Source organism: Papaver somniferum, chromosome 1, assembly GCF_003573695.1.
Source record: "Papaver somniferum cultivar HN1 chromosome 1, ASM357369v1, whole genome shotgun sequence".
In the NCBI taxonomy this organism is placed as follows: Eukaryota; Viridiplantae; Streptophyta; class Magnoliopsida; order Ranunculales; family Papaveraceae; genus Papaver; species Papaver somniferum.
This window is the reverse complement of record NC_039358.1, coordinates 19,129,846-19,274,024: the sequence shown is the minus strand read 5'-3', so window position 1 is coordinate 19,274,024 and position 144,179 is coordinate 19,129,846. Positions and strand designations below refer to the sequence as shown.

General features: G+C 36.5%; 2 protein-coding genes, 5 long non-coding RNA genes, 2 other non-coding genes and 1 pseudogene across 38 annotated transcripts; 8 read left to right on the top strand and 2 right to left on the bottom strand.

Annotated features, from left to right (window-relative positions):
- Nucleotides 1-9,960: 9,960 nt before the first annotated feature.
- On the top strand, nt 9,961-10,060 carry LOC113341666 (annotated as a pseudogene).
- Nucleotides 10,061-33,528: 23,468 nt separating this feature from the next.
- On the bottom strand, nt 33,529-133,740 carry LOC113280618 (uncharacterized oxidoreductase C663.09c-like). The gene is given in 9 exon segments (XM_026529224.1): nt 33,529-33,764; nt 34,009-34,043; nt 34,045-34,160; nt 131,044-131,126; nt 131,209-131,302; nt 132,304-132,456; nt 132,987-133,251; nt 133,393-133,460; nt 133,577-133,740. Coding segments are annotated over 7 exon segments (942 nt in total). The 5' UTR covers nt 133,212-133,251; nt 133,393-133,460; nt 133,577-133,740.
- LOC113280684 lies at nt 34,764-41,675 on the top strand. Of its 6 annotated transcripts, XR_003325741.1 has the most exons (12): nt 34,764-34,842; nt 35,084-35,134; nt 35,275-35,359; nt 35,513-35,765; nt 36,575-36,823; nt 37,577-37,685; nt 37,853-38,032; nt 38,914-39,022; nt 39,114-39,246; nt 39,397-39,550; nt 39,812-40,165; nt 40,957-41,675. It is a non-coding gene; the product is annotated as an uncharacterized LOC113280684 (long non-coding RNA). The 6 variants fall into 6 exon arrangements; XR_003325740.1 differs by lacking the exon at nt 34,764-34,842 and having other exon boundaries at nt 34,948-35,134; nt 35,282-35,359; nt 37,853-38,026; XR_003325743.1 differs by lacking the exons at nt 34,764-34,842; nt 35,513-35,765 and having other exon boundaries at nt 34,948-35,134; nt 35,282-35,359; nt 37,853-38,026.
- On the top strand, nt 40,697-40,769 carry TRNAK-CUU. The gene has a single exon. It is a non-coding gene; the product is annotated as a tRNA-Lys (tRNA).
- Nucleotides 47,373-48,858, top strand: LOC113280710. Its single transcript, XR_003325745.1, has 4 exons — nt 47,373-47,427; nt 47,733-47,844; nt 48,454-48,540; nt 48,716-48,858. It is a non-coding gene; the product is annotated as an uncharacterized LOC113280710 (long non-coding RNA).
- LOC113280716 lies at nt 51,826-52,211 on the top strand. Its single transcript, XR_003325746.1, has 3 exons — nt 51,826-51,875; nt 51,961-52,036; nt 52,145-52,211. It is a non-coding gene; the product is annotated as an uncharacterized LOC113280716 (long non-coding RNA).
- On the top strand, nt 53,691-53,762 carry TRNASTOP-UCA. The gene has a single exon. It is a non-coding gene; the product is annotated as a tRNA-Sec (tRNA).
- On the top strand, nt 97,855-102,155 carry LOC113280704. The gene is made up of 6 exons (XR_003325744.1): nt 97,855-97,954; nt 98,703-98,809; nt 99,152-99,231; nt 99,374-99,451; nt 100,493-100,659; nt 101,468-102,155. It is a non-coding gene; the product is annotated as an uncharacterized LOC113280704 (long non-coding RNA).
- LOC113280623 lies at nt 115,212-124,459 on the top strand. 25 transcript variants are annotated; one of them, XR_003325735.1, is made up of 15 exons: nt 115,212-115,394; nt 115,597-115,652; nt 116,367-116,527; nt 116,867-116,935; nt 117,703-117,738; nt 117,849-117,939; nt 118,602-118,643; nt 118,819-118,923; nt 119,155-121,508; nt 121,592-122,454; nt 122,897-122,998; nt 123,129-123,218; nt 123,381-123,750; nt 123,871-124,092; nt 124,171-124,458. It is a non-coding gene; the product is annotated as an uncharacterized LOC113280623 (long non-coding RNA). The 25 variants fall into 25 exon arrangements; XR_003325733.1 differs by having other exon boundaries at nt 121,592-121,740; nt 121,866-121,938; nt 122,260-123,750; XR_003325728.1 differs by having other exon boundaries at nt 121,592-121,790; nt 121,873-121,938; nt 122,260-123,750.
- Nucleotides 133,741-137,004: 3,264 nt separating the features above from the next.
- On the bottom strand, nt 137,005-141,996 carry LOC113280611 (uncharacterized oxidoreductase C663.09c-like). Its single transcript, XM_026529219.1, has 7 exons — nt 141,669-141,996; nt 140,825-141,039; nt 140,126-140,278; nt 138,873-138,966; nt 138,708-138,790; nt 138,178-138,331; nt 137,005-137,492 (listed from the first exon to the last, which is right to left on the bottom strand). Exons 1-7 carry the CDS (start codon nt 141,715-141,717, stop codon nt 137,257-137,259), a joined length of 984 nt encoding a protein of 327 aa, XP_026385004.1. The 5' UTR covers nt 141,718-141,996; the 3' UTR covers nt 137,005-137,256.
- Between the last annotated feature and the right edge of the window lie 2,183 nt (nt 141,997-144,179).

Sequence of the window (144,179 nt, the reverse complement as noted above, 5' to 3'; positions counted from 1 at the left end):
GAAATACTTTGCTAGAGAATCAACTAGACAGTCAGACTCAATCTAGATAGAAGTATCTCAAGGAGTTAATATCTCTCTCTTGTTTTTGATATTACTCAAGCTAATAGAAATCAGCGAGTCCTAATCAAACACAAGGAATACTTGGACGGTACCAAAGACCAATGTCCAAGGATCAATCAATATCAATCAACAACCAAAGGTCGGATTTCCATTTGATGATCACAAACGCACAACCAGTATTATTTAATTTATATAACAAATATAATTCGGAAATAGAAATAACACAGACACCGGAATTTTGTTAACGAGGAAACCACAAATGCAGAAAAACCCCGGGACCTAGTCCACATTGAATACACATTGTATTAAGCCGCTACAGACACTAGCCTACTCCAAGCTAACTTCGGACCGGACTATAGTTGAACCCCAATCAGTCTCCCACTAATTCAAGGTACAGTTGTACTCCTACGCCTCTGATCCCAGCAGGACACTGCGCACTTGATTCCCTTAGCTGATCTCACCCACAACTAAGAGTTGATGCAACCCAAAATCGCAGACTTGATAATAAACAAATCTGTCTCAGACAGAAAAGTCTATCAAAGGATAAATATGTCTCCCACAGAAGAACCCTAGGTTTTTGTTCTGTCTTATGATATGAAATCAAGGTGAACAGGAACCAATTGATAATCCGGTCTTATATTCCCGAAGAACAACCTAGATTAATCAATCACCTCACAAAAGTCTTACTTGTATAAACAAGAGGACGTCGAGGAATCAAAAACAGTGAGACGAAGATGTTTGTGAATTCTTTATCTTGCCTAGCGGAGAACTCTCACGATCTCAAGCCAATCAATAAGATTGTACTTGTACGATAGAAGATGCAAGATCAGATCACACAACTACGATAAAAGTAGTATCGTTCTGGCTTCACAATCCCAATGAAGTCTTTAACTCGTTAACCTGGTTTTAGAGAAGAAAACCAAATGTTAGAGGAGAATCGACTCTAGCGAGCGCACTAGTATCACACAGACGTGTGGGGATTAGTTTTGTCCAATGATAGATGTCTCCTTTATATAGTCTTCAAATCAGGGTTTTGCCTTAGGTACAAAGCAATCAATATTCACCGTCAGATGAAAACCTGATTTAGATTCAAGCTAATATTTCTCAACCGTTAGATCGAAAACTTAGATTGTCACACACACTTGAGATATACATTTACTTTGTTTTTGAAAACCTTTCCCAAACGTGTACATGTATGTTGGTTCAACATAATATCCCAAAAGGTTAACCATATGAGCATTTCATATTAACCTTGTTCTTCTTCACCATAACTAATTCAATTGACTCAAATTAACTAGTTAGAGAGTTGTTCAATTGCTATGAGATCTTATGTAACTACAAAAGACACAATTGAAACAAAAATGATTTGATTCAATTAGAATCGGCTCATGAACTTTATAGCCACGGTTTGCATATTGCATTCCTTAGTAATTTAAGTTTCATGTTCAAAGTACATCTTTAGATCATAACCCACTCAAGTACGCAAGCAAGTTCGCGGACTTAAGGCAACCGGCATAGTTTTCCAAACTCAGCAGAAAATCTCGGCAAAGAGACTTCCTCCAGTTCGCGGACTAAACACGCAAACGAGTTTTTGGAAATCCCAGCAGAAATTCTCGGTAAGAGAACTTCCATCAGTTCGCGGAATTGGCAAAGCCAATTCCTCCAGTTTCTCTCAATCAACAAAGTTCACAACCTTCGGATTAAGGAATAGGACTTTGCACATATGTGTTACCACACAATGCTTATATCCATCATTGGTTATATTGGCCTAAACTCTGATTCCAACCATTGAAACATTCTTAGAGGACGTTATATAGTTGTTACACTATTTCTCGTCAAAGCGATTTTCAAAGTGATTGAAACATTATGACTTTCGTCATTAGGTGAAGATAAACCCGATCAAACCGAAACGCTTTACCAACACATGATTTCAAGATATAGATAGGCGAGATATACTCGACTCGAAATATCAAATGTGTATGATCCAGTCCATATAGCATACAACTTTTGTCTCATAAGAAGTAGGAGATAAAATAAATAGACTTTTGAGTGATAGATAAGTTCAAGTCTCCACATACCTTTTTGTTGATGATTTTCCACGGTTCCTTGAGTAGATCTTCGTCGTTGTATGATGAATCGCCATGAAGTCCTTGATCTCAACTACACTTTTCTATCCTAGTCCGAGACTTAGCTATGTAGACTAGAAATCAAGACTCATAGTTTTGATCATTAACATTGACAAACATGCTTGATATAGCAACGCATGCGAGGTCGACCGAGATATGCTCTAACAAAGCTGTCCAGAGATACTTCCAAAATTCTTCAGAGTCTTCATTAAATTCTGTGCTTCAATCAAGTTAGCCTGACAGAAGATCATGCAGTCATCTGCAAACAGTAAGTGACTGATAGAAGGTGCTGCTTTGCATATTTTGATTCCTGTAATGATTCCTTTTTCTTCAGCATGCAAAAGAGTTCTTGAGAGAGATGCCATGCAGAATAAAAACAAATATGGAGATAGAGTGTCCCCTTGCCTGAGACCGCTGGAGGGTTTGAAGAATTTATCAGGAGAACCATTTATAAGGACAACAAAAGTAGTAGTTGATATGCATTGCAGAATTTTGTTGAAATGAGTATCAAATCCATTTGCTTCATGATGTCAATGAGGTAATTCCAATCCACTCTATCAAAAGCCTTTTCCATGTCAATTTTGATACCCATAACACCATTGTTTTCTTTTTTTCCCTCTTTTTGATCTCATATTGTGTATGATTTCATGGGCTATAGCTATGTTTTCAGAGATTTGTCTACCAGGGATGAAAGGAGATTGGTATAGGGATATGATTTTTGGAAGAAGGGGTTTCATTCTATGAGCTAGAAGTTTGGATATTATTTTGTAAGTGGTATTGCATAAGCTTATAGGTCTAAAATGACTTGGGGAGGTGGGATATTCAATTTTTGGGATGAGGGATATGAATGTATATAGAGTTCATTTCCTTGAGAAGATGACCATAGGAGAAGAAGTTTTGGACCATTTTGACAATGTCAGAGCCTATGATGTCGCAATTTGATTTGAAGAAGTTTGGTGGGAAGCCATCTGGTCCTGGAGCTTTATCACTAGCCATACTGAAAAGTATGGCTTTGATTTCTTCAGTTTCTGGTTTTCTGTTTAGGAACAGGTTATCAATGGCAGTGATATTGGATGGTATAAGGTTGATGATTTCAGTTGATGGGTTGGTGGGTTCAGCAGTTGCCATTTTAGAAAAGTGTTTTGTGAAGCAGTTTTTGACTTCTGCATAGTCTGTGATCCACTGGCCTTCCTCTATTTGAATAGTCCCAATCTTATTTCTTCTTGTTCTACTCTTAGTTGGTCTATGGAAGTAGCTTGTATTTTGATCTCCCAGTTTAATAAGTTGATCTCTACTCTTTGTTTTCCAAAAGCTTTCCTTAATATCAAACCATTTCTTGAGTTGTTTCCTTGCATTAGCTAGATCCTGTCCTCTATCATCTTTGAAGTAGTTTATATGCATCCAGCTCAGGTATTGCTTACTTTCCTCAATGTTTGTTTTGATTTTACCATAGACCTCCTTGTTCCAGACTCTTATATGCAGCTTTATGTCTTTTAACTTTCTAGCAATGATGAAAGCACTAGAGCCATTGACAGTCTTATTCCAGCATTCTGCTATAATTTTCCTGCAATCCTCATGATCCAACCAAGGACCAAAGAACTTGAAGGGAATTTTGCCATTTTTCCAGTTTGGACTGGAATTTAATAATATAGGATGGTGGTCAGAGCCAATGGAAAGCATATTAGTGATAATGGTATTTGGGTAGATGTTTAGCCGCTCATCAGTTGCTAAACCTCTGTCCAATCTTTGCTTAGTTAAGGCATGACCTTTTCTCTTATTGGACCAAGTGAAAGGGCAGTCAGTAAAGCCAATATCAATCAAAGTTGAAATCTCCTAAAATCAACCAAGGAAGATTGTAGGAGGCAGTAGTATTAGAGAGCATGTTCCAGGATAAAAGCTTAGATGAAGTGTCATAAGGATTCCCATAATAACCTGTGAAGAGCCAAGGGGGGCTGTTGCCATTTCTGATAAAAACATTGATATGATTTATGGAATAATCCTTGATTTCTAAGTTTATGCAGTTTTTCCATATCAAGGCTAATCCACCAGCAGTGCCACTATCCCCTCCAGGGTTCACAGACCAAAATTGGTGACACCTAGATCATGCATGGATTTTTCAAATTTTACAGATTTTGGTTTGGTTTCAGAAAGAAAGACAATACCAGGATTTAATTTGTTAAGCATGTCATTAAGGTACTTCTTAGCATCTCTAGTTCCTAATCCTTGGCAGTTCCAAGCTAAAGAAGTGAAGAATTGCCAGAAATAAGAGACAATAAGGTACTTATAGATGAGTCTTTTAGTTAAATGGTCATAGAAAACTTGAGTTATTTGAGTGCTAATGCAGAAGGTGTGAATAGTTCTTAAGACAGTAAAACACTCCTTTTGTTCCTCCATTCCTTAGAGTTGCATAATCTTCTTCATGAGTAGTTCTGAGAATGTAGAAATTTCTTCTTCTGTTCCAAACTTCAACTTCAATTCTATTGATCATTTCCCAGTAGGCATTAATGAAATTGCTCACTTTTGAAATTTGGAAACATATATTGCTGCACAGTTTTCCGATGAAACAACCTTTCCAATCTTGAGGTTGTTTTGATCTGATATTTTCAGAGTTTATGAACACTTTTGGAACAGGTCTTCAGGCATGGTAAGAGAAGTGTTCCTTTGTTTGACAAGGTTTTCAATGGAGTGTGGGTTTGAGTTTGAGGATGAAGCCATAAGTTTGTAGAATTGAAGCAGAGTAGTAATGGCTATAGTAAGATAAAAATCCTTTTTAGTTGGATTATGTAGTTTTTATGTTGTTGTAGAAAGTGGTAGTAAAGTATCGTTCACTCATACTTGTGAAGATTCGATTTTAGATTCAAACTCAATAGAAAACTTAAGAAGTTGTTGTTATCAAGATTATAAAAAGCACCAAGACTCAGGATTCCACCATTGACCAATTAAGTGATTTAATTTAATCAATATTCATGCAATTCTTTGTGTTTAAAGTGATTCTAATTTATTGCCTCTAGTAGATTTTTGAAGTAACAATTGTATACATCAAGCATGAAACATCAAAAGTCTTAAACTAAGCATGCTCCATCAAAACAGATCATAATCATTCAATAAAAATCAATTTTCCAATATTAGTTCCATACAAATAATCATAAAAGAAATTGCATGAATTAATTAAAATAGAAATAGACCACTTTTCATGGAACAATGGCTTCCTCCGTCGCCTCGGCAAAGGGGTTTAGCTCCTCATATTATTCAGGTGCTCAAAATACATGTTTGTTGCCCAAAAGTTGATTAAATAGAAGAGAATGTATGAAGCAGCGTGTTTGTAACAGTTGTAATTGTTACAAAACGCACTGTCACAGAAAGCACTGTTACAGAGAAATACTAACAGTAATAATTGTTGCAGACTGTTACAGGAACGATAGAAAATATATGGTGTTGAATAAAAGACTGCTCTGAAGGGTCTAATGTTCTTCATGTTCTTCAGCAGCAGCAGCAGAACTCGACTTCCTGCAACTTCGATTTCTCGACTCTGTGGTGTTTTAAACTTTCCCCAAACTGTCCGACCTTCTTCCTTGAACTCCCAGCAACTTATATATAGCCAATAGAGCGATTTAATCTCCCCAAAACTCCTCGAAATCTCTTCTTTCCTTCCTTGGCAGTTACGGCAATAATCTCTTCCCAAAATTGTTTCACGCGTTTCTGAGCTTTCCAACTTATCTCAAACTCTTCCTTAGATAGATATGTATCTTTGGGAAGAGTTTCTTGCCTTTAGTCTTCCTCGAATTCCAAAAATAAGTCCAACAGCAAACCGTGTATAACTTGACTTCTATTTCTTTTTCCGGCTATTCTAGCAAATTTGGGTTCAAACAAAAGACTTCACCAGGCCCGTTTAGGCCTAGGGAGTAAACCCAATCAATTTCAGCCATTGAATCGCTCTGGAACTCGATCGAATAATCACCCAAAAATCACGCAGACGTGAACAAAATTTTCCCGCCAATTTTTTTTATTTGAATTTGGTAAGAAAGTGACCTCCCCCTTATCTATGGCTGGTATCCCTTTAGCAGATGCCTGGAAATGGGTCACCCCTTAGTAATTAGGTTACCCCTTATCCAAAGTGAGAGTCCGTATAGTAATTTTCTCCCACGAGCGCAAAAATCACTTTTTTAGCCAATTTCGCCGCAAAAGCTTATTTCTCCAAAAATACCTACAGGGACATAAAAAGCCATAATAAATATAAAATCGAGCACTAATAATATATACAATTGAGATTATATAAGGCACAAAATGTGCCTATCAAATACCCCCAAACTTATTATTTGCTAGTCCTCGAGCAAATCTAAAATAGAAAATAAAATCCTAACTCACTGTCGCAGACATCGTCGATTGCATTTAGCGTATGCAATAAGCCTTTAAACCCCTAGGTGGCCCTAGTGGCCGAGTTATAGTCTCGGGAGGGCTTACCAGAGATATACCCACAAAACCTTTACTCCAGACCCTAACTATCTACGCAGAACCTTGGAAGGCACTAAAGAATCTCCTTGGTTGGCATACTTATTGACTACAAGAGGAAGTACCCTGATGCGAAATTCCAATTGTTGTACACGAATTTGCACTCAAGCATACTAAAATTCATATATAAGTGACAGATCTCTACTCAGATAGTCGCACTATGGACATCAATATCCGGAGTCAAAACTAATCACATGGATAGATCAAGAAGATGGATATGGAAAAACATATATGGTTTTGATGTTTACTAAGTGAACGGCGTTTCCCATATCTGTCTGAAGGCCTCCGCAAAAATTAACCTATCCTAATGGATTGAGATACTGGTCTGACTAATATCAACGCAACTGGCATATACAAGGGAACCAGTGATCGATAATCCTAATTCTAGTTCAACACAACTGGCATATACAAGGGAACCAGTGGTCGACTTTATTCACTGAATATTTTTTTTTTGATCCGTTTGGTCTAATTGGTCTGGTCTTTTTTTCTTTTTCTTTGTAACTCAATCACTCTAATTCACCCTAGCATTGGTAACAACTTGAATCATGGGCCCCACCTATCACTTAGAGAAACATGGTTTAAAAACAAAATAAAATAAAAATAGAAGTGAAAAGGACTCAACGAGATATGGTGAAACTATCATGTTATTTCTAACACCTGAGCTCTGTGCTTTTATGAATAGACTCTTCTAGATGTTTCCATCTAATCAGATTGGTTCCTCAACTCCAACGATCAAAATGCTTCCATCCACTTAGATTAGTTAGTGCAATCCTCAATAGGCATAAATTTCTAGGTTCTAGAGTTTATTTATTCATACTGCAACTAAAAAGTTTCTTCCATACCCCCAAACTTAAATCTAACATTGTCCTCAATGTTCTAAAGATAAAATTAAAAGCATGAACAAGGAGAAACTGTTACCATTTGAAGCAGAAGAGATAAGGAAAGATATTACCATGTTGCATGAGATTGGGTTACCTCCCAAAAAGTGCTAAATTTAAAGTCTTCAGCCAGACGTCAAATACCACAAAATGGCTAATTACCTTTCAAATCACATATCAATATTCAAAACGACTGTTGGTCAACAAAAGCAAATAAAATTGCCACAATTATCAGACAACTGCACCAAATCAGAAAAATGAACAGACATAGCACATCCTCATCCAAGGTTTCCTGCAAAACAACTGGGTTTTTCTGTTGTGCCCATTTGGGCTTCATATGAGTGTCTTGACAAATTGACTCATTTGAACAACAAGTCTTTAGAATTTCCTCCTGGACAATCTCAGGAGGATCCGGTTGCAGAGTCGGAAGTGACTCAAGTAATACCTCAGGTACACTAGGCTCGAATCCCAAGTTAGGGACTTCTAATGGGGATAATTGACCATTACTACCCCCAAACTTAGGTTAGTCAGTATTCTCGGACAAACCTCTAACTATTGCTTGAATTTCTAGATCCTCAGAGTCTTTAAAATACTTAAGAGCTTCTTCTAGTTCAAAAGTTTGGTCACCTAACTGACTTAAGAGAATTTCCTCATCAAGTTCATCTAAGGAATCACCAAATAAAGTGTCGTCCCAATTACCCTGAGTTAGATCCTGAACTAAAGTGCTAATCATATTCACTTCCTCTAAATCGTCAGAAGGTTGTCTATTAACATTAAAGACATTTAGTTCAGTGGTCATATTACCAAAGGAGATGTTCATAAGTCCGGTCCTACAGTTGATGACAGCGTTAGCTGTGGCTAAAAATGGGCGACCTAAAATCACCGGTATTTGAGCACTAGGATCCTGAACAGGCTGGGTATCTAGAACAACGAAATCCACTGGATAAATAAATTTATCAACCTCAATCAGAACATCCTCTATGACACCACGAGGTACTTTGACAGACCTATCAGCTAATTGCAATGTCATTTTAGTCGGTTTCAACTTTCCAAGACCTAGCTGGTTGTATACATGATAAGGGAGTAAGTTCATACTAGCTCCTAAGTCAAGCAATGCCTTATCTACTGAATAATTACCGATCACACAAGATATGGTGGGGCATCCAGGATCTTTATACTTAGGGGATGTTTGGTTCAGAAGGATTGAACTTACCTGACCAGCTAAAAAGGCTTTCTTATGGACATTAAGCTTATGCTTTCGTGTACAAAGGTCCTTAAGGAACTTGGCATAAGCAGGCATTTGCCTAATTGCTTCTAATAAAGGGATGTTAATGTTTACCTGCTTAAATATCTCTAGTATTTCGTTGAAAGTCGACTCTCTCTTTGTTGGAGCTAACAACTATGGATATGGGGCTTTGGGTACAAAATGAGACCTGTCGGGAACCACATTGGCATCACTAGAAATTTTATCGGTTTCTTCAGTTAGTGGCTCCTTCTGGGGCTCATCTTGGGAACTAGAAGGTGGATCTACAGTATGTCCACTATTAGGCTTGGCTACCCTATTGTCTACCGTTTTACCACTCCTAAGGGTTGTGACAGAATTCACTTGATTAAATGGTTTTGCACCTACTTCATGAACTCCCCTAGGGTTGGGGGTAGTCTGACTATGGAGCCTTCCGTTATCTCTCTCACTTAAGGTCTTAGCTATTTGGCCGACTTGAAGTTCTAGCTTAGCAAGGCTCTGAGCATTAGTTTGAAAGTTCTGCTTGGTTTCCTGCTGAAAACTAATTTGGCTCTGTGCTAACATATCCTGAGTTTTTGCTAACATCTTAATAGATTCCTCTAAGCTAGTCGTTTTATTTTCTGGGCCTGATGAATTCTTAGTGTAACCAAAATCTGGGGGAGCATTAGAATTACTAAACTGACCTAGACTCTGGCCCTTAGACCATGAAAGGTTCGGATGGTTTATCCAATCAGGACTATAGGTTTCTGAATATGGGTCAAACTTATGACGGTTATCAAACCTAGTGTTATTATAGAGAGCATTGGCTTGCTCTTCATTATTCTGGCCTTCCCAAGAAGGCTCTATTCTACCACTAGTATGACCCAATTTTAAGGCTTCTAACCTTTTTGCTATAGCATCAATTTTGGCATCTGATTCATAGCCTCCTTCTACCCTATTAACGTTTCCTCTACCTAGAAGAATTGTTTTCTTGGGTTCCCTACTATATTCCCATTGCTGGGTCTATTCGGTGATTTCATTCAAAAATTCCATCGCCGCATCAACAGTTTGGTTTTCAAAACCACCAGTGCATAGAGACTCAACCATGGTTGTTGTCGAATAATCTAAACCCTCATAAAGGATTTGAACTAGCCTAACCTTTTCTAAACCATGATGAGGACATTGGGATAATAAGTCATTGAACCTTTCCAAATACCTATACAAGGACTCTCCCTCCTGTTGAGAAAATGTGCAGATTTGCGTCCTAATAGACGATGTTTTGTGCCTAGGGAAAAACTTGTTCAAAAAGGCAGATGTAAGTTGTTCATATGTTTCGATTGATTCGGAAGCCAAACTGTACAGCCACGACTTGGCTTTATCTTTTAAAGAAAAGGGGAATAACCTGAGTTTCAAAGCATCATCATCAAGGTTTCTAATTTTTAGGGTACTACAAATTTCCTCAAAGTCCCTAACATGGAAGTATGGGTTTTTATTTTATTTCCCTAAAAAGATTGGGAGCATATGTAGGGTCCCAGGCCTAAGTTCATAATTTGCTTCAGTTTCAGCTAACCTGATACAGGAGGGACGAGTAGTCCTAGTAGGGTTCAACAAAGCTTTTAAAGTTGTCATTTCTGGCACTATCGGGATATTTGGGATTCTATGTAATCACAAAACAAGGCTGACTCAACCAAATCAAACCTAATTTTCTAGCAAACAAAAAGCATGATGGTTCCACTTAGATTGTTTCTAGACCAGCTTCTATTCTTTAGAAAAAGAACTCGTTACAATCTGAGCAAACCCCTCTGGAATCAATCCGAGTCAAAGTAAGTTGAATCGAGGCGAGGGAAGATCAGTGGAGCTTTGATACCCAAGGCCTCACCGGCTACAAGGCGGCGCAATCACGCATTCAACTCACAGAAACCATCATGAACTTCGAAGTATGCTCAAAAGAGTAACCAATATTTTTCGAACGACTTTCCTATTAAGCTCGTTACCCCATCGGTCTCGTTCTAGTCAAAATTTTAGGCTTAGGTTCGCGTTTGATTTCGTTTTCCTAAGGCGGGCAAGAAGAGAACGGTGATGAAATCCGAACCCTTATCTTGTATGGCCAGTCCTTGCCCTTTACTAGGAAATTAAAGCAGCCGTTTTCAAGTCCTCAACATATATGCAAACGGAGGAATACAGTAAACCCGCTGACAGAGGATTCGCGGGTGTTTCGAAAAACTTACCTCCCGTACCAGACGGGCAAAGAACCGCTGAAGTCGACTCGGGCCACGGCTCCTATGTCATGTACGAACCCGAGAGGCCGAGGCGATATCGTAATCACCGTCCTTCTCTGCACACAATTTTTATTTAAACCAACCCTTCCGTAGGGTTTAAAAATAATAATGTCCCAGTCCAAAAATAAAGTTCAAAAAGTGTCCAAAAATAACAAGAAAAATTACAAAAAATAAAACCCTATTTACAGTTTCTAAAAATAAAACAAAATAACTATATACAAAATCTTCTTCTTCACTCCTTTTGGATTCCTCTTTTCTTTCCTTATTTGGCGATGCTTTCCTTTTATAGTACTTTTTCTTTCCTTGTAGCTTCGCTCCAATCTGAAAAGAATCGAAAAATACCAAAGGCGTAAAAGAGAACAAAAATTCTAAAATAAATAAAATAAATCTAAAACCTAAAACCTAATACAAATCCGCGTCGGCGGCGCCAAAAATTGATGTAGTTTTTATGTTGTTGTAGAAAGTGGTAGTAAAGTATCGTTCACTCAGATTTGTGAAGATTCGATTTTAGATTCAAACTCAATAGAAAACTTAAGAAGTTGTTGTTATCAAGATTATAAAAAGCACCAAGACTCAGGATTCCACCATTAACCAATTAACTGATTTAATCTAATCAATATTCATGTAATTCTTTGCGTTTAAAGTGATTCTAATTTATTGCCTCTAGTATATTTTCGAAGTAACAATTGTATACATCAAGCATGAAACATCAAAAGTCTTAAGCTAAGCATGCTTCATCAAAACGGATCACAATCATTCAATAAAAATCAATTTTCCAATATTAGTTCCATGCAAATAATCATAAAAGAAATTGCAAGAACTAATTAAAATAGAAATATACCACTTTTCATGGAATAATGGCTTCCTCCGTCGACTCGGCTAAGGGGTTTAGCTCCTCATATTATTCAGGTGCTCAAAATACATGTTTGTTGCCCAAAAGTTGATTAAATAGAAGAGAAGGTATGAAGCAGCGTGTTTGTAACAGTTGTAATTGTTACAAAACGCATTGTCACAGAAAGCACTGTTACAGAGAAATACTAACAGTAATAATTGTTGCAGACTGTTACAGGAACGATAGAAAATATATGTTGTTGAATAAAAGACTGCTCTGAAGGGTCTAATGTTCTTCGTGTTCTTCAGCAGCAGCAGCAGAACTCGAGTTCCTGCAACTTCGATTTCTCGACTCTGTAGTGTTCTAAACTTTCCCCAAACAGTCCGACCTTCTTCCTTGAACTCCCAACAACTTATATATAGCCAACAGAGCGATTTAATCTCCCCAAAAATCCTCGAAATCTCTTCTTTCCTTCCTTGGCAGTTACGGCAATAATCTCTTCCCAAAATTGTTTCACGCGTTTCTGAGCTTTCCAACTTATCTCAAACTCTTCCTTAGATAGATATGTATCTTTGGAAATAGTTTCTTGCCTTTAGTCTTCCTGGAATTCCAAAAATAAGTCCAACAGCAAACCGTTGACTTCTATTTCTTTTTCCGGCTATTCTAGCCAATTTGGGTTCAAACAAAAGACTTCACCAGGCCTGTTTAGGCCTAGGGAGTAAACCCAATCAATTTCAGCCATTGAATCGCTCTGGAACTCGATCGAATAATCACCCAAAAATCACGCAGACGTGAACAAAATTTTCCCGCCAATTTTTTTTATTTGAATTTGGTAAGAAAGTGACCTCCCCCTTATCTATGGCTGGTATCCCTTTAGCAGATGCCTGGAAATGGGTCACCCCTTAGTAATTAGGTTACCCCTTATCCAAAGTGAGAGTCCGTATAGTAATTTTCTCCCACGAGCGCAAAAATCACTTTTTTAGCCAATTTCGCCGCAAAAGCTTATTTCTCCAAAAATACCTACAGGGACATAAAAAGCCATAATAAATATAAAATCGAGCACTAATAATATATACAATTGAGATTATATAAGGCACAAAAATGTGCCTATCAAATACCCCCAAACTTATTATTTGCTAGTCCTCGAGCAAATCTAAAATAGAAAATAAAATCCTAACTCACTGTCGCAGACATCGTCGATTGCATTTAGCGTATGCAATAAGCCTTTAAACCCCTAGGTGGCCCTAGTGGCCGAGTTATAGTCTCGGGAGGGCTTACCAGAGATATACCCACAAAACCTTTACTCCAGACCCTAACTATCTACGCAGAACCTTGGAAGGCACTAAAGAATCTCCTTGGTTGGCATACTTATTGACTACAAGAGGAAGTACCCTGATGCGAAATTCCAATTGTTGTACACGAATTTGCACTCAAGCATACTAAAATTCATATATAAGTGACAGATCTCTACTCAGATAGTCGCACTATGGACATCAATATCCGGGAAATTAATGGTAGCAGAAGATTCAGGAGGGAGCATAAGGACGATTCAAAGCATGGGTGCTCAATTTCAAGGCTCAATTTTCAACAAATTAGGTAACCCTAATTTCTGATTTTTGGGAAAAGGGGGAAGAACCCTAATTTTAATCTGTGGGTATAAATATGTACTGTTGGGTTGTGTTATAGACACGGTGTATCTCTCTGGACTAGCCAGTAGAGAATTTGCCACAAAATTTTATGCAATTCCAATTTCAGTCTTCTTATGCAATTAACAGTTGATTGTTATGTTATGTTTGAATTATTTCTGTATGATGAATGCTTGTGTTTGTAACATGTTGAGCATGAGCTAAGTAGCACTAAGCTAAGGCTCAGTTGAAGCCTTGTGTACTGTCAATTGACAGGTTGCTAGGATAGTTTTTCTGTGCCCTGTTTTGCTTGAGCAAATGGGAGATACCAATGCTCATAGTGCCTGTGATTGGCTGTGCTGTCAAAAGACAGCCACTGCTAGGGGCAAACTATTGAGCAATTTAGTATTCTTTTATTTCTAGATGTATGCATAGGATCAAACTCAACCTAGAAACATGTCATTTGATTAGGACACAAGGTGGATCCTAAGCCTTGGCTTAACCACCAATCCCTTTGCAGTCACCTCTATTCAGTTCTATTTTGCTTCCTGATCAGTTATTCTCCTTGCCTGTTTTTCTTGTTTAAATTCCTGCAATTTGTAGCTGTTGTGCACTGAAATCAGTGCACAATCCTCACCTTGCCCTTGGCTTCCAAGCCTTGGTTCTTTGCTGCTTTACCTTGTTGTTTTCTTAGCTGTTTCCTTTGCTTTACCTTGCATCCTTGGTTCATGCCATCTGCCTTCTTTGTTTCACTGCCACTATAACATTGTGAAATTGTACCTTGTTTTACATCATTTTCTAGCTTAGGAAAACTCTCTAGTTTGCTCCCACTCCCTGTGGACTTTCCCCTGCTTACCTTCTATATCATAACTTGGCCTTGTATACTTGCAAGCTTCTGTGTGTCTTTGCTTGTCACACCAAGTTTTTGGCGCCGCTGCCGGGGAGTGGTACTGCCATCTGCTGTTACCTGAACTGCTGCTGCAAAGCCTGCTGCTGCTGGTGCTGCTGCCAAGCCAAAGCCAAAGCCTGCTGTTGCTGCTGCTGTTGGTGCTTCCTCTGCCAAGCTGCTGCTGCTGCTGTTGCTGCTGCCAAGCCTGCTAGGCTGCCAACTGAAGCTGTCAACTGGGCTTGTGCACCCTCTGAACCAACTGAGCTGGGCTTGAACCAACTGAGCTGGGCTTAGTAACCTCAATCTCGCTGGGCTTGCAACTTCTGCTCATGGGCTTCGCTGCAGATTCTGCTGGGCTCTGCTCCACCTGTTGCTGCTGGGCTTGGACGTGAGCTGCTTAGGACGATCATAAAGCCCAACTGGGCTGTGCAACTAAAAGGGGACTAAAAGCCTATTTTTGGGCTTCCCTCCAAAAAACAAGTAAGCCTAACCCATGAGTTAACCCACTTGGGCCTCATTTAAATTCAAATTCGGGCTTGTAATAATTAATTTAATTATTTATTTGGGATTGTAATAATTTTTATTTTCTTTTTCTTTTTTATTTGGGACTGTAATTATTTTTTTGTTTTCTTTTATTTTTCTTTTTTCTTTTATGGGTTTGTTTTAATTATTATTATTGTTTTTATTTTCTTTTATGAGTTGTGATAATTTATGCTAGGTTTAGTTCAAAATTTTTTTTCCAAAGCCCAAATTTTTTTAAACCAAAAACAAAACCCCTTCTTTAAACCAAAACCCATTCAAAACCAAATCTTCATAACCCTTGTGGGCCAAAACTGTTTCCGATTACTCTGACTAAAATGTTAGGTACCTACTAGGACATGATTGTGACCTACAGAGACCAGACAAACAGACTTGTTAGAATTAACCCAGACGAACCTATCGAAATTCTAAGTTCTGAGGGAGACAGTCCAGATCAACCAGAAACAATGGGAGAACCCCGTACCCTCAAGGATTATATGTACCCAACTAGAGCCAGTCAACCTTCTTGTATTGTGCTACCCGAGGCTAATGGCCATTATGAGCTGAAATCAAGCACAATACAGATGCTTCCTATTTTTAGAGGTGTTGAGAATGAAAACCCGTACCACCACGTGAGAGAATTCGAGGAAATTTGTGGAACTCTGCGTTTCACTCAAATGACCGACGAAACCCTGAAGTTAAGGCTTTTTCCTTTCTCCCTGAAAGATAAGGCAAAGGCCTGGCTTTATGCTTTACAGCCTCAATCCATCATGACATGGGATGACCTCATAAAGGAGTTTTTCAAAAAGTTTTTCCCGAACCACAAGACTGCGACAATTCGTCAAAGTCTGAATAGCTTTGTGCAATTAGAAGGTGAGACCTTAGCTAGATACCTGGAGAGATTCAATGAATTATTGCTCCAATGTCCCCATCATGGTTTTGAAAAATGGAGACTTGTGCAAATTTTGTATGAAGGTCTAGATGTGTCCACCCGAACAACGGTTGAGTCGATGTGTAATGGTCTATTCGTAGATAAAACTGCTGACGCGTCTTGGGACTTCTTGATTGAAGTAGCTGAAAAGACGCAACAGTGGGAATCCATCCGTGAAACCAGAAAGACTACATCCGAAGCAAAGGCTTTTAGGATTGAAGCGGATTTTGAGGGAGAGCAAACATGGCATCAATAGTTAGGAGATTAGAAGAGTTAGAACTACATAAAAATTCAAAACCTTCCACCACTACTCTCCGAGAACATGTCGCTTCGTCTGTTTGTGCTGCTTGTAACGACCCCAACCATCAATTCCAAAATTGTCCAGATTTGCTTGCAGTCCAGGAGTCTAGGCTTGAACAGGCACATGCCATGTTTCAAAAACCAGAGCATAACCCTTATTCACAGACCTACAATCCAGGATGGAGAAACCACCCTAACTTTTCATGGTCAAAAGGACCCACTCAAGGAGGACCATCTCAACCCAATCAGAGCTATCAAAACAATCAGGGATATCAGAACAATCAAGGTTATCAACACCCGAGAAACCCTCAACAACAATCAAACTCTCAACAACAATCATATCCTCAACACAATACCGACAAGAGATTATCCACCCTAGAGGAAATGTTCCAGAGTTTGATGCAAAGTCAGAAAAATCTAGATCAAAAGATGGATCAAATGTGTGAGAGAGAAAAGGGTAAACTTCCGAGCCAACCCCAACAAAATCCAAAGAGGATATTTCAAACAGGCACAACATCCTGCACTGAAACCTCACCTGATCAAATCCATGCCATTACCACCCTCCGAAGTGGTAAAGTCATCGAGAACAACGTGGGCGAACCTAATGAATCTGATACAAATTCCACGCTGTCTCCACAACCCCAAGAAAACCAAAGAATCTGAGCAAGTTGGAAAATCTGACAATTCTACTGCTGTGAATGTCCCTTTGCCAACTCATCTTCCTGTTGCCCCATTTCCTCAAAGATTGATCTATCAACAGAAAAGTACCCATTACAATGAGATGTTAGATCTGTTCAAGAGAGTCAACATCAACATTCCTTTTCTTGAAGCAATCAAGCAAATCCCTGCTTATGCCAAATTCCTCAAAGACTTGTGCACTCAAAAGCGCAAGCTCAATGTGCAAAAACGTGCTTTCTTAGCTGAGCAGGTGAGTTCCATCATTCTGAACAAAACTCCACCCAAGTTTAGGGATCCAGGATGTCCAACAATTTCTTGCACTATAGGAGAACACACGGTCAATAAAGCGTTATTAGACCTAGGTGCAAGTGTTAACCTACTGCCATATTCTGTTTATGAGCAGTTAGGTCTTGGGGAGTTGAAACCAACATCTATCACTCTACAACTGGCAGACCGATCTGTCAAGATTCCTCGTGGAGTGGTCGAAGATGTTTTGATCAAGGTTGACAAATTCTATTTTCCCGTAGACTTCATTGTCTTAGACACTCAACCTGTACAAAACCCAGACTGTCACATTCCTGTCATCTTAGGACGTCCTTTCTTGGCTACGTCCAACGCGATCATAACTGTCGGAATGGAGTGTTAAAACTGTCTTTTGGTAACATGACGGTAGAATTGAATGTGTTCGATATTAGTCAACAACCTGTGAATCTTGATGATGATGATGTGCATGAAGTTAATATGATTGAAGGATTAATGCAAGATTCGTTGACTAACATTCTATCCGTCGACCCCTTTCAAGCATGTATGGAGAACTTTAACCCTGATTCCTATGATGATGCATACTGTAGTGACGTCCTATCTCTGCTCGAATCTGTACCTCAAATGGACGTCACTGAAAGGAAATATGAAGTGGAACCACCCCTACTCTCTGATTCCAAGCTTATTCCATCCATTGTTGAGCCACCCAAGCTTGAATTGAAAACATTGCCTAGTACGTTGAAGTACGCATTCCTAGGTTCTTCTGATACTTTACCTGTCATTATTTCATCATGTTTAGACACGGAACAGGAAAGTAAGCTTTTAGAAGTACTTAAGGAACACAAAGAGGCCTTAGGATGGACCATCTCAGATCTCAAAGGAATTAGTCCCACCATTTGCATGCACCACATTAACCTTGAAGAGAATGCCAAACCATCGAGGGAAATGCAAAGGAGACTTAATCCTAACATGAGAGATGTAGTCAAAGGAGAGATCCTGAAACTACTTGATGCGGGTATCATATACCCAATTCCCGATAGCAAATGGGTTAGTCCCATTCAAGTTGTGCCTAAGAAGTCAGGCATTACTGTGTTCAGAACGACAAGAATGAATTAGTCCCTACTCGTACAACCACAGGATGGCGAGTATGCATCGACTACAGGAAGTTGAACACAGTAACAAGGAAGGATCACTTCCCGCTCCCTTTCATTGACCAAATGCTAGAACGTGTGTCTGGACACAGTCACTACTGTTTTCTAGATGGCTTTTCCGGTTATAACCAAATTCACATTGCTCCGGAAGATCAGGAAAAAACTACATTCACGTGTCCATTTGGGACGTTTGCTTATAGACGTATGCCCTTCGGGTTGTGTAATGCACCTGCTACTTTTCAGCGTTGCATGATGAGCATTTTTTCTGACATGATAGATAGTTTTCTCGAGATCTTTATGGATGATTTCTCTGTTTTTGGTTCCTCGTTTGACGAATGTTTGAAGCATCTTGCCCTCGTGATATCCAGATGTAAAGAAAAGAACCTTGTTCTAAATTGGGAAAAATGCCATTTTATGGTGAATTCAGGAATAGTTCTAGGACACATCATCTCAGAGAAAGGAATTGAAGTGGATAAAGCTAAAGTTGACCTCATTCAACATCTACCACAACCTTGCTCTGTGAAGGAGATCAGATCATTTCTAGGTCATGCTGGTTTTTACCGGCGATTCATCAAAGATTTCAGCAAAATCTCCAGACCTCTGTGCAGTCTTCTCTCCAAAGATGTTGCCTTCAATTTCGATGCTGCTTGTGTGAAGGCATGGGAGGAATTAAAAACCCTTCTCACCACCGCTCCTATAGTCCGACCACCCGATTGGAAGCTTCCGTTCGAACTTATGTGTGATGCCTCTGATTATGCTGTTGGTGCTGTTTTAGGACAGCGAGTTGATAGACTACCATATGTGATATACTATGCTAGCAAAACCCTTAATGATGCCCAACTCAATTATTCAACTACCGAGAAGGAATTGCTTGCCGTCGTTTTCGCATTAGACAAGTTTAGATCTTATCTGATAGGGTCTAAGATCATCATATACACAGACCATGCGGCTTTGAAGTATCTTCTTTCCAAGAAGGATGCTAAAGCTCGCCTTATTCGATGGATACTCTTATTACAGGAATTCGATCTCGAAATCCGTGATAAGAAAGGTTGTGAGAATGTGGTTGCTGATCATTTGTCTAGATTAACTTTAGAGTCTATTGATGAATCTGAGCTGATTAGAGAATCATTCCCAGATGAACAGCTGATGTCTATCTCAGACCTTCCTTGGTTTGCTGATATTGTTAACTACCTCGCTACAGGTAGGATGCCCTCACGTTGGTCGAGACAAGACCGCTCTAAATTCCTGGCTGAAGTCAAACATTTCCTTTGGGATGACCCATATTTGTTTAAGTACTGTCCAGACCAAATCATTAGGAGATGTGTCCCCAACACTGAACAGAAAGATGTGATATCTTTCTGTCATGACCAAGCATGTGGAGGCCATTTCAGTGCCAAGAAAACCGCTGCAAAGATCTTGCAGTGTGGATTCTATTGGCCATCATTGTTCAAGGATTGCCATGATTATTGTGTTGCTTGTGAACGCTGTCAAAAGCTAGGAAGCATTTCGAGGAGAAACATGATGCCATTGAACCCCATTTTGATTGTGGAGATTTTTGTTGTTTGGGGGATAGACTTCATGGGTCCATTTCCCATGTCTGACAGCAAGTTGTACATCCTAGTCGCAGTTGATTACGTTTCTAAGTGGGTAGAAGCCATAGCAACCAGAACAAATGACCACAAGGTGGTACTTTCATTTCTAAAGGAGAACATATTTGCACGTTTTGGTACCCCTAGAGCTATCATCAGTGACGGCGGTTCACATTTTCGTAACAAGTACTTTGAGTCTTTAGTACGCAAGTATGGCATAACTCACAAGGTTGCTACTCCGTACCACCCTCAGACTAGTGGACAAGTGGAAGTGTCTAATAGGGAAATTAAGCACATTCTGGAGAAGACGGTCAACCCGTCCAGGAAAGATTGGTCATTGAGATTGAATGATGCTTTGTGGGCCTATAGAACAGCTTATAAGACACCAATTGGCATGTCCCCCTATCGTCTAGTGTATGGAAAGCCGTGCCATCTACCTGTGGAATTAGAACATCGTGCCTACTGGGCAATCAAAGAGCTGAACTTTCTCTGGACGAAGCTGGAATTCAAAGGAAACTTCAACTCAACGAGTTGGAAGAATTGAGAAATGAGGCTTATGACAGTGCCAAGCTGTACAAGCAAAGATGAAGATGTTTCATGACAAGCGTATTCTACGCAAATCCTTCACTCCTGGTCAGAAAGTCTTGCTGTATGACTCCCGATTACATCTTTTTCCAGGAAAACTGCGTTCAGATGGAAGGGTCCGTACCTAGTACGCACAGTTTTTCCTCATGGAGCTGTAGAGCTGGAGGATGTCTCCAACAAGAACGTTTTCAAAGTCAACGGGCAGAGATTAAAGCCATTCCTTGAGCCATTTCCACCCGACATTGAAACAACCAACCTGGAGGACCCAGTCTATGTGGACTAAACTGGTCCACTCTTTCCCTAAATAACCAAAAAGTTTTCCAAATCTTTCCCTAAAAACCAAAATTTTCGTTTTCCCATCAAAACCAAATGTTTCCCAACAAAACCAAATTTTTTCCAAAAAGTCCAATCCCATTAAAAACCAAATTTTCTTGTAGATAATGTGTTAGTTAAATTTCCTTTTGTATATTTTGTGCTCATCCATTGTGACTCCTAATATGATGGATTTTTGCCTTGAATAACGGAGTTTTAATCGAGCTGCCCGTACAATCGGGTATTCTCTCTCCTTTTACTCTACTCAGCATGTTCCTCTTCATATATTGTTTTATAATTCTTTCCATATTTTGAAACATTGAGGACAATGTTTAGTTTAGGTTTGGGGGTATAGAGTAGATACCATGATAATTTGCCATAATTGAAAACGAACTCCTTCTTCTTTTTGAAAAAATTGAAAAATTCAAAAAAAATTGAAAAATCAAAATTGAAAAAAATTAAAAAATTGAAAAAATCATAAAAATGGAGCTCATTTACCTTGAAATGTTGACTCTTGTGCAAATATGTATTATTAGGAGTCTTAGTCTAGATATTTAGGCACCCTGATTCTAGCACAATTCACATAGTGATAAGAAATTTGCACGCGCACGATCTACCAATACATGTATGGCCTCGATCTTCAAGGTGTTTGATAGGAAGTTACGATTGCCAATCACTTTAGAATACTGAACGAAACTTGACTAGCTTGTTCTTTGGTTGGTTGGGATAGAAGGTGGAGGTTACATTAAGAAAGACAACCATCGAATTTAACTGGGTGCATCAAAAAGGGCTACCTCTTGCAAAGTGTCATGTAATTTTTGTTTCCTTTTGTATATGTATCAAAAGTGTTTCCTTGTTCAAAAAAAAAAAAAAAAAAAAAAAAAAAAAAAAAAAAAAAAACGATGTATATATTCAGAAAAAAAAAAAAAAAAAAAGAGAAAAAAATATCAGAAAAATACAAAAAAATCAAGTATTTATCAATTCCATCATCTCTTGTTCCAAAAATAAAAAGAGAATAGTCAATGTAAATAGTCTCTTTTGTTGTTTCATTGTAATAAGCAAGGAGGGTGTATGCCATTGATGTACAACGCGAGTAATTGTGAAATACCTCCAACTCATTCACAATTCTCGTAAAGTCCGGACAGCTAGCTAGATTTCGACCTCAGTTCTTAGCCTGAGAAACTATCTCTTGGTGATTAGTAGTCATAACTTCAGATCTTTCTTTACACATGTGTAGATACACTTTACACTCTTATCACATGTCTTTATTTGTTATCAGTGCTAGGATTGTGCCTTCGATAGCTAGATTGACATCTCCATTTTGCTGTGAGCCTTAACTGTTTTGCACATGTCACGTTTGATGGAATCTGAGCTTATATTTTGTCCTTAGGTTTTGTAGGCACACCTCTGGTAAACCTTCACGAGACTTCAACTCGTCCACTAGGGACACTTAGTGGTTTAAAAGGCTTAGTGCATACGCTAAATGCATTCGAGAGACCAGCGACAGTGGTATAGTTAGGATTTCCTTAGTTTTGTTTTACTTGAGGACAAGTAAAATTCAGGTTTGGGGGTATTTGATGAGTGCCAAATATTGTATATATTTATCCCTTTTTGTTGGCATTTAACTCATCTTTTATGCATTAATTCTACATTTTATCCCATATTCTGTATTTTCATTGTTTTCAAGAATAAATATTTTTCTTACTTAATTTTGCATTTTTAGGTAATAAATAAAGATTGGATGAGTTGCGGAGCAAAAAGAGCAGAAAAGTGGTGAAAAGCCGGGAGAAATTACGCAAGGAAGCCGCAAAGAATGGAGCGCACGTCCAAAAAGCTGGAAATGGGCTCAAGAAGAAGAAAGTTGCTCTTAAAGAAGAAGTGGGCTCAAGGTTTTCCAAGCCCAAACTCATTTCCCAAACCCATATTCTATACCCAAAAGCCTAAAAACCAAATCCATACCCGCTTGCGTCTTCAGCCGTCAGATCAGTTCTCAGAAGCATCCGACGGTCGCTCCCTTGCTGTACATCGAAGTTTGATATCTCCGCCTAACGCTACAACACCTAACTCCATCTGGCGTCGTTGATTTTGTTGTATTATATAATCCAGCGGTCGCTACAAGCTTCACTCCATCTCGCCGTCAGATTGTTCTGCCATCTTCCCATCCATCGGTCCAGCTTCGCGAAACATCAAAATCCTCTACACCTGCTCAACACCCTAGCAACCTATACCTATACCCTAAACTATCGACCCATTCTTCTCCTCTTTCTTTCTTCTTCTTCCCCTCTCCTGCAACAGTGACCCTTCCCCCAAATCACTCCACCATCCTTTCCCCAAATCATTCAACCATCACCATAACCTCCACCATCACCCGACAGAACAAACCCCCAAACAATCCCCCTAAACCTAGCTGTTTTATCCTCTCTCACCAACTGTCCTAGGTGAGGTTGATAAAACATCTCGATTTAGGGAAATTAATGGTAGCAGAAGATTCAGGAGGGAGCATAAGGACGATTCAAAGCATGGGTGCTCGATTTCAAGGCTCAATTTTCAACAAATTAGGTAACCCTAATTTCTGATTTTTGGGAAAAGGGGGAAGAACCCTAATTTTAATCTGTGGGTATAAATATGTACTGTTGGGTTGTGTTATAGACACGGTGTATCTCTCTGGACTAGCCAGTAGAGAATTTGCCACAAAATTTTATGCAATTCCAATTTCAGTCTTCTTATGCAATTAACAGTTGATTGTTATGTTATGTTTGAATTATTTCTGTATGATGAATGCTTGTGTTTGTAACATGTTGAGCATGAGCTAAGTAGCACTAAGCTAAGGCTCAGTTGAAGCCTTGTGTACTGTCAATTGACAGGTTGCTAGGATAGTTTTTCTGTGCCCTGTTTTGCTTGAGCAAATGGGAGATACCAATGCTCATAGTGCCTGTGATTGGCTGTGCTGTCAAAAGACAGCCACTGCTAGGGGCAAACTATTGAGCAATTTAGTATTCTTCTATTTCTAGATGTATGCATAGGATCAAACTCAACCTAGAAACATGTCATTTGATTAGGACACAAGGTGGATCCTAAGCCTTGGCTTAACCACCAATCCCTTTGCAGTCACCTCTATTCAGTTCTATTTTGCTTCCTGATCAGTTATTCTCCTTGCCTGTTTTTCTTGTTTAAATTCCTGCAATTTGTAGCTGTTGTGCACTGAAATCAGTGCACAATCCTCACCTTGCCCTTGGCTTCCAAGCCTTGGTTCTTTGCTGCTTTACCTTGCTGTTTTCTTAGCTGTTTCCTTTGCTTTACCTTGCATCCTTGGTTCATGCCATCTGCCTTCTTTGTTTCACTGCCACTATAACATTGTGAAATTGTACCTTGTTTTACATCATTTGCTAGCTTAGGAAAACTCTCTAGTTTGCTCCCACTCCCTGTGGACTTTCCTGCTTACCTTCTATATCATAACTTGGCCTTGTATACTTGCAAGCTTCTGTGTGTCTTTGCTTGTCACACCACCTATCACAACCAGCAGCATAAAAGTGGTTAGGTTATTATAGCCTATTTGCGGGATATTTGAAACGACAGAGATAGAGAGGGTATAATTGAGAGGGAAGTAAAGACGATTTTGGGAACCGTCGCCATTTATGGGCGACACGTTCGGAGTGGCTGGGAGATGGAACCTTATAAGAGCCTGAACGCTTGCTGGGGGAAACCATTGGTTTTCCTTATTAACATTTCCTTTGAGACTTCCCTTTTTCCTGTGAGATCTATCATGGATGGAAATCAGAGTGGCATTGATCGAAAAGGCAAGCACAAGTTGATTGAGGTGGAGGAAGAGCCACGAATTCACTGGTATCCCTATGAGAATTTGGTGAGTCGGTTGCCATATGGTGTAGCTTTTCCACAAGGGTGTGAGTCTCTTGATTTTCAAGCGAATTTTGATTGGTATTTGAGGGATATGCAGCATAACATTAAAGTGAAGATTGAAGAAGAATTCTTTCAACAAGATGGTCCCCCTGGAGTTGTGCATGAATTGTTTCTTGATTTCCCTGTTGAAAGATTGATGCAGTTCTTCAAGCAGAATAAAGCTCCTCATGTTCAGCAAGATGTTGGTAATCCTTTCCTTAAACCTGGGATTCAGATAGAGGATGGTGGGTGTCGCATGCCTGGTGCCACTCATTCTATGAGAGATGATATGTCTTCTCTTACTGCTTCTGATCAATCCTTGCCTTCTTTGAAGCCCAAACGAAATGGTTCTGACGATGATGATTGGGTATTGTATACCTATCATCCAAAGTTTGGTCCATTCGAGGTGCATGAGGGAGTTGCCATTGTTGCAGACCGATTCCTGGTGTCTGGTTTGAGCAGGGTTGGTTTTCAATCCATTACTCTCCAACCTGAAGAACGGTTCATGGTGCGACAATTGGCTGCACATCCATGGGGAAGAGATGAGCCAATGCGATTTCCAGTGTTGGATGCTTTGTGTCCGACAACTGGTAATATTGGTCAAGAGATATTTTCTCAAGCAGCCTCTAATCCAGCCACTGATCCATCCACTGTTCCAGCTACCGATCCAACAACCAAGCCAGTTCCACCAATGCATACTTCTGATGATGTTACGGTGTCGTATGAGGCTGGGCAGGACATATAAGATCAGGTTACCCCTCCTTCTCGAAGGCAAGCTCCAAATTTCACCCGACGTTTGAAGAGAAGTTTGAGCCGAACCGTTAGCCAGGGGACTCGGAGCCGAACTCAGCAATAGAAGTAGCAGGTAAGTGACAGTTTGAATTTCTATCTCTCTATTAGTAATTGGAGGAGGGGATATGAATGTTGAAGTTCGAACTTCCATCTCTCCATTAGTTATTAAAATCTTGATCAGAACAAGTTTAATTTTTTGGTTTTGAAGTTTGAATTTGTAAGTAATTTGGATAATTTGGGAACTTCTAGTAATATGATGGTAGTATGTTTTTAATATGGTAATTGGATTTGTGATTGGGTTGAATCTGTTTGTGGATAAGTGGTAGATGTTAAATTTTCTATGGGTTAACAAGTCACTAACATCTAGAGAAGAGGTGAGGTTGACAGTAGTGTGCTTAGGATAATTTGGCAGTAAAGCAAGGATAGTTAATATATGGGTTGCTCTTTTATTCTTATAAGAAAAACAGAGGAATTGCATACCTGAATTTCATGAAGGATTAGATTTCTGATAGGATAGTGGGTAGTAATTTGGTTTTGGGGTTGTGGGTAGCAGTTTGAAGTGGTATCAGGCTCTTGAAAAGGAGGCTGAAGTTAAGATTGTTGTAGAACTCTAGTATCAGCTAAACATGGTATGATTGTGTAGATGATTGTGGCTTGAGGTTGAGCTTATATTCTTGATCGATTTGTGGTACTAGGGAACTGATTTGGGTTGTCACGATTGTAACTACCAATAGGTTTGGTAGCAAGAGAATCAGTGGTTTGTGTGAGTTCCGCAAGGCCGATGGATCTAGTGATTCTTGTTTTTCCTGGAGATTTAGTGATTCATGTAATTTCTGAGCTTTCTGTGATGCTTGTAAACCTTGTGATGTCTGTGATTTCTGCGATTTCAGCAATATCTGCAATGTTTGTGATGTTAGTGATGTTTGTGATGTTTGTGAATTCCTGCATTGTATCCTTTTTAGTGATAGATTTACTTTCAGCCATGTAATAGTATAAGCAGTTGCACTGGGTGATGATGAGATTTCTGGTGAGATATTGTGATTGATTAGCCATCAGTACAAGGGAAGCTTAGATAAGAGATTAGACCATAGGAGAAATCATAAGAACAAAAGCATAGAGTAAAGAAGAAGAAGGAGGGGGAGAACCAGCTATCTCCGGCAGAGAATACCGGTAGAACGCCGGTGAGAAATGACCGTTAAAGAGACGTTGGGGAGAAAAGAACAAAGAAATGGCTAGAAATAAACAGGAGTTTTTAAGTTTCAGGCAAAGAAGATTTTTGGTTTTGTGAGTTTGTATGACTCATTCTCTTTCCTCAAAAATCCACCTCATTGTCGTCATTCAAGGAAGCTAGAAACAAAAGAATAAAAGATGGTGTTCCCCATGGAACATAGCTGATCCGACAGGATAAAATGCTGGAAACTGGGGAAATTCCCTCACCACTGTTACAGTCATGCTGATAACACAAAAGCCTGGGATTAGGCTTGGGACGACACGACATCCTTCAGCCCGATCTCTCACGTTGAAGTTTTTTTTGCTTATTACCAAGCAGCTTAGTTTACTCTTTTTGCCTTCCCATAATCTTCCTGACTTGTCAAAATTCAGAGCAGTTCCTATGGAATGAACAAACTCAGGGTTTGTTCATTTTTCTCCCACTATGGAATGAACAAACATGAAAAATGGATGTTCAAATCAACAAATCTGTTGCTTTGAATATTGAGTCGGAACATCCACCGCGCGTCTGTGGTAAGGACGGGCGCCATTGCTACCAACGCTGGTGTCCGAAGGAGAAAATGCTAGCGTTTGAATGTCCAACGCGCATTTTAAATTAAAGCGCCCGCGTCAGTATTAAAAGCGCCAGCATCTGTCCCAATGACGCTAACGGCTCAATATGATCGGCTGAAAAATCTTGTGATCCAACGCCTACATTTTTTGAATTCTATAAATACTCCTTATTTCAAAATTCACACATTCTACACATTCTTCTCTTCACTCTCAATTCTTGATTGAACATGTCTCGGCCCCGGTTAGTTCGGCGATTTCCATGTGCTAAAGAAGAAGATGAATCTATTGTCAGAAACTGTGTTTTTTTTATCCACTCAGCTTGATTCGGCAAACTATCCATGGGTGAATTTCTGGCGGTTATTCACGATGGGTTCTGCAGTGACACCCGTAATCCGAGTCGTCGTTCTATATGCGACATAGAACATCGTTTTGGTACAATTAAGAAAGAAGTAAGTGAGTTTGTAGCTTTAACCATACAAGTAAATCAATATCGACTGAGAGGTGAAACTGATGCTGAGATGGTAACAAAATCTTTGGCTGAATGGCGAAGATGGAAAAATGTGGCTTTTCCTTTCGACAAATGTTTTGAAATCCTTAAGGTGTTGAACAGTTTCAACCCCTTGTTTTTTACAGTCCGGAATCACAAAGAGGGGTTTGGTATCTGGGAGAAATAGTGCAGTACCAAATACAAGGTATATTTGCAATTGCAATTAACCGGTACAACAAATGCAAACCTCTGCATCAGATTTTTGTCGGCTAAGAATAACCGGTTGGGAAAGGTATGAACTAAATACACAGTTGGATATTAGTGAAGCGCAGTATGTCAACTGGTACACGTCAATTACGAAGCCTGTGATTGGGACAAAAAACATGCACGTCTATGGGGTTGATTTCCCAGGGTTATCAAACATGTCCCGTAACCAAATATCGTTCCTAGCCAACCACCTCCAGAAAAGCCAAGCTTTATGAATTATCCCAGGACGGGTGCAAGTTCTTTATCATCCTCGTCAAATATGCCTGAAATTCGTTGGGAGCTGCAAAGTATTACTTCACAAGGTGAGCCAACCACGATCCTCTTGTTTCCCAAGGTATGGACCGTGATTATTCTTACTACAATGTCACTTCCAGTAAGGAAGAGTTGCCAATTCGACTCAACTATTTGCATTGGCGGAATCGGCAAGTAGAGGCGATGCACTTGGAACAACTACGAAAATGGCAGACAAACACAATGTTTGGATTGACTCTAACTGTAAGTCCAACTGCAAATGATGATGGGCGGCGGTCACATTCTTCCAATTTCACCAGGAGCAACAGATCATTGCACGAAATTAAAGAAACCGACAGATCATGGCAAGAAAGTGAAGAAACAGTGGTACGAGAAACACAGCACAATGTGATACGAGAAACACAGTACAATACTAATTCACCACAAATTGTGTCTGTATCTCAACCTCGGACATTCCGGCTTGAACCTAGGCGTATTTCATCAACATTCTCGCCCTATAACCCAAATGAATGCTACACACCAACACCACCACAACAACAAACCTCTTATATGCTTGGAGGACCGAGTACACAGAGCGCTCTCCAATCGCCTAATTTTGTTCATCCAGATCAATCGCCTAATTTTGTTCAGCCAGGTCAATCGCCTAATTTTTTTCAGCCAGGTCAGCCCGGTCTATCAGGTCTATCTCCGGGTCTATCAACATTTAGAAATTTACATACTATGTTGGCTTTGGATGATTTCCCAGGTCTATCCCCAAGACTTTCTGAATTCTTGGCTCTAGAAAATAACAATGAGGGAGCTAGAGATGAGCAACGTTAGAGAGATTAATGTAATTTTTAATTATGCTACATTTGTAGTTTTAGTATTAAAAGTACGACAGTCTTAATTAAATAAAATTACATATGTTTAAAAGTAAGCATTTTACATTGGCTTCACTAAATTACGACGGACTACATTACATTAGATTCACTAATGAGAAGAAGTTCTAGGTGGAACAAATACGCATAGAATAATCAAGAATACTTACTCCAACATCATCATTATACTGAGGTAAATCAACGTAAGGTGAACAACTACGTTGTTGTGGTTCTGAGTCATCTGATGTAACCTCTGCAGAAAACTGGAACCAAAGACGTCGCTGCCAGTGTTCTTCTCTAAGTTGTTCTTCATATACATGTCCAACATTGGAAATCTAACTGTCCCATCTTTTAGGATTGGTTTACCAACACGGAAGTAGGTATACCACCAATACTGCAAATTACTCCATAATTTTAGTATTTAGTGATAATAATAAATTTAAAAATAATAATTTTGATATTTACCTCTATGATGCTCCAGAAACCTGTGAAGTTTCCGTCGCCCAAGGACGCTTTATCCAGCGCACAGTACAATTCTGCTAAAATTGCAGACCCCCAGTCATAATCTGGTGCTTTGTCGAGATCTTCTAACGCTTCAAGCCAGCCAACATGAGCAACAAAAGTTGAGTTTAATGCCTGACCAAGTACCCATAAGATAAACATCCTTTCGAGTTCAGGATAGTCATCTGCATGTTCTGGGTTTGGTTAGGAAAATCTTCAAGGCCGCACATCTAATCCCACCTCCTTTCAAATCTTTATAGTCTCGACGCATATCGCAAACGAGGGACAAAGCGTCTCCCATTTACTATTTGACATCCACTCGTCTTGGTTGAATGGTGGCGGGTCTTGCATTCCACTTGGAATCCCAACAATGAAATACAAATCAAGGGGAGTAATTCCTATTACAAGTATAATATCAACTATGATTAATTCTTTTGATTATTTAATAATTATTTAAATTTTTTAATTTAAATTAAGTTAAAAACACTTACCAATTTCGAAATCCATAAAATGGAATGTGTGCGTCGTCATCCACCACCTTTCTACCACTGTTTTCGGAATTTTTTTGTTATGTTTTCTAGGCTTTATTCTATAAAGCGCACGCCAAGGATATATGTCAACCCTTTTTCGGACTGCAGCCGGTAGACCAACATAAACAACATTTAATTCTGAAAATCCACCTCTCGTGACATAATAATCCTCAGATCGTTCATGATGCCCCGACACATGACTTGGGACTAATGGTGGAGCAACAACTATATTTAGGTTAGCAAACTCTTCTTCTCGATTTTGAGAAAAGTTTACACCTGTGTGAGGCAACGCTGTCGATTCATTTTTTCGATCTCTTTTCTTCTTTATACAATTCACCGTTCTTCTCGCTACGTTCATATTATATTAGAAATTTTTGATTTAGAAGAGTTTTAGAAGAAAGAAATGGAAGTGGTGTGACTGAAAATGAAATCATCAATAAAACGAATTTATGGTGTTGAAATTCGAACGTTAGAAATATAGGCGTTAGAGAGTCGACCGTTAGAGACTTTGTGTCTAACACCCGAGTTAGGACACCGAACGCCCGCGTCAGGTCTACGAACGCCCGCGTTCTGTCTTCCAAGCCCGAGTCTGTCTTTCGGTCGCGCGCCTCTTCCAACGCCCTGCGCTTTACCATAGTGGAAAACCCAGTTTGGCCATCCACGTGGCTCAACAAATGTTTGAGTTTGGCCATTGCCATAGGAATTGCTCTCAGTGTTTACATTATCGAAGGACAATTTTTCTTTAAAATTGCGGGACTTTTGTTTAGGCGAAATTAGGGGGAGACCTAAAATAAATAATATTCACATTGTCAGACCCACAATTAATTTTCGGTACTGTGACACCCATAATTATTTCCGTGACACACAAAATTATCCGAAATTATTAAGAATCAATATATAAGTCATTATGCATATTATTTTTTCAGGCATAATTCGTTATGTAACCTAATTTTTCAGGGGTATAATTGGCAACACAACTTGGATATAACATACCTAAAAATTCGCGCCTTGGAATTTTACCAATTTTATATCGTTGGAAATCTTTTTAAGAGAGCTACGCAACGAGTACAAACAAGAATATCAAATTTTTGTTTTTCATGAAAAAATCGGAGGTGATCATCATTTTAGGCAAAATTCTCGAAAACTTGAAACATAACCATTATGCAGCCACCAAAAAAGATGCATAACACATTCTGCAGGCGCATAACGAATTATGCAACAATTTTCTCGACTGCATAACAAAGTTATGCATCTATAACAAGTTATGTAGCCATTGTTTTGGTTGATTTTAGTGCGTACATAAAAAATTAATGCATTATGCAATCATATTTTCGGATGCATAACAGGTTATGCACATATTTTCTCGATGCATAAAAGATTGTGCAACAATTTTTCCTATGCATTATGCAACCATATTTTCGGATGCATAACAGGTTATGCAGTTATTTTCGTGACTACATAACATGTAATGTAGATATTATCATAGGTGCATGACAAGTTATGCAAGCTTATTTTTTGTTGGTTTCAATACTAAGCAAAAAGTAGCTGCATAACGTGTTATGCAACCGTTTTCTAAATTGCATAACAAGTTATGAAGAAAAAAAGTTGTATAACGTGTTATGCAACTAATTTCGAGAATGCGTAACAAGTTATGCAACAAATTTGTAGATGCATAATGCATAACCTATTATGCATCACTATTGCACGTCACACTCACACCAAACTCATTTACATTTCCATCTCCTTTGCCTTGCCACTGCAGCATGCTTTTAGCTCCATTTTCTTTTAAATGCGTAACCCATCGAAACCAACATCAACACCACCATTGACTAATTTCTGAAGAAGTCATTTTATCGAACAACTGGTGTGTGTCTGGCAAACAAGCCTTCACTCACACTAGAGCTAACTATTAGTTTTGGACACCCAATTGTTGTTCCTCATCATCTATACACAGGAAACTCTTAGTTAAAACAAAAAACAATGTCTAACAAGCAGGTGCTAATTCATACTACTAACAACTATTGAATCAACAAATTTGTAGATGGATTGTCTCTTTTCCGAAAAACCCCATACATGCCTCATAATCATATGGTGTTCATACCTTCCCACTAATTTTGGTACGAAGATAATCACATTTCTCATAGAAGGGAGGAGAAAACGAATTTTGACGATACCTGGAGCTGAGAAATTTCATTCCAAATCAAATGAAAATAGAAGAATATTTTGATGATAAAGCAAAGAAAATTAGATACAATCTTATCTTTCTTTTGTGCTTACTAGAGAATGGAAGAAATTGGAGAAATGTTCCTTACTGAAGTCTAGACTTTATTATGATGTGATCTGAAGGGTTGTACTGCGAGCACCAAGGTTACATTTTATAGCTTGCTCTCACCGAGAGGAGCTAACTTGTTAAGGTTTAATGCTGTTTAAGTTTTGATTAATAGCTGCCATCCTCTTATTAGAGATTTGTTCTCACATCTTCTGTTAAAGGCTGGAATGGAAGAGGAATTTTTTTTTTCTAGGATTGCATTAGTTTGATTATTATAAAAAATGACAATGAGAGTTAAAATTGTGAAACTGGTACCAGTTAATGTTATATTTTGATTCATCTACACAAGTACATTTTTTTCATATTGTGCAACATTGTTGGAATGAACTTGCAGAATCCAAGCGGAGGAGGTGGTTTTGGTCGAGGTCATGGTCATGGTCGTGCTGGACCTGCAAGCTCTGACCTTGCTTGAGTGATGCATGCTCTTCCATTCAATTTTGAAGCTTGAAGTTTATCCATCTAGGAAAACTGTGACTTTTTTTAAGAGTTTATCAAGTAGTGATTCTGATTCTCTTAGAAACTATAGGGTTATTTATTGAGCATTCTGTTTTTAATGAGTAGTTAGTTAAGAATGAACAGAAATTTTCCATTTAATCTGATGTCCTGTATTTCTTTTTTGTTAAGACTGGATTGAGCCCAAGTCCATCAGCTTCTTCATGGGTATGTTCATTAAGCAGTTGTCTTCCAACATTCTTTTAGAAATGAGGATCATTGTGGAAGACCTTTCACTTCTTACCTTGTGAATGGGTTATGTTATTAGTTATAACCTCTGAATCCACCTTGCTGGCAGAAAGATTTCCCAAAATCTGCCTATTAGGGGATTATTCTGAATCCAGTTGTAGCCTGGGCGTGACACATTTTTTTGGCCAGCATGACAAAAAACAATAAAAAAAGAAGACAGAATGGAGAACTCCGTCAGTCATTTACATGTAACATCAAAGAAGTGACAGTACACAACCATATAAGAAAACAACAACTTATTGAAGGTTAGACTGGTTGGGCATCGCATCAAATGTGATGCTTGTTATACTACTCATTAGTAGTAATACAAATAATTCAAATCTAATAAAAAAAATAATAATGTTGAATTACCAAGGAATTTTCTGACCATTCCAAGCAAAGAATTTACCATTGTCAGAGCTCTTCACTTTGTTGATGATCTCTAAGAGCTTCTGAACAGAGAATTCCCTGGTGAGCAACTTTCCTTCGGCAATATTTCTCTGGAAGGCCTTCGTCAGATCTGTATCCACTGTGCCAAGATGCAATAAGATGCAAGCTATCGGATCTTTCTTGCGCCCAAATTCCATAGATACACTCTTCGTCACTGGTTGCAGCAATTAATTATTACAACTAAAATAATAGATATTAATAATAAAAACAAGTTCCATCACTGTATAAACTAGCTGCATAATGCAAACCAATTAGATTGCTTGAGGCTTGATCAACTAGCATTAGATGAAATAGGTACATCCAGATTCTTATAATATGTCCCTTAATCAGAAGAACCTAGAAAGCAAATGAACATGCATTGATGAAACTGAGAGAAATTTTTAAGTAGAAGAACCTACATTGATTAAGTGCAGTTTTCAAAGATCAGTATGAACCATCCTCCTAAGAGGTTGTCACCTATAGAACCCACTCTAGAGCTTAAGTTTGCCACAACAACAACATCTCGTCCAGTCCCAGATCCCCCTCCCTTCTTTAAAAGCGGCCATATATGCTGCAAACTCAACCCACCAAGAAGTTGGCTTCATCTTAAATTGGTTGTTCACCAGACTTAAAATAAGAGCTGAAAGGGAACATTTTTGGAGTATCTGGAAACAACTTGTATTAATTTACAGTAAAAAATCAAATTATGTAGAAAGAAAAATTGATTACGGTTCGAGGAGTGACAGTTAATTGTACTCGACAGTCACATGACTCACATTGCATGGAAACCTGAATTATGTTTACAAACTCGAATTGCCTAGAATCCCTGAATAATGAATGGTATTTACTAATAACAAAGTCGTGGAGTGATTTCGGGTAGTTCTATAATGGTATGGTCCGCACGAAAAATCACTGTAATAAAAAAAAGGTGGTCTTTGATTTTGAGATTTGAGAGTCATTAGACGGACAGGATTTGACGGGGACCCTGATCCATCGGTCGGAATCAACAGGATTGAGCTATGCCTCGGACGGTCAGGAAAAGTTCAGTATTGGTAGGTGATGTATGTGGGCCGACAGAAATATGTCGGGGTGATGCTAGGCCGTCTCCGCACTGTTCCTGGCCGTTGATATCAAGCCTAAAACAGTCTTTTCGTTATGTTTTTAGCTGACTTACATGAAACCTATTTTTCTTTCTTCGATCCTTCTCTCCCTCCTCTCGAAACTCAAGCTCAAACTCTCATTGCGACTGTCAGGTCTTAAATTTCAACCCTAATTTTATCTTTTTATCATTTGATGCTAAAAATCCCATCTTTTCAATTTGATACTAAAAATCTCATCTTTTTTAGGGTGAATTTTAATTCAACAGTCTTCCAAGAGATTTGATTAGTTTCTTGACTCTCTATTCTCTGAGGACTCTAACCCTACGATATGTTTTTTGTTTTCTTTTTTGTTGATTCGTTTTGTAACTTTTGTTTGATTTCTCCATCATCACAGGAATTGCTAAAGGAATTGATTTTCACGATTTTATTGATCAATTTGGAGAAGGTAATAGCGTGTTATCTCATTCTACATACCCTATGGTGCTGATCTGATTGCTTCGACAATTCCTAATCAGCTTAATGCTCGGGTCTTTTAGGAAATTGGGTTTATTAAAATTTAATTTGTGTTATATAATTACCATCTAGGTATTAGCATTGGAGCTACCAAAACATGGGGGTTAAAGATCCGCTGTCATGTATCCGGCTTCAATGAAACCCGAAAAAGAGATTGGTAATCACTAACCCCTCTTATATCAGTTAACGTTTCTTTTATTTTTATACCTCTTGATTTCAGTTTAGTTCAATTTCTTGATGTTTTATCTAATCAAGATTTGTGGATTTCAATCTTTGATTTTTCGGAATCAATATTTGAATCCAAATCCAGACTTCCTTTGTGTTTGATGTATAAATTCCCAGGATGTGGGCACAACACAGCAGCATCAACAGCAAAGGGAGAACATTGAAACTTCGGGCAGTAAATTCAAATGCTGAGAGATTGAAACCCACAAATCCGGATCAGTAAACTTAAAAGTGTCCGGAGGCGATTGAGATATGGGCATAAAGAAGGAAAACACCATTTACAGGCGTACAACTTTCTTTTTTTTTTGGTTCTGAATTTTTGGAGCAAAAAGATGCAGGTCAGACCTTTAATTAGTATTTTTGGTTATTATTTATGTTCTGATTTTGGTTGATGTTTAACTAGCATCTAGGTGTGCAAATTTCATTTCGGATCCATCCAATGATCTGAAACAAAAATATAAATCAAATTTAAGGTGAAATTAAGAGGAGATGTACAGTCCTTCAGAAAAAAAAAAAAAAAATGTGCAGCTAGAAACCCCATTCATCTAAACAAGTATGGATAGCACAATTTAGGCATGTCATGGTACCTAAAATAATAGCTTAACTTCTATTTCACACGTGTTCTTGCTTAGAGAGATTTGAAATGTCCAATGATCTTCTTATTTTGGACATGTAATGGTGTGACAGTACCATTTTCTGTCCTCATTTGTATTGTTGATTTTACTCCAAATTTCATGGCTTTTCACACGCAGTAGTGAATTGAAAACCTATTGTGAGTATATTTTCAATCTGATTTATGTTTTTATGTGGTACCCATGACAACATTTACACTAAAACTGTCACCGTTCAGTGCAATTTTAATAAGTTCCGCAGGAGTTTTTTTTTTTTTTTTGAAGCAGGTTCCGCAGGATATTTACTCAAGTCCTGCTTTCAAATGTTTGAAACCTTTTTGTTTAAGAAGCCTGTCAGAATCTTGGTTGAAAATGTGCTGTATTTTTTGTGTTAGGATCCAATTCTTGAGCCTGTTTATGAATGTTCCGATATATCTATTACTATTGAGTCGTGAGATGGTGGACAGTCTTATCTATTACTATCTAGGGGAAAGGATTATAATTCCGTGCTTATGATGTGTATTTCATACGTGCAGGCTTATGCAGAACTTCTCGAGGAAGGCGATCCAAAAATTCCAGCATGGTTCTTCAGTCCCAAGGATGGTTTGAATGTGGGATTAAATTCACCACTCCTCTGTTTATTTAAGGACTGCTTATGTTCATTCAGAAGGTATCACCACCCTTAAAGGTTTCTCATTGAAGTTAGCGTTGGAAGTGGTTCACTTGATGCTGCATTCTGTGACAATCTGCGAGATCAGTCTTCACTATTAGAAGGGTTACATGTGGTAAGTGCTTCCTTATCCTTAATTTGTTTTATCTATTAAATAGCGCAGCAAAATATATGGTTATGTTCACAATCTAGATGGTATACAACTCCACCCAAGGATTACAATTAGTATTTTTGTGGAATGATGATTAAGCTGTCAAAGTGGGAAAAGTTGGAGCGGGATTGAAAAAGAGCCATGGGCCTGAAATGATACCCTGGAGTTGTTTAGGTTTGAATTCCGGGTTGCTTGCTATAGAGGATGATCAACAACTACAATATTTCATATGAACCACCAAAACATTAGTATTTTCAACTTTAGTTACTACGGAGGATCAACAAGGAGATCAACAAAATGCATTCATATTTGTATCTGTATGATTTTTCTTTTTTCTTCATTTACAGGCATATGAAATGCAATACTTTTTGAGTGTGGATAGAACCATAGAAGTTGTCTTTTAGCTTATTGGTGTTTTACGACATTGCCCATTAATATCAGTTATTGCGAAACTGAAATTTAACGCTCAAAGTATGCTTCTGTTCTGCAAGTTGTGCCATAGCATAAACTAAAAGAAAAACGTATTAGAAATTTCTTCAAACACAATAGTTTGTAGTTAAAAAAAATGGAAGAGCTGTGTTGTTGTATTGTGAAAAACCTCTTTAGTTCTATATATTTACATCAACTCAGTTGTGGTCAGCTTTGTGGTTGAAAGATTGACCGTTCTTGCTCCACACTCATCGTTTGATGTGTTAACACCTTCTTTTTTTGCTTCAGTAAAAGATTAATCATTTGAGTGTTGGTCAATAACACAAAATGAGCAGTTGCTTGCTACTGGAAGCTCAGAGGGAACCTTGGTTAGAAGTTTTAAAATTTGTTGCAAGAGGTATGTTTAGTTACAAACAAACTCTTAATTTTCTTGCACTGAAATCTATTTATATATATAGATTTGTTGCCTATTCTGTGTGATTCTACGATTTACAGTGTTTGTGTGAAAAATCCCATAGGCCCATATAACAAAACGAGTTGGTTCATTTGTTCATTTGCTAACAGGTTCACGCGCACGATTTGAAAGAAGAACTAAAGTGTTGCTATCAACAAGTTCAGGTTCAAAAACTCTTTGACTAGGATAGTCCTCTCAGCGTCAAGATCACAGTCGTTGTTGCTGTAGGAGAAACCTGACATCTAAGCTTTTTGGCAAAGTTCTTAGTTTCAGACCTTATCCAGGTGCAGGTGCCGCTATTTGTCTTGGTGAATCATTCTTTAGTCATAACTCTATAACTCCAGCCTCATATGTTTCGTTCATTTTCCTATATCTGTGCATTTTCTTGATTGTTTCCTGTCCCAAATGCTTTTATGCATCCCGATATACTGTTAGTCAGTGATTCAAATTGGGCCAACTATAAGATTCACTATGAGCTGATCCAGAGTACGTAGGGATTTCTTTAATAGTTTCTGCCTAGATGAGTGCCTCAACATGATTCTGTTGAACCAACTATAAGATCCTTGCATGTAAGTTATCTTTCTGATTTATTTTACTCAAATATCAGTAATGTAAGAGTGACTTGAACATGAAGAGAAAGTACTCGCTGAGTTTCTCTAACGTATGTCTACGCGAAACTACGTTGTTGGATATTCATAAACTAGATAACTTTGATGGTGGGGATTACAGGAGTTTGAACCCTCATTTAAAACCACCACTATCACTTTTAATACCATAGAAACAATATGTCTCAGTAGATGACTAATTTTGGTGTCTTGGACTTGACTCAACTAATCCACATAGGCATGCGTAAGTAGCAGCCACTTAAGTAACCTCTAAGTGATGTCATTGTGGTACCCTATCAATTTGGTATGCGATTTTCTTCTTGATTTGGTTATCTAATGGATGATTAATGCAAGGAAAATCGTGTATAAATAACTGAAATTAGGGGACTTCTTAGTTGGTAGGAAGGGGTTATTTAATGAGAATAGAAGACAGAAAATAGAAAATTGGAGAAGTTGATGATGTTTTTGTTGCGGGTATTACGGATGCTGAGACTATTGTACATGGAATTCAGGTAGGGGAGGGGTTATTATTTTATGTGTTTAACTTATGAACTGTTTTGGTACAGATATATCTAAGATTAACTTGCTTATCATAGAATCCGAGAATCTCGAAGTCCACTGTTTCGTCTTTTCTTTCATTTGAAACCTGCAAAAGCAATTGTAGATGCGATTCAGGTAAGGGAGGGAGTATTATTTTATTTGTACAACTTATGAACTGTTATAGAATAGGAATCTCTAAGATTAACTTGCTTATCATAGAAAACAGGAATCTCTAAGTTCATCGTTGCTTTCAGTTGGAACCTGCAAAAGCAATTGAGAATGAGAACTATGCTTTAGCAGCTGGAATTCAAGATCAAAATTCGGAGTTAGAGAGTGGTGGAGCGAGATGACGTTACTAGGTCTGTTCATGTCTCTGACCTTGATCGACATGTATTTCAGTATTTGTATTCTCACAATTAAGCTTCTAACTTTTATTTTATTATTATTTTTTTGTGGGTGTGTGTTCTTGAATCCTGAGGGTCCACGGGTAACATTGGTTTGTCAATTAGGTTACCGGAGAACAGCTTGCAGCGCTCTTCGTAGATAGTCCATATCTGGTGAATGATCTTTGTAGGAACCTCTTTGATGTCATATGAAGCTTTTTCAACAAGTTTTGTCATAGTTTCGAGGGCTTGGGACCAATAATATACAATAGTAAAACAGGTATATCTTTTTGCTGTTGATTATTTTTGCTGTTGGGGCTTGCACTGCAATAGTAAAACATGTTTATCTTCTGTTGTGCTAAAATACTTTGCTTAGTTGGTTGCCTGTGACCTACCATATTAAATCGTGTTCAATTTTTTTTGGTTATCGGAATCTTGCAATGTTATATAATATGGTACATCATTAGTTCTACTAAATTATGGGTGTAACTTTCTTTTGATGCATGCTAAATAGTTTTATATAATTATTTCTTTCATGTAGTTCGATAATCTAATTACTTTGTTCACTTTGGAGCCACCGGGTAGAACATCTTTAAGGATGCAGACAAGTTCCTTTGGAAATGCAAAGGACTCTGGGAAACCCTATCAGAGGCACGTGGAATAGGCCTTTGACGGGCTTGGAATTTTACTTCTTTTGACCTCCAATCAGCAACTATTCAGGTATCCTTCTATACATCATATAAGAAACTTTTACCTGTAAAGATCATGTGCAAAGGGGAACCATATGTACCCTATGCCAGGTGGATGTTCATGTCTCTATAAGTGTGGTTGTTAATAAGTGGAAGGATGAGAACGATAAATTCATGACTTCTAGGCAGTGGCTTGATTTCTGCAGGTATTTGTTTCCCAAATCTATTTTCTTCAATTCATGTCTTATAAATATTTTCTTTCAATTCTCTTTGGTTGTTTTTTTTTTTTTAAATATCCCCTGTTTAGATCTCAATTTTCTTAATTTGGATCTTGGTAATGCCCATGGTTGAATAATATGGTATCTACAAAAATATAAGTACTGTTACTAGAGAAAAAAATAATAAAAGAGAATCAATTTCAATTGTTAATAAAGTCTGTTTGTATGATTATTCTCTTTGAATCATCAATTACGTAATCACTGTGATCCATAATTGTCCATGAAACAATAAACTTTGATTTCTTCTGAACAGAACAGGGTCGGGATTGGTAAAGTAGGAGTCTATTAAAACAAAGGAAATAAATGACTGTGTAATTGCAGCTTCATCAATATAATGTTGTTCTGTGTTTCTTTCTTTAGAATATGTCTGATCCTTTTTACAAATTGTGTTATTGCTTACTCTAAATAATTGTATGTTAGCACAGTAATACACAGTTCACTCATGTGACCACTGTAATTGCTGTCTTAGCTCAAATGGAAGAGCACATGGTTCTTAACCATGTAGCCGTGGGTTCGACTCCCACAGATGGCATTGTTATTTGAGTAGGCTTAAACCTCACATGCTTCCATTGACAATATTAGCTCATCGTTACATAGTGCAACACATGAATTAAGAGGGGTGTAATATTTCATCGTGGTACTTAGGAAGCATCTAAATGGAACAAGCTATTTCAAATTCTTTGTGACGTCTTTCAAAGCAATGATATTCATGTCTGCAGGGTAGAGAATTCCACAAGTGAAGGATATCCTGGGACTTGGGAGCATAACCGGTCAAGATTTTTTCCATTCCTCCATTTTTTTTATAGAGTCAAGACTCGGTTCTCTAATTGAGCTGGAAAGGAATCAAGCTGAGGTTATGTTTACAATTCCCATCACATATCTCCTGCTTATGGATTGTTTGATTGTGAGTGCCAGTGTTTGGTTGTTATGTTTATTTCATTGTATTAACCTATAGCTTCAATCTGCACTTGGCGGTATATATTATCAAGGTTTACAAGCCACTCTTATGCCTTCAACAACTGTGGCTTTTTATTGTTCCAGATAATTCACATCAATAGTTGAGAAGCCAGTGGCATCAGGAAGTTATGCTGAAGCTATGTCGTAATATGGTATTTTTTAGAAAAATTTGCTGAACTCACAACGAATTAATACATTGTGCCGAGGAAACCATCCTCAACACTCAACTACATGATATCGGGTCGCAGGTAACACAAAGTTAAATTTACATTTGGAATTTGGTGTATTAAATTTCCACTCGCTTTAGCAATTCCTTTCTTTTTCTTTGAGAGGGACATGTACATTCAGCTTCGGAAGTAGCAATTGCTTGGTCCTACAAGAGGTTGGGAACACTTTGTAGATTTGGTGTGGATGCAAATGGTAGAAATTTTGGACTAAGATCCGAATAATGTCTTGCTCTATAAATATGCTATTGTTAAAATGTGTTTTCCTTTAGGAAGAAAATCTATTTAATTATGAGTCATTTATAAGGAAAAAGTTGTCCCAACGAAGATACCCGATCTGATGTATGTGGAGAGAATAACAAGGATTGGCATTCAAATTTTCAAGAATGCAGTTAAGGAGCCAATCTCGCGAGAGGTACAATAATGGATAAATATGATGTCTTATAAATGAATGGTACTTTTGTAGTCATTATTTTGAACTACATAATACTAAATGCTTTATTATCTCCGCAACCAATAGTATTTTACTTGCTTGATCCTCATGGTGTTTTATGTTCAAAAAGAAAAAGAAGTGCTAAAAGATAGTTTTTCTTTTCTTCTTTCTCAGATTTAGACTGAGTCTCGGTTACAAGTATAACAATATCTAACCTAACATCTTAATTGACATCTATTTTTTTGCCAAACTTGTAGAGGAAGAAGAAAAGAAGGTTATATTATTTGAGTCAAATTCAAATGACCATTGATTGACACAATAACGCCAAAACGTATAAAAAATCTTCAATGCAATATTGGGAGTTCCAGCCAAACAGTCAACTCCACATAAACTAAGCAGTTCATATTGGCCGGTCAATGAGAATTGCTCTAAAATATTGATCATACACTCCAAATGATTGTTTAAAATTTAATGGCTAGCTTTAAATCTAGCGATTCAAGTTAGTCGGCTGAGAAAGTAACTTCACCTAGCATGTTGTTTTATCCTGTACTTTTTTTTTTTAATTTTCTTTGCTTTTTTATCCTATGTTAATGTAATTTTTTGATTTGACTTTGTGGAGTTCCCTCTAAATTACCTTATATTCAAGCTATGTCACCGATTAAGAGACTCTTGAGGCCCTTCTCAATTATCATTCTGTTTGATTCAGTTCTGGTTTCTAAGCTTCCGTCTAAACCAAACGATATGGTTGTTTTCTTAGATACAATTTGATCTTTGTAGCAGATATCCAATGATTTCAAATTTCCAATTGTTAAAATTATTCGAACTTATTTTGATTAATTTGAATTAAGGTTTATTTGTGTGTAGGTTATACCTTAATCGGCAGGTGGGATGATATTTAGTAGATGGTCATAATGAATTTATGCGGAAGAAGCTAAAAGGACATAATCTAGATTAGAGAACTTTTTTTTTCTTCCATATCATTGTAGTTTCTTCGTGCCATTATATTACCATCTGTTTTACTATCTGGACTTCTAAGTTTCATGTGGCTTGGAGATGGTTATTGTTTGAAAGTCTGGATCTCAGATTTTAAAATGTTATCAAATTGGTCATCGTTTGCGGGTGATTATTTCAAATTCGTAGGTTACAATGTATATTGTTTCTTTCTTATGAGATAATAAAAGTACTGATTGTGAGCGATGATATATATGTATTTTTTAGGATGTGAATGTGCCTAATGTTTCATGATGGGCATCTGTGGGTTGGAAAATGCTAAAAGAAATATTTATGAGGTATATGTTGTTCAATCATAACTTTCTGATTATTATAGATTAATCGTTTGGCGATTGATCATGTTATTTCGATAATACTGACATGTGTTAGGTATAAAAGATTCTGAAAATTTTGATTTTATTAGATATGCTTTTGTCCCAGTTTTTTTTTGATGGTTTTCCTTGATTGATTTTATAGAAAACATAAAGAATATCTGCTGATTATTTAGAATTAAGATCTCAGTCTATGTTATTATCATAAAAATTGTTTTATTATCCAAATTTCTAATTAAATAGCCAAAGCAGTCGGATATATCTAAATTTTGGGTTAAAAATGTGTATAGGTTGAACTCAGGGTTAGGCGCATCTAAGACAAAGATAACGACTGAGATGTAACGACGCTACGTTAGAATCCAATTTGGAATTTAGTATCAAAAATTATTTTAATTTTTTCATATACATGGCCATGATTAGGAGCCAATTGATTCAACCAAGATACCTAGCAACAAAATTCAATAGAAAGAATATATTTTGTATTCCAAATCACCCACATCATAATTACCTATTTTTTTGGTTGACTACAATAGTGTTGTCAAAGGAACATATGTAGTCTCGCATCCTTTCCGATGAAGGTGTACCTATGAAGGGGGCCACTCCTAATAGAATTTAAAGTGGGCCACCACTTAAAGTTTTAAGACACAATATGTCAAACTAATTAACATACCTATTAATAAGGAGGAGGTACGAAGAGGGCAAATGAGAATATCTGTATCGAAGAGAGGTTGCTGATTTTTCTCTGTAAAGGTAAACGTGTTAAATAAATGTAGTTTCTCTTGTCTCCTTTTTTTATATAATAATTATTGGGCTTCTAAATATAAGCAAGTAAAGTGCATCATTTATTTTTTCATTTTCTATTATTTTTTTTCTTCCACTTTTTAACAAATGTTAATTGTATTCTCCGTGTGGGTATGTAATGGTCGTACACAGTCAGTTTGAAATAATTATGTAAAGTCTGACCTACTTATAGTAATGCTTCCGAGAGTTATTTTACTTTTGAGGAAAATCGATTAACTAAAATGTGTACTGCTTGAAGTTAATGGAGATTCCGTTTCAGATTGATATATGTAATGTTTTTACTGTAATTTGTGTCAACGAATTTACTATAAGTTAAATGAGGTTCCACGTTAGCGGTTGAGCATATGATGAGTGACCCACCTTAGAAGTTGTCGTTCGTAGCTGAACTTTAGAGGTACATTGGTGTTGTATAGAGAGTGATCAATTTCTTTGTTATTCAGGTCTTATACGTACTGATCCACACACCAGCAAAATATACGGGTATGTAATATCAAGTGAACTATGGTTTACTATATAGTTGTTCATAAAATAGTAATACTAAGTGATCTTTTTTATTTTAATATCCATCGTTATCATATGTATATATTGGTCTGAATAAAATGTAAAGTTTTGATAAGCGGTTAGTTTGGACGTTCATATCAAACTAAGATACAAGAAATATATTTCCTTCAGTCAAAATTCTAACATCCATGTAGAACTTAACTTCTTATTTCGTTGACCATTCCTCATTGGTTCTCAACAACTTCCTAGAGAAAAAAGGTGAGGCCTATGGTATAATGAAGTAACTTTTGTCAAGCTCTGAAGTGATACTATTTATGCTAGCTAGAGAGACTTGACATGATGGTCTTAATGATTTTTGGTAGTACAAACAAATTTGTGGTAAATATATTACAGTCTTATTTCGTTTATGTTTCTTGAGTTTATTCTCCCTTTGTTGGAAGGTATAACAAAATTGATAGAATTATTAGCATAAACACTCAACATACTAGAAAGCTCCATAGACACCAGCAATCTTCCAGTTTGTGGTCCAACCAGTTAACTCACCAGTGCATATGAATACCTATATCTTATTAAAGTTACATAATCTGAAGTCGTGGTTGCTTTAACTGAGTTTTTCTAAATATAATTAAAAAATATTAGCCATTGTCAACGTCATCACCACCACCACCAGACCAATTTAGATGGAATGTTAAACCCAAACCTCCTTTTCTTATTTATTCACTTAATTATGAAGTTTTTAAAGTACTATTAGTTATCATTTCCATCAGATTCGATGGTGGAATCACAAAGCTATATCTTCTTATAAGAAACTACATGTCGCTACTCTTACTCTTCCCATGTCGAGGGAATACGATGGAAAAGGCCGAGATAGCTACGGGTGAATTTTCACTTCTTCGTAAATATAAGTTACACGTACAAAAAAGAAAGATGATTGTTTACATATAACTTGCAGGGCATGTACCATTTATCAGTTGAAAAATAGAGGTGTTAGTCAATGTGTAAGCATCGCCAAACTGAGTTAGGCTATCATTTGATACTGATGTTAAACCATCCGTTAGTTATGATTGACGATGTTGAGTTCCATATGAACTTTTTCGTTGTGCTAAATTTACTTGGTGATGTTTGTGCAGGGTACCATCAGGTTTGTTGTGTATGAAGTATGAACACAAGGGTGCCATGATAGACACATAGGAGTAAGAAAAATGACAACTCACCAACTCTAAAACAGTTCAATGATAGTCCTATAATACCCGGAAAGCATGTATAGAAATCTTTATGTTTGAAAACGGACTTATACCAATCTTTTTTGGAGCATGTATACCAATATTTCGGGTGATAAGCAGAAACAATATTGCATTATATTTTCCTATCGACATATATTTCATGACATACATTTTATTCCTTTAGTGTAGATGTATTTGTTGTTAACAAAAATTGAAGCACAAATTTTATGTGCTTAATGAAACAACATTACCTTAATTATTTTTTCTTATCGGCATGTGTTTCTTAAAACTTACAACATCATAAATAGTCTTATAAAATGCTTTTTCATGATTATGGAGCATCATAAACTCATAAAGAGCAGTTATTTCAGTAAATTAACAATTACGTGTGAAGATCGTTGACGTTCTAAGCAATTTTGTCTGTTTTGACCAATGACAGTTGGTTATAAATTGGAATACTACTTAAGCTCCTAATTGCACATGATGATATACCAATTTCTTTTAGCTAAACTGGAAGCTTAAACATATTAATGCATTAGTGTCATGTTGTTATAGTCCCTGCACTATACCACATGTCATTTTGTATTCTCGCCTTAGCTTGACCAGATTAGGCTCACAATCATATGCAAAACAAATCCACATTTTCTCTGTTGAAAAAAATTATCATACTGTACTTTCGAAGTAACGCAGGAGCAATTAATTTTTCACGGAGTTACGAATTTGAGGACTTATGTTATTGAAATATGTTTGGTAGAAAAAAAAAAGTCATCTCATTTGTTTATCTTTCATTGTTATCAGCATTAGATACTAAACTAAACTAATTCATAGTTGCCAACATGGATCCACAATTCCACATGTTCTTTTAATTTCTCTATTTCGGTCTTCAATAAAGATGATTGGTTTTAAAGCTAACAAGGGATAAATATTGATGAAATTATATCAAGTGATTAATATTTTATTAGTACTAATACAATTATGTGTTTACTGATGTTATAGAATTATGGGTACCCTGAAACGATATAAGTTATTTGTTATATAGTTGGCTAAGTTGTAGTCTTTTTAAAAATATTTAACATTAACTAATTTATATTATTTCAAATGAATAAATTATATGCATTTGAGAGTTAACTGAGAGGTTGAGCCAGGCCGTAAGGCCCCGGTGATACCTAGTCACTGTATAAAAAAAGGTGGTGTTTGACTCTGAGATTTGAGAGTCATTAGACGGACAGGATTTAACGGGGACCCTGATCTGGCGGCCACTAGCATCCAGATGGAGTTTTGACTTCTACGGTGAGGAAATCTCAGTAATGTTACGGAGTGGGATGCGGGTCAACAAATTTGGGCTTCTTTATTTCTTTTTCAACCCTAATATCGGTTGTTTCCCCGTCTGAATTCTTACTTTGCTCTCATTTCTCTACAAACACTGACTAAACCCAGAAGTAAGAAGCTGAATTCAGTCTTTCTCTGTTACTTTGCTCTCAGTTCTCAGTTTCGATTGTTTCATCTTATTAACCGCATGGGTTGATTGAATCAAAAAGATGGGTTCATGGTTATTTGCTTCAAAGAAGTTGTTATAACCATCAGTATTATTGGAGGAGCAGTTATGGGGGCTTTCTTTTATAACCCTTTCTTTCGCTGATATCAAATCAAGTGTTTTGGTGATATATTATTTCAGAAATTGGTAATTGGGATTCTGAATTTTTTAGGTTAAAATCCTCACATTGAAAAGGTATCGATCTCGAAATCCATTGCAGCTAACCCTGATTTATCGATTGTTGAGTCATTCCTTTGCATGTGTTATAATAAGATACGTGAGATTTCTGCAATTTGTGATATTAGGTTTGGGCAGAGTTATTGTTTTATAGGTTTATCAATTTCTAGGGTTTTTAGCTCCAACTTATTGGTTTAAACACTGATTTATCAATTATTTGAGTTACTCCAACATATTAGTTTTATGATATTGATTTCAATAGTATTTTCTCCCTTATTTATTGCTCTTAAAAATCTTGATGATTTATTAGCTTTGTTTTACAGGTATCAGAAGTTGCTCCTACTGGATCTGCCTGTGATGAAGGGTGGGTAACCTTCAGGAACATACTATGAGAAATCAATGAAGCCTGAATGTTTTTTTACTGTATCCAATCAGGTGGTTCAATTACGTTAAATTAGTATGCATTACCAAATTGCAATCTGTTTCACAGGAAATTCCCTTATTGTTGTGTTACAAGCCAGCATATTAGATACGTAAGATTGTTGCAATTTAGGATTTTAGGTTTGGGCAGAGTTAAGGTTTTCTGGATTTGTCAATTTCAAGGGGTTTTTAGTCGTACTTCTCAGCCACCAATGGTTCTTATAAGAATCTCTTCAAATTTTAGGACGGTGATCACTATTGTGTAATAAGAGATCAAATTGAATTAGATTTACGTATAATTTGGTATTTTAGTTAGATTTAGGTTTGTGAGTTAGGCTTAATTTGAGTGTGTGGTTTATCTTTTTCATATGAGTTTCATGTAATTGGTAGGTTTGAGTGCAAATAGTGCAAATAACCTTGATTCTGGCCCCTCTGCAGATTCTTCCTTTAGTTGGTATTGTATTCACTAAAATTGTATTGATTTTAACCTAAAATGTAGACATATGCATTAGGAGGTTGCACTGTTTATTCATTAACATAAATACTCATACTCGTTGCAAGACTAAACCTCCTAATTCCAAATCACAGGTTAAACTCAAAATTTTTTAAACTTGCTCTGTGCAGATTGTTCCAACAGTTGGTGTTAGATTCTCAGCAGACGACATGGAAGATTATAAATCTAGAATGTAAACTAATGCACCCACAAATGAGGTAAGAACACTGCTTTCAGGTGAAAATTCTACATTGTCAGCTTGGAAATGGATGAATGATGAAGACTATTATTTTGAGGAAATAGGACTTTAGAAGTTAAAGGTATACTCATTTGATGTACACATGCAACAGCTGAACTTGATTTAACCTTTGATGATGGTCTATTCTATTGTAGGAGGAAAGACAAGGGGCTTTGATGCAATTGACGCTGCTCTATAAAGGGACAGTGATTGCATCGCCTGATTAATTTCCTAGAGACGTTCTTGCATTTGTCCACGGGGAAACACTCCAAGATGACAGGGTCATAAAAATACGTGCACTTTGACTTTAAGATTTAAGAGTCATGGAACGATCATGATTGATCCGAAAGGCCCATCCGACGGTCCCAATCATCTGGATGGAGTTTTAAGCTTGGACGGTCAGCAGAAATAGGGTGGGGTGATATCTCGAGCCCTAAAATAAGCTTCTCTGTCTGAAAACAAAAGGATTTTCTAACCTAATTCTCCCCTCTTTTCCTCTCTAAAATACTTTTCCTCTTCCCTGAAAACCTTAAATTTTTATTTGCTTGTGTTTTTGATTTGCAGTTTGTTGATTTTTCTCAGGTTTTGTTCCGGGTCAAAGTCGAATCAGATATATGTGAAGCTTTTTAGGGTTGTTGTAATCGGATTGATGCAGCAAACCGGCTAGGTATTGAAATTTGTTGGTTTTTTTCCCTTCATTGTTTGGAAATTGATTGATTAATAGCAACCTTATATTCTTCTTCATCTTCACCGATGGAAAATCTTCCAATTTCTCACTCAGTTTCAATTGAAACTTTCCTGAAGTGATTTGTGTCTCAAATTTTTGATGATGTTCAGTTGGTTAAATTATAATGTACGGAGTGTGGTGTGTTACGTGTGTAGTGGAATCAATGCAGAAACATAAGCATGTTTGCGAAGAAATCATGGTTACTTTTATCAATCATGCTTAAAATCTTTGTAAACAATTCGTGGTTTTAGTTTACAGTAAATTCCCCTTTCTTCTATAATATTCAATATATACCTGAATGTCCAGATAGTAGATTTACTTTGTAAGCCTTTGCGACATTACTTTGACTGTTGTTAGCTAAATTGTTCCTTCCATTTTCATTATAAAGTTGTTGTTTTTGTTCCTTTGTCTGATTTAGAACCTTACAAGTTACAATGTATGTTTTTTGAGCTTTGTGTAGGATGGCAAATTATATGTAGGAATGTAGTGGAATATTGCTATGACGGGTACTGTATGGTGCATTGGGTAAGATTTATTCTTCTACTCTTATATTTTGTTAATCAGCGATTCAGCATTCAATAATTCTTGATTGAATGGTCATTGTATTTACTTTAATTACTTTTATATTGTTGACATTACATCATACACTCATTAATACTTCTGCGTTTCTCTAAGCTCTCTTCTAATGGTACCAATTCGAAACAAGGAAAAAGCTTCACGATTGTTCATCTTATCTCTCACAAGGTAAACCAACGATTTATGCTTTTGTGGTTGTTTTATTTTGTATATCAGGGAACAAAGTTGATAGGGATACTAGGCCTTTTAGATTGGATGAGGGTGTTGAGCAATTAGACATTAGAGAACTTTCAGCATTTGAGCATCATCATAGCACCGAGACAGGTCCCTTGGTGAGTCTGTTGGATGTGTTTATTTATGGAATGCTCGCAGTAGTAAGGTAACAACTTTTCTCGGTTTTACTGTATTTTGCAATGGGTATTATTTACTGGATGAGTGAATTAGGTGTTGTATTGATATATGTAGGTAACTAAATTATGTGACTTGGGTGTGGGTGATAGTGTTTCAGTTGAATGGGCAAGCCATGGGACACAACTAGATGTTGCAACTAATAATGGAAACTTCCTTCTTCTGAATCCTTTTCCCATGCTTTCTGTCCAGGTAATATACATTCCTTCGATTTGTAATATAGATGATATATAGATGATCAGTACAAGCAGAATGCGAATTTGGCATCGGGGACCGAAAGCTATCCTTAAGCTGGTGGATCTGTATCAGATATGGCTAAATCACGTGAAGAGTTTAGAGGCTATAAAATTAGAGAAGGTTTTCTGAGTTCTGATCTACAAAATGAGATCTAAGTACAAGAAGTTGAGGTTGCACAATTGTTTAGTGACCTTCAGATATTCAAAATCTGCTGTCAGGTATTCAAAAATAAGGTACACAAGCCCATTACAACAAGTAATAATCTTGAAGATAAAAGTACTTTTAAAAGAAGTAGAAATTGAACACCCGAAAGACTTGGAAATCAAATATATTACTCTTCTTTAAGATCATGCACTCTCTTAACCAAATAGCATGGAAGGTGGTAAGCAGGTATGTGTATTTTTTTTATCTTTATTAATATAGTAATTTAGTGACTTCTAAATCTGATAGGACACTAATTGACTACTGACTGTGCAGTTGGTGAGCTTTCTGAATAGAGGATCATCTAAGATATCCATCTGTTGACGGAGCAAAATGAGTAGATCTATACTGCTTGCTGCAAATTTATAATTCTTTTCTTATAGCACCTGATTCTCTTACTACCAACAGGTCCTCTCTCTCCCTCCCCCAAAATTTAATTAATGTATATGTTGCGTCATTATTGAGATAATTTTTTTGATACCACATAAATCATCTTTAACAGTCTGTCATTCTGAAACTTTTGATTATATGTATCCAATTAATAGAAAGTTAACATTGATACCACATAATTCGAGCATTACCGGGTACTGGAGGTCCAATTTCCCGTTCGCGCTAATACCTGTAAGTTTCAAGGGGGAGAAAATGGATAATTACTCCCCATTAATATACAATGTCGGTGTAAAGCATATCACTCTTTCATCATGAATAATGAATCTGTCTAGGCTTTCGTCTTCAATTATATTAACTTATAGATTGATGTGCATGTATATGATTGTGCGCACGATACCGGATCGTTAATATAATTGCTCAATTTCAAAATTTCCGGAATTGCATACAATCATTACCAGATGTAGCTTTCTAGGATTTTTTTTTTTGCTGTTGTTGTTTCAGTTCTCCTTTATTTTGATTCTTATTGTCAATGAAACTATATTATGACTATAGGTTCCGCGATGACTGAACTGGGACTAGAAAAGTCACTCCTGAATGAAAAACTCCATTTTTGGACACTCTAAGTTAGGTTAGCAAAATCCATCTCTGAACTGGGTTTCATTGGTAATCCAACCAAAATAGGAATATACATTCCTCACAATGTTTTATTTTTTGCTGATTCAGTTTGTCAAGTGACAAGTATGCACAACTTGGATGATGATTCCTCCATACTGAAGGTATTCTACGATCTTAATTTTTTAGCGTCTTAAAAAATTAACGTTGGTTTAGTACTAAGAGATTGTTGTGGTAATTATTTGCAAGAAAAACTGCCAGTGGGGAAAATTACTGGACTAAAGTTTCTGATAACAGTGTAACATATCTCCAGCATTCCCCGAAAGTAAGCATAAGATTTATTGCTCATGTATTTACCTAATCACATAGTTAAGTCTCTCTCTTTGTGCCCCACTCAGACTTACGCAAGATTGTGGATTTGGTTGAGGTGCAGAGTTTCATATGGTTAGCACTGTCCAATTACAACGCTCAAACGTAAATTATACTAACTTTAACATGGGTTTAAGAGGGATGAGTTTTCTCAGTGGGGAGTAAGCCGGTGGCTAGCTGTCAGGGGGCAGGACGGGCCTATGCCTAGCATCAAAAAAAAAAAACTGCCCAATTACAAAATACCCTCTCTCCTGTCAAAGCAAATATTTTCTCTTCTATTTAGATTTATGTACTCAGGAAACCCTTGATATATTTGGTGACATATCTTATTCGGGCAGTTGATGGAAACATTTTGTTGCATCAAAGGGCTTTTGGCCATTATTGAATCAATAGTTGTGGGAATTATGGATATTATTCTGAGTTGTTACTCCTTGTCTTCCTGTTAATTTTGGTAATTCGTTTTTGCAGATTTGAGGTGTAGACTACATCGTCTAAGCTCATCTGGTTGAAATTTTCTACTGATTATCATAATACTAATTGAACACCCTCATCTACCTATAGAAAGGCAACCATCCATTTATGTTTGTGTAGTTATATTAAATTGGTCAATGAGTCAATGCTAAATGGATGTTCCTCTTTGGGTGATAGAACCACTGCGTTAATCAAGGACCAGTGGTTGAACAAGGATCAAAAGTAATCCCTATGCGAAGTGGTGAAGGGTGGGTTTTACTAATCCTGATTTTTCACAGGTTTATACCAGGCGGTTCATATGTTTTGCAGGATGTTTGTTGTTTAAGTATAATAATCAGTATCATGTTTGCATTTTCAGAGTTTACTCCCCTCTGGATGGTGACAGTCTGGCTTGAGGTGATGTTAGGTTTGCCGACAGGTTAATGTAAACAGGGAAAATCATTCAAGATCCTGAGCATCTGTTAGGGGTAAGTATATATACCTCGGTTTCGAGTTATATTCTTTACCGCAATTCCTTTGGGCAGCAGCAGAAAAACAAAATAAAAGTGGTATAAAGCGCAATGTTAAATATCTCAGTGTTTCATTACTGAACCAGTCTTGCAGTACCGAGTCCGTATACATCTGCATACATGCATGAATATTTGTTTATGACATCATATTTGATTTTGTAGGTGAAGAGGCTAATTTGGACAATGGGTGTCTCATCAGATTTGATTCATTTTTCGAGGTAATCTCTTCTCTCTTTGATTTATGTAATTTGCATTGCTATAAAGAGATGCAAATTGGTTCCTATTTAAAACGATATATATCTCAATCCCAGGCTCTGTAGTGAAGACTTGAGGTTAACATGTTTTGACTATTATGTTTAATGGTGTAATACAACTTATTTGTGAGCAATGTAATTTGGGTTTTATTGGTTTTGTATGTTACTTTACTCTAAAAATCGAACTTAGAACTTTTAAGATTATAATGGCGTAACCTGGAAATTTTGGTACAAATTTATTCTTCTTTTGTTCATTTGATCCATGTGTCTAAGATTTCGTTTTGTTTGCTAGATTGCCTTTATTTTTTTTCTTTTGGCATGTTTAATTTCTTTTAGAACAAAGTTTCATGGTTCAAAATGGTGCATCAATGAATATGAATCTGTGGCACAATGGTAGTGCGTCTGACATCAAGTTAGAAGGTTGTGTGTTCAATTCACACCAGATTCAGTCCTATATAGTAATCATTTTGTTATTGCATCCTTTACAAAATTCCTTAGGCTAGGTATCTCTTGACATTGATGATTGAATTGTGTTACACCAGATGAATAACGCGCTACGCATTCATGCCACCACCAGTATTAACAAGTACATTACGTCTTTTATAGATGAGAGAAACCTTCTTTTAGCTCTGTGAATGGGTCACTAATCACAAGAGATCACAATTTCTCTGATATTACTATATTAGCTACTTCCTTACACCTAATTCTATCATTACATGATTTTGCATTTGATTCACTAACCTGTGTACTTATAGCACTCAAGTTTTAAACGAATTAAGTGCTGGGAATCTACTTTCTATATGTTTGGAATCGGATCATTGAGATGCGGAGCGGGAAGAAAAATGAGAAATGATAAAATCTCCGCAAATTGTGGTACCTCTAGAATCCAGTTCCCTATTTTGCACATTGTGGTAAGTCAGCAAGGTAAAATACAAGTCAGAAAATTCTACTGAAATTCCGTTTCTTATTTGTAGGTTACCTTCTGAAATATCCAAGTGATGCTCAACTGTTTTCAAGGGGAATAAGGCTCCTATCAGTACGTACGGTACGACAATGAGGAGGTTACTTAGATATTCAGGTACAGAAATGAGGAAGGCAACAAGGACATAACACATACTATAAAGGAAAAAGATTGCTTTGATCGGCTATCTATTTATTGCTCTGCAACAAGTTATGAGTATTTGTTGCTCTGCAATAAGTTATGAGTCCTCTTTGCCTCGATTTTTTGCCATGCAAGTGGTCGTCTTTTAATGACTGGTTGAAACCTATTTTGGACATTTTTGGCAGGAGTTCACCCTTGCACTTGGTCCTTACTATGTAGCACTTGGTTCCAGAAGTCTGGATTAGGAAAACGCATGACTACTTTCAACAACCTCAAACCTTGCGTTTTAGTGAACTTTGCCATTTCATGTTTAATTTTTGTGTTAAGTCTGCAATAGCCAATATCAATAGTTGCAAAGGTGATGTTCGAAAACTGGAAAAAAGAGAAGTTGATGAAGAGGTAAGCATTACACAACCTAACATGCATCCGCATTAATAATTTCGTTATCCCATTGGCGATGTTATCACATCAGGAGTTCTGTTGACATCGCCTTCAAGAAGCCATAATATGTCTCAAAAACCACGACAGGGTTATGGATACTAGAATTGGGTTTTGGCTACTTAACTGTCAAATATGTAAAAAGATAGTTGAAGAAGTTTGTGAATGTTGATATGCTTTTTCTTTATATATGAAAATTTATGTGATCTGGACCTCAACATTATACACTTTTTCAATTAATAAATTCTTAGGTTAACATCAAGATTCACTTCCATACCATGGGTTGATTTATGGTGTTTTTCATGCCAGCGATTGCCTACAATCACTGCAAATATCATATTTTTTGGAAACAGTTAATTTTTTTTTTGAATTGGTCAGTAACCTGTGCTTTCTGGAAACAGTTAAATTTAATTTTTTTGAATTGGTCAGTAACATGTGCGAACTGTCTTCTATGAATAAGAGTTTTTTTTTTAAGAGAAGTCATGGTGGTTCTATAAGTTACCATCCAGCTGCATCAACTGAGGAGATGCTCAAAAGAACTAGGAGTAGCTTCTGCATAATTAATCGTAGTATGATTCAGTTTATGCAACTGGGTTAGTAACTTATGTGAACCCTCTTCGCTTGGATGTAAATATAATTTATTATAGGAAAGGTGAAGATGGTTCCTATAAGGTGCTAGCCAATTGCATCGTTGTGATACGTGGTAAATTGGTAATCAGCTCAGTTGCTTTCTATCACTCACTTGGGGGTAATGTTTTGTGTATTTGTAAATGTGTAGGCCACTTTTTGTTAACTCACGCCTTGGTGTTGGATTTCAAGTTGGGTATTGACAGGTCTTAGCAATCATTATTTTGTGTAGGAAGTTGACGTGTAGAAGGTTGGTCAACACTTCAACATTAGTCAGAAATTTATATGAACCCGCACCGAAGTTAGCAGGCCTAGGGTGATGATGGGCTTGCTGGATGATTCATGACACGGAATAGACAAAGATGTTTTTGAGGTAGTTCATGATACTATATCACTACATAATGTATTTTAATCCAAGCATACTTCAATGGATACATAATACTCCATCCGTCCTAGTTTACTTGCCAAAATAGGATTTTGCAAAAACTTGAAACAAATTCAAATTACTTCCACATACATCATCAATCTTTCAAATTACTTGTTTAATATACTAGTTTTTGTATCGCAGTTTTTATTTCTTTCTTGATAATTAGATAATTTTAGTGGGAAATATAGTCATTTTTTGGTACACTTTTGTTAAAAAAAACTCAATTTTGACAAGTAAACTAGGACGAAGGGAGTAATTAAGATTCTAAGAAGGTTAGTCCTTCCTTGAAGTATGTGAAAGTTATCATGTGTTATAAAAAATCCACAAATGAAATTAATGTGTCATAACCTGACAACGACTAAAGAAATTTTGGCACCTAATTCTATTAGGAGAAGGTCCTCAGATACCTAGCCTCAGGGATACCAAATGAAGGTAGAAAAGGTTTTTGCCAAAAAAAAATTAGTGTCATCCTAAATACTTGAGCTTACACTACGTCATGTCTTTCCATACTGTGAGCTGAGTTTAAAATAACATGAAAAACATGGTGCTACATGAGAGCATACTAAATCTCGATCGATTCTCAAATAGTTTATAAATTTTTGTGTGTAGATAATCACACAAATGTACCAGTAATTGTTATAATTATTGAAACATTTATTAGCGAGTTCTGTGATCTACGATTTTATTTTAACCAACCATGGCACACGATAATAGAAACATTTTCCAGTTTCGATATTCAGTATACAGATGTGTGTCTCAAATAATTTTTTTTCCAACAATTAGATTGTCTACGATCACAACAACTAGAGTATTGATCGATATACCGTAGGTTAATGAGTTTTCTTTTTAAAAAGAGGCTGGAGAATGAAAAAAGACTGTATAATTATCGATGTTCCTAAATCCCGGCTACCAGTAAAAGGTTGATATCAGTTGTAAAAATATTAGAGTAAAAGTAAGAGTTACAGACTGTATCATTTAAGGGAGTTCCATGGCCAATGGTAAAGATGTTAGAGAATGAGTTATTTTGGAATATATCAGTTGTATACGAAACCGTGTTAATAAAGAATCATCGGGCTTTTTCAGATATATTACTCAAAAGAATCGACACAATACAACCTTTAAGGTTGTTTTCATATATATCATTTTTTAATCAACACATATAGCTTTCTTATTTTGGTTGAACGTGGTATATGTACCAATGCAGACCAGGTATGAATTTGTACTGATTTATAGATTTTGATTTTATTTTTGTTTGGGAATAAGGGTTAAAAGAATTCTTCTGCAATTTTGTTAATGAATATATGCAAATTTTTATGTAGAATCATATTTTTTGAAGAGTTTTTTTGTTTATTTTTTGTCATATTTTTTTTTGTTAATATTGTAGAGTACCCTTATGTGAGATCCAGAAAAACACAAAATAAATGATCGAAATTCAAGATACTGCAAGATGAAAAACTATGGTTTATAAACATCCATAATACACAGAGCATTAAGTCATAGGATTGGAATCTCAAATAATATATGTCATTGGGGGCACGATCGTGGGATCAGGTTATTGTGTTATCATATATTCGTGTCCAAGGGAGCACAAAGAGCATGTAGATGAACCCAGTGACTTGTAAAACCTACCTGCATGAATTATTATCTACATATACCAGGAATCGTAAATGAAGAATCAAACACCATCAACATAGAACAAAATATATACTAATCAAAGCAACCAATGACTAGATATTCAAAGCAACAATTTTTGGTTCACCTACTTGGTCAATGACTTATAGAACCTAAATACTAATCTTTCTTAAAGGAATATGTTTTTTGTAACTTCAATATTTGGTCAGATTTTGCTTTCAATTTAAAAAAATTAATTACAATTTGATTGTGTTGATTTTTTTTTTGGATATGCATCTCTCCTTAAGGACAACGAGTCTGATTTTGGCCAGTATTCGTCGGTGTTACACGTTAGTATCTTATGCTATATATTGGATGTTTGTGTAATCCTTATTCAGCGTGCTCCTTCACATAAAGGTAGAAGAGAAAAAGGCTGCCAGAAAATATCATAGTGTGGGTTGCAATAGCTATTGGATTCACTATTGTGCCTAATTACATATGAATATACACCGTCCTGTAATAAAATTCTATTGTTATAGAAACCCCAAACGTGTAATAATTGTCACGGTTGTATTGGACATCAATCTTAATTGCACAACATATTTAATTTGCAGAGATCAATTTTTTTTGTACCATTTTACAAATGATTCATGTTCAAGTAACGACTATGAATCATATCACTCACATTTACTCAAATATATACCCTTAAACCTCTGATGCAATTATCAACTATTCAACAATGTATTTCTGCATACAAAAAGTAATCTACATAAAACAAATATAGATTCAACGAAAGCTTTCAATGGCTAATACCACCTAAGACGATCATCTAGAATATTCTTTCTCTTTATGGAAAATAATAACACAAGATGACTTGCGCTTAATTAAAGATTACAGAACTTTCTAACCAGAGATAACTTTTAGATGCATCAGATAACTACCATACTCGATCAGTCAAAAGACCAATTTATAGTTATGGTTTTGGCATTTCTTGCTTACCTTTAAAACAAACATATACCATACACATCGGTTAGTCTATTTTAAAAAAAGTTACATCCTCTGTCCAGATAAAAAATCTAGAGAAGGATATGTACTTGAATAAAGTTGAATGGTTGAAGAATGATAACCAAGCAGCATTTCTACTCTGATGCAACACTTCCCCAAGCTTTTAACGCCCATTGAGGAAGAAATCCGTTGCTTGCTGATAAATAATTTTATCCACTGATAATATTTAAGGCCAAAAACCATATTTTTATATGAAATAGATTTATGTTCCTACTTCCCACCAATAAACTTTTAGGTAGATTTCATCTTAATGCAAAGTAGAGCTAGGGAAGAAGATTAATATTTTAAAGTTCCTAGATTTTTTAAGTCAACACTTTTCAAGAATTTTATCTAGATTATGTTTGGTTTTTTGATATCTTAGATTGGGCTCACAATCACATCTGTTTTGCTAAAAAAGACTACGAAAACGTACTTTCGAAGTAAAGCACCAACAAATTATTTTTTTATACAGTTGATCCAACTTGAGAAGTTCTATTATGTCCTCCATTTTCTCTTAGTAACAAAGGTATTGTTCTCTCATCGTTATCACCATTACGTGCTAAGCTAAACTAATTTATAGTTTCCAACAAGGATATGTACTTTTTTTTATTTCAATATTGAGTAATGATGATTGGTTTTAAAACTAATTGGAAATATTATTAATGAAATTAAATCAAGTGATTGATATTATTACAAAATATATTTTTGATGGAACTGTGTCCCTAAATATTGACTGATTCTATTAATACTTATGTTATAGAAGTATGAGTACCCTGAAATGATATAAGCTATCTATATCCTGCGAAAAATATAGTATATGGACTTTATTTTATAATTGACCAAGTTGTAGGATTTTTAAAACATTTGAATACAGTAACTAAGATGTAGTTTTTTTTTAACTTTAAGACTTAAGACTAAAAGGAAAGGTTGAGCCGGCGCCGTAAGGCCCCAGTGATACCTAGTCACTGTAATAAAAAAAGGTGGTGTCTGACTCTGAGATTTGAGAGTCATTAAATGGACAAGATTTAACGGGGACCCTGATCTGGCGGTCCATAGCATCCGGATGGAGTTTTGACTTCGACGGCCAGGAAAGTTTGGTTTCCTGTGGACGTCCAGATATATAGAGATACTACTCCCAGTAAGCTAGAGACCTGAGACGGTATTTTGTTATGTGATTACGGTTTGTTTCACATAAAACCTTTTATGCTGCTACGGTTTTTCTCTCTCGAGCAGGAGCTCTAAAATTTTGAGAATTGTTTTTGTTTCCAAGATATTTGGATCCTGCAGTTAATCCGACGTTGGCCGATTGGTTTACCAAATAGATTCTGTGGACGTCCAGATATACCGATCGGTTTACTAAACAGATTCTGCTTGATGAGAGGAAGAAGAAGGTAACCCTAGAAATTTTGAATCTATTTATTTTTACTCTTATTGATTTATTGACTTGTGTTTGCTTTATGTGCTTGATGTGGGAAATTCAGGGGGAAAAGTTTATAACATTGATTCAGGAGGCAAAGTTTAATTTCAAAGACGACGCATAGGAAGGGAAGAACAAGGTAAACTTGTGGAAACCCTGGATTTTTTTAGAAATTAGATTGGGTTTTGGTGTACCCATGTTCAGATTGGGTTTTAATTTGGTGTAGGCAGATTGATTAAACTCAGGTTTGGTTTTCAGAGAATCCAAAAACTCAATCTTGCAACACCTTAAACATGCATTTTCATTGCGCAGTAACAACACAATAGTCGAACAGAACCCAACACGTCTTCGTTCTAATGAGCGTCTATGATGAATTCAACCCTTGGTGACAACTAATTAAGCCAAATTTGGTAGGTCAAAGAACAGATGCTTATTCTGTAACCTTAATATGGATTACCATTGGAAAATAAACACAACCAATTGTTAATATTGTTTTTATTACTTCTAATAATGTTGATGATGATGAATTGCTTATCATTGTGTTGTTCACTGGATTTGGAATTATGTAAGCTCGATGCAAAGTTTTTATATACTCGCAGGGGTTTGATGGACAACACGGTCTTTGGAATTATGTAAGCTCGATGCCCGTACAGGTTTGTTTAGGATATGAAAGAAGAATAGAGGTATTGATGTCAACAAGTTCAGGTCTAAGAACTCTTTCACCAGGAAAGTCGTTGAAGCTGTTGCATCTGCTAATGCTCTAGGATAAATCCAAACTATGAGCTATTGTTGTCTAAATCCTGAGTTCCATACCTTATTCAGGTATAGATGATCTTTCTTTAGTAAATCGTTTGGGCTACCATGTCTTTGCAGAGTTTCTCCGACCGCTCCAATGATTGTGATAATCTGATGAGTCTGTGTACCACAACGAAGGGAAGGTAGAATATTATGTTTCAGTATTGTTATCAACGGTTACTATTGGCCAAACTTTTCTTCCAGTGATGCAATTGCTAGATTTTATTCACGTGTATGAAACCGTTGATGTGGTGGTTGTTTTATTTTTTGGTTCATTATTTTGCTGGAGCTGATAATTTGAACATTACAGTTTTATTCATATGTTTGGTACTCCTTAAATTGTTGTTTGTTGTTGGATAGAACTAATTTCATCAACTAAAGTGGTGAGCCACTGAAATCCTTCAAATTCTACAAGACTGCAGAGGTTCCCATCAGTTATTGCAACATCAAGCAGGGGGGTTTGAAGAAGATAGAAAGCTCAAGACATCAATCGGGACAGACTTCTCATGCATGACCAAGCTGGTATGCAAAAATTATAGATGTTTGTAACATTTTGGGATGGTGTTTTTGTCTAAAATGCCCTCATTTATCAAAGAACACAGCGCCATCTGTGAATCTATCAAGGTATGTTGTTTGTTTGATTTGAAGCTTTACAAATGCATAAATAAATATAATTAATGTATCCAGATCGTACCTATGATTACATTACTTAATCCTATGATAGCATCTGTAATTTCAGAGGGAATATCACAACTTCGATGACGAAGATTTATATCGACATACTAGATTAGTGACATCAGCTGCTGAACTCCCCCAAAACAGACACTCTAAAAGCTAGGCCTTATTTTCTTTGTCTTCTCGAGGATTCCTAACTAAGGTGAGGCTCTCTGTCGGCTTAAACTGAAGAAACTACATAAAAAAAAAATTGTTAACAGCATATTACTATTGTAGTATGTGTGTAGATTACAGAGTCATTCAATAAATAGCTTCTCTGCTATCCCGAAATCAGGCAACACTTCGAAACAAACCATGATTTTTTTTTTATTCATGTTTGCTGGATTTGCAGTGGATACACATAGCTCTGGAGTATGGAATGCTTGGACGATTTTATTAAATATGATGCTCTTAACTTCATCGACTTAATTGTAGGACAGAAGCACAACAGTTTCCAAGAATCTTCACGGTCTGATCCATTCTCTTCTTTTCAATTATGACCGTGAAGTGAGGAAATATGAAATTTTTGCAGGCATAGAAGGAAGTGGAAAAACAGGGCTTGTCAATGGCACAACAAAGAATTTTAGGTTCAGCTTTTCTTAAGCTGATGCAGTAGTTCTCAGCTTCATTACTCTCCCTTTTCATTGGATAGTTCGAATGTTGGTTGATCTTAGCCTTTTGTTTCAAATTTTTATAAACAGCTGATTTTTTTCTATTGAATTTTTAAAGTTAATCATTCTGAAGAGTAACGTCTATCATTTGCACCATTGCAGGAACAAACATCAAGCAATGATATGAGAAGTACCGGAAAATTGCATAGAAGAATTGCTCTACAACATTAGTAATGGAGACTGTCCTAAATATTTTTCATCAGAAATAATAATTTTTGACATACAGGTGAAGAATATGGAAGAGCTCAAGAATGGTTACAACATTGTTGGGCTTCACAGGTAAATGCTGCAAAACATCCTTAATTAATATACATATACATGAACCGATGAAATGCTGGCTGGGGCGCTTCTCCATTTGTGCAGTCTAACATCCGAATCAAGTAGTATATCCTACTGACGGGTCAGCAGTGTATCTAGCTTGGAAACCATCTACATCAAGGATATATAAAGGTCCAGTAGTGTGTTAATGTATCTCTTAATCCATGGATCCTATAATGGATGTTGTTAGTTACCTAGCAGTACACGATCTAATCCATAGATCACTAGGTACTGTTTAGTCATCCATTTGATAACATTTAGTTTAGGAATCCTTGCTCAAACTAGCTAGGTATGTGTCAAATTAAGATTAAACTAATTTATGTGTTCGAAGACAAGAAGTTTTTAGTTTCGTGGGCAAAATGTTGTGTTGCCCAAAACTAGAAGTATATGTTAACATATGGGAATTCGAAATTGTATAAAAATATAAAAAATAAAATGATAAGTGGTTAACTAAGAAATTTCTGAGAATTGAAGTTCTGCTGCTCACCACTTTGATAGATGGAAGTTCTGTCCTTTGTTGGCTGCTGAAATTAGTTTGTCATTGATGAACTATGTTTTAGTTAGTGAACTGTACTAAATTGATTCTTTTGATAGTACAAAATTTTGTTTTGGTGTGTGAGGTTATATTCATATTACTACTTTCAATTTATAAATGGTAAATGCTTTTCAGCTCCTTTTATAAACAGGTTCAATTGCCATCTGACAAATCAGCTCTTTCCACTAGGCGCAATATGGAGGTTTATTCTATTTCTGATCACTTATAGTTCTACTGCAGGTTCTTATAAATCTAGGAAACATTGAATTTGTTTTTTATCCGCTTTCTTTTTCTACCAGTACACCCCTTCTCCTCTCACGCAGAAACCCTAAATATTTGATTCTCTGTTTTTCTTTTTGTGATTCTTCTTTGCTCTGTGTGCTCTAGGTTTTTATGTTTTCTGTATTGACATGGTTTAGTGTTTTGTTAGTTAAGATTTTTTATTTTGTGATTTAGGTAGAATAAGAAAGACGATGCAGGGGAATAGAAGAAGGTAAACATATAAAAAGCCTAGAAATTTACTTTTAAGTTTTTTTTCCTTTCTTCTTTCTCCCTTTGTTTGATTATTGGTTTAGGTTGATGTTTTTAGTTTGATCCATTATCTCTTCCAGATTCGATTAGAGGCACCACCACTACTACCCAGACCCATTACTGCACCTTTCCTTTTCTTTTGCAATCTGCATGATATTTCTATTACTACCATCTCTAGGTGATATTGTTTGAAATACTTGGGTTGTTAGGCCTATCAACCATGTGGTGTTTGCTTGAGGTTGTGCTCATTTTTTTCTTCAGTCTCTATAAATATTTCGTTTGAGTACTAAAATGGATTATGTCAAACTGAAATCCAAAGGGTTTTGCAGACATCAAAGGAGGTGTTATCGGATGTACATCATTCCAATCAAGTTTCGGAGCTACACAAGGTGGTTTATCACTGAACATCGGTAGGTACTTCCACTGATGTTTCATGAGTAAGTTCTGTAACAATTATATGTGCTTACACACCATTTGAGAATTGTATCAATTGCAGATGTAGATAATACAGCCTGGACATGGTGGAACTTTCCCATAATGATAATTTGATTTTAAATGCGGAAATGTTTAGGTTCTAATTTATATGCATAGATTCCAAGACAGAATTTTTAAAAGGTAATAAGTATCCGGTTCGTCATGAAATTTAGGGTTTTAAGATAGTGCTACTTGCTGTCTTAGCTCAATTGGTAGAGCACATGGTTTACCCCATGTAGTTGTGGGTTCGATTCCCGCAGATGGCACAGAATCATGTGATTAGAAATATATAATGACGAATTATGAGTTGTTTGGATAGCTTTTCATTTTGAAACCAGAAGACTTTGAGAACTCAAGTATGGTGTTTAATTATAACATGAATTAGCGTAGATTGGAGATGTTTCCGCACTGAGGTATTTATCACTCCACATATATATGGTGTTTAATTCTAACATGAAGTCGCATAGATTAAAGATGTTTCCAGATTTCCATCAACAAAAAACTTAGTTCACATATTATTCAATGGTAAAAAAGTTGTGAATATGTTTGTAATTGGCTAACTGATTATTGCTTTATCAATTGTAAAGATCAGTTTAAGTAAGATTATTATCTAGGCTTACTGTCGAAGAACTTATTTTGACTAATTATCCGTGTCTTTTAAATTAGCAGCAGGTTTGCATAGTAAACTCTGGATGTGTGGGATTTTCAACGATCAACCTTCTACCTGGATAAGGCTTTGGCTCCTAGCTGATTTTATGTGGGTATTTGGTAGAGGATTTCTAGGTTTATTAGCCAATGCTATTGTCCCTAGTAAACATACGCCTTCAAACAGATATAGCAACTGCCTTTTAGGTCATCCAGTTACGTAGATGGAAGATCTCATTTCACCGTGTCCTTTCATATTGATAATTAATATGTAACACTACATAGGTCTATTTAGTGTCATAACTTTTTTCTTGCCAACAAATGCTAGCAAATGTCTTTTCTTTGAATCTTAGTGCGACTAAATTTTCTCTTCCATGGATTCTTACCGTTATTACTTATGTTAATGGGTAAGTTGCAAATCATTTATCTTTACCTGTAGCATGTTTAACAGCTTGCACATAATTTTTAGGTACTAGCTTACTGTACCCATAAATCCTAGCAAAATAGATAGTTTACACTCCTCTTTGCACCAGAGGGCTGACTAGCATCTATGCCACCGAAGAAAGACTTTCTCCAGTTAATGTAACACATTTGTCAGGAAATTTCGATATCATTTAAAGCTCAAAAATATCTGTCCACCCTAAAGTTCAGCTATAAAACTACAGTCTAGCAGTCATGATGGAAATATTGGAGGACCTTCAGAGGTGATTGCAAATTCATATTTAATAGTTGGTCATCAAAACAAAGAATTACGGAACATAACTTTGAATTTACATTGTTTATTTTAGAATGAGCTGTCTCATATGCCTGCATAATTTCAAATGATTCAACATCCAAAAAAATAAATTTTGTTTATAAACTTTAGTTGGTTAAAACAATCAGTGATGTTCATTGTCGATGCGTTGCACGAAATTGGAAGGTTGCTGCAAGTTTATAGGACGTGATTGTTGCAAAGAGTTGGAGATGGGTTTAAAATTTGTGGTAGAAGACGACTGGGGTTTACCAGTTTAGAAAGAGAGGTATAGTTACGGTTTATCAAAGTGAGTCAAAGTAGAATAGTAGCTCAACTTTGGTACCATTCTTTAGATTTTTTTTTTGAATTTTCAATTGCAGGAAGAGGAAAGGTAACCTACACACAGATACAATAATCCCAATGTTTATGAAGCCCAGCAAAAGGTAGTGAAGGTAAGAATTTTGAGGTATGCACCTGAAATCCGAACAGAAGCTGCTATATGTGGCCTTGAAATGCATTTAATGGATGATCAAGTGAGTTATACGATCCCTTGATGAGATAAAAGACTCCAGCGAAAATAGAACGATTATATTGGAAGAAACTAATTTACTGCAAGATGCTAAGAAAAGAAAAACATAATATGAACTAACATGCCTATACAAAAAACCGCAAATAAGTTATACTGACGGATACAATTGCATTTGTAAGAAATTCATGCCATCCACAGAATTACTAGAATTTATAGAGTAAATAATATTGACGATATATTTAAATGCATTTTTCTAAAATAGAACATCAAAAATCCTAATATATTCACGCTTCAAAAAAAAAAAAATGAATAAGAATCCTAATATAAAAAGAGATAAAAAGACATAATATTTTCCGGCTCATAAAGATGTCGATAATCTTCTTCTGAAATGAGCATAAAAGTATCCCTAATATAAGAAGAGGTAAAGGCACAGTATTTTCTGGCTCATAAAGATGTCGATAATGTTCTTTGTTTATGAAATTAGCGAACAATATAACTTCTATAAATTAATAGTACAAGGACCAAAAAAAATTTTCATCTTATCATAATTATTAGTTTATCGAGTTAAAATTTAGCTTACGCAAGTTTAGTTTGGACCAGAAATTTTATTATTTTAATGAAATTATTAATTTATTGAGGATCTATTTATTGATGTTCTACTCTAAATAATAAGGGGCTTCGCCTGCGTTCCTTCTTTACATACCTATTATCTAAATTTGCGTCCTTCGGGAAAAAGAAAAGAAAAAAAGAATCAACTCATTTTTTTCACTGTCGATAAATAATAATTTTTGTTGATTACTATTTGTCATTCTTTACCCGATATGGATATTGAATAATACAAGTTGTTTGTTTTACCGCTGAAATATTGAGGATATACATTGAAAAGCAAGTATGAAGTTAATCGTGCTCTTAACTAAACATTATAGCTAAGAATTTCATCTTTTGGCCAAAAAAAAGCAAGAGGTAGAATATCACAAAGAGAAAATGTACTGATCAAAAAATGATGTTTTTGAGATTGTCAAATATTTTGTTAAACTGCCCATAAGAGCCGTATTCGAATATCAAATATTTTCCAGAGAACGGTATAACTAATCCGGAACCTAAAAATAATTTGAAAACTTCTTAATGAACCTTGGAAAAAAATCATTTAGAAGCCGTGACACTTCCCCAAAATATGGCTCCCTGTTTTTTCAGGGAAAAGGGGCTCACGGGTACGTGTGTGGACGGTTTTAAAGTAGTTCATCCAAACGGTCCGTAAAGAATGATCAAGATAACTATGCTTTCCAAAAGATATGGGTGATCATACGAAGTGAAATAGCTCGATGTGACCCATACCTAAAGCTTAATATAATCCAAACTGTGAGACAATTAGTGTAGATGGTGGATTTTCAACAAGGGCTAAAATCATAAACTCGTGATTATACGAGCCTCTGATCCAGCAATCAGACGTGAGTATCGAGGCACGGGTCTCTCATGAATTCTCAATGGAGAGTACTTTCTCTCAGAGTACATGTAGATATGTAGTCTCACGACTGGACAACAACATATCTCATGAATACTGAACACTTTCAGTAATTATTTCTATATAGTATCACGAGATGGACGGCTCCTTGACAGCTTGCTCTGCTAGTATAGAGCGATAACGTCTTCAGGAACAAACAACGAGTTTACCCTGACTATATAAAGGAAATGACTTACCGACAAACTCATATCGGGATAATTAATGCTCCTAGACAGCTTGCTCTGCTAGTATAGAGCCACAAAGTTAATTATTCCTAATTAAGATTAATTCTGTCGTGACATTCACTATTGAATTCCCAGAATAATCTATTATTGCTCCTATTCCATGGGCGAATCCACGACTGGTCCCATGAAATGGCAATAACAATTGCTCCTATTCCATGGTCGAATCCACGACTGGTCCCATGGAATGGCAATAAACAATTGTTCTGATTCTATGATCGAATCCACGGCTTGATCTCATAGAATAGCAATAACTATATTATCTCATTACTCCGATTTCATGATCAAATCCACAACTGGTCTCATAAATGGTAATAGATAAATATTAATTACTCTGATTCTATGCTCGAATCTACGATCCCATGGAATGGTAATGCTCACTTTATTATTCTGAATTCGTAGTCGACCTCAGCTGATCTTATGAATTAATAATAAACATCTTATTGCTCAGTTTTGTGAATTATTCTCCACCGAATTCCAAAATTAGTAATAAATAATCAACATCCGGACGTCTGAGATACCTCTAAGTAAGCCCCGATTCAAATGGTGAAGGTGTATTTAACGACGATACACTAACAGTCACCGCACGAACGAGTATTTCAAAAATACAACGAAACGATGAACCTATGCAAAATAGAGAAGAAAAGAATAAATAATTAAAAATATTGACCAGGGTGCTGGGAGCACGGACACACGACCGACCGACCGTGTCGTGGTCAATCCCACGCCAGTTTTATATTTTTAATGCATTTTTATTATTTTCCATGATTTGATGAAAATTCTCTCATTTTATCAAATCTCCTTCGTCTCGAGGAAACTCCTCGGTTTCATGGTACTTCCATAAATCCATAAAAAATAATATAAAATTACGGAAAGGAGTGTGGGGCGTGACCATTGGCTAACCGACCATGCCTTGGTCCCAACCGGCCCCACACCCCACGGTTCCTTATTATTTTATTATTATTATTATTATTTCTCTAATTTCATTAAAAAACTCCTTGATTTCTTGGTATTTTTGCACAAATCATCATATAATAATAAAATAAAATAATGAAAATTTGTGGGACCGGACCACTAGCCGGCCATGCCTCCATGGTCCCACATGCCCGTGTTTTTATTATTTTAATATTTTGTTTCCATGAACTCATGAAAACTCCTTCAACTCATGGAAACTCCCTAAATTCATCAAATTTCTCAAAATTCATGAATTTTCATAAAATCATCAAAATATTATAAAATTAAGAAAAAGGCACCACGGGACCGTGGTCACGACCGGCCGACCGTACCTTGACCATGACGGTCCCACGCCTCCTCATTCCTTATTTTATAATTATTTTTCATCATCTCATGGTGTTTTCCTCAGTTTCGTCGAAACCCTAATTTTGGCATATTTTCTCGAATGGATGCTCAGTTGCACGCCAGAAAATATCAAAATTCTCAGGACTGAGACGTGGACGCCTTGGGGACACGATCACGCTATCTTGACCGACCAAGATTGGTTCTTTGGCTCATGGAAGCCGGTCCCATCAATTTTCACAGTTTTGACCTAATTTGCACAATTGCTCGTATTAGGTCCAAAACTCTTCCAAACACTTTGGATTTTCATGAAGTGGTCGTTAGGCGGTCATGTGACAACCCAGGGCCGGTTTCATGACTCCATGGTCGGTCCCTCGCCTCGTCATAATTAATTAGGTTTTCTCACCTAAGGCTCAGACGAGCATTTTCGAATAAATGATTAAACCAGCATTTAATCATTCTTTCACCAACAAATCGTCAACTCTACAAGGAGTTCTTCGTATTTGCTCACGTGAGCATATGGACACTACATGTGTGATCCACGGTCCCATGTAGTCGCTCCCTCCTTCGTCCCATGGTTAAACTTCTGACGAACCATGAATTGATCATCAATTGATCAAATTGGGGTTTCTGAATCCAAGGATCATCATTCCAGATTCCAACCTTAATAATTTTACGACGGCCTCATGGTCATTAATTTTATTAATTATGCTCGGTTCAACGACCAGTATTCTAATTAATATTTTTGGTACGCTGCCAATAATCCATCAGATGAGCAACACATGCTCAGACGATCAAATATTCAACAATTCATCACATGGGCAACACTTGCTCAAATGATAAATATTTTCTCAAACCAAGGAATATTGGTTCAACAATCAATATTCAACGATCCATCGAACGAGCAATACTTGCTCACTTCATCGTAAGAAATATACCTCTGTCTCATGACATGTTCAATTCATGAGCTTCAGAACATCATGTTCAACTCAGCAACTACATGGACTCATCGTCCCATCAAACCACGAAGTCATCAATTGACTAACATACCACGATACGTCAATCGTGTCACTTGGGGGGATATCACTTAGGGTTTTGGTCTGGCGGTCTACGACACGTGTGTTCAAACACACGATGGAATGTGAGCAAGTCGTGCAATCAGTTGAAGGAATTCACGAGGTAGTGGGTGGAAAATCGACCAAGTCTCCACACGTTGAGCAACTGGTTTCAAACACGATCTCCATTTCCCCACTCCTTGATTCCATCAACTGTCACACTTCATGGAATCATGGTGTCTAAAATTCCAGCAATATAAATAAGTCTCTGAATCATGATTGAATCAGCATCATCAGTATCATCAATCTCACGTCAAACTGACAACACGATATCATCAACTCATAAATTGAGCAACTACTCTCAATTGAGCAATTTCAATCACTCAGAGCTTATCATATTCAGAATTCACGCACCCACAATCTTTGATTACCATTGATTCCACACATTTCTCAGCTTCCCTCCTACAGATCAACCCATCCTCTCTTGTGACTGAATTTACTCTGGAATGGTCATTGTCTTGATTTAGGCCGGAGTACTACAGATTGATCTCTCGAATCTAAAGCACCCCCTTTGCAGCGGTGCATCTGTGTGAGGTTTAACATTTCGCTCGGTTCGAGGAGTCTCCTCCGTACGGTCGTCTCCTCAATTCCTTAAAAACCAGCAAATCGTCTTTCCCCATCTACAGATTGGCAACCACAGTGGGAGATCATTCTCTCGGTTGCAATCTCAATTCGGCAGGATGGTCGGTCTTAGGTATAGTTACCAATCCGGGTTCAACACCCAACTATAACATTACAAGTTCTAGTGGTACTCACATCAAGGATTACTCCTATTAACGTTGCAGGCTCTATTGGTAGCGCTAACACCACTCCTTCGGCCAGCAATATCACGTCACATGTTACTATCACTCTTCCAAGCACTGGTGCTCCAGAGATCGCCCCTGCAAGTGACGACACTGGCGCCATCAACAATCCACTCTTCGGTTGGTCTCCTGAAGAAACCAGAGGAAATCATCTTGATCTCATGAAGGTTCAGACTGACGTTCCTGCAACACAGAAAGAGTTGTATGCTTATCTCAAAACTCTTACAAAAAAGTTTGCGTCTGAATGAACTCATCCTCAGCGCGAAAAAGGAGAATCTAAAGAAACTTCTTCAACTGCTGATCCTGAAATCTCTCCAATCCATGTTGTACAAGATGAAGAATTCCGCAAAGCTGCAGATGACTCTCCATCAAAGGAACTTGCAGGCTTCATCGCTCGTGAGGACCTGGAACGCTTCATGGAGGGTATAGGAAAAGACAAAGCATCATCTGTTCATCGTTATCAACCTTCATACCCTGTTGCTACGCAAATGATTTCTTTCCCGAAGGGCTACACTTCCCCAACGTTCGCACTATATAATGGAACATGGAGCGCTCGAGAACACGTTTCTCGATCCCTGGAGGTACTAGGAGAGCATGAACAAAACGAAATTATCCCAATCTACAGAGCCTTTCTCTGCGACTCCAGACTCTCTCAGAACTTCATGAAACAGCCAAACGATCAGCGACTACTACACCTGCTTTGCTGAGCAAAGTCTATAAGGTCGAGGAACCTCGGAGCAGCCGATGCCTGATCAACAAACAATACAATGTCCAACCTTCCATGAACATTATTGCTCAAGCAAAAGGAAAGCTCCTTCTCAAACATGAGACATCCAACACCTCATCCTACAAAAGCATCAAGAAAGGATAACCAATCTTACACAAACCTCGATCCGGCATTAACGAACGGGGAGATGATCGGACATACTCAAACTTATCATGAAGCAGTGATCGAGTTACTAGAAGTCTGGGTTCAAGATGGTGCAATCAAATCGCTGCTCATCATAGAGAGCCAACTGAAGAAAAATGAAGAAACCCAGGTACTGTCACCTTCATAAATTCATCAAATCATCCAACAAGTAACTGCAATATTTTGAAGCAAATTTTCAAAGAGAAGGTTGATCCACAATAGCTTCAACGAGGGACTGAAGGAGTACACAAGAGTCCTCTCCCAATCAGAAGCTTTACACTCTCTCTGAACGTGAATTGCTCTATCTGTCAAAGGCACGAAGGAGAGACATGTTCACAGCACTGAACACATCATGTCAAGAAGTCCATTCCGAAAATACTTCTTGAGCCTCCATCCACGGACCAAGAGGTGTACGACTGGGGACTTCTTACCACAATCAATCTCAGAAGAAACGAATTGGGAAGAACGTTGATCGATGCTGACACCGCCATCAACAACATTCCACTGAAACCATCGGATCCACATGCATCACTCGACAAGAAGATACTCATGCTCCATCTCAATCAGAGACCTTGAAGGAGCGCTCGGAAATACTTATGGCTACATCATTCTCAAAGTGAACATAAGTTCAACCTAGATAGAAACCAAGTTTCACATAATCAGGAAGATCCAAGATATGACACGTCCTTCAGAAGAGCGTGGATCCACACTGAAAAGATGGGTACTATTACAAAGCGCCTTTGGTTACATATCTCTCCAACAAATAAAGTTCTGATCCAGAAGATTTGACGGACATTCCATCATCAGAGCACTGGGAGGAATTTCGAACTTTGACGAGATTGAAGCAAGAACCTGCAAAATATGCATAGACATTCATCAAGAGGTTCCACACTCAGGCAAGTCTCATTCCTTCCGTGTCTACGTCATTTATTTCCTCACATGCCATGTAGCATGGGGACTTAATTCTGCTAGCAACTCTGCAAGACGTTATGAATGGTAACTTCACCGCATTAGTATTTTACCAAGTGGTTGAATCTGATATTTCTCTGAATCGATCACTGAGACGTTCATTGCTGAGATGATGTCCAAACATGGCAAAGAACACTTTGGGAGTTTCTACATAGCCTTGCAGGAGCGTCCATGTGTGCCAGAAAATTAGAAAGCTCCGACTTCTGCACAAGTGTTGAATCCCACTGCTGCAACGAAAGGAATGCTGAATCAACAGAAGAAAGTCGGGGCCTAGATGATCAAACCTAATACATGCTCAAAGGGTATGACGCTTCAACGCTCAATCATCTAAGAAGCCTTCAAAATTGTACTCCCAATCAAAGAGTACACCTTCGAAAATGGCGCCTCTGGCTTCAACACAAATATCCCGACACTGATTCAACACCAGCACGACACTACATTCGATAAGTCTTCATTATCTCATTATAAGACTTCTGAAGCAGATGCAACATCATTCACACATGAATGTTACTAACTCCTTCAACATACACTGGGCAACCTGAGGTGATTCCGTGAAACTTCATCGATGTGACTTCTCTACATCACAAAACCCTACATGACTGAGGAACTTGTTCCCTTCACCGATCTAGAACGGAGATTTCTGTTGTTATCTTCCACAACAACGTGGATTCACTTACAAAGCCGCTTCACGATACAGTCATGCTTTCAGGAGCACTCAGGTTGAACTCCCAGTACACCGGATTCTCAACTCACTAACTAGTTCGTGAACGTAAAAGGCTCACTGGATGAAGGAACAAAAATTATATCTATAATCATAGTTCTAGCCTTTTCGGTCTTTAGAGCAACTTCAACCATGGTATCAACATCAACAATAATCTCTATAGGAACACCATCCATGATCTTAGCATCGACAAGGATATCTGGAGCATAATAATTCATGGTCTCAACAACAACAACGGTCTCAGGAGCAACATCCTCATGACAAGGCTCTATCAACTAACCATTCTCTGAAGTATTGCTCGAGGAAACGGACTTCTCGAAGCACTAATGATTCATATCAAGGCGTGTAGACATGAAATATGCTCACATGAAAGTCTTTCTGAAGATTGCACGATGGGAGGGCACAACACCAAAGTCTTCTACAAGATGTTCTCATCACCTCTACAAATGATATACAACATACTTCAGCAAATGGGTTTACAAAAACGTACCAACTAGTGAGGAATGAGACGATACTTCCTCAACAAAATATGTCCGTATATGTCTCTTATACAACCTACCAAAAGAGCGCATCAATCGGACGTACGAGCTGAAAGATATGGCCTTTACCGTCAGGTCTACGAAATCTGAAAATTTGTACGGGATTAAAAATTACAAATGTGCACGCTTCGTTGGATGACATATACAACTCCAAATTGGGTGATTCTTGTCTCATGGAATAACTCAGTCTCTTAGCTTCAAAATTTGGGGTCAAGCATCAAATTCCGACGTCGTATGAGGTTCCTACATCTTCCAGAGCGTACAATATGCAAGCAGTAATTCTTAGACGGTATTCATGACTTCCACAGTCGATCGGTGTCCACCAGGTCTTTCCACTAAGTACTTCATCAAGGTACCTCCAACTTTGACCATCTAGGTCTTTACATAAATTTTTCTACCTGGGTCCTCTATCCAAGTCTTGCCAGAAGAAGAGAAAACGAAGAGGAGAGATCTAACCAAAATACTGGGGACTGACGATCCACTGATCATGACGACCAGTTTCACAGTCCAAGACTCGTGGCACCAGACTCTCATGTGCTAATCATTCATCATAAAAGTAATGCTACCATCGGGACATGAAACCGTGGTCATTACATCATCCTCTCTCAAGAGCAACCTCAGCTATGGTCCCATGACCAGGGTTTCAGAAGCGATGTTTCTACGACTCACAGAAGCAAGATGGCGCTGCAAGCACCATGATCATGTATCAATCAAGGGGTCCTGATCTCAAACGAATCAACGATATTAAAATCCTTCACCAACCGTTCAAGACACAAGCGAATGGTCTAAGAACACAACATGAGTGTTTTACAGCAAGCTCGACTGAGATGATTTTACACTGTCATGTACAAACCGAAGAGCTGGGATCAATTGGTGAAGAATCGAGGGATGGGTCATATACCATTCTCTTCGTATGAAGGTCCTCTAAAACATATCCAAAATTAAAAACAATTGGAGAAACGAGCAAAGAGTTGTGGCCAAAACGTTGGACCACATGCCAGCTGAAAATTTTCTGAAGGTCTCCTGGAAGTTTACTGTTTCGTCGATTTCACATCCTAAACATGCTCGGAACTCAAAAGTCTTCTTTGAGAAAGTTTGGAAATTTCCTGGGCATGAGGATACATGGGTCGACCGCGAAAATCCGACATCGGACGAAGATTCTATAACAATTTCAACAAAGACCTAACTTCTGAATTTTCTGATGACGAAATTCTTCATTCATCCAATCAGGAGCTACATCATCAACACAAAGCCGAACTTTATCTTCAGCCGATAGTCTCACTTGCTGAAGTCGGCGGTGCTTCTGCTAATGAGGGACGACTCTCGGATGATCGAGAGACATACAATATGTCAGCTTCAAGTGTCTCTGAAAGGTTGATTTTCCTCAGTATGAACATCCGTAGAAGTCTTCATCTTTGACTTGATATTTTTGGAGCGCTCCAAGGAAGACCCCGAAGAGTGGCTGTAACCAGAAGTCACCACTATCTGAGGCGCAAGGCATGGAGTCATGAATATACCAATAACAAACACGCAACAAAAATGGTAATCCTCAACTCTTACTTATTTACGGTTTCAAGAACCTAGTGATAATAACGTAAAAACCTCGAAAAACTTACTCGCTTCTTCAAACTTGCCAAGACGAGCAAAATTCATTATTTAAAGTCAACACCTGACTTTGCATGAAACTATGAATAATTCACATAACATTTCATGTGAACATTCGCTGATTTTCTACATGTGTGCATACACTATAAAATCGCAAAATCATACATACATTATTTCATCACGTATACAATTGCTTACTTTCAGCAATTGCTCAAAAATCATGACTCGATTTTCATAAAGCCGTGAACAACCCACATAAATTTTTACTATGTGAACACTCACTGATCTTCAAAAATTGTACAGACGTCCATTCTACAATTGTGAAAACTCACATATAGACATTATTTCACCATGTATAATTGTCTACTTTCAACAGTTGTTCAAAATCAAAACATTGATTTTACAAAATATATATATTCAACGTGAAACTCACGTAAATTTGAAAAATATATCTATATATTTTTGCTCCCTCGCACGAGCATCTGTCTTTGAAGCGAGAGTATATTTTCAAATATTTCCGAAAGCTCGAAGATAAAATTTTTCATGAAGGCTCATAAACAAAATTTTATTACTAACAGACGCACGTCTATCAAAAAAATTTTTTTTCTCTCGTACGAGCATCCACCTTTGAAACGAGAGTTTATTCCACTTAGTGAAATCTCACATATTTAAAATATAAAATTCCAGTTTTCGTGAAAGCTCATAGACGAATTTTATATCATTAGACTCGGGTCTATTTTGTTTGTTCCTTAAACTAACGAACGAACGAGCGTCTATTCATAAAACAAGGATTTCCTTATTGGGCCCGGCCCGCGCATCCTAACCGACCACGGACTCGTCGTCCAAACCAGCTGTTCAGCACCAATTTATGCTCATCAAACGACGCTCCAATCATGACATTGAAGCCTTCATCAGGTCGTGGTTTTCTCATGCTCTCTAAATCCGGTAACCTCTCAACTTACGACTAAGTTCAATTACTGGTATTATTATTTATGGCCGGAAAATCACCATTTAATGCTGACTGAGGAACATGGATTTCCTCAGTAAGCAGGGGACTTAATGTAGATGGTGGATTTTCAACAAGGGCTAAAATCGTAAACTCGTGATTATACGAGCCTCTGATCCAGCAATCAGACGTGAGTATCGAGGCCCGGGTCTCTCATGAATTCTCAACGGAGAGTACTTTCTCTCAGAGTACATGTAAATATGTAGTCTCAGGACTGGACAACGGCATATCTCATGAATACTGAACACTTTCAGTGATTATTTCTATATAGTATCACGAGATGGACGGCTCCTAGACAGCTTGCTTTTCTAGTATAGAGCGATAACGTCTTCGGGAACAAACAACGAGTTTACCCTGACTATATAAAGGATATGACTTACCGACAAGCTCATATCGGGATAATTAATGCTCCTAGACAGCTTGCTCTGCTAGTATAGAGCCACAAAGTTAATTATTCCTAATTAAGATTATTTCTGACGTGACATTCACTATTGAATTCCCAGAATAATCTATTATTGCTCCTATTCCATGGTCGAATCCACGACTGGTCCCATGGAATGGCAAAAACAATTGCTCCTATTCCATGGTCGAATCCACGACTTGTCCCATGGAATGGCAATAAACAATTGTTCTGATTCTATGATCGAATCCACGGCTTGATCTCATAGAATAACAATAACTATATTATCTCATTACTCCGATTTCATGATCGAATCCACAAATGGTCTCATAAATGGTAATAGATAAATCTTAATTACTCCGATTATATGGTCGAATCTACGATCCCATGGAATGGTAATGCTCACTTTATTATTCTGAATTCGTAGTCGAATTCTCAGATGATCTTATAAATTAATAATAAATAACTTATTGTTCAGTTTTGTGAATTATTCTCCACCGAATTCCACAATTAGTAATAAATAATCAACAACCAGACGTCTGAGCTACCTCTAAGTAAGCCCCGATTCAAATGGTGAAGGTGTATTTAACGACGATACACTAACAATCACCGCACGAACGAGTATTTCAAAAATACAACGAAACGATGAACCTATGCAAAATAGAGAAGAAAATAATAAATAATTAAAAATATTGACCAGGGTGCTGGGAGCACGGACACACGACCGACCGTGTCGTGGTCAATCCCACGCCAGTTTTATATTTTTAATGCACTTTTATTATTTTCCATGATTTGATGAAAATTCTCTCATTTTATCAAATCTCCTTCGTCTCGAGGAAACTCCTCGGTTTCATGGTACTTCCATAAATCCATAAAAAATAATATAAAATTAAGGAAAGGAGTGTGGGGCGTGACCATTGGCCAACCGACCATGACTTGGTCCCAACCGGCCCCACACCCCACGATTCCTTATTATTTTATTATTATTATTATTATTATTATTATTATTTCTCTAATTTCATGAAAAACTCCTTGATTTCATGGTATTTTTGCACAAATCATCATATAATAATAAAATAAAATAAAATTATGAAAACTTGTGGGACCGGGCCACTAGCCGGCCATGCCTCCATGGTCCCACATGCCCGTGTTTTTATTATTTTAATATTTTGTTTCCATGAACTCATGAAAACTCCTTCAATTCATGGAAACTTCCTAAATTCATCAAATTTCTCAAAATTCATGAATTTTCATAAAATCATCAAAATATTGTAAAATTAAGGAAAAGGCACCACGGAACCGTGGTCACGACTGGCCGACCATTCCTTGAACACGGCGGTCCCACGCCTCCTCATTCCTTATTTTATAATTATTTTTCATCATCTCATGGTGTTTTCCTCAGTTTCGTCGAAACCCTAATTTTGGCATATTTTCTCAAATGGATGCTCAGTTGCACGCCAGAAAATATCAAAATTCTCAGGACTGAGATGCGGACGCCTTGGGGACACGAGCACGCTATCTTGACCGACCAAGATTGGCTCTTTGGCTCACGAAAGCCGGTCCCATCAATTTTCACAGTTTTGACCTAATTTGCACAATTGCTCGTATTAGGTCCAAAACTCTTCCAAACACTTTGGATTTTCATGAAGTGGTTGTCAGGCGGTCACGTGACAAACCAGGTCCGGTTTCATGACTCCATGGTCGGTCCCTCGCCTCGTCATAATTAATTAGGTTTTCTCACCTAAGGCTCAGACGAGCATTTTCGAATAAATGATTAAACCAGCATTTAATCATTCTTTCACCAACAAATCGTCAAATCTACAAGGAGTTCTTCGTATTTGCTCACGTGAGCATATGGACACTACATGTTTGATACACGGTCCCATGTAGTCGCTCCCTCATTCGTCCCCTGGTTAAACTTCTGACGAACCATGAATTGATCATCAATTGATCAAATTGGGGTTTCTGAATCCAAGGATCATCATTCCAGATTCCAACCTTAATAATTTTACGACGGCCTCATGGTCATTAATTTTATTAATTATGCTCGGTTCAACGACCAGTATTCTAATTAATATTTTTGGTACGCTGCCAATAATCCATCAGATGGGCAACACGTGCTCAGACGATTAAATATTCAACAATTCATCACATGGGAAACACTTGCTCAGATGATAAATATTTTCTCAAACCAAGGAATATTGGTTCAACAATCAATATTCAACGATCCATCGAACGAGCAATACTTGCTCACTTCATCGTAAGAACTATACCTCTGTCTCATGACATGTTCAATTCATGAGTTTCAGAACATCATGTTCAACTCATCAACTACATGGACTCATCGTCCCATCAAACCACGAAGTCATCAATTGACTAACATACCACCAGACGTCAATCGTGTCACTTGTGGGGATATCACTTAGGGTTTTGGTCTGGAGGTCTACGGCACGTGTGTTCAAACACACGATGGAATGTGATCAATTCGTGCAGTCAGTTGAAGGAATTCACGAGGTAGTGGGTGGAAAATCGACCAAGTCTCCACACGTTGAGCAACTGGTTTCAAACACGATCTCCACTTCCCCACTTCTTGATTCCTCAACTGTCACACTTCATGGAATCATGGTGTCTAAAATTTCAGCAATATAAATAAGTCTCTGAATCATGATTGAATCAGAATCATCAGTATCATCAATCTCACGTCAAACTGACAACACGAGATCATCAACTCATCAATTGAGCAACTACTCTCAATTGAGCAATTTCAATCACTCAGAGCTTATCATATTCAGAATTCACACACCCACAATATTTGATTACCATTGATTTCACACATTTCTCAGCTTCCCTCCTACAGATCAACCCATCCTCTCTTGTGACCGAATTTACTCTGGAACGGTCATTGTCTTGATTTAGGCCGGAGTACTACAGATTGATCTCTCGAATCTAAAGCACCCCTTTTGCAGCGGTGCATCTGTGTGAGGTTTAACATTTCGCTCGGTTCGAGGAGTCTCCTCTGTACGGTCGTCTCCTCAATTCCTTAAAAACCAACAAATCGTTTTTCCCCATCTATAATTAGATACGTCAAACTTCTTTCATTGTCTCTTTGGCAAGGGCCAAAATGGCTCCTAAAGGAGTTACTGACGAAATTTAGCTAAGTATGTTATAGGATAGCCATTCCAAACAAATAGTTCGATAAATATATAAACAAATTATCTTTGTGGAATCTGTCCTCTTCACAAGCCTATAGTACCTAAGAATATATGTCCAATTGTAAATTAATATATAGAGAAATTCAAGAATTCCGGAAGACAACGACGACGTGATTGTAGACGCTTTAACGGAGCCTGTGGAATCAACTGTTAAACCTTTGGATTCAAATTATATTGAAGTGTAACCTCACTTCTACATACTTTTTGTCACTTTATAGTTTCTTATACAATTGGAACTAACTTTGTGTATATTTGTCGATGCGTACAGGTTAGTTTCTAATGGAGATTTTACATCAGATGATTCTGATGAATATTATAGTTTTTCAGATGAGAAGGAAGACTTTTCTACACACACCATTGTAAACCAGAAAGGTGTTCCACACTTATATGTTCATCATTATCCTAATAAATGGATATTGAATGTCCAGTTTGTGGAGCACTGCATTGGATTGACAAGAGGACACACGATTCATCCAAGAAGAATCCATCCTCTGCGCCACTAGAGCCTCCTCAGGAACTTATGAATTTAATTGACGGAGAAGAAGCAAATTCAAGGTTCTTCAGAGATTACATCCAAGAGTACAATGCTTCAAACGTTTTTACCCGTCTTGGTTGCAAACTGGATAACAGATTTGTAAAGGGCAACAGTCTGAAATCTTTCGCAATTCACGGGGACTTCGACACAACACTGGAACATTACTACCCAATGCGGGAAAAAACCCAATCTATCAACAGTTGTATATCTATGATCTTAATCAAGCCCTTTATATTTGTGCAAAAAGAAATCCCCAACTGGATAAAGACGTTTTTGGAAAAATTCAGGAAATTATCTCAAACATAATAAGCTTTGCACTAAATATTCCCTGGCACAAGAGATTCTGAGAAATGTCAATACCACATACCAAAATATCTAAGTCATCATGCACTGAGAGGTGTTAATTATAACCTGCTAACAGTTGACGAAGTTTCGGTTATACTACCTGAAGATGGTTCTCAAAATCCTAACTTCAGGGATATCATACTTCATCGAAAGGTGGAAAATGGGTTCAAACATATTTCACAATGTCACCCTGCATATTTTTCCCTGCATTGCGTTTTGCTCTTTCCATACGGACAAATGAGTTGGCATCCTGAAATGAAACAACTGGATCCACATACATGAAAACATACTATTAAAAGTTAACTTTAAAAAAGTTCATAACGTTCCTCTTTTTAAGTGTTCAGGATGGTATTATACCATCCTAAAAAAATAACTTTTTCAAGAGCACTTGGTGGATTTTTGGGCATCCACTGGACAAACCCATATGTGTTATCTCGGGAATGATCAAGATAAATTGTGCGCATATTTTTACAAAAAATATAAAGAACTCTGCGGAATCTGGGATGAATCCCATTGATGGAGGTAAACCATACGTATTACCTTCGATTTTTATTGGTGGTCCCAGGCATACATATGAGATTTATCAAAACTAAATGGCCATTACACGGTTTAATAATCATCTGAATATCTACCTAACAATGACTATGATTCCGCAACGGTCCGAAATCTAAGATAAGATTCTATCTATTCAATATGCTTCGTACCATCCTAATTTCATAGCCTGTCTTCGAGTTGAAGAGAGATGAGTTTATGAAATAAATCAAGGAGAGGAATATGCCCGGAAAAGTAGCTGCTCAAGTGTCCACGATTGAATTTATGAAACGGGTTTACCTCATACGCGTGCTCTTAGATTCTTAGATGGTCCTGAAAAATTAAGCCAGTTGAACAGGTTGATAATTTGTGTGTGTCAAATTCCTGATGAAAAAACCGATCCATTTTTATTTGAGACTGTTAGGAAATACATGACACATGGTCAATGTGGTATGGACTCCATGCGCATGAACAATGGAAAATGCAGGAGTGGATATCCGAATAAACATACCGAATGTATAAGCATGGATATATGGAGGTGGATATCCAATATACCGTCGTCGTGAAAATAGGAAGGAGATTATCGTAAGCAGGAGATACAAACTGAACAACACAAGTGTTGTTCAATATAACTCATGTTTTTCTAGGATTTTTATGTGCTACATTAATGTTGAGATCTGTGGAGGTGTAAGGGTTATTAAATACCTACACAGATATATCTCCAAAAGGTCACAATCATACAACACTAATCGTCGGTGAATGTGATGAGGTGCAACAATACATTGATGCAAGGTATATTTGGCCACCTAAGGCTGTGTGGCGTTTATACAATCACCCAATGTATTCGGAAGAACCTAATGTAGTTCGAACGGTTATTCGTCTTCCAAGAAAACACAAAATTATGTATGATGAAACTAAATCAATGGATAAGGTTAATACCGCTGCAGAAAATTCTAAGTCAACATTGGTGGTATTTTCCGAGTATTATCGCAAGAATCCCACTGCCCAATCATATACTTATCAAGAGTTTCCACATCATTTTGTACGTAACAAGAAAGAATGAAAATTAGGGAAGCAAGGTTTTGCAATCACATGTGTTTATTACTGTTGATAGCCGGTGTAAATTCATTTAACAGCCTGAAAACAGTAAGGGATAATGATGCTAGGAAACTACATCGTACGTTTAGAGTAGTATTGCACATGGAAATTTGGGAGATAACAATGAATGGTCTAAGTGTTTGCAAGAGGCCGCAATGATGAAAAATGAAGTGCAACTAAGAAATCTTTTCGATATTATTCTTTATGATTCATGATTGTAATCCAAATAAGCCAGATGTTTTTTGGTCAAAGTTTAGACTAAATATATGTGAGGATCTACATTTTAAACTGTGCACAAAGTATAATATCTGGAAGCCAACATGTGGGAAGGTATTTGATTTTGGATTGTACCTTTTGGACGAACAATTACGTGAATCTGGCAAGTCTCTTGAATATTTCGAACATAAGCCAAGACAAATTTTTTATTACGTACTAAAACTGCAAAAAAGAAATTATGCAGGGTTAAATCAGGAGGCAACGAAATCACAATGACTGGCTCGCACAACCATATGACCCCAACAAAAGTATAGAAACTATACATGAAGCAATAGATAGAATATGGTAAGTGTGTATTTGGACGATTTTTTTTACCTGCTATAGTTAAACATGTCTAGATGTGTGCCTCTTCGAATAAATGGCAGGGCCAAACATTCCTCTGCGAGGAGACGATACTTGGCTTGGTTGAGATTAGAGAGTTGTACTACATGGCATGTAAAAAATGTAGTAAAAAGATTGAGTATGACGAAGACGTTGAACCTTGGTACAACAAGTGTATTTTTTATTTTTTTTGATAAGGATATACCATGGTGAGAATAAACGACGTTTCCTTTGTGAATGGATGGACAATGTATCGGGACTTACTAACGCCTTAGAATATACACATGTACAAATTGAATTTGGTTGAAAAACATATTGTAGTATTCACGGTGAAATATATCGAGACTTACTAATGTCTTAGAATATACACATGTACAAATTGAGTTTCGTTGACAAAGATACTGTAGTATTCACGGTGATGGGAAAGACATCAGAAAAGTTGATGAATTGCACTGCGAAATATAATGTCGATTAGCTTGAACAATATAATGAGGTAATGACGCATTAATATGGACAATTATCTTGATTATAGAGAGATGTACTGTGAACGCATGCTCACCATATTATTTAATGCAGATTAACAAAGGAGAAAAGGCACACGGGATGTTCAACCGAATGAAGGACCACAACTTTATTTTCAAATTAATAAATCAAGAGTATAATATATACAACCTTCTGAAAATTTTACACTCCAAAAATTATTCAATCCAAAAGGAGAATTATAGGTTTCAGATGTTGATACAGATTAACAGGTATCTTTGCAAACGATTGGTACTAAAGCCTTTTTTTTTTGAAACATGAATCATTGTTTACATGTAAGGCTCTCTTTATTTATAGGGTCTGGGTCGCAAAAGGAATGTCACACCAAATGTGAATTAAGTAACTACAAGGAAGCAAAGCAGACAAAAATACCAGCCAAAAAGACTCGGCGTAAACCGAAAAAGAAAGTTACTCCGAAGATGAAGAGTAAGCAGCTAATAATTTTCTGAAAACTAATTTGAAGAAATAATGAATTGGCGTAGCTATAGATATTTCTTTTAAAATAGGATTCTTAGAAGATTTGATTACTCTCTTCAGTATTAGCTTTTACGTTAAGGTCCAGTTACATGGTTTTAAATTATTTGTTTTTAAGTTAGAATGTTTTGGGTTATCGTTCATATGAATTTATTTGGCATACTCAATAGATTATAAATATTAATTTGCTTATTTTTTTATAGATTATTTATGTTCTTCAATGGAAACCTGAAGTGCGTTGATGTTTACGGAAAATCAAATTGCCTTTATGGTTTTTTTGGGGGGGTTCTTATTACAGATTACTGGGCCAATCAATTCCTTGATAATTCAACTTAGGACAATATTCTACTGTTTACCATAGTGTACATAATTCGACGGAAGCTTAGACTACACTGTGATATTTTTTGTTTCTTAATAACTATGTGTCGTAGGTTCAGGTGTGATCTTAGCAGCTTAGACCACCAGTTGCAGTTCAGTGGAGCTCCAACTTCTCGCTGCGACCAACACTTTGTTTGGTTACTCTATCTTATATAACATTTAATATAAGTTAGGGTAATCAAGTTAATATCTCCAAGTGTTAAGGAACTTGGGATGCATCAATGTATCCATAAATGATTGGACTAAAGTATATTACAATATGATCATATACAGTGAAAAGAAAAGATAAAATGACGAGCTGACAAAGTTTAGATAATTTCAAAAATTAGACAAAGACTGGAACGACATCGCACTTAGCCAATTTATAGAATTGGACAATAGTATTAAACAAACCAATGTTAGTTGGACAATAGAATTAAACAACCAATGTTAGGTACGACACAAAAAAAGAAAGCCTTACATGCGACACCCTTTTTCTCATAATAGAAAACCGATGAAAAAATTGAGTTGGAACAATATAATGGAGAACGGTATTGGTAAGATACCACGTTTTCGCAGTATCATCCGATTGAGTTTTATGAATCTAAAAAGGATTGGATTAAAGATCATTACAATTAGGATCATATATACGTACAATGAAAAGAGAAGACAAAAACATGAGCTGACAAAGTTTAGACAATATCAAAAGCTAGAAAAAAAAGACTGGAATGACATCAGGTTTGGCCAACTTTTGAATTAGATGACACTAACGAATCATCTATTATCGCGTGACAGTAAACGCCCGAAGTTTATTTACTGGGGATTTTTTTAGAGAAGATTGAAAGTCTAATGAAGGGTCAACTGCAAAAGAACTATGGAGACATCTTTGCAGCATTAAAAAAAAAGACAATTTTTGTTTTCATTCCTAAAATAAAATACTAAAAGAAAGAGACAAGGTGATTTCATTCCTGGGAGTACAAGTAACAGAACAAGTATATAGAGAACATGATAATAGGAGTTTTTTCCCGAACCATGGATCTGAAGCGCAAATAGAAGAATTTGGGAAATATTATTACAAAGATGAGTGAAAAGTAAAAAAAAAAAAATTTCGTAGGATGTTAACGTTCAACGAACATCTACAATAAATACAGTCTTAACATGGATAAAATTTGGGTTTGAGAAAGAAATAAAATGCAAAGAAGGTCTTATAGTGTATAAATCCGAAGAAAGGATATGAAAAGTCTAGCGCAATTTAGCAACATAAAATGGGTTTCGGATTAAATGACTAGAAGATATCAAATCGGATTAAAAGGTAATGTCATGCTACGTTTTACGTTAAACCTTATGGTTGTTTCCATGTCGTTTTTAATCAGTATATGTTGCTGCTTTCTTATTTTGGTTGAACGTGATACATATGATAATGACTGCATTAGGTATGAATATGTACCTATCTATGTAGGGTTTTTAATTCTTTTTTTTTCTGGGATTATTTATTTACAATTTTTTAAGGTTAAAGTTTTCCTATATAATGATATTTAATCCAATATTTTTTGATAAGCATAAATAATATCACGTTAGTTTTTTCTCGGCATGTATTTCATGAAATACTTTTTATTCCTTTAGTGAAGATGTGTTTTAGGTGTTTAATCAGATAATATCACAATATTTTTTTCATATCGACATGTATTTCATGAAATACATGTGAACATCACGTGGGTCTAAGTAATTAAATTGACTACTTAGTAGCCTTTTAAAAATATTTGGATATATTAACTAAGTTGTAGTTAGTTTTAATACATGTACATCTAAGACTACAATGAAAGGTTGAGCCGTGGTCGTAAGGCCACGGTGTTACCTAGTCAATGTTATAAAAACACATGCACTTTGACTCCTTGATCAAAGAGTCAATCGGCAGACAGGATTCACCGAAGAGGGTCATCTGACGGCCCACATCATCCGGATCGAGCTTTGACTTGGACGACTGGGAAAGACTCACGGTCGAACCAAATATTGGGCGGGTATACACTCTTTGCCTTTTGTCTCTATTTTCCACCTCCACCCGAGCAATAGATTTCTTCTTCTACATACCGAGTTCTTCTTTTGGTTCTCCGGCACTGCCACCACCACCATTACCACCAAGATCTATACCTTCATCTGCTTCTCCTTCTTCTTTTTCTTTTCAGTTGGTCGTGAAGGGATTTATTAAGTAAGTAGAGATTTTGGAAATAGTAATTGAATTTTGTTAATATTTCAGAAATTAAAACCCAGGGTTTCATATATCTGGGGTAAATCCTGGGGTTTTTAAATATACTGTTTAAGTTTAATGGTTGCTTTATTCGTTTTTGTTTCGTATTATTGAGTTACTCTTTTTTACGTCTTTGATTTTTTTTGTTTCTGCAATTTTGTTAATGAAATTACAGATCTTTTGTATGGTTCGCAAAACTTCAATAGGAAAATATTGTAGTTCTTCGAAGAGGTATGGATCTCTAAACGTATTGCAGCAATCCCTAATTTATCAATTTATATGATATTTAAGGTTTCCATTCGTTTTTATTTCGAATCATCGAGTCACTTCTTTGATAAATTTGGGTTCTAATATGATTGTTGTGATTTAGGGCTTCTTCGAAACCTATATAGAAAGTATACAAATTCAAATCACGAAATATATCTATCAATTTGATCCTTAGTTGAGGTGTATTGACATGAAGACAGTCTCATGTACGCTACCCAGGAAATTCTAATTCAACTGACTCCTCCAGCCACTGTTTTAAGCTAAATTTTATCTCAGAAGCTTGATTGGAAGTGCACAATTTGAAGTGCTACAATTTCTCTAACACCTTAGCTGGGCAGTTAATGTTGAGATTAGATCTAAAGCTTCTAAATTGGTAGAACTCTAATTGGTCACATGGTTTGTGTTCTTCTTTATATTCGGTTAATCTTATTACCCTGGGGTTCACTAATAAATTTTGAAACTAAGCTCATTACCAAAAACAAGATTGTCTTACTGCTTTTTCATCCCATATCTTATTTATAACTTTTGTGATTTGTATTATTTATAACAAAACTCGGGTTATATTCAGAAGGTATTCATTTGCCCAATTCAAGTAGGAAAAATTTCTATGAACTGATATTTTGAATTTCGCTTTGTGCGCTTTCAAATTTATTGCCGTGTTTTATGAAGTGTTGATGCCCTTTCTGTACTGCATTTTCTCTAATATTAGCTCAAAAGTCATTGCATAAAATCTCTTCATACTATTTGGTTGACTTTCACGAAATTATTGTTGTTAAACAATGAGTCTTGATCATGCCATTTCAACTTCATAATCTCGCAGTGATAATGTCTCAACGAAATTATCAGCAACACAACACAACACAACAGCATCGCAGAACAATTTCAGAAATGATATAATAAACGACGTCAGCTAAAATCATGAGAAAGATGTGATAATTCTGCGAAAGTTAGAGAGTTTGCGAGATTAACATTTGCAAGGTTGAGAGAATGCCGCAAGCCATATCCGAAAATAAAGGACAGATTAGATGTCATCCACTATGTATTTCCTTATAAATAGTCGTTCAGTTGTAAAGGAGGGGGAGATATTTTTCTGAGTGAGAAGCAAGTAAATAGGAGAGAGAAAATCTAGAGCAGTGGTTATTCTTGATTCCTTTATCTTTTCTTGTAAGATTGTTCAAAGATTCATCAATAAAATTAAGATTGTTGATCTAAAATGAGTTTAATGTTAATAAAATCTTGTGAGGGGTGTAGTGTAGGATTTCCTGCAACTACATAATGGCGCTAGAAACAGGAAGATGAAGATCGAAAGTTGAAGATTGTTGTTGAAATTGTTCAAATCAAGAAAGTGATTAAATAAATCAGTGAACCAGTTAAAAGAAAAATGATTAGAGTCAATGAAGATGACAAAAGATTGGAGTGTAATATGATAACAAAAACAATGATTAATGAATTCCATGAAAACATCAAAGGAAGAATACATAAACGAAATTTTGAAGGAAGGAAGGTTATGGCAGTAGAAAAGACATAACCCTTGAAAGATTGGGAAAAGCAAAAAATCACATTCATGGCGGCAGAAATACCAAAAGAAAATTTGAACCACACATTTCCATTGGTTATTACGGAGCCTATTACGCGAAAAGAGAAGGGAACAATAACAAAATCCACGGAAGAATGGATATTTAACAGAACTTTAGTCGATACAGGAAGTTCAGTGGATATAATATTCTATCATGCGTTCATGGGAATGGGATTTAAAGATGAAGAAATGCCCAATTCAACATATCTTGTTCATGGCTTTGAAAAATCCACAACAAAACCTAAAGGAGAAATAGTAGTACGAATTCCACTAGGAGAGATCGAAACACACGTGACACTATGCGTGGTGGATATGGAATCGTCATATAATATGTTGTTAGGAAGACCATGGATACATGCGATAAAAGCTGTAGTATCAACGTTGCATCAATGTATTAAATTACCCACACCAAATGGAATAGGTGAAACCAAAGGAGATGTTGACAATGCGAAATTATGTCATCAAATTGAAGTAAAGCATTATGAAGGACAAGCAAAAAGGAAACAATTTCGCAGAAAGTTGGCAAAGGCAAAGAAAGAAGAAGAATTTAGATTATACATGATAAGGGCAAAAGAAGGCAGGGGAATACCCAGTGAAATTCCGGAAGATGGAGAAGGACTTGTGAAAACAATAAAAGAACCAACACCAATGGGAGAATCCAAGTCCAGTTATACTGCCGCAGAACCAACAAAAGAAGTAAACGTTGGGACTATAAAAGAACCTCTAATATTGAGAATTGGAACCAAGATGGATGTAGAAGAAGAACAAAGAACTGTTAACCTTTTGCGAGAATATAAAGACGTTTTCGCAGGGAGCATGGGTGAGATACCGGGAATAGATCCATCAATTTCATTTCACAAGTTAGAGATTAACAAGAATGTGAGACCATTTAAACAAAGAATAAGAAAAATCGCAACAGCTTACCATTCCCAAATAGAAGAAGAACTACAGAAAATGCTTGATGCGGAATCATAAGAGAAGCTAAATACCCAGAATGGATAGCGAATATGGTCATTGTCCCAAAGAAAAACAAAGGAATAAGGATTTGCATAGATTTCACTGATTTAAACAAAGCTTGCCCTAAAGATAGTTTTCCGTTACCAGATATTCCTCAAATGGTGGAATCCGCAGCGGGAAATGATAGGGTATCGTCTTTAGATGGGTACAAAGGGTATAACCAAATCCCTCTCGCTGAAGAAGATCAAGAACATACTGCTTTCTTCGCCCCTAGAGGTTTATATTGTTACACGAAAATGCCATTTGGTTTGCGAAATGCGGGAGCGACATACCAAAGAATGGTAGAGAAGGTGTTCGCAAAATGGATACACAAAACATTAGAAGTATACGTGGATGACATGTTAGTAAAGAGTAAAGAAGCCAAAGACCATGTACAGACCTGAGGGAGATTTTTGAACAAATGCGGCAGTATAACATTAAACTGAATCCTGAGAAGTGTACTATTGGAGTTGCATCGGGAAAATTTTTAGGCTACATTGTATCAAAGGAAGGAATACAGGTTGATCCAGAAAAAGTGCAAGCAGTTCGTGACATGCCAACACCAGCAACAATAAAAGATGTACAGAAGTTGAATGGGCTTCTAGCTTCGCTGGGGAGATTCATTTCGCGATCATCAGACAAATGCAAATATTTTTTCGATATACTCAAGAAGGGTGCGAAATTCAAATGGACTGATGAATGCGAAAAAGCTTTTCAAGGGATCAAAGAACATCTTATGAATACAACTATTTTACAAAAAGCAGAATCAGGAGAAGAATTATTGATCTATCTTGCGACGACGTCGCATGCATTAAGTGTGTTATTGCGAATAGACGCAGGAGTGGAGAAACCCATTATTACATTAGCAAAACTTTTAATACTGCCGAGAAGAATTACTCAAAGATTGAGAAGTTAATCTTAGCATTAGTTTATGCATCATTTAAGCTCCGCATATATTTTCAAGCGCACAAGATAAAGGTATTAACAAAAGTACCAATTGAATCAGTGATGAAGAATTAAAAGATCAGGAAGAGTGGAGAGATGGAATGCACAAGTAGGCCACTTTGATATTAAATATGAAATTTTTGTCTTCACCAAAATCACAAGTTGTTGCAGATTTCTTGGCAGAATTTCCTTTAGAAGAAGATGAAGGGTAGAAGAAATGATGGATATAGAAGAAGAACACGGAGATCCAAAAGATTTATTAACAGAACCAAATAGATGGGAGATATTGGTAGATGGATCATCAAATGGAGAAGGAAATGGAGTTGGAATTGTTTTAATTTCGCCAGAAGGAATAAAGATGGCTTTTTCATTCAGATTGGAATTCGCATCCACTAATAATGAAACGGAATATGAAGCTGTGATACATGCCTTAAAATTCGCAATAGAAATGAAACTAGAAAATGCCAGGATCACTAGTGATTCGCAGCTAGTTATTCGCCAAATAAAGGGAGAGTATACTACAAATGAACCATCCTTGAAGAAATAAGAAGCTCGTTGAAGAATTGTCAGCGAAAATCCCAAAAATAAAATGGAGGCACATTTCAAGGAAGGATAACAGACTCGCAGACGCTTTTGCTTTCATCTCAAGCATGATGACAGATCCAACTGCGAGATGCATAAAAATACAAACACTTCTGTCACCATCAATCAATAAAGAAGAAGAAGAAGTGGACGTGATGATAATAGACTGAAGAAGAAGAACAAACGAACAATATCGCAGATTGGAGAAAGAACTTCATGCATATTTGGCGAAAGGAGAAACACCAAGAAATAGATTGGAAACACACAAGTTAAAAAGCGCAACGAATTATGAATTAAGAGATGGGTGCTATACCGAAAATCCTTTAATGGACCATCACTCAGATGTTTGACACGAGAGGAAGGAGAAAAAGTGCTAAAAATGTTACATAGTGGGGATGCTGGCAATCATAGCGGGGAAGATCTTTGGCACATAGAGCAAAAATGCAAGGCTATTACTGGCCATACATGCACGAAGATGCAAAACAAATATCAAGACGTTGCGAAGATTGTCAGCGGCATGGAAAGAAAATACATGCACCTGGAGCACCATTGTCATCTTCAACCAGTGTGTGGCCTTTTGGAAAGTGGGGCTTAGATATTGTGGGGCCATTTTTACCAGGTTCTGGACAAAGAAGATACTTAATAGTCGCAACAGATTATTTCACAAAATGGACAGAAGTGAAGGCAGTACACATATTCGCGACAAAGATATCTTTACATTCATATTCGAAAATATCATTTGCAGATTCGGAATTCCTGCGCAGTTGGTATCTGATAATGGGAAAAGTTTGAAGGACAGAACATAGAAATGTTACTTAATGCATTTAAGATAAAATGTGGAAAGTCTACTCCTTTGTATCCACAAGCTAATGGGCAGGTAGAAGCAACAAACAAAACAATTGCAGATATATTAAAGAAGAAATTGGAAGGACATCACAGAGCATGGTGCGAACAAGTACATAATGCAGTATGGGCTTATAATACAACTAGAAGAGAAGCTACTGGAATGTCACCTTTTTGTTTAACATACGGAGTTGAAGCGGTGTTACCAACAGAAGTTGTTATTCCGACAAAAAGAGAAGCTTGGGAGAAAAATCTTAGTGCGGGTTTGATCTTAAACAAACTTGATGAATTAGAAGAAAAAGAGAAAAATTTACAACATATGGAGAATTATCAGCGAAGATTAGCCCGAGAATATAATAAACGTGTCAAAGTACGCGAATTCCAACCAGGAGATTTAGTTCTGCGAGAGACACCAATATATCAGCGAGAAAATGGTGGAAAATTAGCGAAAAAATGGGATGGACCTTACATCATTAAGGAGATAGTTGGAACAGGAGCTTATAATTAATGGATCCAGAAGGTAGAGATGTTGGTCATAGACTTGACAGACCATGGAACAGGTTGTACTTAAAAAGATATTATCCGTAAGAAGCTTTGAGAAGTTATGGATTCTGAAAGAATAATTGCAGATTATTCATATCAAAACAAGATCATGATGTGCGAAACTTTCGCAGAGATAATATAGAACAATGACATAAAGAAAGGGGCGAACCTTTATGGCGTACACCCTAGTTCGCGAATAAAATTTCGCAAGAGGCAAATGTAAGACCTAAAGTACGTCATTAAGGGGGTACCTGTTGCATGGCTCAGGGAAAGGCTACACCGCCACCGGAACCTGAGTCATGGAGATTTGGGGTCAATAAAGCCCATCCGGGAGAGGCACCTTGGATTCTCAGCTTAAGCATATGACTTAGGTTGGGCGACTAAGGTAATAAGGACTCTCCCAAGGAGTGCAGATCTGATCAAGGCGCCGAGGTACACGGTTGAGTCAAGAGTGCCAGGGCGTTTGAAGCGTACCTTGCCATTCTTGACAAGTCTTGGCTTATACTGCACTCGGCCGAAGAAAACCCCACTTAGGGTGCAGTCTCGTAACCATAAGCCTATAGGTAAAAGGGATAAGAGGCTGCGAAAACAACTGGTTGTTGTTAAGACTGGATGGGAGGATCTAACCTTGTATGGTAGAAGTACGCCTCCTTGAAGGGGCAACCAGGGGGAAGATAAGGGCGGCACCCTCCATTAGGGAGCTGATAAGTGTCTTAAGACGCAAATGTCATGAGGATTTTTACTCGCAAGGGTATTAAGGCTTGTTATATTTGTGCAACAATCCTGAAGAGGCAATAATACAAAAGAAAAAGATAAGATGAGATCAATGGGTTTTCACATGAAAGTGCGAAGACGTCTTGCGATTTCATCACACGACGGCGATGTCATGGGGCTTTATTTTCGCAAGAATATTTAGGCCTGTCATATTGTCGCAACATTCCCGAAGAGGCCATAATACAAAAGAAAAATTAAGGCAAGATCAATGGGTTCTTGCATGAAAGTTCAAGAACGTCCTGAGATTTTTTCGTAATGACAAGAGGTGGCATAATAAGACCTTTAATTAGGAAGGAAAAATAAGACCACATGACAAAACAAAATATTTATAAGTATTCGTAACAGATAATTTTTCGCAAGAAAGATAATGAGAGGCAAGTATGGGAATCAATAAACAAGAGGCATTATCTTTCTCACCAGCAAAATACTAAAAGGGAAAATTGATTCCAAAGTTGGTTGAAGAATATTATTCGCAAAAAGTAATAAAGATGAGACAATTCAAGAAGATAAAACTAGATAAGAAGTTCATGCTTCAGTATTAATTCCAGTAGATGGAGATAATAGACGTTCTTCGCCAATGTTCTCATTATCTCCAGCCTCTCCTGCATTTCGATTATGATCTTCGCCTTGATTAGCACCTTGATTATCGCCAATAATTACTTCTTCAGAAGAGATTTCTTTTTCATTTTCATTTTCATTAACACCAGCAGTTGCTTCCTTAGAAGGAATTTCTTCTCCATCTTCCAAAAAAATATCCTCTGCACCACTTTCATAATCATAATCACTGTCAGCAGGACGAGGAACTTCATCATCATCTACTTCTAGAGGTTCGATTGATGTAGGAGGAAGAGATTTAGACAATAAAATATCATTTACAAGGACTTCAGCCTGGAGATGAACTTGACGAAGAAGTGCTCTCTGATGATTCATATCTTGAATATCCTTAAAGTAAGCAAGATAATCAAGTATTCTTTCTGCTCGGTCGCGAGAACCAGTAAGGACAGAGACAAGTAATGCATTTTCTTTGCGAATTTTGGCATATTTAGCCTCCAAAACAGAAATGGAGGAATGAAGATTTTTCTCAGACTCTGCGAAAGGTAGAATGCAAAATTGCAATAATATGAAGAACTCAAAAAGATATGACAAAGAAAAAATAGTAAAGGCATTCAAATTATTATGACTACCTTCCTTTTGCGAAATAAGGTGTTGAATCAAGGTCAGACAACTATTCTCCCAACGGTCCACTGCGTCATCAAATTTATCTCCAACTAAACCTTTAAGTCGAGACTGAAGATCTTTCTCTTTAGAAATAAGAAAGGCATTTTTCTTCGCAAGAGAAGAATGAGATTCTTCTAATTTGGAATATTGTTCTTTAAGTTGATTCGCCTTTACACCTAAAGCTATTCTACCTTAAATGAGTGTATCTCTTTCAGCGATAGATGACTCTGTTACTTCTTTAAGTTCATTTCTCAAAGAGCGAAGAGATTGTTCTTGGTTATCACATACTTTTTGAAGAATGCTAAGTTGTTGCGAAGATATCGCCATCTTGTTTAAACAAGTTCGCTTCTCTTGAGATAAGGTTTTATTCTCATCTGATAAAGTTTTCATCCCTAAATTAGCTTTAGTTAAAGAGTAAGAAAGGCGAGATATTTCATTACTTAATAAGTCTTGCCTCTGAACTAATTGGGTATTTTCATTGGTAAGATTATTTATATGATCAACAGAATATGAATAGAGGTTATCTAATTGGTTATATTGATTCATCAAAATTTCTTTATCAACACGGGCTTCTTCAACAGCAGATTCAAATTGACATCTCTCCATTATTCGTTTCTGGTTTAAGGCTTAACATGCGAAAGAGGGATTTCAAGGATAATTAAATATGGGAAGGATAAAATCATTAGAAAGGCAAGTCGAAGATACATATAAGGAAATCATACCTCTCAATTCATCATTCTTCTTGCGAAGATTGTCACGATCCAGCAAAACATTCTGAAGCTTTTGATTTTCGAGACGAAGAGCATTACACTCTTTTTCCAAAGTTGTTTGCGAAGCAGCTCTATCAGAACCGAAATACTTACTCAGAATTTCGCAAATACCAGACTTGACAGGATCAATTGGAGACTTTTTTCCATCATCCAGGACTTCAGACAAAACTTTGAAAGCAATATCTATTCCTTCCACAGTTTCTTTCGAAAAGGGAAGAGGCTCAGGTAGAGAACTGGTAATGATAGAAGGTTGAGAAACATTATCAATAGGGAGAGAAGAAGTTTCATTCACAGAAGGATCAATAATGGGGGTTTCAATCATTGGAAGGTCAGTTGAAGAAATGAAGTCAGAGGCAGCTTTTTCGCGAATTGGAGATAATGGTTTAACTTGCAAAGATGTCGCAGGATATTTAGAAGGGATAAGTGAATGAAATGAAACAGAGGTTTCAACAGTTTTAAGGTGGCGAGATTTCTTGAGAGGTCTATTGACATCCTTATCACCCTGCGAATTACAATCCAGATAAGAAACAGAGCAACAATATTGTTATTAGAGAAGAATAATGTTTCTTACTACCTTCTGATTCACAGACTTTCTTTTGTGTACAACAATCTTATGCTGCAGCTTGGGAATATTATGGTTATGAACCGTAAATTTAATGTTGGAGGCGCTTTTGCTGAAATAACAAAAGTATGGGAATCACATAAACAACATCAAATAAGGCAGTAAGCAAGATTAATTTCAGCAAAACCCATAAGGAAGAAAAAAAAAGAAAACTAACCTTGATGAATCCATGGGAAACACTAGCAGGAAGATTATTTTGAAGAAAATTACAAATGATGAAGATCTACAGAGGGAACAATACAGAGATGAAGAAGAACTTAAAAGATTGAAAGAAGAAAAGTTGCAATAATGGAATTTGCAGAAGAACGATGAAGTTGCAGAGAAAATAAAAAGAGAGAAAAAGAGAGTGAGAGTATATATAGAGGAAATTTTTTATCGAGAAGATAAACACGATGAATGCGGAAAGATGTAAGCGGTTAAAAAACAGCAGTTACAAGAGACGTGTCAAGATACGGATGGGAAAAAGGATACGTGTGATAAATGCAGAATATGAAATGATGGATAACTGCGGCATTTCTCACATCATTCTCTACTTCGCAGAGAAGATATGAGAAGAGGCAAGATGTAGGATCATAATCTCGCAGCGATAATGTCTCAGCGAAATTATCAGCAACACAACACAACAGCGTCGCAGAACAATTTCAGAAATGATATAATAAACGACGTCAGTTAAAATCATGAGAAAGACGTGATAGTCCTGCTAAAGTTAGAGAGTTTGCGAGATTAACATTTGCAAGGTTGAGAGAATGCCGCAAGCCATATCCGAAAATAAAGGACGGATTATCTGTCATCCACTATGTATTTCCTTATAAATAGTCGTTCAGTTGTAAAGGAGGGGGAGATCTTTTTCTGAGTGAGAAGCAAGTAAATAGGACAGAGAAAATCTAAAGCAGTGGTTATTCTTGATTCCTTTATCTTTTCTTGTAAGATTGTTCAAAGATTCATCAATAAAATTAAGATTGTTGATCTAAAATGAGTTGATGTTAATAAAATCTTGTGAGGGGTGTAGTGTAGGATTTCCTGCTACTACATAGGAATCCATTTAAAACTTGCTAATGCTATGGAAAATTTTATAAGTCTCGCTAAAGAATCTGATATGGTTGAATGGGTGGACAATAGAACTCAGGTGGTCATTGTCGTAAAGAAACAACGCCAACCTTCAGTATATCTGCTACAAAAAGGATGGTCACCCTTGTGTATATGGAAAGAACTATAGGTCTTATTGATAACAAGCTGCATCTCTGCAGCGCTGAGGACACTGGCGCGATGTATACTAAGGGATTTTCCAGGATCGGCACTATCAAACAAGGTACGTCATTCCTTCAATTGTATGCATCACGTCCTTGATGGTAAAGCATGTCGTTTCTATCCATTTGCTGTTATGATAGGCGATAGTGCTCCAGCTCACTGTGTAACTGATCTATGGAAAAATTGCAAGCTAGGCAAACACATCATGTGAATTTATAAGGAGCCTGCAGAAGTTGGCTGATGAGCTTTTCAATAATAGTTTCTGGCAATTTCGTTTTTGGAAAGAACTACCAAACCAACATTGACTGATACTTTGTCCAGTTGGGGTGTTATCACTGTTGGACATGTTAGAAGTAGTTGCATGTGATAAGAATGTGAACACTGAATAGATGTGATTGGTAAATTGTGTTTCCGTATTTAAATTGTTTTTTTAGAACAATTTGTTGCACCAAAGCTAACTTCAGTTGTTGCTTTTTTAAAATTATTTTGCTGTGAATTGACTGAGCTTGGCCATACTGACAGAGATCAATTTGTGTTCGCTGCTCCTCACCCAACACCCGCTATAGTATTCCCTCATGTAGCAGCGACATGGTGGCTAGAACAGGTACGTATGATCCATGCCACTCTTTCTCTGCTACCGTTAGTATCATAGAATGTATCTCTTTGCGAAATTCGTGTTGATTACCGGACCAAAAAACCAAGCACTATAAAGACACTGAAGCTTAGCTTAGAATGAAGGGACGATCGACCGACCTGCTTCTGTTCTATTTAGTTTTTTATGAAGGTTCTCTTCATTCCCCCTAAGTTTATACACTGAATTGTACAATGAGAATTATTTGACTTTGTAAGAATAATTTCCGGTGTGCTTCTTCCTAAATTCTACGTTGAATTTTTAAAGAACTATCACGATCACGACGATTAGAGTAAAGTTTCAAACAACATGACAACAATAAGAAGTGCTACTCAATATGAAGAGTAATTCTCATCATGTGAAGAAGGTAAAACTATAACACCACCAGACCTAAAATGATTCAGTTTCACATAGACGGACGACGTCTGACGGGGACCCGATCCGGTGGTGGGGAAGCTCCAGATTGAGTTTTCAATTGGACGGATAGGAAAAACTCACGGTTTTAACTATTCGTACCAATTTTTTCTGCATATGGAGATCATTGCGATATTTACCATAAAAGCGACTCCTGCTACTTATAGATGTCGAATACTTTAAATACCTTTCGAAGTTCTTTCTGATCATCGATCTAAACTAAATCCTTTGGATGGTGCCCATCTTTCTTATTTTACATCGATTTAGCAAATATGCCATCAAATCATGATTATCTCAATCTTAACAGTGAAGATTCAATAGCTCAGACGAAACATCAGTCGAGAGAGAGATGTGAAAAAAAACGGTAAGAGTGATGGACATTGCCAACAGCAGTACCGTTCACATATTACCAAGGTATGCTCACTTTCTTTCATTTAATGTTTAGGTTTCCACAAAATTTCCTTTAGTTTTTCAAGAGGATCATGCGTCTTGCCTCTTTAGTCGTAGCTCTGTGCATAATTATTTCAATGAAAACCTTACCACTTAACTTTAACCCAGCTGTGCCTCTTTAGTCATCATATCTGCTTTGGTGATAACCATGTTACCGTAGGTGACACTTAATATTTCATGATAACACTTAACAATTCCCCAGAAACTTTGATTCAATTACAAAACTAGAATCATTATTATCCTCTTTAATTAATATTTTGCCTCATTTTGTTGCTGAATTAGCTTGCTTACTTTTTGATTTGCCAGCGATCCAGATCGGAAGCACAGAAAGCACGCTGGGAGAACAACTCACAGTGATGGCTATCACGGACAACAAAACAATACACGTACTGTAACATTAGATCATCATCTAAATTTACATAACTCAACTAGAAGGGCTAAATTATTGTTACGTGGCTTAGTTATAAAATGTGTTTTTGAGATTTCCTAATTATTTCTAATATGATTGATTGGTGTCAGAATTGCCAGGGATCTCGCTCAACTGCTCAGAAAGCACGCCAAAGTAGGATAGCACAACAGCGCCAGGAGGAGAAGGATGAGAACTAGGTGATTTATCTATACATCATATATATACTATATGTTTTTGCAGCTTCTTTTGTACTGTCATAATTAGTGCCTATAACGTTGGCAGCACTGTCATAATTAGTGCCTACACATAAGATTAATTTAAGTACGGGGACTTATTTGTTTAGTAACATTCTAGGAAGAATTTTGGGAAGTAGGTTTATTTAGCTCAAGATGTGAAAGATAATAATCTTGGGATCAGTAGAGGAGAGTACAAGCTATGTTAATCAGAAACTTGGTTTGCATGTAGAGGAACTCATTGCTGAAGACATAGAATGAAATTCCTGTACAGTCCTATGTATCTCATTGGTTGGATATGTTCCATATGCCGCGAATACGAGAACATGAGAACTATGTAGATGTGTAATAGTATCATTCTCTGTTGTGCGGTATCTTTATTAATTATCCCCATGAGCAACACTGCTCCATATTGGTACTGCAAGTAACTTCTCAATCTAAACGATAGTGGTTCTCGGCTTTACATTTATTCATCGAGAATTCGAAGACTCAAAGCCAACAGTGTTATATTATAGGTATGGATATGGATCCGAAAGTTCCACATTCTGGCATGTGTGGGATTGCTCAGTTAGGTTCAAAGGGTGCACCGTTACTGACTTTACACTAATAGTTTAATGCTAGGAATTAAACTTGGTCTCTCATGGTTGGTTATCCTTCTTTTTTAAATTGATTTTTCTCTTGGAATACTCACTCCCAAGCTATCTAATCGTTTATAAATGTTGTGTATTTTGGTATTTTCAGTTTTTGAGTTTCTTTAGTTCGTTTGGTCGTTCCCTACCGGAGTAAAAACGGTGGTACCATAAAGTTCAATTTTGATGCACATATTTCATACATTGAATTGAAATCTGGACATGGGAAAGCATTGTTCATCTTCCAATCTGTTTTACGTTGTATAAGAAGTGGATAAATGTTTTATTATGTTAAGTTATAGAAGAAAACGAAAATTTCAACCAAGTAATTGCACTCTCGTATACTTAAACGATGTGTTTTTTTGTTTTTCCTTAGATGATTACAGAATATTCAAGGAGAAGATGATATAGTAAGATGATGCATAAAGAAGAGAAAGTTGAGAAGTCATTCGCACATTGCCACCCAAGTTTCCCGGGGAAGGATGGAAAAGGCAAAGCAAGGGAGATCACAAATTGAAGAATGCATTAGGAAACTTCATTGAGGTAGCATTCTTTTTCCATGTGAATTTTGTTGTCATGAGTTCGATCAGTTTTTTCATAAAATTTTGTCCAATTTATGGCACAATTTATATGCGTATGATGAGGCTCGGGATTCCAAGCATGCATGATAATGGGTTTTTTCATTTTTTGTAACTAAAACGAGATTGACTTATAGTCCAATTAACTGGCTCTTTTTGCTTAACATCCTATAGGATCTACCTTTAACTGATCAGCCTCAAAAAAATTAGGAGCTTGATGGGAAGAAAGAGGTGGATGCATGATGCATCAACAGCATATATGCATAATGCAGGACTATGATTTCACTTTAAGACTTTATAATTGGAACTGGAAAATTATACCTTGATTATATATTTTCTTTGACATGTAATGTAAGTCTTTAATGGATATTAGATTAAAAAGATGACTTCATGTCTTCCTACATATATTGATAATGCAGGACTATGATTTCACTTTAGGACTTTATAATTGGAACTGGAAATTTATACCTTGATTATATATTTTCTTTGACATGTAATGTAAGTCTTTTAATGGATATTAGATTAAAGATGACTTCATGTCTTCCTTATGTATGTTGTTCCTCTCACTTTCATTGAAGATTTTGTGAAAAAGAAGTTCAAAAGATAATTAGAGAGTTTTTGATAACTAGCAAGCTTAACAGTTTCATTAGTCTGCTGAATTTTTTTTTCTTTTTAATGTGGTTTTAAAAGTTTCTTGAATTGCTACATAATATACTCATGTTTACTGTTTGACAATCATTTGCTTTATCTAATCTTTTTTTTTTTTTTTTCAGATGGTCAGGTACCTGAAAAGTTTCAAGGTGTGGGGAACTTCTACGGTAACTTAGTCCTCTTTTTGTGGGTTCATACTTGGTTTAGCTATCATCTAGGAATTTGTGCTTTGGGGAGGGGAATCATGTTATGGGACTGTTTTTGGTGCCTAAGAGCAACCACAATCACGACCAAATTTGGAGACTATAACCAAATTTGGTCCGAAAGTGAAGCACAATGGGATGGACTAAAGCTAAATTTGGTATGGTTTTCTAGGGTTTGAGACTAAATGTAGTCGCCGATCAGACTATAACTGAATTTAATGGGGCGTAGGTATAATGAGCGTTGTAGGTTAGGCGTGAATATAATGAGCGTATAAGATTGGGCGTAAGTATTGTGTGCGCTTGAGAGTGGAGCGCTAATCCAAAGAACGTCTCAGTGGGGCGTTAATATAAACTACACCAAACCAAACGTTCACAAAATGTATGCATGATATCAGACGTTGATATTATTGCCGCCTCATGTTTTTTTTCCATCAAACTCACTTAATACTCTCGTCTCTCCCTTGGAATTAACACTAGGTTGGTGATTTTGTGAGCGCCCCACGTCTGGCGATAATAATACTTACGCCCCACATGAAGCGTGGATAATACTTACGCCCCACTCATGCGTTCACAGTAACGACGCCTGACCTCCATACGTTCATTATAACTCCGCTCACTGTCAAATGTTCACTATAACAACGCCAGACTAAATTATAGTCTTTCACCGCTGCGCCTCTAAAAAAGCCAAAATATTTTAGTATTTAGTCTGCTTTTTAGTATTTAGTCCCGTTCATGGTTGTGGTTGCTCTAAGCCGGACTGTATAAGCATATTGACAGTGTGGAATGAGGTTTTTGAATATTGGATAAGTGTTTGATCCCTAACTCAGTGAAGGTCAGGCTTCTTTACAAGTTCCACAAAATACTTGGCATCAATATTAGTTAGTGGTCTTCACACCCTCATTTTTGTGATGTTTTTGTTCGCACCCTCTTTTTTTTCTTCTTGACCTGTGATCGATAGTATCTATATCAATAGATGAATCCCTGCCAACCACACTGATTGCGATTTAGAGAGGATTAGCAAAATTAAGATGAATCCCTATAAATGGCTAAATTATTGTTTCGGGAGATGTTGAGGATGGTTCTCAACATAACATTCAGTTACCTCTTTTTTTTGAGTTTCTTTTGTATCCGAGTGAAATTAATCTTTTAGGAATTAACGAAGACTATTATCTTACACGTAAGATACTTGCAACATCCATCGCATATGCCCACCATGAAAAATTATCAAAGGATATGAAGGTTTTCTTATGTCTCTCTACTATAATCTGTTTCATCAATCATTATGCATATTTTATCAGGACGTGAGGCAAAGGAAGATTTGTCCTTGGTAAGATGTAGATGATCAACCAAGTCATGTTCTTTAGTGATTGAAGTAATAGAGTAAGAGGAAAGTGCAGGTATATATTGTACTCCATCCCTTTGGTTGTCTTAGCTCAACAGGTAGATCGCATGGCTTTAGTCATGAGGTTGTGGGTTCGACTCCCGCAGACGGTGAACGAATCAAGTCTTTGTGTATTGATATTATTCTTGGTGGTTGTTGGTGTTTTTGAGACTGCGCTCAGGCTGTGTGGTCCATATGAGGAGAAGTTTAATATGGCCAATGTTATATACTCCCTCCGTTACTTTTTAATAGGCCAGTTTCTATAAATAAATATTTCAAAAAAATAGGCCAGTTTCCTAATTGGGAAAGTCAAATGTTACTTTAATTTTCTGGGACCATTTTTCTTTTAACTTCTTTTGATGACAAGTGTTATGTGGACCATTTCACTTATTTCTTTGGCTGACAAGTGTCATGGGGACCATTTCACTTCACTTCTTTTATTGACAAGTATGTAGAGAACCACTTTCAATAATTAGTTCTCTTAATTTCCTTAATTTTCTCAAAAAAAGAAACTGGCCTATTAAAAAGTAACGAAGGGAGTAGCTTTTTAATAACCTAAACTTGAGTAAACCCAACATTCGGAAAGTTGAGGAAAGAAGTTGAATCCACAAAACTTCCTCTCTCTAATAGCTTACACATATATATGGATGTAAAAGCTTTTATGGGATGCAGAGGAATGAATTTGAGTTCAGGACAAGATTTTATATCCAACATATTTTTGATGTCAGAAAATAACGGTCATCTTGATGAGGTTGTGTTGGTTGGGGAAAGCATACTTATGCCTATGATTAGGACAGTTCTCGGTGCTGCAATAATTGCTGACTATTTCAGTGTTAAAGAAGAGCCACCATCATCTACCTCATGAGGTTATACAAATTGAGCATCTTTTCCTGCGTGGCTGATTTGTATACTTTCTATAGGTTGTTTTCTGTGCAGCTGTGTCATAATTTAGATTAGTGGTTTGACTTGGCGCACGATACATAGATGGTTTATGCAAACTGTTATACTGTTTAACATCACTAAAATGATAATGAACAGAGATTAATGAGGTAATATTTTATTTTAGTTTATTTTGATTGGTGATAGTGTGGTAATAATTGACAGTTGATAATTTTCAAATTACCATACAGTCTTACCCGGTCATACCTCTCAGGGGAGGCTCAGCTTAAGTGGAGCACTTTGTACGAATCAAATACTTTAGACTATGGATTGTAAGGCTCTAAATAAAATGTACAGTGACCTACAAGAAGCAAGGAGCAACAAACCACTGTACATGGACTTTTATTTTATTTTTTGAACCATTTTTATTTAAAGTTAATGTCACTATTGCGTTCTTTTTTCTACTATTATCGATTGGATCCATGGAGGCTATAGTTTTAATAACAAGAAGAATAGCTTCGTTGGTGTACTGCTCATCTGGACTGTGCACTTTGTGGAGATTATGTAACTGAAGGAATTTGAAGTTGAGTCCATTTTTCAGCATCCAAAACAGTAAATTTACAAATCCAAGTATTTACTTTGAAATATAATATGGCTTGAATTTTTTGATTGCAACATAGTTCTATGATACATGATGCAACAGAGTCATTAGGATCAAGTGATAATAGACATGAAGGCCCATTTGGAGAACAACGTTTCTCTTAGATTCAACAGTTTACAACTGACTCGAGTACAACAAATAAAACAGTACATTACAGTGGTGCTCTATAGAAAGTACTAACTACGGAGTACACAAATCTAAACACCTCAAATTTACATGGTAAGTATATCAATTATTAGGTCAAATAATTCTCACCGAGCTTACCATCACTTTCGCTTTGTCTCTCTTGGCCATATGTATCCAAATAAGGTAGACGCCTTTATGATTCAGTCATGATTCTTTTTCTTTTATAAAGATCAATGTTGTGGTCAACAAATGTTATTACCAACAATAAAAACTAACTACACCATTGTAGGAACCAACAATGATATGAGACGTACCCGCAAATTTCTTGGAAGACTTGATCTACAACATTAGAGGAGATTGTCCTAATTATTTTTTCATGAGAAACAATAATTTTTGAGATATAGGTGAAGATATAAGTTATCTATTGTACAATTGACTAAGTTTTTTATTCAGGTTTTGCATACTTTGATTGTTTTTGAAAACTCAAATCTCAACATGAGAAGTCCAATTTTTGGATAGCTTCAAAAGTCAGCTCATATTGTTTCAAACTTTCCAAAGCCAAATTTTCTGTTTCTTTTTTGTATAATGAATTTTTTGCTTATTTTTCAGCATGGGAAGAAACCACATCTCAAGTAAGTTTTAGTGCTTTACTTTTTTACAATATTTTGTTTCCTTTGCGGTGGTGGGGGGCCACATCTCAAGATAGTTTTAGTGCTTTACTTTTTTACAATTTTTTAATGCACGGCTTAGAGCTGTGCCAATGCTATGGAAAATTCTAGTTGGGTTTTGCTTAAAAAAGTTCAAATTACATATGGAAAGTATATAATACCTATCTGCTACCAAAAGACTTTTGGTGCTCTAATAATTGAATTTGGAAGGAATTGTGTATATTTCCTGCCAACTACTTTGTAAGCATGATTGTGAAAAGTTAAATGAATATATATTTTTTATTTTATTTTGATAAATCAATATAAAATAAATTAGGCCAAGGAGGTTTTGGGTTAGTATATAAAGGATTCCTGCAATAACGTAACTGTGATGTCACAATAGGGATCTGTAGCTCGCTAAAAGGTCAAGGAAAAATTTGTCAATGAAATAGCTATTGTACTATGTAATTAACTAATTTACACACATTTACAACCTAATTGACTATTCTATCTTCTCTTTCCACATGAGTGTTCATAACTGAAATTTCTTAAATTTTGTAGGTTATGCGAGCAAGTGTTGACAAAATCAAAGTAAGAATCAAATTATGATTGTATTTTCCATGCAACATACATATGTAAGATACATATAATTAACAACAGATGCTATTGGAAGATTGAAATCTGCTTCAGGTATTACCGTGGCTGCATCCGATGGTCAAAAAGGGTCTGGCGAAGTTCATAAGAGAGAGATAGTCATGGAAAGATACAAAGTAAATAACTTTGATTTTAAAAGGTATATAATTTCTAATTTAAGAACTGAGACCCTGAATCAATTGATAATGAATCTTATATTATTGTTGAAACAAGATGGTTTTTATGAAGGTCACTCTATGGGGGGAATTGTGCAAATCAGTATAAGAGGGTGTTGTAGAGGAACACATGAATACTCAGATAATTGTTATTATGACTGGCATGTTTGTAAGTGAGTTCCGAGGTTAGTAGTTTGTTACTAAATAAATACAGCAAGTGTTGACATTAGCATGTATCTGTTCAACTAACTGACAATTATACCTTGCAACAGGTGCACTTGCATTAGCTACTACCGCAGTCTCTAGAGTGTTCATCAATCTGAATATACCAGAGAAGTAATTGCGCTGAATCAAATTAGGACTATATGACTTTTATTACGTACTAAAAGGTTAAATATAGTTTATGATAGGAGACAATAGAAACAAAATTATTTGCTCTCACAACCGGATGATCCCATCGAAAATAGAAAGACCATATAGAAAGCAATTAACAGTGAAAATATGGTAAGCGTGTATTTGGTACATTTTTTACATGCTAGAATAAAACATAGTAAAATGTACGATACTTCAAGTATCACGGTAAAACATTCACCTACGACGAGAAGGTATTGGGCTTAGTTGAGAACAAAGAATGGTACTACATGGCATGCATCAAATGTAATATAAAGGTTGAGTACGACGAAGACGAGGAACCTTGGTGATAAATTTAAATAAATCGATATACCATGGTGAAAATGAAAGAAATTTTTAAATAGATCGATGGAAAATACATCGAGACTTACTAACGCCTTAGAATATACACAGGTACAAATATAATTTGTATGTAAAGGATGACAGAGATACAACAGTATTTACAGTGATGGGAAAGACAACAAAAAAGTGTAAATTACTTGGAACAATGCAACGAGGTAACAACATATTAGTATGGACAATTAACTTGAGTATAGATAGATGTACTATGAATGCATGCTCACTATATTATTTATTTTCAATAACAAGGGAGAAAAGGCACACAAGTGGTTCAACCGAATCAAGGACCACACCTTTATTTTCAAAATGGTAATATGAGAGTACAATATAAACAACAAATATGATAATTTTACGATACAAAAAGGATTTAATCCAGAAGGCGAATCAGAGGATTCATAAGCTGATACAGAATCCCATGTAGCTTTGCAAGCGACTGGTACTAAAGCACTTTGTTTAAAATATGAATCATTATTTACATGTAAAGCTCTCTTTATTTACAGGGTTCAGGTCGCGAATGAAATGTTATACATACTACCAAGGATAAGGAAAAGGAGACATCTAAGAGGGGTAGGAAAGGTGCATTAAGTAACCACAAGGAAGCAAAGCATCTAAACACACCGGTCAAAAAGAATAGACGCAAACTGAAAAAGAAAGTAGACTTTGATGATGAAGAGTTTGGAAATTCTAAAACCTCTCGATTAATTTTTAGTTCATTGCTTCGGATATTGATGATTCTATATATGTTCTCAATGAGGGTCTTTTTGGTGATTTTTGTCTAGAAACTCAGCTTTATTTGAATATCTAAAATTAGTGATTTTTTGTGTATTGTGGTCTAACTTTGTGCATTTTTTGTCTCCGAAATAGATGATAGCTCCGAGTGGGATGCAGATAAAATAAATGGAAACTCGGATGCTGAAAGTTAGTCCGATTTTGTTGTTGGTTTCGGCCTTGGTCAGAATATACCACATCTTTTAATAGTAAATTAGCTTGATTTAGATAGTTGTATACTGATGTGAGTAAGTAAATGTTGTTTTACAAATATGCAGGTCATTCCATGTATTTCGATAGTTATCAGTTATCTCGGCTAAAGGATTTCGGAAAAATCCAAAAAGGTACATCTTGCTATGTCTAAGTTATCTGCGTACATAAATGAGGTGTGTTTCTCGGTATTAATTAGAAGTGGAATACTGACTCTTTAAAGATTTTGAAAGTTCGGTTGTTGTTGTAGTAATTCATAAGGCCTCATTTTTTGTTGTGTTTGTATTTTTGAAGCACTAATTTCAAGGTCCTTCCGTCAATGCTTTTTTTTTAAAAGCAGGTAATACTGAGCGGTTGTTTTCAGAGGCTTGCACAAGCAAACCTATTTGAGAGTTGAAAAAGAGAAGATTGAAAGCACTCATTCCTCGGATTGTACAAGGGTATATATCGGGACGTAGATTTATGTGTTGGTTCAGTGGTGGTTCCCATAGGATCTATCGATGGTACAGACAGGCTATCTTTTGTAACTTCACTATTTTTGTTGATATATATGATCCAGGTAATAGTTTGATTCTCTTATTAGGAACAATGATTGTCATTCCACTCTTTGATTGAAGTGAAAAAGAACAGAAAGCTATCTTCATGTTCCAGAATCGCTTTTGTTACCCACATGCCACATGGTTGTCTATTAACCAATCATGATATTACTACGTATGATTACTTTAGGTGGTTTAATCATTTGCACTCATTTAATAGCTTATTAATATTTGCTTCATGCTTAGTGATTATCCATATATATTAGAAAATGACATGTCTTCTTAGTGAAACTGTTTGTATAATGTGTTTTTGCGGATCAAATATTTATCGTCTGTTTGGATTTGCTCAGTTGCAAGTCATCTGCCATCTTAAATATATATTTTTAATTTTTTGCTGCATTCGATTTTATAATAACCAACAGTGAATTATCAGAAATGACTTCTTTCACTTCACTATATACGTTTATCGAAATACTAAAACCAATTCAATTTCCAGGAATTCAACAAATGTTCCCAACCATTGGAACTGTAGCCGACCAAGGGTCAGGATGTGCAAGCCTGCATAACTGCACGTCCAAGGTGATTGGTAATGTGAGAGTCTGAGAGACAACTGGTGCCCGAAACTAAACCCAAGGTGTGTAAAATGAGGACATCCTAAATTTTCTCTGTTCCACCGTTAACTCAGAGTCACCAATTTTGTTACAATAAAATAATCACTAAATCAATACCACGCAACCGATGTATGCATGGTATGGACGTATTGTATCAATTTTTAAAGATTACATTGTCGTTGTTGGTAAGTTTGCAATAGATAACGTAGGACATAAACATATGCATAAGATCAAGTACGTACATGCATAAATTACATGGCCTAAAAATATGTTGCACGTAATAGAATCCACAGTAACATATACTTACTAAACAAGAGTTTTCTTGCGAGATCCTTTGATCTGTGATATGCTTCAATTACCTCATTCAACATCTTCGCCTAAAATCCGGTTAAGATACACAACAAATATTACCAATGGTGTTTTTGTTTGATTCTGTCTTGATGTCTTTATCTCATTCATGCATGTGTCGTTCATCCGTGCAGCTGTGAACTCTAATATTTGATTCTTTTTTGTTGGTGCCTTTTTTTTAGTCTTGATTATGCAAGGTTGTGTTTTTATTATTTTTTGGTACCAACCCTTGCATAACTTTGTCGGGCCATGGAATTTTGAGTGGGTTTTGGGTATTATGGCGGTGCTGTGTCAGGAAAGATGTTGTGCGAAGGTAACTTCAAAATGAACTAAGAACCTTTGAATTAACACCTGTCTAAGTCTGCAAGCCTCTTTCCATAAACTGAGCTGTCAATGTCGGAACCGTTGCTTGATCATGACCATCAAATAAACTACATTGCGTAACAAATGCTAAGTAAAATCAACTGATACAACAATCACCAGAAACCCAAATGAAGAGATTAACAAATGCTAAGTAAAATCAGCTAATACAACAATCACCAGAAACCCAAGTGAAGAGAACATCTTACAGACTCAAGATAACTTATACCTTCAGACTTCAACTGAAAAACTTAGAAAAATTGTGGTGGCCATAAATAAAATAATATACCAAGTATACTGGAGTAACCAATTACCATCTAAAAGAATCTCCATTCTAACATCTCTAATCACTGCAGCAGCCTGGAAACTTATGTTGCCACCAAGACTTCTGAACATGAATTTAAAACACAAAAAACAGAATCCATACTATGTTGCTTTTACGTTGAGTATTATCTACATTGCTACCATTATGACAGAGAGAGTTAGATAAAGGCAGACAAGGATTAATGCGAACTTGAAATAAGAATGTTGTTAATCATTAATTGTATAATGTTTAATTTTCATTATGTTTGTATATAACAGATGTCCAGTGCTTTAGAGTGTGCATTATTAAAATAATTAAAATTTGTTTTGATTAATTGAATCAGGGTTTAGCTAGATCAATAGGTGCGACGGGATTTAGTAGATGGCCTTTTTACTTGAGCTGACACAATCCGGACAAGATTATTTTAACCTTTTGCAAGTACAAGGTTAGTGTTGCTTTATAACCTGCATAATATTTTGTAGGCTAGAATCGTAGATCTTTAGTAAGTTCCGACAGTCATGATATAAAATACATCTTCATAGAAAAAACGGGACAGAAAAATTTTGATCTCTTTCTCTGATTATATGAGAAACACATGAATTCTAAGGTCCAGTAACAAAGAGTCTGTAAAGGAAGTTCATGAAGTGCCTTGAGCTTTGGACTTGCGTTGTCTATGCAAAAAATTATGAATCTGATGAGCTATAAGCTGACGGAGTTTTTTGATTCATCATGTAGGGGATACTACATCGGGTACCGATGCTCGATTATAGTTACACTCAGCTATGTATCTACATTTTCGGCTTAGTGGATGTTGAGATACTTCTTTTTCTGTTCCTTGATACCACCAGGTTTATTAAGCCAAGTTGTAGTCTTCATTCCCAGAATTGGTTAGCCATATTTAGAAGAAGTTATCGAACCAGGAAGATATTTCTGAAAGGTAACGAAGCATATATGGGGCGATGTTTAGGTTGATGTTTCCGATAGATAATGTTCTAAGCATTTAGGGGGCGATGTTTAGGTTGATGGTTCTGAATGCAGGCTTAGTTATCTTCTCTCAAGTCTTCTCAGTACTTTGGAGAAGGTGCTTCGTACAGAGTTCGATTTTCCTGAGATCCATATAGGTAGATGGTTGATGTTCTTATATGGAACTTGATAGGTTTCTCACTGAAGTTAGCGTTGAAAATTCACTTGATACTGCATTCAGTGACAGGATCAGGCTTCACTTTTAGAAAGGGTCATAAGTGGTAAGCAATGCCTTATCCATGATTAAATTGTTTCATCTGTAAAATAGTGAAGTACATTATAGGGTGGTGGTCACAAGAGAAAATATAGAAATTAGGAATTTTCAAACGAAACAAAAAGCCAGATTGAGAACGATGTTCTCTCTTTTTAATAATTCATGTTCATTTTCTAAAGGATCATCTTTTAGTTTGGAATTGTGAAATGTATGGACGTTGTAGGAAGAGAACAATGCTCGGAATTGCTTAAAAACTCAACAAGAGGAGAGAGAGTTGCAAAAGAAACGGTCAGTCAGAATTGTAGGATTAGGAAAAATCAGCGGAACGTGGAAAGGTTTTTACTGTCGGGTCGATGAATGACATGATTTGTTGATTATTTTCATATATCACAGTAGAAGTATTGGTTTGAATTTATTAGGTTTTGTGTAAGTTTTGGTTTTAGCTTGACAAATTGTATTCGACTTCCTTGAATACATAACAAAAATTGTAGGTTTTTTATTTATTGGAAGATTCTTTCCTAACATTGAATTCATAAGGTTTCTGTAGTCAAAATCAGTTGATCAAAGGATGAAATCTTTGGATATGAAATAGGTACTTTTTGGCGTTGCTAATAAAACAAAACAAGCGGCAATCACTAAGGGACAGAGAAATTATTGTATTATTTTACACAGGATACTTGCCATGTTCATCACATATGCTCACCATGAGAAATTATCGAAAGTTGATGAAGATTTTCTTATTCACTCAATTATAAATCTGATTCATTAATCATTATGCATATTTTCTCAGAACTTGAGGCAAAAGAAGATCTGTCCTTTGTAAGATGTGGATGAACATCCTTTGGCTGTCTTAGCTCAACAGGTAGAGCGCATGGCTATAGTCATGAGATTGTGGGTTCGACTCCCACAGACAGTGACTGAATCAGTGCTTTGTATATTGATATTACTCTTAGTGGTTGTTGGTGGTTTTTGAGACTGTGCTCAGGCTGCGTGGTAAACACATGAGAATAAGTCTACTATGACCAGTTTTACATATAATGAGACTTCATACAAGGATAGAGAGTGTGGACGAAGGCAACAATTGTCTGAAGCTTTTCAAATATGGACCACGCCACAAAGCGGGTCAGGTTCTATTTATTCGTGTTGGCTATTACTAACCTGAAGTTGAGTGAACTCAACATTTGAAAAGTTGTGGAAAGAAGTTTAATCCACAAAATTTCCTCTCTCTAATAGCTTACACGTATATCTGGATATAAAAGATTTGTTGGATTGAGAGGAATAAAAGGAATGAATTTGAGTTCAGGACATGATTACATAATCCAACATATTTTTGATGTTAGAAAAGAATGGTCATCTTGGGACTTCAGTTCTTTGTGCCGCAATAGTTGTTCGGTATTTCAGTGTTAAAAAGAGCCACCATCATTTTCCTCTTAAGGTTATAGATTTTGAGATTCTTTTTGTTTTCTGTGCAGCTCTGTCGTAATTTAGATTGATGATTTGACTTGATGCACGATAGTCGATAGGTTACACCATATCTTCTATCATAACTTTAACGGGACGTACCTCACATATGGAATTTGTTGAAGAAGCAGTTGGATGTCCATTAGTAATAGTTGATGAGCACGGTTTTTCTGTTCCCAAAAACCCGACCATATTTCCAACTGGGAATTCCTTTCTGCGCATGTTATTAGAAACTTTTTTTTTTCTTGCTACTACAGTACTACTTTCCATTATTTTGCAGATGTTCCATGAATTTTATTGAAGACTGTATTGTGATCCTTGAACTCACATGGTGTATGCAAAATGTTAGGTACGAAAGTTCACAATTTTCAGTTCAAAATACTGTATTATCCAATCATACATCTCTGGGGAGACTCAGGTAAAGTGGAGCATTTTGGCAGATTTTGTTCTTCTTTTCCATGCGATCCTATATGCATGAATTTCGTTAAGGATTAATGCACACATCTAATTTAGGACATCGGAAGGACGGGTTTTGAGGTTTCGTTCTATTTTAATGAATAAAAGAAAACTAATTTACTTATCCCCCAAGTAGCTTGGCAGTGTTGTTTATTAACATAATGAAGTTGAGAAATTTTATTGTAGGCAAGCAACCAGTGAGCATCCAATAGCTAAGGATGTTGTACAACATGCTAAAAAGTTGCACCAGATGTATGCATCTAACCTGAAACACACATCAAAATTGGAGGACTTTGATGTACACCCAATATATGTGTCAGCGGGAATGTGGATGATAAATTGGTCTTAGTTGGTAGTAAGAGACTAATGGTGGCCCGTAATGTAACAATCATCTCTGAAGTTGAGGATTGCATGTCAGAGAGTGACTGAGTGAGCAGGTTGCGCACACTTTTGTGTTGGTTGCTCTCAATGTGTTGATTTCTGGAGCTTTAGCCATAACAGTCCTGTAAAACCAGAATAAGAGCAAGTAAATTCATCCCACAAACCAATAAACATTGCAAGATTAATGATGTCTGGCGACAATCGGGGTAGAACAATCCCATATCCAAGGAAGTTGGAATATTTTGCAGTGTTAGAGACTCGATCGTGACTTAATTCATGTATCAAAGAGAGACCTTTTCTAAGGATCATCACTGAGAACACATACATGTCTATCGGTTTAGTTTATTCGATCAGAATCGAAAGAATAATCGTCTTCAACAACTTGGATGAATGTAAACCAACATCAATTATGGAGTTCGATAAGAGGGTTTCCAGAAAATTCAGCTTCATTTCTTCCCTCCAGAATTTTATAACGCTTCGTTCATTCACAAGGCTCAAACCATGTAATACTAATGGTGGTGAAATTTTTTCATTTAAGAAAACTTTCTTACTTACCAAAATTACTAATGTTGGTGGTTGGCCTGTTGGCATATCCAACACGAGTAAAATTACAATCATAGCAGTGTGTGTTGGGGCGGTCATGAATATAAACATTACACTGATATCGAAGAACTTCCACCTCACCGCCTATTTGAAGACTATATCCTTGAAGCCGAAAAAAATACTTTGCTTAGTTTGTTGCCTGTGACCTACCGTCTTAAATCGTGTTCATTTTTTTCTTAGTTACGGGAATCTTGAAATATTATACAATATGGTACATCATTAGTGTTACTAAATTATGGGTGTAACTTTCTTTTGATGCATGCTAAATAGTTTTATATAATTATTTCTTTCATGTAGTTCGATAATCTAATTACTTTGTTCACTTTGTAGCCACTGGGTAGAACATCTTTAAGGATGCAGACAAGTTCCTTTGGAAATGCAAAGGACTCTGGAAAACCCTATCATAGGCACATGGAGTAGGCCTTTGACAGGCTTGAAATTTGTACAATGTCGTAACATGGACCCACAAGTATTTACGGCGTCATTTGAGTACTTCTTATTCTCTAATGCAAACGCCATGGGATCCAGTAGAGAAAATTTACGCGAGGGGTGGTTTTATTGTTGTTTAATGGATGTCTAAGCAGAAGAAAATAACTTCATTTAAGTTTGACTACACACAAAATATTCATCAATTGTGATTATCCTTTGGTAGTCTGTTTAAGCCGTATGTGAATGATTTTTTTATCGTTATTATGGTTAGTTAATTATCATTCGGATATCAAAGCTCCATTACCCCCTCACGGTTTTGCCTAAAATTAAAAGAACAATTTTACCGAATTATTCGGATATAAGGTATGGTGATCTTTAATTGAATTTGCTGACTAAGCTTCGGTTTGGAAATATGTTTTCGGGCTAGAAATTATCATGCCTTCTTTGTTTCTACATCTGTGTAACTATAAATTTACATGAAAAGAGACTATATCTAAATTATGTAAACTGATGCATGGGAGGTTGAGCCGGGGCCGTAAGGTCCTAGAGATACCTAGTCAAAGTTATAAAAAGGTGTGAGGTTTATGTCCATGATGACAAAAACTATCAGACGGACGACGTTTAATACATGCCCGATCTTCGCTCCGGATGGAGGAGTCATTAGACTGCTGAAAAGGACTCCCGGCAATGTTAAGTTGGTCTAAGTGGGCGAACCAAATATTGGGCGGGTTTACACCTCCAGCCTCCAGCCGAGCACTAGATTTCTTCTTCTACATACTGATTTCTTTGGTTCTCCGGCACTGCCACCACCACCACCACCACCATTACCACCAGAATCTATACCTTCATCTACTTCTCCTTTTCAGTTGGTCGTGAAGGGATGTGCTAAGTAAGTAGAGATTTTGGTAATAGTAATTGAATTTTGTTAATATTTCAGAAATTAAAACCTAGGGTTCATATATCTGGGGGTTTTTAAATATACTGTTTAAGTTTAATGGTTTTTTTATTCGTTTTTGTTTCGAATTATTGAGTTACTCTTTTTTATGGCTTTGATTTTTTTTGTTTGTGCAATTTTGTTAATGAAATTACAGATCTTTTGTATGGTTCACAGAACTTCAAGAGGAAAATATCGTAGTTCTTCGAAGAGGTATGGATCTCGAAACCCATTGCAGCAATCCCTAAATTATCAGTTTCTTATATGATATCTAGGGTTTCGATTCGTTTTTATTTCGAATCATTGAGTCACTCCTTTGATAAATTAGGGTTCTAATAAGATTGTTGTGATTTAGGGCTTCTTTGAAACCTCTAAAGATAGGATAAAAGTTCTCCCATGAGTAGCACTTCAAATCATGAAATATCATTGAGTCACTCCTTTGATAAATTAGGGTTCTAATCGTTGTGATTTAGGGCTTCTTTGAAACCTCTAAAGATAGGATAAAAGTTCTCCCATGAGCAGCACTTCAAATCATGAAATATATGTATCAGTTTGATCCTTGGTTGAGGTGCATTGACATGAAGGCAGTCTCATGTACGCTACCCAGGAAATCCTAATTCAACTGACTGCTCCAGCTACTGTTTTAAGCTAAATTTTATGTTAGAAGCTTGATTGGCAGTGCATGCCGCAATTTGAAGTGCTACAATTTCTCTAACATCTTAGCTAGGCAGTTAATGTTGGGATTAGAGCTATAGCTTCTAACTCGGTAGAACTCTAATTGGTCACATGGTTTGTGTTCTTCTTTAGATTAGGTTGATCTTATTACGCTGTGGTTCACTAATAAATTGCGAAACTAAGCTCATTAACTTACTACTTTTTCATCCGGTATCTTATTTATAACTTTTGTGATTTGTGTTGTTCATATAGAGAGAACTACTACCAAGAAGAACAAAAGGTGTACCAAAAATAAGAGGTACCGGAAGCATCCGAGAGAACTCGGGTTATAGTCAGAAGATTAATCTCAGTCTTTGAAAAAAATGGGTTGACGACGATATCAATACTAACAGAACTCGGGTTATATTCAAAAGGTATTCATTCGCCCAACTCAAGTAAGAAAAATTTCTATGAACTGATATTTTGAATTTCGCTTTGTGCGCTGTCAACTTTCTTGCCGTTTTTTTTTTTGAATTGTGGCATCTCAATCCGTTCTGTGCCCTTTCTGTACTGCATTTCTCTAAACTTGGGTCAAAAGTCATTGCATAAAATCTCTTCATACTATAACCCTAATGGAGAAAGTGTTATAGGTGATTTTTAGCCCTAATTCATTGTTACTTTCTAATTCATCAAAATATGAATCTTAATTTACTGTGTTACATCCAAAATCACCGATTGATTGTCACATGTTTTTTTTTTTTTTTGCAATACAGTGAGTGGTGAAGTTGATACCTTGAAAGTGGCTACAGACGAAGAAAATGGTGTTATTATGGGAGCTTCAGGTCTGTTGAAACTAGAAAAACTTGATCAGGTTGGGTTGTTGTTAAGCATGACATTGTTATCTCTGATTGGACCCCAAAATTTCTATTTTATTGAAAATGTTTGGTCTTAGGTTACTTGAAGTTGGTCGTTTAACATGTTATCTCTGATTGGACCCCCCAAATTTCTATTTTATTGAAAATGCTTGGTTTTAGGTTACTTGCAGTTGGTCGTTTAACATGTTGATGCTTGAAACCTTGCTTTCGTGTCTATGTATAAACTACTAGCTGCAAGTCTGGCTTATTGATGCGAAACTTTGAGTTTTCTCACTTTTCTGAATCTGAGTGATCGATATTCTTATAATAATACCGAGGAAAGGAAAGAGCAAAACAAACAGAACTACATGCCCCATGCAAAAAGAGCTCAGGTAGAAATACCAACATCTCAAGCACTTCGGATAAAGTTTTTCCTCCCAACAAACCACAATGTTACTGTTGGTTGAGAGTTATATTTGGGACAGTAGACATTTCTTTGTATTATGAAAGCATACGTGGATCCAATACATTAATTTAGATGTATCCATATATACAATTAGGGGTCTGTAAATTCTGTGTTATGAGAGACTCTTCTACTACTTTATATATTACATATGATTTGTAGCCAGATCGGAAAATGGGAGACTCTTCTATTAGTTTATATATATTCACATGGTTAACCTTGCGCAAATAGATAAAGAAAAATGAATTGTGCATGCATTGTTGCTGAAGTCAATTTTTCCCTTCTAAAACAGACATAAACAAAGGGCATATGGATCACATTATCAGAGGTAAGCGTATGCAGTTGTTTCCCTATAGGATATTGAGTGATCGTAATTCAGTCGAGTCCAGCTTTTGCTTTGGTCTGTACTTATCTCTTCATGCATCATAACGGCTGCAGATATGAGCAGGATGAAGGATCTAATGGGACACTTATTCATGATTACTCTTATGAAGACAAAGATGCATGGGATGAGGACCCAGAGCCTATGGTAAGGTTTTCTTCTTTAATGTTTTTTTTTTCTTTCAAAATGTTCAACTAGAAATGAGGTTCGAGACCAATATGCGTAATCTATATATATATATATATTATAAGAAAACGTTGCCTCTGTGTCGACACAGATCCACTGTCCAAAAGTGGTGGGACAAATCCGGGCGTCCACAGACATCTCTGCGGCCGACATTCATCGATCCGCGGGATATAACTACATTCTGACCGTCTATTCTTGACATTAGCCGCACCTTCGTTTTTCTCTGGGATGCTAACAGTAGAAGAATGCTATTCCATTCTTTTCTGACCGTCCATTCTTTACGCTAGCCACACCTTCGTTTTTCTCTGGGTTGCTAACAGTAGAAGACTGCTATTCCATTCTTCTCCGCAACCCAAAGAAACTAATTAGTATTTCTTTGAATCTAACTGATTCGTTGACCAAACAGCTCTTTTCTTCTCTTTTATTGCATGATGTCCAGAAGTTAACTTTCGATAGTACAGGGGATGCAATTGTTATCGACATTTAAATGGTTTTTCTAGCGGTTTTATGCTTTTCAGTAGCCTCACGGCTCCCTTGAGGGGTTTTGTTTCTCCTATTTTTATGTGAATTAGTCTTCTTGATTTGATTGGTTTTAAATAATAGATAACTATTTTTTGTTGCAGAAAATTTGGAAGGCAGGGTTGTATCAGAAGGAAAAGAAGAAGGTTAAAACCCTAGAATTTTTTATTTGTAAGGTTCTTTTAGGTTTGAATTCGATGTAAACGAAGATTGGAATCTTAACTTTATGCCCAGTCTTTGTATCAGGGAATGCAACTTACTGATGGGATCAGGGGTATGCCAATGTCCAATAAATACTGAATTCTGCTTTTCATTATGTAGGAAGAGTTGGTCAATTATGTGCATCACAAGGAACAGCAACAACACTGCACCATTGCGGTTTTAGGCCAACATGGGTTGCACAACCAAAGTAGCAAAATCTAAAAGGTTAATATCAAAACTTAATTTTGATTCTCTTATTATTTGATTCTATTACTTTTCGGTTCTCTTCTTTATCTGAACATAAGCTATTAATTTATAGAAAATGTGAGGGTTACTATTGTGTTTGAAATCCGTGCATATTTGCATTATTGTTGTATCAAATGAACTCCAATCAGTTTTAAATGCGAAATTGTATACATTTGTTCGATAAATTCTTACTTGTCAAGAGGCTTGCAGATTACCAAGATGTAGGTGGTGATGAGTGACGCAGCTGGATATAATGGCATGGCACCAGTTACATGGATATGATCTTGATGAGTATGGACCGGATAAGATATGGTTAGATTTACCGTCTTGGGTTTCAATACTCAATCACTTTAGTTGCCAAGGGTCACGATAAGCAACCATTGATTAACCGAGGTCTCTTTTTCCATATTCTCCTCCACCACCACCATCTACACCTGCATTTGTGGCTGTAATTGCAACTCTAACATAACTCTTCTTACATTTGATTTGTGCTAAATTAGTTTATTTTGTGTTTTAGTAGATCTAATCAGTAGATTCGTGATCTCAGGCAATTGCTGCTGTGAACTGAAAACAAACGAAACGAGTTCTGCAGGTGAATTTTCATCGTATGGGTGCTTTGTTGTTATTGTTTCTTCTTGGTAAGCAATGCTAATTCAAATAAGACCAGATGGGATAACCACATATATACTAATTATTGTAGCAATTGATCATGTAAAGGAATACTAATTAGGGGTTCTTCGGTTGATGGGGTATTCTATTAATGTTATGAATGTTATGAATGCTGATGTTCATGATTTGTTTAATGTAATTTGCAACCATAAAAGATAAAAGTAGACGACATATTTGTTTCTGCTCGCTCGGTGTTGTTGTATGTTTATGCTGGTAAGTTTCCGAGTTTTGGAGACAATGTTTTATTCTATATAGAATGTTATGTGATTGGTTTACTCATTTGAAAGTGTTGTGATTTTTCTGCAGGTCCTGCTTGCTCAGTGATGTCCTTTTTTAGTAAACAGCTGTAATGAGATATCTATGTGGTTTCTCTTTTCGAAATGTTTATATAGGGTCAGTTAACATTCATTACAGTATCTGAAAACATATTACGTCACAAAACTTGCTCACAGCCGAATATAACTGAATTTAATGCAAATGAGTTTAGGCCAAGCATGATAACGTGATGGTCCGAAGATAGTGTGAATAACCAAAACATTATGTGTGGTATCAGCAAATGGCATTTTACAATAGATGCATTTACTATACCCAGACAACAGCTTCTTTCACCCTGATATGAGGCGTCGCGTTGTATTCGCTTTCTTAGCTCAAATGGCAGAGCACAAGGTTTTCACCATGTAGTTGTGGGTTCGTCTCCCTCAGATTACACATGGTTTGCCGTCTTAAGGCAGACATAGATCACTAAGTGAAAGCTACGGCTAAAATAAAAAAAAAAATCCTGAAACAGGCAGTCTGCGGCGGGACAGCTATGTGGTTTCCTAAACAGGGCAGTTTTGTGAATAGGTGCGAGGAGTTCAGAGATCAAGATTTAATTTTCGTTTGTTCAGGTTTGGTTTCGTATATCTTAGAGAAATCAGGAAATATACTTTGAGGTTTAGCACTTTTTACTAGAAATAGAGAAGTTAAGATTTAACTTTCGTCCTGCATGAATTTTGCGGGTCTCAGTTCCTTAGATTGATATAGCTCTGTCATGTGGGATGTATCTCAAAACTGTAGGTTTACCATAGGAATGACAAAGTTGGTGTGTCTGGATTTGATGTTTCAGTTCCGTCCTATGAAAATTCTTTGTATTATTCACCTGATTCACTACCATAGTTTGATGTTGCAGAGCTAATACTGTGGTGATTAATTTCACTCTTTAAAAGACGACCTTGAATGTAATTCAAAGAGCTGCATCCAGTAAGTAAGCAAAAAATTGTTTTTATTGATGGTCATTCACTGTCATAGATTCCCAGGTTGATAAGTAAGTGTATGTGGTTGAGCTATGTGTATATTTTACTACCGATGCATCCCGTGTTCTGCTAAGGAGGCTCCATTGTGATTACCAAGCAATTCAACTAGCCAGGATTGAGGTTGCAAGGTAGGACTTGCATCATAGCAGGCATTTCTCTTCAATGATAGGAGGTGTGTTTTATGTTTTGTGCTTTATTTTTATTTTTTATTACGTTGGTCTTTTATAGGCGTTCCTAATGAGCCACAACACTATCAGAATGTATAACTACAGAGGGAGAAATGCCGCCCCTGACTGAACTTGGTTAGCATTTGTACATCTAAGGTTCACTGCATTGTAAAGCATATCCTGTGAGATGTATTATTGCTAAACCAATTCGAGCTAGGAAAACCAATACTACTATTCCAGTTTGTTATTGCTGCTTGGGTAGCTTCAAGTAAAGGTAAAAACAGTCATGTGTTTTTTTTTTGTATGTGGTGGCCATGGATGGAGGATCTTGATTCCTGAAGATGATGGCATAAGATGAATGTTGGACATATAGTCTTATGAAAGGTGACTCTTAATGAGGTTTGATGCTATTGAGGATTTAGCCTGCGCAATTGAGGTATATATATCACATCTCTTAGAAAATTAAGGGGAATCATTTTTTGGTGTTGTCAATATGACTTGATTTGTGCTTTTGTATAGCGGAGATAATGAAGTCGTTGAGAATATCAGTAAACAAACCAAAAAGGTAGGATATATTTTCCTATTCATATAAGCACACGGCAGAAGTCAAGGGGTTATGTTAAAAGACATGGAAGAAATTCGAATAATGCATTCGGTGGTCATGGAAGGTAGAATAACACAGTCCGATAGTTACGTTCCTGCTTTTACTCATGGGAAAGTAAGTAATCACATTTCTTTTTTCTTAGGAGTTTCCAAAATAAAATAACAATTTTTTTTTTAATTTTATTGCTAGATAATAGTAACCTTTAGCAGCTCAATGTGGTTCTTGCTCAAGGAGCAGATCGAATTAAAATAGATGCAGCGTGGTAAGCCAAAACAATTACAAACCATGAACAAAGTTATGCTGCCCTTATTCTGAAGAATCCGGTATTAGAATTTATATAATTTGGCATTAACTCTTGCCCAATATGGAGCCCAATATGGAAAGAGTAATTCGTATATGTGATTTTTTCATTGTTAATCAAAATTCCAAAATTATTAACGTGCAAGTGAATATTTGCTATCATGTTTTAACTTTTTTATATGCTTCAATTGATGCATAAGCAGTTCTTGACAGGGTTACTTGAAGTTAACTTGAAATTGTAAACTCCATTCGCCTATTATTGATGCATGGGTGAAATTTGCAGGAGCATTCCATAAGCTATAGCATTAAAGTGGAAGCATGGAGCATGTGCAGCATTGCTAAACCCCTTCGTTGGCTGAGCCTTTGGTCTGGCCTTCTCCATTGAAGTTTATCAGTAAGCTGAATCTAGATGCTAAAGTCCTGTTAGAAGGGGAACTTATCCCCACCAGCTAATGATACTGGCAGCAATGTCTCTGAGGTGAGTTTTTCCTCTTTCCCTTTATGTTAATTTTGAACTTAAATGATAAACCTTCCATTGACAGTATACGCGTCTATATTTGATTCTTTTACAGCATCGACAATATAAAAAATACAGACGAACTGTTGCCGTTCTTTTGCAGCATCGAAAAATAGAAGTACCGACAAATTCCATAGATGATTTTATTAACGTCACCAATACTGGAGACTGTCTTAATTTTTCTTAACCAGAAATAATAAATTTTGGACATACGGGTGAAAAAATCATGTTGTTGTGGAGTAGTTAGGAGCTTAATGTCTGAAAAATTAAATATCATTGTTCATCTTCAGCCTGACGTGTCAGCATTACCCAAACTGGATAAATGCTATTCTCAAAATTTCAACTGTTTGACAATTCAATTAAATTATCTCCTGCTTCACTTTATAAATTCAATTTTTTGTAGTGTGATATGGGTGTACATCGAGAGAAGTCCAAGTTATTCGGTTTGTTTCAGGGGAACTTGATAGGATGAGTTGTTCTTGAATTTTGTGATGGAGGTCTGTCGGTAAGATTTCTATATCACTTCACAGCATCAGCAACGGAACTTAAGTCACAGCTTCAATGATGGAGGCTGTTTAAGCTATTCCAGGATACTCTTCTTTGCTTTAATCTAATTATGCTTCTGCCTATTACAGATGAGTTATATTAACAGTAGTTCATGCAACTCTATGCCACTTTTGAGGATGATAGAACCTGTGCAGATTTTTTCACTTCTTTTCCCTGCGGTACTGTAAGCATGAATTTGGTTAAGGATTTGTGACACATTTAATCTATGACATCAGAAGGACAGGCTTTGGTTTGTCTATGTAATACTGATTTTCTTATCCCACCAGGTTAAGGTTTCAGAGCAGCATTTTCCCCCTTAATTTCTTTTACAATATTAATAGGTCCATTTATGACAAGCTAAAATGTGGAAGAGTCCTAGGGCAGTTATGACAAGCTAAAATGCATTATCAAGCAGATGCGGAAGTGCAAGGCATTTTTCATCGCTCATGCCCCATGCAGCCTTCCAGATCACAAACGTTCTATGGCAGCTAAAATAAAGTGATCAAGTGAGAAGTAAGAGAGAATCGAAAGTCTGCATTGGAGGTAAACTTTCTACAAGATGATAAGTGGGAATAAAGTAAAAGTGACAGAGGAAGTTGTGCCGGTAATAACTGGATCAGCAGAAGCTCCATCAGATTCGAATGATCCTATGTGGCGGTACTAGAGCGAGCTAAGAGGCGGAGTCAGATTACTGAGGAGATAGAGCACAAGGTGGGCATAGTAATTATAAAAATTCAAGTTCGATTTTATATTAGAATATTTTTTTTGGATTTGATAGATGAGATAAAGCTTCTTATGCTATTTGAATTTGTTGTATATTTGAGCGTATAGAGATTTAAAGATTCAATCATAGATGTGGGCGAGGAATGCGATTGGGATTGTGCGGGGAACGAATATTTATCATGGATTTGACTGTATTTTAGCTAATATCTTGGAGAGTCTTGAGAAAGACATCAATGATTCTAATTTGTTGTCAGTTGGATGTTTTTGTATGTTATGTACACGTCTATGGTATCATCCGGTTCAACAACACTTTCGTTTGCATATTTCGTGGTGAATATTCTTATACCCTTTCTCATTGTCAATACTGTAACATAATGGACACTAAAATTTAACTCGGCTGATTTGCAGATGTAGTTTTTAGGACGGGTTCACTCTCCAATTTCTGATAAAGCGTTCACTCTAAACTTTATTCATAAAGTTTTTAAGAATTTCAAAGTGCATGTGTTGGTTGTATCTCATTGGCATGTAAAAGAGCTGGCTCCTTGGCCTTGCCATTCAGGTGTTACAAGTTCTTTTGGTAGTTGTATGACTAAATTAGCTTTCAAGTTATAGAGGAACTCAAGGGACATGTAAGAAATATAAGGTCATTCATTGCATTAACATTTACTCGGTAATCAATGCTTTTGTATGCTGCATCAGTTAGCACCTAATTCATTAATTCTTCTATTTTTTATGTTTGCTTTCTTCTTTTGCCGCATTGTACATAGTACGTATTTCGAAAAAGTTCATTACACTCGCTATATGACTGGCTATCTCAAAAATCGGTGTTGGTACATGTTGGTCACTTCGCATGCTTTTAGAACTTACCTAGGTATTGTTCTACACCTTAGATTTTTAATTCAATGTTATTTTCTATGTCTCTCGATTTCACGCATTACTGGGTGATTTTATATTATAGATAAAGGATTTGACTCATTAGAAGCTATCAGCGGTAGCTCTTTGAGAGGGAAGGTGGTCTACTAACCTGTAAATCACGGTGATATTATTCATCATCGTGAATTGATTCATTAATTGAATAACGTTTTACCAATCGAGAACCCAGAACAGATAGACCAAGAGAGAGACAACTCTCGCAGAACCCATTTCTGAGAACTACGTTGTTAATGGAAAGCCCCAAAGAGCCTAGAGTGTCACTCAACCCAGTGATATATGATTACCGATGCATTTGAGTCTCCAGTATTACATCATTCATTGCTCATGGTTTCTGAGTAAGACGAGCTCATGTAGAGTTTATATTCTTTGTCCTCTTTTCCATAAAATTTATAAAGGTAATACATTTTAGGAAATCCATTTAGAATTTTGCCAAATCTATCTGAGGATTGCTTTTTTTATCAGGGAATAATATCATGACCTATTGCAACATCTGGGCAAGTCTATATTGTTGGTTATAGCATTCCCCAAGTCGAGAGGAAAAACAGGAAAAACATTGGCGAAGGAAACACTGGGGTGGATAAGAGGTTGCAGAATTTATATAGAAGCTTAGCACATTAGTTGTGGTATTCAACATTTCTTCAATGCAGTTGAGACACGTGTTTAAAATTTTCGTTGGTTACCATTGCGTCTGCCTTGGCAGGTGCTTATTTCACAGGTGCTTATTTCACACTTATTTCACAGGTGTTTAAAATTTTCATTGGTTACCATTGCGTCTGCCAATTATTCGATGTGATTGTTCAGTTTTACTTGCAGGTGCTTAATTCACACTAATTATTTTTCGTTCTCTTACTTGGTTTCCACAACTAAAATTTATAGCTGCTCTACTGTTTCTTTTCACCTGTCGTGCGCTTTGTTGTGTTTTTGCATTTCAATTAGTGTTATGCACTTGGAAAAGTAAGAGAAAGCAAAAGTAATTTGATGTATTTGTCTGAAAATCTTACATGCACGCTAATATAATTTATTGATTTTATTTTGCAGGTGCTTTGTTGTACCAATGTTTTAATCATTATTATGTTCACCGTTGCAAGTTTTTCTTCCTTTTTGGATGGTGACAGACTGAAGGGTTGATGGTTTGCTGATGGATTAACCTAAGATGGGAAAATAATCAACATCACGAGCTAATGCTAGAGTTATTCCAATCCATATGTCTTCCAGTTCATCACCAGTGGATCAATAAAGTATAGAATTATAATATGATCACAGGTTACGTGCTTTATGACATGCGTTTGTGCATGAATCTGCCATTTATTCGTGATGAATATCTAGGCATCGCGGATAAATTCAGATCTTGCAAACAATTGGAAAAGAGAAAGGTTCCTCGACAATCTCATCGGAGTGAACTACTTCCCGGGATACTCACCTAGGTATGGTTAGTCTCCTAATAAACTTTGATTTATGCGACTCTTAGCCATCGTTGGTGGAACCATGTTATTCTAGAAACTATGGCGTGGTGTGATCGATGGTGCTTCAGAATCTCCAGAGCATTCAGTGATAGATTGAAATTATTAGGATTTAATCTTTTTTTTTTTGAGTGTCTATGTTATATTTCTAGAATATTTCTGTTTGATCTTTCATTTAGTATTTTGGACATTGATTATTTTATTATTTTCTATTCTGATTTGGTATTTCATATTTTACGGATGCATTATTTTATAGGTATTAGTTATTTTCGTGGTGGCTTTAAATGTGGCTTGGATTCTCAGGAGAAGATTTTTCTCAGACATATTCATCGAGGTAATACTTACTGTCATTATTAGAAAACGTCTAGAACAAAGGCACAAAACTAAAATAGCTGGGGAGGAGCTAAGAATCTATGGTGCAATTTAACTAAATACACTACTAACTATCAGCTATAACTAGAGGATATGCAAACCAACGATCTTCATTTGGCCTACACTTGAGCCAACAATTTTTGACAGTGGAATGAAATAGGAGATTTTGGCTCCTGACTATACTAAACGTCGCTATACTGAACATCGCTTATTGCTATTATATGAGGACACACTGCATAAAATTTGAAATATGATTTAAACCTTCTAATCTTATGTTAATTTTCATCCTTTATTTTGGGTAAAATCATCAAGAAGCTTAGAAGATATTCTCCCTAATGCTTGCAAGAGTTGGGATATCATACTAATTTCACTTTGTCCAACATTTTTTTTTCTTTAGTAAATACTAAAGCATGTCCGTCATTGATAATATTGGTAGGTTCTGGATTTTAAGAGCCTAAAAAACAACTAACATGCAAAAAAAGAAAAGAAAAAGGGAGGCAATTTTGTTTGAGACTAGAATAATCAAACCTGCACGGAAATTCTTCATGATTTCTTCACTCTTTTCACTAAAAATAGATCTGATGCGGTCCTTCTTTCTCGATTTAAACAAATTTCATTGTTTTGTTTTCTCCTCGCATCATTGAAATTTATAAACATCTTACTATAATTAAATCGGTTCACTTCCTGAAGCTGGATACTAAATTACTAATAATCAGTATGGAAAATAAATCAATAATCGACCTCTTTATAATATAAAAAAACTCATCTCGGAAAGTTGAATCAATTATTCAGGTTTTCAATCGTTGATTATGGATTTTATAATGTTAAATTACTAATAATCAATATCTCATTTTGTTTGTTTTCCGATTATTTCAAAACAAAATAAAGGTTTACCTATTTATGGATTTTTTTTTGGTACTGGAAAATGGTTAAAAGAGCAGATGACGGCTTGAAAACCTCAATATTTCGTAAATTACAATCTCTAAACAGTAACACCAATCTCTGTACGTGTTAAGGACACCAATTTCTATGAATCGATAATCTAACAACTAAGAGGTGTGACCTTATTCATGCTCTCATGCAATCAACCGTGTCATAGCATGACACGTTGTGGTTTTCGATCAGAGGTTGATACGTCATCCCTTTATATAATGTTTTCATGCATGGTTTACCTTACCAAATTTTTTTGTTAGGCTTGACCTATCTCTTCGCATTGAGATCCATGAAGCTAATGGAGCAGCACGAGTCTATCAGATTCTCCGAACTTCTAAATTCCTAACAATTCCAGTTCATATGTTAGTCAAATAAGCAGAGCCAATGGCTATGAGTCTGGCCTCCTCCACATCAAGATGGTAACTTTACTGAGTTAAATTTTTTGGTTTATAAGTTTTGGAGAACCCATAATTTGAGATTTAAAAATTAGTGATTCGAGATAAATCTGAAGAATTATATCAACGGATGGACAAGAAATGAATACGAGATATAAACATATAAATCAACATTAAATCAAGATTACGTTGGGTAACAAGCTGACAACTGTAATAAAGGAGTACAAGAAAAACAAAGGAAAAAAAATTCTTCTATCACCAGCTTCCCTTAAGATGAAGTAATGTAGGCATTGGCATTTAACTTTATATATTCAAATCTAATTAAGAGAGAACACAACCTCCTTGATGAAGATATCAGCAATTGTTGATCAAATAGAAAGGTAAGTGGCCTGATGAGAATCTCAATGAAGCAGAAGCTAAGCGTTATTACTAGATGCATGAAATGGTCCAAGTTATTCTCAGTTATATATGATGATCTTTATCATGCTTTTTTTTTGTATGAGTTCTTGATATATCCAACTAGATAGCGATGTTCTTAAGACATATCAATCCTTCTGGGAGAAATTCAAAGTCACTCTATAATACAACGTCTTTACAAATGAAAATCTTTACAATTTGCCAAAGACTGATGAAGTTATGTTTATACTACGAGGATACTTGTCTCGATTTCAAGCTCCTACTAATATTTTTCGTTACAACTTAATGGTGGATGTAGGTTCACCTAGATTTCTGAGTGTTGTCTTGCCCACCTTCTCTTATATGATGTTTTGTTGAGTTAGATTAGCAACCTGAAATGAAAAAATCAAATGAATTGTTTGTTTACCATTACTAGAATAACTCATAAACTAATTTATAGTTTTTGGCTTCATCATTGATTAAATGAATATTCTAATGAACAATAATTATAATAATTCTATTATGGCTTTAAATTGGCAATGAAATTTTTTTTCCAAAAATATTATGACACATAATTATATATGTTAGTATAATATATTTGCTGGCTTGAAACTCGATGGAGCGGGTCAACGCTTTATTTCTCAAACTTTACTCATTAATTAGTAGTCCCAGACATGTTTAAAATCAATCAAGATTTATATGACCATGACATGTTTTAATTGTCACCTAAATATCAGTATGACAACTACTGCGATTCCGGATTGGCCGAAAATTACAGATGGACTTCTGGCTGAGAGTTTGATTTTGATCATCTTGAATTCGAGTTAAAAAGATATCGTTTGATGAAAGAAACCAAGGAATGAAATGTATTTATCAAAGTCATTGGATATATGTGCAAGATTGAATTCCAAAAACGGGTTTTACCTCATATGTATTTTTTTAATACTTGAGTAGATGTGAGAAAATACGAACGGTGGAACAAGTTGACGAATTTGTTTGTGCCAAGTTTCGCGATAAAAAAAGAAAGTCAACCCAACTCTCTTTCTAAGACTAGCAAAATGTACAGTACATGGTATACGTAGTTGAAGGAACAAAATCTCTGTGTAGGTGAAATAATCCAATTTATTCTTTAATATGTATATGGTTCTAATTATTCTTTAATATGTATATGGTTCTAATTATGCTCTCTTAGTTCGAAGTGCATGAAATATTTAATCACATCGATGTTCTTATGATTAGAAAATAATGACATGAACTTAAGAGATTTTAAGATATATCAATCTAAAGTGTCAAAGTATCCTTTTATTATAACGTCTTTACAAATATATAAGAAGATACAATTTGCCAACGACTAATTCATCCAAAAGGGAACCAAAATTAGGAAAATATAATTGTCGTGCGAAGATAAATATTCCTTTGTTGTGTAACTTGATTATGCCTAGGTACAGAAGAAAAGACATTCATTGCTTGGAAAGGCTAACAGTATCGGGATACTGAGAAAAAAAAACCAACATATTCAAACAGAGACGAATATCTGGACGGCCTCAGATACCCGAATAAAGAAGACGAATTGGATTACTTCCTGCAGGATCTAAAGCAACAAAACAACAACAATTACAACAATGATATTTGATTATCATATGAGAGTAAGATGCTTTCATGAGATTTATTTCAAGAATGAAGTGTTCATTAAAGATGAGTATGACAACCAAGATTTAGAACTCAAGTAAATCGACAAGGATGCGATTGCATTTTTAGGAGATCGAGTCATTGTAACGGTGTGTAAACAACGAGCACGGTCATTCTTTTCCCACGTGTATGTATGACAAAAATTTACAAGTATATGACATCACTCCATGAAAATATAAAGAACTGAAAACCAATGTAGGAACATGCTAAGATAATTCAAACTACGTCTAGAATGGATATACAGAATCGGCATAGACAAAATTTAGGCTCAAGAAAGATTTTTTCTATCTCGCCAAGGAAAAAAATATTCACTTTTGCTAGGTTGCGTGGATACTTCTACTAGGTGGATGGTGCTCAAGTTTAATCAATGGCCATTTCAATTATCTTGGAATCAATTAATAGAAAAACCACCCAGGAAAAAAAAATTAAGAAACAATCAATGGTGATAACTGGATATTAACAGAAGGATATTAATGAGATTTTTAAAATATTTTCGTAGAACAAATTAGGGTCAATCATGGCTTAGCATGTTGAAATATATTAGCGAAGGTCATATGTACAAGAAGATAAACATAGATACATGCAAAATCAAAAGTACCTGCTTCAAATTTTTACTAATTTTTAAGTTTATTTTGTATGATTCACATACGAGATTCCCATATACTAAGTCCTGAAAGAACTAACCCAATTTGAGCACTTCTGTTATGTATCATTCTCTAAGTATATTAAAATATGCTATATAGACAAAAGGTCACCTCATTTATTGCCCTCTTATCGTTATCACTATTACGTACTAAACTAAACTAATTTGTAGTTGCCAACACAGAGCCATCTGATCTTTTAATTTACCTATTTTAATCTTGAGTTACAACAATTGATTTTAAAACTAATCAGGGATAAATATGGAATATAATTGACTAGGTTGTGTTTCAATATATTAACTAAGCTGTATTTGGATACTCAGTCCGGTTGCAGTCTATTTTAATGTACATGTACATTTAAGACTGTAATGAAAGGTTGAGCCGGGGCCGTAAGGCCCCGGTGATACCTAGTGCAGTGATAAAAAGATAAGAAAGAAGAACCATTAACATTAGAATGAACACCTTAATCACTAAGATGGGGCCCACTGCGTTGACCTCGTAGGCTAGTAGTAAAGATGACTTCTCTATTTGGCTCAACGTTGTTTCTGCACTGAAGATACAGATATTAGTCAGCTTGTTCTTTAGAGATGAGAAGACCCTATTCGTTTTAACTAGATTATGCCAAACCTGGTTGCAATACACCGGGGAGTGAAAGAACACCAGTCACATTTATGAGGAGGTTTAATGAACAATATCTTTCTTGTACAGATTTTGCCGACGCCTGCATATAAAACATATTCCAAAGCAGAATTTACATACATACACTTGGTAGTTTGTACTTTTTGTTTAAACAAGCGAACATAGATCCATTAAGAGAAGTGTGTTAAAATAGCACCAAAAGAGCGGAATACAAGAAATAAACAGCCAACAGAGGATGAACTACTCCCTACACAAATCATCCCAATAAATCAAAACTTGTAAAAGGAAGTTGGTAGTAGCATAGTTCTGGTAAATGATTGAAGAGTAGTACTGTCAGATGCTGTGCGATAATCTTCCAAGTTTAAGCAAAGAGGCATTGCGTGAAGATCGTGGCTAACATGAAGCAATGTAATTAAGAGATTACTCTTTAGTCTCTCCCAGCTTGCCAGAAAGGTGATACATAATGAGGTTTGGCCCTTCAGGTATGATGGATAGGTGGTAGATTATTCGTGCATATCCAAAACATTGGGGGTATTGGTTGGGATACAAGGTTAAGTTCACAACTCTTATTGGGAGCGTACCTTATGTTAAGACCTGAAGACTTACATTTTATTCTAAAAATGCAGTTAATGTTTCCAAACTTTAGCCTACATTACAAAATAAAATAACAAACAGCTAACACCTTTTCCCTTTATTTTATCTGTAATTTTCCCTTCCAATTTTCAGTGAACTGTATTCTTTCCGGATGTCTTTCTCTGCCTAGCATTCTAAACATATTCATCTTCTAAGAACCCCATTCCACAAACCCTCTAATGCCAGTGGACTTGAGTATGTTCCGACTCAATAATAACAATCCTTATAACTATGAATGAAACATGATTCAAAATAAACTGGCTCGAGTTCACAGCTGAGGTTCATTTTCTTGTAGTAGGTAAATAGTATTAAGTGGCATAACCCCCTTTCGATTGCAAACTGGACATGCAAAATCAAAAGTCCCGTTTCGTGTATGTAGCCTAACAGGATATGGCAACAACGAAGTGGACAAATCTGACCAAATTTTTTTCAACAATAAAGAAAAGTTACCTCGATAGTGCTCTCATCTGTCACATCCAACTGTAGTATGTTTAGCCGCTCTGGGAATTTGTTTTTCAGTTCCTGAAGGCTTAAGGCCCCATTAGGATTCCGACAAGTTGCAATTACATGTCCTTTATCTTGGTTCTCCAATAGTTGCCTAACCTGTTAAGAATGAAAGGCCACGTTATATTCAAGCATGAAGTCCATAAATATATAGTTAACAGCAGGAAGCATGCAGTTGTGAAAATTTCTCAAGAGCAAATACTATAATAGCCTGCACAGGGAGTGTATATGTATGACAATTTTACTTGTATAGTTTGTCAGGAAAAATCAAACTAACTGAGAAGACATGGAGTTATTTTAAAAACTATTTAGCTTTCAAATGGAAATCTAACTTAGAAAAAAGAAGCTGGCCCTGATCCTGCTGTTTAAGATATAAAATATTGCACCCAATCCATTAGCTGCCACAGAGACTTACAAAATGGGCCTCGTTCAAGGCTCAAGGTAGTAGCTGGAACATTCGAATTAGCAATAGCACTACAATCACTATTGGCAATATCTTAAGAGTCGTAAGATCGAAAAAGGCTAACAGAAACCTAGATTCTTAGTGTTAGGCTAAAAAGAACATTTGATCCTATATAATAATAATATAGTCAAGTAATGACTGGTGGAAAGGGAAAGATATGACTCGCAAATTCAAGTCCAATTCCTCTGGAAGCTCCCTGGACCATGGAAATTCCACAATCACCACTTGTTGCACAATCGGAAGCAGAAGTACCATTACTACGGTTGCTGCATAAGAAAGAAGCTCTGCTTCTGTTGCCGATGTTGATTGAGTTTGCATTGAAGTTCAAACTCTTAACCTGGGAAGGCTTGCATGTCGTGGCCATAAAGAGAGTACGCAGGACTAAAACCATGACTACGGGAATGATTAGGATTGAAGGCCCTGCACGAAAACTTATGATTTCGTAGACGAACGAAACAATATCACACAATAAGGTTAGTTTTTTAGTCTTAAATTTCCAAATCTGACTCCAAAATGTGAGTCAGTCTACATTCTTATTAGATGCTAATTGTTTAGAGGTTAGAAGTTTGTACCTCAAACTCAGCTGGTTTCAACACCCTACGGGGATCCATAATCAAGAATGAGGAGGAATCAAAAACAGCTACAAGTATGAAATTTGTAAAGGTAAATTAAACATTCGAGTACAATAATTCAACGTTATTGAGTTCATAACTCATAGATCTACCAAAAATACATGAATAGATAATGAAAAACTACCTCGAAATTGGATGAATTTGTTGCTCACTCGGACACGAATTTCAGAAACACGGGTCTCACCTTTGAGACCATGAATCACAGTTGATAACAAATCCCTTCGATGGTAAATGATACAGTATGATTTTTTATCACGGCCAATTCAAATATGTAGTACATAATAGTACTGAGAGTTCTCACGTGTGTATGAGTGTGAGAAATGCCTCTTATTGGCTGAGTGTAGCTGTCTACGGTCTGTCCTGTTCTAACATCTCTTGTCTTAGTACAGTGGAAACTGGAAACACCACCACCTAACCGGAGAAATGTATCACGCGCTCCTATTTGGAATATTGGAAAATCCTCCAAATTTTCCTTGTGGCAACAACGAGCTTTTCAGATGTTATCCATTACTGTGTTAACAATTGAAAGCAAATGTGACCTTGGGTCTTTCCCGGGTGTTACTCACGACAAAGTTTCAATAATCATAGTATTTTTGGCTAGTGTCACACCCCCAAATGCACCTTGTAGTTTCCGTCTGGAGCACTACAGTGGTTCTTTTTTTAAAATTCATCACTGAAGTTAAGCTTGATATGCTTCTTCAATCCAAACACAATCAGGGTTCGCTTAACCAGTAAGGCCAATTTATTGGTTCTGTTCGTGACATGCCTTTGCAAGGATAGTAATCAATTGGAACCACTTTTCTTTACCAACACAAATTTCATATTGTATCTAAATCCCAAGTCACTAGAAATTGATTCAACACTGTGATCAGGGCCTTCAAAATACGGATAACAAAGAAAACAACAACCAAATTTCATTCAAGTAGATTTATATATGCTTAGAGATCAATGAAACAAAAAGCCCAAACAACACTGACTACTGCTAAATCATCAAATTATATATAATCTCTTAGTTCTCCTGAATCTCCTCCTCCTCCTTCAACCAAGGTGCTGATAAAGCTGCTGAGAAATCCTTCTGGATCATATGTGTTACTTCAATAGAACTCATCTCCTTGAACTCCAACTCCTCAATCTCTTTCTTCTCAGCATCTGCAGTATCTTCCAACGCCTTCAACTCATTGTTCAACTCATCAATCTTCTTCAAAGTAAAAGAAGCTTTAGCTTGTTTGTCCTTCTTCTGCACTTCATACTCATTTGCACTCTCTATACGCTTCTTCACATCCACAGACATCTCCTTCAACTTACAAAACCTCTCCCTAAGCTTACCCACATCATACCCATTCTCTTGAAGAAAAGTGAGTTGAGAAGAGTATTCCTCTACATGATCATAGAACTCAACAGGACTCACCATTTCATCAGAAAGCTTCTGAGCTAGATTGACAAAGTCCAAGTCCAAGACTACCCTGAAACCTTTAAGACTAGTGGGAAATTTTTCCAAGGGTTTGAAATGGGGTTGCTGTGGCATGAGCTGGAAGAGCTCCTCTCTTGCGATCTTGAACTGAGGAGAAGGTTCAAAGGAATGTGAGCCATCAGCAAGTGTTGTTGGTGATGAGATTGTCACTCTCATAGAAGGTGATGGGGTTTGTTTCTGTTGATCATGATCAGGAGTTGATGAAGGTGTTGATGGAGATTTAGCACTCTTCCTTTTGGGGTTTCTGCGAGGAGGGTTCATTTTTGTTTTTGCACTTGTGGGTTTTTCAGAGGTGGGAGAGAACAGAGAAGGAAGAAGAAGGATGATGAGAGCAGAGTCAGACAGAGTAAGATGCTTTAATAAATAGACAGAGGTGAACCTCTGAATTGGCTGTATGTATACTTAGTTTGGTAATGAATTTGGGCTATTCTGCTCCCATCTTTACACTTTTGGGATGACATTTCTATGAAAACAATTTAACATGCACTCCCTCCGTTCTTTTTTAATAGGCCAGTTTTGTTTTTAGCGAAATTTAAGGAAATTAAGAGAACTAATCATTGAAAGTGGTCCTCATGACACTTGTCAATAAAAGAAGTGAAGTGAAATGGTCCCCATGACACTTGTTAGCAAAAGAAGTAAAGTGAAGTGGTCCACATGACACTTGTCATCAAAAGAAGTTAAGAGAAAAGTGGTCCCAAAAAATTAAAATAACATTTGACTTTCCCAATTAGGAAACTGGCCTATTTTTTTGAAACTTTTATTTATAGAAACTGGCATATTAAAAAAGAACGGAGGGAGTAGTATAAAAGAGTTCACAAAAGTTACGCTAAGAAACACCTTTTATATGTGGTAAAGTAAAAATGAGAAGGTAAAACTGAAACTTACCTTGGTGCTCGTGAATACATACTGACAAAAAAAATTGACAGAACAGGTTTAAGTAAAGCTTACCTGCAACATCCCTAAAATGGTTACATGTTAAAGGGTCTTCTTTCTTCAACCACCTACCCAACTATCATTAATGGTGGTGGTGTTTATCAGTAACTCACTATTCTTCGGATGAAGTCGCCATGGTTTCCGACTCTTTTAACAACAAACTCACCCATTTCAAAAGTATAAGACATGAATAACCTATGAAACAAAAATTGAGCTTAATTTGTCCAACCCCATTGTGCCATTACAATCAAAGTTGAGATGAGTTTTGTAGTTCAAATCCAAACAACAGACTTAATCAATAGAAAATACTCCCAAGTCCCGAATTTTAAAAAACCAAACTTTCACATGATATATAGGAACCAATAGAGAGAGCTTGATTAGCTGTAAAATAGAGACCATTGAAGGAAAATTAAAGCAAACTGAAACAGCTGACTAATTAATGGAAAGTGATCAGGATATTACTGATGATGAGTAAAGAAATATCAAGTCTCTGCTGACTGATGTTGCTACTACTACAAGTACAACATGATTAAATCATCTGAGTACTATTCTCCTCCTCCTCCTAGATGAAGATCACAACTGAAGACTAGAATCAACAATATTTATTAGCTAAAGGCTTAAAATGTGGGTATTGGGCATGTCTTTGAAGAGGTGATCTCAAAATGTTATGAAATCACAGTTGAACATTAAAGCCATGCCTCAAAACCCACATTATAGGCCAATAGATGATAAAATTAACACCTTCATGATGGGGATTGCTTTTGAACTTTGTTCAGTAAAGTGGGTTTCTTCTAGCTAAGTTGTATTGTCAAAACAGAAGTTGGGTATCAGATTTATACTAGAAGCAGTAGTAGTAACTAGTAAGAGACAAGTGAACCATTTAATGCCATTGCATATTTAGTCTTTAATGAAAGTCGTTGAGAAGTAAAAAAACAGAAAGCATTCAAACATGAGGTAAAAAGTAGTTGAGCTACTGTGAAATATGGTGAGGCAGTGAGCATTACCAAATTTTATTCACTATAAATTTGGAGAATTGTGCCCGTTGAAGAATGGCTATTTTCTTCCTTTCTGGTGTTTAGGGTTTATTCTTGAATCCAGCTGAGAATTGCAACTTTAATGTGGTCAGCAATCAGCATAACAAAAAGAACAAGGAGAACTTATGGTTGGTGCCACACAATGTATATATGATCCAGCAGTCACAATCAGTCATTCACAGGTAACAACATTAAAGAAGTTACAATTTCACCTAGGAGCTCAGGATCCATATTACACAGCCATATAAGAAAACAACAGCTTATTGAAGGTTAGACTGGTTGGGCATCAAATGTGATGCTTGTTATACTACGCAACAGTAGTAATACAAATAATTCAAATCTAATGAAAAAAATAATAATGTTGAATTACCAAGGAATTTCCTGACCATCCCAAGCAAAGAATTTACCATTGTCAGAGCGTTTCACGCTATTGATGATGCCTAAGAGCTTCTGAACAGAGAACTCCTTGGTGAACAACTTGTTTTCGGCCACATTTCTCTGAAACGGCTTCGACAGATCTGTATCCACTGTGCCAGGATGCAACAAGATGCAAGCTATTGGATCTTTCTTGCGCCCAAATTCCACAGATACAGTCTTCGTCACTGGTTGCAGCAATTAATTGTTATAACATAAACAAAAGATAATGGTAAAAGACAGTTCAAGTGAATACATAAAGTACACTGTCGTGCTGGTGGTAGCCAACAGGTTTGAAATGGGAGATCTCATCCATAGGAAGGAGCAGCAGTAAAATTTCTAGGACCACAACCTCACCGCTGGACATGATTTGTTACCGTACACATCACTACCACCACTATGTTTAGTATCTTTACAATACCAGTAACATCTTAAAACTTTTCAATGATTCTTTACTTGTGCTGTATTGGTAAATTTACTACAAATATACCATAATTTGAAAAGGAAGGCACATTTTGAGCCACTCATGAATAATTGAATGTTATACTCCGCTCATTTCCTTCTAAACGGTTCAATGTCTGCCATTTTCTCAAACAAGGTGTCTGGTCTTCTGGAGAGTAGAGTTACTCCCTAGACCACCTAAAACAAGGTGTTTATTTTCGAGCTATTGGAAAAGGGAAATATAAAGTTAGGTAATGTAAGAGTCTCAATAAACTGTGCTAACTCCCTAGAGTTGCTGAACGGGGGTGTGCATAAGCTGGCCCATATATGCCACCTTGTAATATGGCCCTAATGCAAATCAGAAATAAGTAACTAAAAAGCAAATGGACATGGTTTAATGAATCTGAGAGATTTAAAGGTAGAGAAACCTACACTGATTAAGTGCAGTCTTCGAAGCTCGGTATGAATGCCATCCTCCTAAGCGGTTGTCACCTATAGAACCCACTCTAGCACTTAAGCTTGCCACAACGGCAACATCCCGTTCAGTCCCAGATCCCCCTCCCTTCTTTAAAAGGGGCCACATATGCTGCAAACTCAAACTATCAATAGTTTAGCTTCATCTACCAACTTGATCATTTAAAATAAGAGCTGAAAAGGATCACTTCTGGATTACAGGGAACAGTTAACATTTACAATGAATCAACGACAAATTTTATTATGCAGAAATTATTTTCTGAAAGGCAACACTCTTTGGGAGAAAAATTTCTGACTTCACTAGCAAACTACGAAAATGAAAAATTTATATTTACAAACTTGAACTGTTGAGAGTGTCCCTGAATAAGGAATGGTGTTACTAATAACAAAACCGATTTGGAGTGACTTTTGGTAGTTCTAGAATGGTATGGACAACTATGCAGTAACAAAAGATAAGAAAGAAGAACTATCAGTATGAGAATGAACACCTTAATCACTAAGATGGGGCCTACTGCATTGACCTCGTAGGCTAGTAATAAAGATGCCTTCTCTACTTTGCTCAACGTTGTTTCTGCACTGAAGATACAGAGATAAGTCAGCTTATTCTTTAGAGATGAGAAAACCCATTCATTTTTAATTAGATACAGTCAAACCTGGTTGCAATACATTGGGGACAGAAAGAACACCAGTCGTATTTATGAGGAGGTTTAATGAACCGTATCTTTCTTGTACAGATTTTGCTGAAGCCTGCATATTAAAGACATACCAAAGCAGAATTTACATATAAGATACACTTGGTTGGTAGTTTGAACCTTTTGCTTGAACATGCAAAATTAGATCCGTTAAAAAAAGGGTGCTAAAGTAACACCAGAAAAGCTGAGTACAAGAAACAAACAGCCAACACATGAACTACTCACAACACCAATCATCCCAACTAAACTCACAGCTTGTAAAAGAAACTTGCCAGTTTTTACTCAGAATGAAGTACTGCCAGGTGTTGTGCAATAAATAAGATGGAGTAATTTGTTTTAAGCAACAATCATGTCTAACTTGAAGCAGTGTAACTAAGAGAAATCTAAGCATTTGGAAAAACAGTCAAATGTCCGTCCCAGTTTACCAGAAAGGTGATTTGTTATGTGGCTATGGCATGACGAACATGTTGTAAATCATTTGTGCATATCTGGAACATTGGGAGTATACAATGGGATACAAGGTTCACTACACACCTCTTACTGGGACCCTACTTTATGTATTACTATTAAGACATGATCAAAGAGTTACACTTTATTCTGCACGGGACATAAAATCTTTTAAAACTCAGAAACTGCTGGGTATAAAAATGTAGTTAATGTTTCCAAACTTTAGCCTACATTCCAGAAGCAAATAAAAATAGTAGCATCCCTAATATTAACATGCAATAACAAACAACTAACACATTTTCCATCTATTTTGTCTTTGGAATTGCTTGCCCTTGCAGGCTATTATTTGCACCTTCAAACTTTCAGCGGACAGTATACTTTCCAATGTCTTTCTCTGCCATTCATTGATAACATATTATCTCTTAAGAACCCCATACCACGCCAGTGGAATTAAGTGTGTTCCTTAAGCCATCCTTATAACTATGAATGAAACATGATTCAAGGTAAACTGGCTCGAACCTAGAACTGGGGTTCAGTTTCTTACAGTAGGATACATATCAAGGGGCATGCTCCATAAGTTTTCGTTGGGCATTGGATATGCACAAACTAACGTCCCACATCCTGTATGTCTTCTAACAGCATATAACATCAACGAGGTGGAAAATCTGACCTAATTTTATCAAAATCTGCCTACCCCATTACACCACCCCCCACATTTTTATTTAACAGTGACAACACAATATGTTTTGAGTCAAAAGCGAAGTTACCTCGATGGTGCTCTCATCTGTAACATCCAACTGTAGTACGTTTAGGCGCTCTGGGAACTTGTTTTTCAATTTCAGAAGGCTTGTGGCCCCATTAGGATTCCGACAAGTTGCAACTACATGTCCTTTCTCTTGTTTCTCCAGTAGTTGCCTAACCTGTTAAGAACGATATGACAAGTTATATTCAAGCATGTGGTCCGTAAATTAACCAAAACCGAAAACCATACTAATAGGTCATTATCTTAGGTGTATACGTAGAGTAATGAAATTTCTAAAGAACATATACAATTTGAAAATACTAGTCTGCACAAGGAGTGTATGTGTATGTCAGCTTTACTTGTTTAGTTTTTCAGGCAAAATAAAACTAACTAAGAAGACATGGAGTTACTTGAAACACTATTTAGTTTTCAATTGGCAAATTAACTAAGAAAAAAGAAGCTGGCCATGATCATGCTGTTTAAGATACAAAACTTTGTACCCCATTAATTAGCTGCCACAAAGACCCACAGAAAGTGCCTTGTTCAAGGTTCAAGATAGTAATTCGAACATTCGAATACCATTATAATCATCAGCGACAAAATGTTCAGAGTAAGAAAACCAAAAAGTGCTGCGGATAACAGAATCCTTTAGTAAGAATTTTAGATTCTTATGTTAAGCCAAAATTATTCTTTGATCCTATATGAAGGTAAAGATATAACACACAAATTCGAGTCCAATTCCTCTGGAAGCTCCCTGAACCATGGAAATCCCAGAATCACAACTAGTGCTGCTACTACAGAAGAAAGAAGCTCTGCTTCTGTTGTTGATGTAGATCGAGTATGTGCTTGAGTTCAAACTCTTAACCAGGAAAGTTGTGCGTGTAGTGGCCATGAAGAGGGTACGCAGGACTAAAACCATGACTGTGGGGATTAAGAGCACTGCACGAAAATTTCTGATTAGAGAGGTTACCACATGAACATGTGACAGAGAAGAAATAAAAATAGTAAACAAATACACAAAAGCTACGCCCATCATAGTTAGCCGAAACACTTCATATCAAGGATTATTTTTTTTCCCCTGAACCGCAAAGTCTAGTCCAGTGTTGTTTACATCAGATAAACATCTGAACAACGCTAGATATAAATCTCATCCTAAAGTAGCAGTCTCATCCGGAATCAAATTATGATTTTTCCACTAGAAGAGCAATCACTTGAACTTAACAGAAATCAGCTACATTTTTTTAAAAACTTTTCCTTAAAAAGAATCTGACATCAAAATGTGAGCATTTTATTAATCAATCAACATTCTTAGTTGGTAATTGGTTAGAGAATGTAGTGTAGTCAAGTTTGTACCTCAAGTCACACAAAATAAAATCCATTAACAATAACCAAGAATCCTTGATGCAGAAGGAATAAAAAATTGTTGCACATCTAACAGATTCTGACTGTAAAATTGCATAGGTACATTAACCCTTTCACTACAAAATTTGGTAAAAATGAAAATGTGAAATAAAATTCACAGATTTACCTAAAACATATGAAGAGATGAAATGAGTGAGAAAAGCTACCTGATAATTGAATCTGCTGCTCAATCTCAGAAACGAATTCCAGAAACATAGGTCTCACCTTAGAGGCGATTTACATATAATACTGCTACGTGGAGGTATGCTCGCCCATAAAACCTTACACATGCTCACTTTTCTTTCTTTCTTTTTTCTTTAGGAAGGAGACAAGACAACTAACTATAATAAATGCACTGCTGGTGCTGGTTGCCGTTGAGGAATGGTTCTGATCAAATCACATTCACTGGATATCTTAAGATTAATGGACGAAACCTGTTATTTGTTGTTTGGGTGTATTCTTAAACTCAGTTTCAACAACTAGCTAGGAATAATGCTCAAACTTAAAACAAGGTATGAACGTGGACAGAATCATTTGGGGTATAAGACAAGGTGAAGTTTCGGGTCTTTTTTATTTTTATTTTTTTACTCCCTCTGTTCCTGAAGGTAATAGATTTCACTTTTACGGTTTTAACCTTTATAAAAACAAAATTTTACGGTTTTGTGTATTTTAGAAAAAACCAATTAAAAAACTGATGGCCTTGCTGGCATTGACACCGAAATTTTTTAAAATTCGTTGTTGCTTTTCGTTAATGAGCAAATCGGATTAGAAGAAATCAGTACGTCGTGATTAGGGTTTGGACAGTTTTAAAACGACAAGTGATGGAAGATTTGGGGTGCGAGTTGGTGGTGATTCCATTAGAGATTCAAACCAGAAAACATGATTTGCTGCCATCGATTTGGTGATTATGTAGAGAGAATTAAAAGGTTCTTTTGAGTTTTATTTGAAGAGGTTAAGAATGGGTTGTTGTTGAATCTGTAACTCGAATGAGAATTTTACGCCCACAAGTTGTTTGAAGAAAGTCCGGAATGAGAATTTCATGTTAGATTGTTCCATTTTAGCTAAGACAATATTGGTGAGTACGGACCCGAATGAGTTTCCAGGTTTACTAATGGTGTTGAATGGCAAATCTTTGACGTCTATCAGCAACTCTGAGATGAAATGTTACATGGAGAGACAATAGCATATGCATCAGAGATTAGTCTACAACTACTGCATTATGTGGAGCAATAGGGCCCGAAATGGAAGAGTTCGAGACAGTAATGCGAGTAGATTCTTGTTGTTTCAGTTTAGTCTTAAATTGATCATTGCATAAGTTTGTACTTGGGTCTAATTACGTGTGCAATGGAAAATGAATCATTTTTATAATCTCTTGTGTTGCTTATATAATGAATCATTTCTATAATCTTTTGTATTCCTTGAACGACAAAAAGTTGTGCAGGAAGTGTTTTTATTGAAATGAGTTTTTGTTAAAGAATGAATCATCATGAATACAATCTCTAGACTTCAATGGAGTACTAGAAGTTTTTGTTAAAGAATGAATCACCATGAATATAATCTCTGGACTTCAATGGACTAAGAACAATTGGGAGTGCAGAAGGTAAAAAACTGGTTGGCGAAATGTTAACGCGTTCCTCCTTTTCCTTTTCCTGTACAGATGTTCCTTTTCTGTATTTTCCTCCTTGGCAAAGGCTCTTCTTTAGTGCGAACCAATTTGGTGTTTTCCTTATTGCTATCGTGCAACCTAAACAAATATCAAAATGGCCTGATTGAAGTTTTGGATCTGACATGTTTACTTGGAAATCTTTTCCACAGATTCCATAGCTTTTCGAATGTTATCCGGAAGAAAATGATGATGGTTCTGGTTCTGCAATGGTGTTAATGGCACAGTGTATCTCCTCCTCATCCTCATCCTCCTCCTCCTCCTCTTCTTCTTCTTCTTCTTCTTTACTATCACCATCATCATTTTCTTCCGGGTAACATTCGTTTAAATCGATGAGACAATATTGATTTAAATCAATAATAGTTGGAGATGGAATTGTAATTGGGGATGGAATTGTAATTGCAATTGTAGTTGATGGAAAATTACCTTGAGATAGATTATCCTCAGGAGTTTGATTCAAGTCAAAACCCATTTCACTTGGTAATTTTATCAAACACGTAAAGGGTGAATCCCCATTGACACACACTGAGAATAATAGCCACTTGTTGCTACTGCCTAAAATAATTCATCGACACTAAGTTTTTCTTCATCAATACACGAATAATACCCATCACAAACTTATCTTCACAATCCGCAGCAGAAGAACCCTCTGTAGCAGAAACTACTTGAAACCCATCTTATCACATTTGTACTTAACCAAGCAGACCTACAAGCTAAACACATACTTTCTTTAATACCAACCCAAGCTCTTGATAAACCTCAATCTAACCAATCAATTGAACATATTTGAATTGGGTGAAAACCAGCATGAGGAAATAAAACGACCAAAAGAATGAGATGGAGAAAAATAAGATATCTGATAACAGATTTGAATTGGGTGAAAACCCTAGATTAAAAACAGGAGCAGATTAAAATCCATGGAAAATTATTGATGGGGTGATTAACTTTCGAATTTTGAATTTGGAAAATTGTTTTCTCAGTTTCGTTTTCAGAGAGAGGGCAAAAAAGGAAAAAA

Excerpts from the sequence above, each read along its gene's own strand:
- LOC113280611 (XM_026529219.1), bottom strand. The coding sequence starts at position 141,717 with ATGTTTCTGGAATTCGTTTCTGAGATTGAGCAGCAGATTCAATTATCA. Across the intron at positions 140,279-140,824 it reads GAGGAATTGGACTCGAATTT|GTTAGGCAACTACTGGAGAA; the intron begins GTGTGTTATATC and ends CGTTCTTAACAG. Across the intron at positions 138,332-138,707 it reads GCCCCATCTTAGTGATTAAG|CATATGTGGCCCCTTTTAAA; the intron begins GTGTTCATTCTC and ends TTGAGTTTGCAG.